General features: G+C 45.8%; 6 protein-coding genes across 22 annotated transcripts; all 6 read left to right on the top strand.

Moving 5' to 3' along the window:
• The first annotated feature begins 2,619 nt into the window (after positions 1–2,619).
• FAM102A (family with sequence similarity 102 member A) lies at positions 2,620–42,846 on the top strand. 2 transcript variants are annotated; one of them, XM_039321549.1, is made up of 13 exons: positions 2,620–2,696; positions 6,501–6,635; positions 7,038–7,192; positions 26,393–26,513; positions 27,649–27,678; positions 32,553–32,669; positions 33,061–33,107; positions 34,602–34,768; positions 35,229–35,333; positions 36,709–36,898; positions 37,045–37,166; positions 38,163–38,232; positions 38,446–42,846. In XM_039321549.1, exons 3-13 carry the CDS (start codon positions 7,047–7,049, stop codon positions 38,489–38,491), a joined length of 1,161 nt encoding a protein of 386 aa, XP_039177483.1. In that variant the 5' UTR covers positions 2,620–2,696; positions 6,501–6,635; positions 7,038–7,046; the 3' UTR covers positions 38,492–42,846. The 2 variants fall into 2 exon arrangements, with proteins under 2 accessions (XP_039177483.1, XP_039177482.1); XM_039321548.1 differs by having other exon boundaries at positions 6,501–6,788.
• A 1,538-nt stretch (positions 42,847–44,384) lies between these two features.
• Positions 44,385–49,168, top strand: DPM2 (dolichyl-phosphate mannosyltransferase subunit 2, regulatory). Its single transcript, XM_039321587.1, has 4 exons — positions 44,385–44,469; positions 45,497–45,586; positions 46,692–46,794; positions 47,927–49,168. Exons 1-4 carry the CDS (start codon positions 44,467–44,469, stop codon positions 47,983–47,985), a joined length of 255 nt encoding a protein of 84 aa, XP_039177521.1. The 5' UTR covers positions 44,385–44,466; the 3' UTR covers positions 47,986–49,168.
• Positions 49,169–52,148: 2,980 nt separating this feature from the next.
• Positions 52,149–59,422, top strand: PIP5KL1 (phosphatidylinositol-4-phosphate 5-kinase like 1). Its single transcript, XM_039321583.1, has 10 exons — positions 52,149–52,195; positions 52,337–52,531; positions 53,061–53,111; positions 53,873–54,027; positions 55,013–55,137; positions 55,259–55,293; positions 55,680–55,735; positions 56,157–56,269; positions 57,444–57,606; positions 58,366–59,422. Exons 1-10 carry the CDS (start codon positions 52,172–52,174, stop codon positions 58,895–58,897), a joined length of 1,449 nt encoding a protein of 482 aa, XP_039177517.1. The 5' UTR covers positions 52,149–52,171; the 3' UTR covers positions 58,898–59,422.
• Positions 59,423–61,511: 2,089 nt separating this feature from the next.
• ST6GALNAC4 (ST6 N-acetylgalactosaminide alpha-2,6-sialyltransferase 4) lies at positions 61,512–69,530 on the top strand. Of its 6 annotated transcripts, none has more exons than XM_039321529.1 (6): positions 61,512–61,640; positions 63,542–63,606; positions 64,335–64,520; positions 65,679–66,091; positions 67,157–67,264; positions 68,860–69,530. In XM_039321529.1, the coding sequence occupies exons 2-6, from the start codon at positions 63,595–63,597 to the stop codon at positions 69,047–69,049; spliced, it is 909 nt and encodes a 302-aa protein (XP_039177463.1). In that variant the 5' UTR covers positions 61,512–61,640; positions 63,542–63,594; the 3' UTR covers positions 69,050–69,530. The 6 variants fall into 6 exon arrangements, with proteins under 6 accessions (XP_039177463.1, XP_039177464.1, XP_039177467.1 ...); XM_039321530.1 differs by having other exon boundaries at positions 61,554–61,974; XM_039321533.1 differs by having other exon boundaries at positions 61,570–61,640; positions 64,412–64,520.
• Positions 69,531–72,691: 3,161 nt separating this feature from the next.
• ST6GALNAC6 (ST6 N-acetylgalactosaminide alpha-2,6-sialyltransferase 6) lies at positions 72,692–84,497 on the top strand. Of its 6 annotated transcripts, none has more exons than XM_039321482.1 (7): positions 72,692–72,816; positions 77,303–77,473; positions 78,846–78,910; positions 80,181–80,360; positions 81,438–81,835; positions 82,625–82,732; positions 82,815–84,497. In XM_039321482.1, exons 3-7 carry the CDS (start codon positions 78,896–78,898, stop codon positions 83,002–83,004), a joined length of 891 nt encoding a protein of 296 aa, XP_039177416.1. In that variant the 5' UTR covers positions 72,692–72,816; positions 77,303–77,473; positions 78,846–78,895; the 3' UTR covers positions 83,005–84,497. The 6 variants fall into 6 exon arrangements, with proteins under 6 accessions (XP_039177416.1, XP_039177415.1, XP_039177417.1 ...); XM_039321481.1 differs by lacking the exon at positions 72,692–72,816 and adding an exon at positions 74,250–74,498; XM_039321483.1 differs by lacking the exons at positions 72,692–72,816; positions 77,303–77,473 and adding an exon at positions 78,257–78,595.
• An 849-nt stretch (positions 84,498–85,346) lies between these two features.
• Positions 85,347–110,913, top strand: AK1 (adenylate kinase 1). 6 transcript variants are annotated; one of them, XM_039321473.1, is made up of 14 exons: positions 85,347–85,479; positions 89,046–89,226; positions 90,236–90,397; positions 91,446–91,618; positions 91,838–91,951; positions 92,667–92,858; positions 93,813–93,903; positions 94,822–94,889; positions 101,672–101,714; positions 104,237–104,272; positions 104,828–104,991; positions 105,474–105,590; positions 106,765–106,956; positions 109,244–110,913. In XM_039321473.1, the coding sequence occupies exons 1-14, from the start codon at positions 85,417–85,419 to the stop codon at positions 109,310–109,312; spliced, it is 1,665 nt and encodes a 554-aa protein (XP_039177407.1). In that variant the 5' UTR covers positions 85,347–85,416; the 3' UTR covers positions 109,313–110,913. The 6 variants fall into 6 exon arrangements, with proteins under 6 accessions (XP_039177407.1, XP_039177408.1, XP_039177409.1 ...); XM_039321474.1 differs by lacking the exon at positions 85,347–85,479 and adding an exon at positions 88,015–88,053; XM_039321475.1 differs by lacking the exons at positions 85,347–85,479; positions 89,046–89,226; positions 90,236–90,397; ... (3 more) ...; positions 93,813–93,903; positions 94,822–94,889 and adding an exon at positions 95,690–95,807.
• The last annotated feature ends 201 nt before the right edge of the window (positions 110,914–111,114 follow it).

The following is a 111,114-nucleotide window of genomic DNA, read 5'->3' as shown; positions in this document are numbered from 1 at the left end:
TGCTTCAGGGACTCCATCCAGCCACCTCCTTCTCTGTCGTCCCATTCTTCTCTTGCCCTCCATCTTTCCCAGCATCAGGCTCTTCTCCGGCGAGTCCTTCCTTCTCATTAGGTGGCCAAAGTACTTGAATTTCAACTTCAGGATGTGGCCTTCTAAAGAGCAGTCGGGGTTGATCTCCTCTAGGACTGACCGGTTGGATCGCCTTGCAGTCCAGGGGACTCACAAGAGTCTTCTCCAGCACCAGAGTTCAAAGGCCTCCATTCTTTGGCGCTCAGCCTTTCTTATGGTCCAACTTTCACAGCCATACATTGCAACCCATACTTTCAACCAAAACAAAGCACCGGAGTTTTAACCATCACACTTGAAAAAGACAAGGGGGTACAATCCAGCTGTGGAGCAATCACGGTGGGCAATTGACTTTCTCTGAGCTGAAACAGTCAACGTTTTCCCGTTGTACAAAACGGGCAGTTGATCAAACATGGTGAGCTGGAGAAACCATGATGGGCATGAACCCTAGCAAAGGACTGATAAAACAGAGGGAGCCAAGCCATGACCAAGCTCTTTGCAGAATCCTATCAAAACACAGTTGGATTGACAGATTGGAGTAAGAGGGGCACCCTTTGTCTGGCTTTGCCTCCCGTAGGAACCGGCCCATTGTCCTTGACTCAGTTCACACACTTCATACATACATAAATTCTTCAACCAAGACAGTTACCCAAGCTAAAGGTTGCAATTAGGATTATACAGTCATGCTTTGCCGCAGTGTCACTTGCTTGTTGATCAGGGTCTCAGCCAAACTGTGGTGTCTTTGTTGGTGATTCACCCACGTGGGTTGTTCCTGGCAAACACGGGTCATAAACGAAGGTTTATGCTTCATTGTGTTGAGTGAACCCTACTAAGGATTTGATAAGCTATGAATCAGTAAGACCATTGTTTGTGACTTAGGAGAACATGCGGGCCTCCCAATCGTGGCTAAGCAAACCACGCCTTAATGCGGGGGGTCTTCAAACTTGGCTCGTGGACTTCAACTCCCAGAATTCCTCAGCCAGAATTGAAGTTGAAGTCCACAAGTCATAAAAGGGCCAAGTTTGAAGACCCCTGCCTTACACGTATCAGAGCTCAGTAATAGTCCTTTTTCCACATTGATCTTCGACTCTAAATTAAAAACTACCCTTTATTGCTCAACTAGGTTGATACAGCAATTAATGCTTATTTTAAAAATAGGTTAATTTATCACGCACCCTGATGCACTTGGGATCTCGTCTTCTGGGAACTTCAGACATGCCCCTTCGATGTGCATTCAGAGGGTTCAGCAGATCTTTGATCCTTTTTTGCAAATCTGTTGATTAACAACATCAGTCCGGTAGTCGGATTAATTGTAAAACAAAGCCTCCAAAGAAACAAAACAGCTTTCTGATCGAAGCTGTTGATTAAACATGCACTAGAACAGCAGGATTTATTGTCCCACTAAACTTCGATACATCTCTAATCCATTGGTGTAATCACATGGCAAGTCCAAAGGGGAAGTTGGGAAGGCTGAATCACAAGAGGTTTTCCATCCCGGCGTTATAATTAGCTAGGAAAATGTGTTTTATTTTTCCATGGAGGAGAACACTCCACCAAAGGGGTTTTATTAGACCCTTTGTGGGTCTAATGTTAATATTAGACTAATATTCCTAAACATTGGGAAGATGTTCTCACGGTGCCCCAAGCCAATAGGGTTTGGTTTGGGGCTCATTTTGTCACGTGATCCCAGACATCCGAGGTTGCAAACCATGGTTTAGGGCTCCGTGGGGTAGTTGCGATTTTATTGGAGCAGCAACGACGATAACCACCTCCATCCCACCCCCCACCCCCCATGGAGCAGGATGATGGAAACGCATCCTGCCACCGTATTTCCCATTTCAGAGGAAAGGTGGATGGGGAGAGGAAACATCTGGGTGGGCTTCTGAAGAACATCTGGTTAGCCACTCTGGAAAACAGGATACCGGACACTTTATTTTATTTGGAATATTTATTTTTTAAAAAAAAAAACCTTGCTCCAAATGTTATCCTCCGTTGATTCCTGACGGCCTGCCCCGCTGTGATTCGCCCTCATTCTTCCTCCGAAACACGCTGTCTGGCAGGGAGGCTTCCTCATCAAGCCCATCATCCCCTACCCAAAGCAAGGCTTCCTTTCTCGGCTACCCTATTTGTTGGACTACAATTCCCATCGCCTCCAGCACCTCACATCCCACTCAGCCTGCTGCCTTGCAATCCCTGCCCCCCCCTCGCGCCCTACGGATATGCCAGCTCCGATTCCAGGATGGGCGGGGACGATGGGCTTGGGAGTCTCCCAATCTTCCCGAGGGCGCCCGGTTGCAGAAGCAACTTTAAATTCAATGCAGGAGGCGGGGCTCTTTCCCCCCCTTCTTGCATGACTGACGTCACGCTCCCTCCAATGGCCGCTCTCCCTTCCGCCGTCGTGGTCACGCGGAGCCAATGGAGGTGCGGATGCCTTCCCGCCCCCTTTTTTTTTTTTCCTTCCCCTCCATTCGAGGCTTGCCCAATCGGCTTCGAGCATCTGCGGCTTTGGCACCGCCGCGGCCTTCCTCCCCGCCCCTTTTCTTTCCCCATTACGCCAGCGGCGTAGCGGGCGCAGTTGGCGTAGAGCGCTGGCCAGCCAGCTCGCGGAGGGCTCTGGATCGGCGGCGGAGGTAGGAGCGACCCTCCCCATCAGCGGCTGCCTTGGGAGAGGGAGGGGAGGGGATGGGGGGGGCGATGCACCTCTCCCCTTGGGGGGGGTGCAATTTGGGGAAGGGGTGCAATCCAGGCAGCGGAGCCCTCTCCGCTGCCTGGATTGCACCCCCTCCCCAAATAGATCTGGGGGGGCATTGGAAGCTGCAAGAGGGGGCACTCCAAGGAGGGGCTCGGGGGGGGGGGTTGGGAAGGCTGTGGGGGCCGTTTGCAAGCGTGCAAAGTGCCCCCGCCCCTGCCTCGGTGCAAAAGGCGCCCCTCTTAGGGAAGAGGGTCCTGGGGCGAAGTTTCGGGTCGGGGCGCGCGCGTTGCACCCCCTCCCTCCCAGCCGGTGATGCATGCACCCGCACCCCCGGGGGGGGACTCTTTCCGACCCCCCCCCCCCAGCCCCGATCGCGAGCGTTTCCCCCTCGTTTCCCCCAGCGCAAGCAAGCCTTTGCCGGAAAAGGCTCGTGCAAGACAACGTCGGTGAGGCTGGCTCACACGTGTGTGTGTGTGTGTGTGTGTGTGTGCACGCACCCAGGAGCCCGCTGCTAAGGGAGCCTTGCCCATTCTGGCTTGCTGTGATGAGTCATCGGGCCATGTTCAACCAACCCTAGTTAAAACCAGCCACGATTTAGCCTCCAACCTGGATCCCACTGTTGTATCTTTCTGCCTCCTAGCTAGGTACACCTGCATAGAGGTGGCTCTACTAAGCCAGAAGTTATCCTAGCCAATTTTGGCTTGCTCTGATGAGTGAGCCCGGGACGTCGGGCCATATTCAACAAGCCATAGTTAAAACCAGCCACGATTTAGCCTCCAACCTGGATCCCACAGCTATATCTTTCTGCCTCCTAGCTAGGTACACCTGCATAGAGGTGGCTCTACTAAGCCAGAAGTTATCCTAGCCAATTTTGGCTTGCTTTGATGAGTGAGCCCGGGACGTCGGGCCATATTCAACAAGCCATAGTTAAAACAAGCCATGGTTTGGCCTCCAACTTGGGTCCTACAACTGCGTCTTTCTCCTCTGTCTCATAGCTCAGTTTACCTGCATACAGGTGTCTCTAAATTTTTAAAAAAAACAAACTCTTTCCATCTCTTTGCACGCTTCTACAGAATCCAAGTGCTTGGCTTCGGATTGTGTATTGAGAATTTGTTGTTGTGTAAATATCAGTTTTTTTAAGGTGTTACTGGTTCTGGTGTTTGTTGTTACAAGGGGATTGTGCAATCTCTTGAATGTTTGGGAAACGGTCCCACACTTGTTTCTTAGCACATTTAAGATTACAGGGTAAACTTGCAATGCCCCACACCTTAATCCAGGAATTAGCACCAGGATTTATTCCCCAGAGAACAAGCTACGGATTGCAACACAACCGAAATTGCTTCTCTTGATACCTGTCTTTGTTGTTGTGTTTCGGCCTGTCGTAAAAGTGGAGCAGAGACGACTGCACATGGACCTGGTTATAAACGAGGAGTTGTTTCTGAACGTTCAGGTTTTTATCCACTTGCTTAGGATCTGCAAACAAAGAGACATGGAGGATGAGCTGTCTTGAGACTTATATGACTTATTTGTTTTCCCTTTTTAAAAAAAACTTAATCCAACCAATTTAACAAAGCAAGAATGAATAACTAGGATACTTTTCAGGGTTAAGTCATTAAGTCATGCCTGATCAGTTTTCACTGATTCTCCCTCCAGATTGTCTGAATGGAGGGACTCCCATTATTTGCTCAAATCCCACCCCAGAAGCTAGAGTAGGACCCAAAAGAACTTCATTCCTACAGTTTTTACTTAGGTGAACAAACCATGGTGGTTTCTGTACACATCAACCTGTTTGCGTACTGTACGGTTTGCAAATTTTGCTAGAATCTCTAAGTGTTCCATAACCTTGTCAAGTTTAAGATGCATGGACCTCAAGTCCCAGATAATTCTTGAGCAAGTTTGAGGTTGCTGAAGTTGAGAAAGACTGCCTTAAGGCTTGTAGCCCTTAAATTCACATTAGGTTCAATATTTAGCATTGCGGTGTACCACAAAACACCATTGTCCGTCCCCTTGAGAATTGACCCAGGACGTACAGAACCCATCCAATTAAGCCTCAGTCCTCTAAGATGGGGCAGCTGGCCCTTGAAACCTGGAAGAACCCCTCATTTGTTTTGTTTTGGAGTGGAGGCTGCGACGGGGATGTTGACATGGAGGAGGACTTGGTGCGTTGGGTGGTTGAAGAAAAGCTAAGAACGGTTTGGTTGGGTGACTGTTGAGGAACCTCAACTTCCAAGAATGATGAAGAAGAACAGCAGAAGGTAGTCATTGTTTTCCATGGGTAACTGATATAGTGTGAGGTCTGCCCCACCTGGTGAGACAGGTTGTCTCAGATCTGAGCAGCAGAGTTAGAGAGCCAAGCATTCTTCGGAAGGTCACCTTGAACTTCTAACAAAAGTGTGGGTAGGCAGAAAAACAGCATTTTCGAGTTGTAGAATAGGGTAAAGTTCTCCAGATCAATAATGTCTCATCAAAATGTGCTTTTGCAAGGAACTGACCATACACAATCTGTTGCTCACCTCCTGCTCTACAGAGTGAACTGGGTGATTCAGACCCAGAAGCTCACCATCCCAACATAAGGCCTCGCAAAGCTGGGAATCAGGTTTAAACTCCTGGAGCAAATGATCTCTTTGCATTTTTCTTTGTAGGGAAAAAAGTGAGTTTTGAAGGTACAGTAGCTGGTTAAAAAAGTACAGAGGAAAAATACAGCTATAAAGAATATAGCTAAAAAAGTAGAAGGCATATTATATTTCTTTACAGACACAGAGGTATGTTTTGTGTGTGTGTCTTTATAATGCAAGCCGATACACGTTTTTGTTTGTATATCTCAAGTTTTAGGTTGATACTGTAGATGGATGAACAGATAGATTAATAGACAGATGGTTAGATAGGCGAAGGAGAGAGATGAGAGATAGAAAGATGGATAGATTGATGAGCAGATGGACTAATAGATGGATAGATATAAGATTAGAATAGATAGACAGACAGACAGACAGACACATAGATAGATAGATAGATAGATAGATAGATAGATAGATAGATAGATAGATAGATATACATAGATAGATAGATAAATACATACATACATACTGATAGATACATAGAAGATGGATAAACATAGATAGATATAAATAGATAAATATAGAGGATAGATTGATGGATGGATGGATGGATGGATAGATAGACATAGATAGATAGATAGATAGATAGATTGATTGATAGATTGATAGATACATAGATACTGATAGATACATAGAAGATGGATAAATATAGGTAAATAGATGATAGATAGGTAAATAGATGATAGATTGATGATGGATGGATGGATAGATAGATAGATAGATAGATAGATAGATGTTGCTACTGAAAAATTTGGCACTTTTCTTTGTAAAAGAAATAAGAGTTCTCTGTGTGTGTGTGTGTGTGTGAGTGAGTGAGTGAGTGAGTGTGTGTATTTGCATATGTACAATGAATTCCATGCGTTGGTGGAGCTGTTTACAAAACCATGCCTCTAGAATAGATCACCCTACGTGGCAGTGGCACCCGGAAGAAACGGAGCAGGTTGCCTTTTTAAAGGCACCCGTGAAAAATTTAAAAAGACTGGGCTTTGTTTTTTTTTTCTTTTCTTTTTTTTCTCAGAGGAGAAGGGAAGAAAGTTGGATGGCCGCATAAGGAGGTGGGCAGTTTGGGAGGTGGGGGGAGCGGAGGGAGGAACCGAGACTCACCACCTCCCCATTCCTTTCCTTAGGCTGAAATAAATAAAGAGGAGGAGACTTCAGCCAAAGAGGCTGGCACTTTGCTGAGAAGGAAACAAGCCATGCCTCCCAGTGAGGTCTCTGGAGGAACTGGTTTTGGTCACCTCTGAACAGCCAGCTTCCCGCAGGTCCGGGATTTTTCCAAGATTTCCCCCCTCTCCTTTCTACGTTTCCCCCCCCCCCCCCTTGGAGATGAACCAAAGACTTGACTTGCTTTTTTGCCTAGCTGGAATCGGCTCAGTTTCTTCCCGGCTCTTGGCGATCCCTGATCCGATAACCAGGTCAGACCACCAAAGAAAGAGGCGAAATCATCATTTAAAACTAGGCTGCCTTTTCATCTGAGTTAAACTCTCCGTTGGGTTGGCAAGGCTGGGGAGAGAGAGAGAGAGATTCCATCACCACCTTTTGCAAAAAACATATTTAGAGCTGCCGGTTGCTTTTCCTTTCCTTTTTTTTTTTTTTTTTAGTTTTTGGCATTCTTTTTTTTTTAAAAAAAGAGAAGACAACTCTCCGTTTCTCCTGGTTGCAAGGTGCCCCACATGGCTTTCTTGATGAAGAAGAAGAAATTCAAGTTTCAGATCAGCTTCACCTTGGAAGAGCTGACGGCCGTGCCTTTTGTGAATGGCATGCTGTTCTGCAAAATTCGACTGTTGGACGGCGGCGACTTTGTCACCTTGTCTTCCAGGTAAGCAAGAAATGGGATTTTGGGAGGGGGGAGGGAGGGTATTATTTTACCTGTCCTCCACCCTTGGTTGCTGGTCTAGAGCAGGGACCAAGAATGGCGGTTGAAGCAAACCCAAGGGTCTTCTTTTAGCTTGATAGAGCAACCTCGGTCTATACATCTACGTCCACGGAGGGACCGTCAAGAGTTGTGAGATGGAAACCCAGCAGCCAATCAAATCGCCCCTGTTCAGTTGTAGGGCATTGTGTGTGCGTAAGCCAACATGTCTGGTCAGCTGTCCCCTTCCTGTCCCTTTCTTCAAGAGAAGTGACTGCAAATGCCACATTCTCCCGCGATGTGTGTGTGCAATCCTTGGATTGCGCAATCGTTAAACGCGTCTTCCCAAGAATCTTCTCAATGACTGGACAGACTGGACAGCCATTGGTCTGGAATGGTGTAGGGTCTGCTGCTTGAGCAGGGGGTTGGAGTAGAAAACCTCCGACCTCCAAGGTCCCTTTCTATGTTCCCGTGTTGTGTGTTGATCCAGTGAGCTTCTGTGTTGATATATAGCAGAGTGTTCAAGACTTGGAAATTATTCTGGGTTTTATCTCCCCTCCTCCTGGCCATTTGCCCCCTTCCAGGTTTTGCACTGACCCGGAAACTAAATCTTAAATGCTGTGTGACTCTTCTCTTCTCTTCTCTTCTTCTCTCCTCCTCTCCTTCTCTCTCTTCTTCTCTTCTCCTCTCCTCCTCTCTCTTCTCCTCTCCTCCTCTCCTCCTCTCCCCTCCCCTCTTCCTGGCCATTTGCCCCCTTCCAGGTTTTGCACTAACCCGGAAACTAAATCTTAAATGTTGTGTGACTCCTCTTCTCTTCTCTTCTCTCCTCTCCCTTCTCTTCTCCTTCCATCTCTCCTTCTCTCCCTCCCTCTCTTTCTTCTTCTCTCTGTCTCTCTCTCTCTCACGCCTTTAAATGTAATAATAAGCCCCAATGCATCAGCAATTGATTGCATTGATATAATCTCAGAGGCTGTTTTGCTCTGGGGTATTGTTCTTAGCCTTAATTTGCAGTCTCTCTCTCTCTCTCTCCTAATCAAATGGTGCTTTCCTTGTCAACTGGGTGCGTGTTGATTATTGCCTAGCACTGGGCACACACACAAATTCCAAAACAATCTCAGACTTGCCTTCTCCCCTGTCTTTGGCAGAGAAGTTCTTATTTATTTTTTTAAATACCAAAAAGCAAGGTGGCCCTTGGGCAGGAACTGAAACCTTCCCTTGTCCTTTGCTCTTTTATATTTCCACGGGTTTTTACTGAATTGCAAAGGTCAAATGTTCAACTTGGGCTGATATTTCTCAGCCAAAGCAAATGATTGTCTCTGCTGCTCAGAATCCTGTAATATTATTATTATCATTATTTAACGTTTCATCTTCAATTCGATTCACAATCTGGGACTGGTACAAACTTAACAGTTCAAGTCCTAACCAAGGACCCTAAGAGCTGTTAAGGTAACGTCTGAATTATATCGGCAGTTCCGAGTGGGGTGTTTTGTTGTTGTGATTTTTTTGGCAAAGTCAGAAGATTCAAATCGAATAAGTTCAAAATTTCCATGTATCTAGGGATTTATTTCTTCCTCCACAATTGCTTAGCTTGCATTTGCAGATCGCTGTATTTTGTTATATTATTGTTGTTGTTGTTATTTGCATTTGGTGTCTTTTCAGTGTTTGACTATCTTGGTGCTCCTCAACTCTTCCTTCCTTCCTTCCTTTTTGACTTGTTTTGGTTTTAACAATAGCATCTGAGCCCAGGAAAGAAACCCTGTGTGCCTCAGTTAACCATTTGCTTGCAACTTACCACAGTCCATTTAAAGTTACAATGCACTGGGGGGAAAAAAACGATAGACACTTTTTCTCACCCTTACGGGCCGTTGCGGCATGCCCATGGTCACGTGATCAAAATTCAGATGCTCGGCCACCGGCTTCATATTTACGACGGTTGTGGCGTCCCCGGGGTCACACGTGATCCCCTTTTGCGATGTTTTGACTAGCAAAGTCAAGAGGGGGTTGATTTAGGATATGGTCTTGTCTAGGATGTCAGAGGGGACAAAAATCCAGACACCTATTAGGGGGTAGCAGAAAGTTAAATGTTATATATTCCATATCTCCCGGCCATTTGAGTTTTGCATTGCAGGTTTGCTTGCCCTAGAAGTCCCATTTTGGAGCCTGCCTGTGCTCTGTGTGGTTGCGAACATCTGTAGCTGCTGCCTCTGCTTGTCCCCCCTCCCCCTGTCTGATGCTCAGCCATGCTTAACAGCAGTTTATTATTGCAGCTTGCAGATGTGTTCCAGCAAGGAAACGGCCTCTAATTCAAGCCAAATGCATGCATGCAATTCTCTCTCTGTCTCTGTCTGTCCCTCTCTTTCTCTCTCTCTCTTTCTCACACACTCTCTCTCTGTCTCTCTCTCTCTCCTTTCTGTAAACAGGCAAGTTGGGAACTTGACATTGGGGGGCGAAGCTGCTCACCCACCCCTGGGTGGCTTGCTCCAAGCGAAAACACATGGGAAGTTGTTCAGCTCAACTCTAAAACAGGGGTACCCACTTTTTAGACCGGTGGACAGCTCCCAGAATTCCGCAGCCGGCACGGCTTGAGGTATTCATTCAATCGGGGTTTTTGTTCTGGGTCTAAAATCCTGAGATCTCCCAACCATGTTGGCTGGAGGAATTCTGGGAGCTGAAGTCCACAAGTCTGAAAAGTGGACGAGGTTGAACACTTGTAAAGTCAGCGGGGTTCATCCCTTCCGCTGTTGCAGGAGCTCATGGTGGTTTCAGACCTCTTGTAGATAGTCCACCTTGTCCCACTCTCCTCCTGTGGTCCTCTTGCCCCTGGAGTGGACGTCCAGAGGACATCCAGAGGAGCCAAGGATTGAATGGAGGCGATGCAGTTGTGCACATCTCCTTTTGATGAATCCTCCTGGGTGCAGGTCTTTTGTTGTTGTTGTTGTTGTTTTAAGCTTCTTGTCCAATGTTGGGAAGATTTTAAAACTAGGCAAGAATTTGCAACATCCTGGAAAGGCGTTTGGCTGAACCCGTGACTTTCAGCCGCTTACGAATTCACAAAAATGTGCTGCTTCGCATCCTGCTGGATGTGTCGGTCTCTGGAATTTTTTTCCCGTACGTTGTCAAATCCTTTCCTTCCACTGCAGTTAGGAGTTATTTCCGGCAGTCGGAATTATTTCCTGGTTCTAGGTGGCGAAATCGAGGAGACACTGAGAGTTGCTTTGGGTTCACCAGACCTGGTTAGCTCCACGGGCGGCTTATTTCTCCATACAGGTCGTTCTCAACTTACAACGGTTCATTTAGTGACCGTTCAGAGATACAATAGTACTGGAAAAAAAGTGACTTACGACTTTTTTTTTTTTTTACACTGGCAACTTTTGCAGCATCCCCGTGATCGCAGAGGTCAAAATTCAGATGCTTGGCAACTGGCGCATATTTGTGACATTTGCAGTGACCTCGGATCATGCGATCCCCTTTTGCGATCTTCCAACAAGCAGAATAGAGTAGAGTAGAGTAGAATAAGGAATAGAGTAGAATAGAATAGAATAGAATAGGATATGGATATGAATTTGAATTTGAATTCAAATAGAATAGAATAGAATTAGAATAGAGTAGATGATAGAGAATAGAATAGAGAATAGAATAGATGATAGAGAATAGAATAGAATATGGAATAGAATAGAATATGGAATGGAATAGAATAGGAATAGGATATGGATATGAATTTGAATTCAAATAGAATAGAATAGAATTAGAATAGAGTAGATGATAAAGAATAGAATAGAGAATAGAATAGATGATAGAGAATAGAATGGGTGATAGAGAATAGAATAGAATAGATGATATAGAATGGAATGGAATAGAATAGAATAATAGAATAGAATAAGGAATAGAATAGGATATGGATATGAATTTGAATTCAAATAGAATAGAATTAGAATAGAGTAGATGATAGAGAATAGAATAGAGAAAGAATAGATGATAGAGAATAGAATAGAATAGAATAGATTAGAACAGAACAGAACAGAACAGAATAGAAGTTAGAAGGGACCTTGGAGGTCCTACTCCAGCCCACTGCTGAAGCAGGACAACCTATACCATCTCAGACAAGTGACTGTCTAGTCTCTTCTTAAAAATCTCCAGTGATGGAGCACCCACAACTTCTGGAGGCAAGCTGTTCCACTGGTTGATTGTCCTCACTGTTTGGAAGTTTCTCCTTCATTCCAGGTTGCTTCTCTCCTTGATCAATTTCCAACCATTGTTTCTCGTCCTACCCTCTGGTGCTCTGGTGAATAATGTGACCACCCTCTTCTTTGGGGCAGCCCCTCAGATCCTGGAATACGGCCATCGTGTCTCCCCTATTTCTTCTTTTCTTTAGACTGGCCAAACCCATTTGCTGAGTTTCAGAGCAGTTGGGTACCAAGGTGCCACTGTGGTACCAAATTACAGGACAATGTTAAAGGCATCCGAGGAATCGCCTTCAATCCACTTATTAATTCTATTCCATCAATAAAAGGTTGCGTGCTAAATTTGTTGGCGCTTGTTTGTGTAGTTTCGTAAGCTGCCTAATCTGTAAATCATATTCAAACAGACGGCACTTCTGGGTGATGGGTTAATTGAAACTAAGGCTCTGCCGCTTAAGAAGTACAGCCAGTCCTCAATTTACAACAGTTCGCTTAGGGAACGTTCAAAGTTACAACGGCAATAATAAAAAAAAAGCAACTCGCGATCGTTTTTCAGACTTACGACCGTCGCAGCCTCTCCGTGGTCATGTGATCAAAATTCAGACACTCGGCCATGGACTCATATATTTATAACGGTTGCCGAGTCCTGGGATCATGTGATCCTCCCCTTTGGGGGCCTTCCGACAAGCAAAGCTTAACAATGGTGTTCCTAAACAATTGCAGGGATTCAGTTAACAAGAAAATAAACGGGGCCAAAGTCACTGAACAAATGTCTCATTTTGCAACATAAATTTAGGCCTCAGTTGTGGATATAAGGCGAGGACAGCCTGTATTCGGGGCATATTCTGGGGGTAACAGATCCATTTGTATTGCTTTGTTTGCAAATTGAGGATCCAGTTTGGGACGGCTGCTTTTGAGATGCCTCTGAAAAATTACATTCTAGTTTGGGGGTTTTTTTGGGAGGGGGGGGGGTTGTGACATTCTTTAAGCTGGGGAAAAGAGGTAATAATGGATCAAACAGTCTAAGGATCATGATTATAAAGGTCTGGGCAGCTGTTTCTTGAAAAGTCCCTCTGGTAGGACACGTCCAGAAATCAAAAGTGGAAAGAAATGTCACAAGGGAAGTGAATAAGTTTACGATAATCCCCTATGAATATGTATTTTCTCTTTGATGTAGAGAAACATGAAGCTGTGTTAAGGCCTCGAGTTGCAAAATATATAACTGGATGCCCCGTTTCGGTCCTTCTACGTAGACACTTCTCTTTTGAGGAGCGAGCAAGATGTTTCTTCTCTGGCAGAAAACTGCCTGGGCGAGGTTGCAAAGATCACAGTCTGTTCCTCTTGGTGTTCACTGGCTTTCTTGGAAACTATGGTTTGGGTGCAATAGAGCAGAATGAAGAAGTTGATGAGTAAGAACTGTTACGGGTTTTGAGCCCGCATCCTGAAGGCAACCAGCTTTCCCCCCCCCCATTACCAACGGTCTACTCGTGGCGTGAATGAGAAGTAAAGAAGGCAGAGTTAGATTTTCCGTAGGGTGGGTTGGGCTATAAAATTCTCCTGACCAGATATGGGTTTGTCATGTTTCTCCTGACCCCAGATTCTCTTTGTCATCCCTGGGAATGGGTCCAACTAGAGAAACCCAAGAGGTTAGGCCAAGCGCCCTGTTTACCACGACGTGTCCCATAACCTAAAAATGTTGTTAGACTCCCAGTCCTCTGAAACCTAGATTCTCTTCACAGTAAAACACGATCTTTTGGGGAAACCCCAGGTTCTAAAGTAAATCGGAGTTTGCAAACCACAATAGCTTGGTTCACCCAGCGTAAGCCGTGGTGGCACAATGGTTAGAATGCAGTATTGCAGGCTAATTCTGTTGATTGCCAGCAGTCGAAGCAGGACACCAGCTATAGATTTTATTTTATTTCCTCCAGGAATTCAGGAGATCTAAAAAAAACCCTCACCAGCTTCTGAGCAGGTTTGGCTCAACTGAAAGCTGGAGGTAGAGAAGACTCTCGTAGCAATATTCTGCTTGAAGCTATGTGTGAATGGCTCCCGCTGGCTCTCCGTTGCCTTTCCATCTTGCTGCATCTTGAGCTACGTTTCTATGGCTAGCGGGAGCCCATGCCAGCTCTTCTTCTGTTGCCTAGCTGCTCCACCCAGGTATAGGAAGAGATGCTCCTGAGAAAGGAAAGATAAACACTTCTGTTCCAGCAAAAGTCTGCATCCTGTTTTGTAAAGACAGATCTTGTGTAAATTTTTTTCCCCCTCCGTCTGTGTACAGTGGATTTGTTTTCTAGGAGAAAATCTGAATCTAGTGCTAACTGGGATTGGGTATGTCTAGTCTAATGAAGAGAAGGACCAAGGGTGACATGATAGCAGTCTTCCAATCTCTCAGGGGCTGCCCCAAAGAAGAGGGAGTCAAGCTATTCTAAAAGACACCTGAGGGCAGGACAAGAAGCAATGGATGGAAACTCATCAAGGAGAGTAGCAACTAAGGAGAAATTTCCTGACAATTAGAACATTTAATCAGTGGGATGACTTGCCTCCAGAAGTTGTGGGTGTTCCAACACTGGAGGCTTGAAGCTTCCTTGATTTCAGGAGAGCTCCACTGGGCAAAGCGGAAGTAAAGGAACTGATTTAACCATCTGCCCGTTCGAAAGACAGATAATGGATAGTCCTCAACTCACGATCATTCATTTAGCAAGTATTCAGAGTTACGACGATGCTGAAAAAGCAACTTAACCCTGTGATTTGCTTATCAGTTGTGGCAAAAAAAGGGTTGTAAGATTGGACACAGTTATATATATGATCCTTCACTTCATGACGGCAGAAATTCCTGTCCCAATTATAGTCGTAAATCAAGGACTACCTCTACATGGTTTTGGCTCTTAAAATGTGGAGTGCAGTCCAGCATGGCAGGTTGTTTCTGAGCCATGGTTTAAGTTGACAGGAAACCTTCTCAGTGGTGGCCTGTTCAGTCTTAATTGTCTTGATTTCTCAAAGCCCACTCCAGTGTCACAGTGTCCTCTGCCCACAGTCTCACAAAAGCGGTGGCATGGATCCCAGTGACTTCATCCTGAGCTAATCTCGAGGCGGTACCATTCAGCAGCCAGCGGAAAAATTTCAGCCATGAATTTTGAGTTTTGAGAGAACCGTCCCATCCTTTGCGAAACAGTCGTGCTTATGTTTGTTAGAATGAATAGTCTACAGTCCTTACAAATGAAGGAATGGAGCTGTTGTGAAGTTGGGGGTGTGGGGGGGGGGAGAGAAATCTGTTGTGGCCATCCTCTTTTTTTTTTTTGCCCTTGGTTCTCCTAAGTTCGTACATCCCACCCATCAGGCTGTATTCCACACTGATGGATCCTCGCGTTGGGTTGAGGTTCACCAGAGTTCATTCAACTCTTCAGAAACAACGAAATGGAGAACAGAAACTCAGATAAGCTGGAGCTGTGTTGGGGTGTTTTTAAGATCCTATCCAGATTTGGGACTTTCTTACCTTCTTCTAAAAGGTATCTTGGACTGTCGTTCCCATAATTTCAGCCAGCTTCCTCCAAAGTATTAGCTGGTGGATTATGGGACATGAGGTGAGTCCTGTCCAAAGAAGGTCAATTGTGAGGAACAGAAGACAAAAGTCTTAACGCCCCTGATCTTCTTTGGATATGTCCAGCTTCCATAATCCAGTACTTGTGGCTATGCTGGTTGGGAATTATTGGAACTACACTCCAAGACATCTTTAGAAGATGTAGATTAATGTCAATCAAATAAAAAATATACCTGAGTGTTCTCTCAGTTTCACCTTGCAAGCCAACCTTGAACTATGCATGGACATGTTCCCTTTTACAGGAACTGAAGAAACTGTCTTAAATCAAGGGTCAGGTTTCAGTTATATAGCCATTTGTCGATTGTTTCCAGAGGAAACGCAATTGTATTTTCGCTAATGGCCATTGTTAAGGATAGGTCTCCAACAAAGTCAATAACGAATGCAATGGGATATAAACCAATTCAATCATTATGAGATTAAGCCCTCTGTAAGGTTTGGGGGATCTCCGTCGGGGAGAAGTAAATGCTTGCTTAATTCTCCCCCTGGAAGAATGTGTCTGTCACTCAGGATTTCTCCTTAAGGAATTTGTGTGTGCAAAGCTTAACTCAGTGGACAAAGTACTCACAGCCTCCTATGTGTCATTTCATAATCTATAACAAGTCAATAAAGTCGGCTTAAGATTAGTGGACTTAAGGTTACTTAAGTAAAAGTGACTGGAAGAAAAGTTATTTAACAGCACAACAGGATAACAGACTTGGAAGGGACCTTGGAGGTCTTCTAGTCCAACCCCCTACTCAGGCAGGAAACCCTATACCATTTCAGACAAATGGCTGTCCAGTCTCTTCTTAAAAACTTCCAATTTTGGAATATTCACAACTTCTGGAGACAAATTGTTCCACTGATTAATTGTTCTGACTGTCAAGAAGTTTCTCCTTAGTTCTAGGTTGCTTCTCTCCTTGGTTAGTTTCCATCCGTTTTCTTCTTGTCTTGCCTTCAAGCGCTTTGAAGAAAAGCTTGACTCCCTCTTCTTTGGGGCAGCCCCTCAAATATGTGAAGACTGCTATCATGGCCCCCCTCATCCTTCTCTTCATTAAACTAGACATCTCCAATTCCCACAACTGTTCTTCATATGTTTTAGCCTTCAGTCCGCTAATGATCTTTGTTGCTCTTCTCTTTGCACAAGTCTTTAGTCTAAGACTTGGGGAGGGGGGGGGGAATCAAAGTTGCAGCTGAAATCCATTTTTTTTCCACGGGTGCAAGTAAAATAATCCCAAGTTTAAAAAGGAGAGGGAAAAGAAACCAAATGTCCCTGGAACATAAAACACCAGTTTCCCCTTGTTTATTTAAAGAAATGAAAAATGGCAAAAAGTGTCATTTTGAGGATAAGCATACTGGAAACAAAGAGAGGCTTGTGTTTGTTATTCTCTGCTTAGTTTGCCTTTAAAGTATCCCAGCCTGATTTGGATAAAAATGTATCTTAATTCAAGAGTACATCTCTCTCTTTCTCTCTCTCTCTCCTCAGTTTTGAATTTGGAGGGCTAGGCTAGCAACCTTCTGCAGAACATGGTCGAGAAAAGAAAGTCAAAAGCTGAGTTAAATTTAATTTGGCTTTCATTTCAATTAAAATATGTGGCTTTCTCATGCATGTACACTCGTAATTAAATGCAGTTAATATCGTTCTTCTATAATTGTGTATTTTATGTTTTCCTTTTGGCACATTCAAACATTGCCAGTTGCTAACTATTGTCGGATGTGTTCCTGGGACCTTGACTGTATCTCTGTCTCTCTGTCCCGCTCCGTATATAAAGTTTGGCATTCTGAATTATTCCAGCACTGGGCAATCTCGCCCCTCTTAAATATCAGGAACAGAACCCCCAAAATAATTATTTCTAACCCCCCGCCAAATCAATCAGATTGGAAAGACCAGAATTCCAAACTAATACCCCGTATTTAAATCTCCCAGAAGTCCCAACCAGCACTGCCTTGACATCTTCTGCTGTTGAAGGATTCTTGGCCAGGCTGTTGAGGTGCATCAACAAGAACTGGATTCTTTGCAAGATGGTTGTTTACTTTCAGGGTGCCCATGTGGTGGCTTTGGCATCCTGGTTTAGAACACCAGATGTCCCAGCGTCAGGAAGGACATGTCTAAGCATGTTGGAGTGTCACCCTAGTCTTTATTTGGGTCTCTTTAAGTGTGATGTCACTCAGACTTGGCTGGCACTTCCTTCCTTAAGACGATGATGCAAAGAAAGCAGAAGAGTTCATTGTGACTAGGAACAGCACTGCTTTTTCAGCTGACGTGTCCCGGTTCCAGATCATCTGCATGTCCACCAAGTGAATTTGAAAAAAAGGAGAAATCAACCCTCCTTTCAGAATAGCAGAGCTGGAAGGGACTGTGGAGGTCTTCTAGTCCAGCCCCTGCTGAAGCTGGAGACCTTGCTTAAGGACTGAAGGTTACTGGAAAAAAGGTTATTTAACAGAATAACACAGTTGGAAGGGACTTTGGCTGTCCAATCTCGTCTTAAAAACTTCCAGCGTTGGAGCACCTATAACAAGGATGTCAAACTCAATTTCATTGAGGGCCGCATCAGCATTGTGGTTACCCTCGGGGGACCGGGTGGGTGCGGCCTACTGAGTGGGCGTGGATGGAGTGGGTGTGGCCTACTGGGTGGGCATGGCCAGCTCTACATCATTCACGTCAACGATGCCTGTGGGGGCCTGGGCAGGAGTGGGACAGATCTGAGGGTCTCTGGCAGAAAGAGGTGGGACCAGGGCAGAGGCCATCAAGCCGGATATGTGAAGTAGGCGAGGGCCATTTGCTGGCCTCTTCCAGGCGATGGTGCATTTCTTCACTCCTCACAAAGGGTGACACCTCCCCAACATGCACCCGGGGGCGGGGCCGACACAGCAGGGACTGGTTCCTCGCTGTTTCCGGACGGCCTTATGGAGCTAGGACTGAATGCATTTCAGCATAGATGGCCACCACAAATTGTACATTGGCTCCTGGCTGGCCTGGGTCAGGGCCAAGGCAGCAGGGGCCGTTTCCTCACTGTTTCCAGGATGGCTTTGCGGGCCGCATGAAACCACTTCGCGGGCCACATCTGGCCCCCGGGCCTTGTGTTTGACATGTCTGACCTACAACTATTCCAATGGTTAATTGTTCTCACTGTCGGGAAATTCCTCCTTAGTTCCAGGTTGCTTCTCTCCTGGATTAGTTTCCATCCCTCTCTTCTTGTCCTGACTTCAGCTACTTCGGACAGTAGGTTGGGTTTCTTTCAGTTTCCCCCAAACAGGTTCTTTGCATTGTTTTCCAGAAGCCTCTTCGCTCCTCGGGGTGATTTGTCACTTGGAGAGCAACTGGATTAAAACATGGAGACCCAACCAAGATGTTTACTCCAACAATTTTGAGAGAAAGATGTGGGTGGCTAGCCTAGAACAAGCCATCCTTGGCAGTAGCATGCTTTGAAAGGTGGACAGTCTAAAAAAAGAGATGGTTTGGGGGGGGGGAGAACAGCCCTCTTTCTGGGATCTACAGCATTTGGGGAGGATATCTAGTAGTCATACAAGTGAGTCACTCTTCAGTTGACACAAATGGAAGAACAGAAGTTCTGAAGGTTGTGGAGGTTTTTTTTTTTTTTTTTTTTTTTGAAGCCAAGGTTCGATGGAGAAAGAACCAATTAGTATATTTATGACCCTAATTAAGCCTGGAATTATGGCCCTCAATCCTGCTGGTTGTTAAGTTAGTCATGCCATTACCCTGCCTGATTTTACAGCCCTTTGTGTGTGTGTGTGTTTTGCAACAGTTGTTAAACGAACACTGTTGTTGAAGTGAACCCGTGCATTTGCTTTTGCTGAAAAACCAGCAAAAAATACACAACGCAAATGGTGTCAAATTATTACTATTATTATTACATTTATTTGCCTCCTATGGAGAAGAGCCTAATGCTGGGAAAGATGGAGGGCAAGAGAAGAAGGGGACGACAGAGAATGAGGTGGCTGGATGGAGTCACGGAAGCAGCAGGCATGAGCTTCAAGGGACTCCAGAAGATGGTAGAGGACAGGGGGTCACGATGGGTCAGACACGACGACTTCGCAACTAACAACAACATGGGGGTTACTTCACGGCCAATAAAAAAACGAAGCAGTAAAAAGGAAGTTTAAACAAGGTGAAAGGCGAAATAAAAGAACAGTAAAATAAACAAGGGGGGAAAGAAAACTCAAGAAAATACATCGATACGACTGGTTAAAAAACGTCGTGAGGGTGATGCATCCAATGGCGGTCATGCGTCTGTTGGAGACTGCCAAGTGCTTTACGTAGCTCTTGTATATTTGCAGGTGATTAAAACAGCCGGTTGTTAAGGGAGGACTATCTGTAGAGTATTAGCTCTTTCGCTGCTTGTGGGTTTTTAGTAAGACTTAGGAGATCAGGATATCGCAATTGTTTGAAAGCATCCAAAGGGACAGTCCAGAAAACTAGGATGAGGTCTTGAGGTCTCGATTCTTTTGTGTGCTTGTTGTGTGACGATCCTAGCTGAAGATGCCTCCTTCTTATCTGCCAGGCTGTTTAATCAATTCTTCCGAACTAAATCTTGTGGCTCTCGGCTTCTTAAGTGTTTCTGACCTCATTTCAAAAGGGAAAGATTTGAAATCGGTCCACCAAGTCCCCTATTACAGCGCAATTAAAAGCAGAGTGGCTTTTAATGTGGTGAGGAACCGTACCCTTCCCACAGTCTTGTGCTACCCCAAATCAAAACAGCTTCAACCTTAAAGACCAGTTAGGGAAATGTCTGTTGCCTAAGTCTTTGATGCCTGGGAAGGGGCTGCTGAAAAACATGGGACAACTTCAAAACTTCCGCATAGTCAACTCCTTCGAAAATTGCTAGTTAGCTCGCCAAGTCAGGAAAGCCTTGCTGAGAATTCACAGTCTCCTAGAGATAATGCTAGGTTTGGAGTTTCAAGCATGAGAATCTTGAGTTTTTATCCTAAAAACAAAAACAAAACCTTGTTGTAGTCTCAAAAAGAACATCCTGGTGGTCCACCTTCTGTTCCCACTGAATTTTGTTCTGGGATACTCAACGTTCCGGAGAAGAAGGCTGAATTTTGTTCCCACTGAATTTTGTTCCGGGCTACTCAACGTTCCAGAGAAGACGACTGGATTTTGTTCTGGGATACTCAACATTCCAGAGAAGAAGACTGAATTTTGTTCTGAGATACTCAACGTTCCAGAGAAGAAGACTGAATTTTGTTCTGGGATTCTCAACTTTCCAGAGAAGACGACTGGATTTTGTTCTGGGATACTCAATGTTCCAAAGAAGAAGACTGAATTTTGTTCTGAGATACTAATGTTCCAGAGAAGAAGACTGAATTTTGTCCTGGGATACTCAACCTTCCAAAGAAGAAGACTGAATTTTGTTCCCACTGAATTTTGTTCTGGGAAACTCAACGTTCCGGAGAAGAAGACGGTGGTCAGCTGCTTTGGAGTCTCCATTTCTTATGCCTTCTTTGTGTACATCCATTTTCATGGTGGCCACTTGAACCAAAGCTTTCTTTTCTCCGCCTGGTGCTCAAGAACCACAGTTTTAGCATCAGTGTCGTTCCAATGGGACCACATGGGAATGAGGCCTTCAGAAACGTGTTCCTCAACTCGGTTTCTACCTTCTCCGCTCTGCCAGCTGTGGTTGGATTTTATGAGGGACCACCCTAATCATCCATGTTCTCCTCCCAAAAGACCGAAGGGAAAGGGAACACGGACAACTGAGGTGCCCACCCATAAAACCCAACATATTGTGTTTCCACGAAAGTAAGACCCAGCCGGAACATAAGCCCTCAGCGTGATTTTTCAGGACGATCATAATATAAGCCCTACCCCAAAAATAAGCCCCGATTAAGATCATCAGCCAGACGGACGCATTTAATACTGTATTTCCCCAAAAATAAGGCTTAACCGGGAAATAAGCCCTAATACATCTTGAGATCGTGGGCGCTCCATCACTGGAGATTTTCAAGAGGAAACTGGACATTTACCTGTCTGAGACGGTATATGTTCTCCTGCTTAAGCAGGGGGCTGGACTAGAAGACCTCCAAGGTCCCTTCCAGCTCTATTCTATTTTGGGGGAGAGTGGAGAAGGTAGAGCCGAGGAACATGCTTTTGAAGGTCCCGTGTGGCTCAATTTTGTCAGGTAATCAGGGACCGAATGTGTGTTTCTAGCTTCTCCTACAAGCTAGAAATAGTTCAAATTCCCTTGCGGGATCAGGAGGCTACAAACCTTGATTTATTGGTGGACCCCCAGAGAGCGTAACCATGAGTCACTGGATTCCAAAGGTTTGTAGTTGTCCTACAGTTCCTCTACCCTGGATTGCAGCCTCAGCTTGCTTCATGACCCTTGAGATAGTTCTGTCTCTGGCAGGCAGCCATGGCTCCCACCCAGAAACAACCCATATCCTCTTCTGTACACGTGGCCATCAGAGCTGAGGTTGAACTGCCCTGTCGCGTTCTCTGCGCAGACGTTATTCAGACTCATGATGTAACATTGCTGCAGTCTCACCTCAGCCCTTACAATCTTCTCTGCCTTTCCCCCTCCTTTGGCTGGGTTCTTCAGTGGCATTAAGTTCTCTTCCAGTAACAACGGGAAAGCTGGAGCCATAAACTTTATATATGGCGGGGACTTGGACTTCATGAGCAGACCATCTTCCTGCCAAGACAATCTTTAAATCCTTGAGAGGACCACTTCCCCTTGTGTTTTATCTGTGTGACCTGCCAAAGAGTCACCCATGCCTTAAAATTCAGGGCTGCTTCATAGCAGAAGGAGATTTCACCACGTTTCAGACATAAACCATAGCCGTTCCCTTACCTACGCCGTGTACGTGGCGGGTCTCTCTAGCTAACCATGTTGTTTTTCTCAGCCCGGAGATCCGTATTGTGTTTACCTTGCAAATAAAATTGGGCTTATAAACTGGTGTGGCACGTGGCAGGGTTGGCGTTCAAATTTAGCCCTGGGTCTGAATGCTGGCTTTGGGACAAACTGGAAGTAGAGGTAGAACTGGGTTGTCAAAAGCATGTTGGAAACTGGGGGGAGAGGGGGGCAGACGGCACTCAAACCCTGTGTGGTTTGGGGAAAGGATGAGTGTAGTTTTGTGGGTAGAAGAAGGAAGACGGTCATCTTCCATGACCTTCAGAGAAAACAAACTGAGATACATCACTCCGTTTGGCTCAACTGGTAATGAAGTTTACATCATCCCCTTGTTAGCGATGACTTGTCTTGGTGAATTTACTGCCCTGCTTTGTGAAAGAAACAAGCCTCGGAGAACAAAACAGCTGGACATTCATCAACTTTGGCTCAGTTGTGTCTCGCATGATGTGCGCCAAGTCACGAAGGGGTGACTTTTCGCCCTGACTGGTTGCGTTGTCAGGACAGCTGATGGGAAGACAAGCTACTTTTGATCTAACTATGAGGTTGCGGGATTCCTTGACTCATAAGGGTCTGTGCCCACTACTTTAAGATCTCTTGAATTTGGGATCTGGAAGGGGGGGGGGTGGAACAAGCTACGTCACTTCATCCCAGGAACATGGATTTAGCAGCTGTAAAACAAGAGAACCCTGTTGAAATACGTAGGATACTACAGCCCGTTCAAACCATTGTTTTTTCCTTTAATTTGCGCCCTGAGAATGCTTGCAGACAGGATTTCATCTGTTCCCGTCAACTGATGCTTTTATCTCACCCACGGTGGTTTAAAACTTCTGATCTCTAGCATCTGATACCAGATTTCCTTAGCAGATTGATTGCTCGTATATAAAGAGCAAAATCCTGCACAATGTTGCAAATTTGGGGTGTTCACCACCAGCTTTTAAAAGCATTTTCCTACACGGACCCACCACGCCTTTGCAGATCTTACAGCCAGAGGTGTGTGTGTGGGGGGGGGGAATCGGAATTAAAAATGCTTTTTGGCATGGCAAGGACTGGCCATTAAAAATGGATGTTCTGAAATGTTTTTCTCTCTCTCTCTGACACAGTTCTTCTGGAATTAACAGTTGGCTAAGAGAGTGACCTCTCTCTCTCTCTCTCTGAAACTAAAACAACAAAATGAAAAGCAGCTGGTTGGTCTTCTTTTAAGCCATTTTTTGTTGTGTAGTTTAGAGGGGAAACGACATTCCAGAACGGTGATGCCGCAGTTGTTGAGTTGGCAGCCAAGGTGAGCATCCCTCCACAGACATCAGCCAGTAAACGGCTGGGGTCTGAACAAGGGGCAGGATCCAACATCAGAAAAAAAAAAAGGGGACAAGCATTGTATCTTGTGTTTTTCGGAGCTCTTCCTTAAAGAAGTACATCTTTAACAGGATTAAATGTCAGTAACATGATCTGGAGAAAGTATGTTTGTGAGTTAGAGAGACACCAACAATGGAGATTGTTGGTGTCTCCAGTCCATGGTTGTGGCTGTCCAGTCTCTTCTTAAAAACTTCCAGCGTTGGAGCATTCACCGCTTCTGGAGGCAGGTTGTTCCACAGGTTAATTGTTCTCACTGTCAGGAAGTTTCTCCGTAGTTCTAGGTTGCTTCTCTCCTTGGTTAGTTTCCATCCGTTGCTTCTTGTCCTGCTTCCAGGTGCTTTGGAGAATAGCTTGACTGCCTCTTTTTTGGGGCAGCCCCTGAGATACTGGAAGACGGCTATCGTGTCCCCCCTTGTCCTTCTCTTCATTAAACTAGACACACCCAATTCCAGTAACTGTTCCTTATATGTTTTAGCCTCCAGACCTCTAATCATCTTTGTTGGCCTTTCGCTTCTCATCCAAGAAGCTTCTTCAGCTCGGACTGGATGGTGGAGAAGGGAAGGATTTATACGCCTTGCAGACACAGGGCAGAAAACATCCTGCAGAAAACACAGCTCCACAACGCAGCCCTTTCAGCAGTGCCAAGGAGGCCCCACACCCATTTGCACCACTCAGGTGACCCTGAGGACACAGACAAACCTCCAGGTGGCCTCAAGGACTCTCTAAAAGACTGCAAATGATCAGCTCTCTGCAAGGAGTATAAATCCTTCCATCCTCCACCCTCCAGTCAGAGCTGAAGGAAGCTTCTTGGATGAGAAGCGAAAGGTCTTCAAAGAAAAACAAGAAAGCTCAGTTGCCTCCTGAAAAAGCACCTTTGGGAGACACCAACAAGTTGTGCCAAGAGGTGTGAAGGAGGCATGGGCTCTCTGTCCCCTCCTGTCTAATTGTCTTATCTTTCCAGGATCATGTAGAAGAAACATTAGGTTGTTTATGAAGGTCTGCAAGCTTCATCCACTTCTAAACCTCTTGGATTCCTCTTCTGGAATTGCTTCTCAGTGATGTGTCTCTTAGTCAGCATACACGTCTTACCATCCTGACCAACTGGTTGGGAAAGTAGGAGTAGATCAACTGCAAAGCACCTTCTCATTGGTCCTCCTTGGCGTTTCAGCTCTTGGGGTTTCAAGGAAGGAGTCCATCTGTCCCAGCTTTTGAGGAGGTGACACCGATTTTGGAACAGGATGTGAGGTCTTTGTAGCTTTTGGAACAGGATGTGAGGTCTTTGTAGCCTTCAGGGACAAGGTGTATGGTTCCAGAACCAGAGTCTTCTCCGTTTGAGATGTTTGAGGTTGAGTTTCAGCTTTGCTGTAGGATAGTACCCCCCAAAAACCCCGAAGGTTACCTGGGGCGTCTGAAACCTTATCTCTCATCTCCAACCTTTCCATGTGGGAGAAACGGATCCCAGATGTGCATCTGGCCAGGGTGTGATGGAGCAAGTGAGAAACCAGGCCCAACTGCTGAGTTTCTTGTTGTGTTGATCACCTCTGCTTGTGGGTTATCTTTTCCGCTCCTCCCTCCCTCTGTTTCCTTCCTTTGCATCCGGATTCTTCTGAAACGGGTCAAACTTTCCGCCGACGGCTGTGGTTGAAGCACAGCCTTGTAGCTTCAGGGCTGTCCTTTTCTCTTTGATTTCCGATGGTGCGACGCTTCCAGCGGGGCATCACAAAGTTAAATCAAGTAGGACCACGTTAAGCGAGAGCCGTTGTTGATCTCTTAGGGCGTTGCAAAGGCCTAAACCTCATGGGCTGGTTGATGGGTTGAATCCTGGCGTACTAGCACTAGGGTTCACGTTCACATATTGTTTAGTTTTGCATCGTCACAAACCCCGTGGTGATTTAGAGCAGTGGGGGAAAGTGACTGTTGTCTTCAATGCAACTTGAATTGGCTTGCTCTCGCTCTCTCTTCCTTCCTTCCTCTTTTTCTTTCTTCCTCTCCCTTCCTCCTTCCCTCCCTTCTTTCCTTCCTTCCTTCCTTTCCCTCCCTCCTTCCCTCGAGGTTTTTAAGAAGAGGCTGGACAGCCATTTCTCTGAAATGTTCTAGGGTCACCTGCCTGAGCAGGGGGTTAGACTAGGAGACCTCCAAGGTCCCTTCCAACTCTGTTATTCTGCTATTCATTCTTCCTTCCTTCCTTCCTTCTCATCTTTTCCTTCCCTCCCTCCCTTCTTCCATCCATTCACCCATCCATCCCTTTCCTTCCCTCCCTCTCTCCCTTCTTCCATCCATCCTTTTCCTTCCTTTCCTTCCTTCCTTTTCTCTTTCTTCCTTCCTTCCTTCCTTCCTTCCTTCCTTCCTTCCTTCCTTCCTTTCTTTCTTTCTTTCTTTCTTTCTTTCTTTCTCTTCTGGTCCAACCCATGTAAAGCTTCTGCAAGTCTCCTCGTCTTCAAGCTGACCATTTTTCTTTTTTTCCTGAGCCAGCTGCATCTTTTCCTTGATGTGGGCAGTTGCGGGTTTTTGTGTTGTTGTTTTTTTCCACTTCGCTTTTTCAGCAAAACACTCAAGGAAACAATGGTGCGAAATGAGTTCTCCCAGAACACGGATCGGGAGTTGAGTTTTCAGGAGGGTGGTGGTGGTGGAAAATGGCCTTTATTTTGAAGTACGTGCTCTGACTTGAGAGCAGTAGAATGACAAGAATTACTATGCAGGTAGTCCTCGACTTAACAATTCATTTAGGAACCATTCCAAATTACGACAGCGCTGGAAAAAAAAGCGACAAGTCCATTTTTCATGCTGAACAGCCGTTGCAGCGTCCCTGTGGTCAAAATTCAGACGCCCAGCAACTGACTCGTACTTACGACGGTTGCAGCATCCCAGGGCTCACGTGATTCCCCTTTGGCGACTGGCAGAGTCGGCGAGGGAAGCCAGATTCACTTAACTAACGGTCTTGCAAACTTAACCAACGATCCACTTAACAACCGGAAAAGTCGTAAAACGGGGCGAAGCTCATGTAATAACCGCCTCGCACAAGCGACAGAAAAATCTTGGTCTCAAGTCGAGGACTGCCTGTCCAGAACTGGTTTTCCTTCCTTCTGAGGGATCCTTGCAGTCCTTCCCAAGCGTCAAACCTTTTGAAGAATCTGGAGCCAGGTTGCATATGTTGGGTTTTTTTTTCTCCCCCCCCCAACCCCTCCAGGGAAGAGGTTCAAGAGAACTGCGTGCGTTGGAAGAAGAAATTCACCTTCATCTGCAAGATGAGCGCTAATCCCACCACGGGGCTCCTGGACCCCTGCATTTGCCGAGTGTCAGTCCGGAAAGTGAGTCCTTTGGTTGGGGCTGGGGGGTGGTGATGGAAAACCCTCATTGGCAAAACCTCTGGGCCCCCCACAACAGCTGATGTAAAAACTGCCCTCTTAGGTCAGAGAGGTTCCTAAGTCCTAATCCTGAATCAAGGAATTATTTTGGGGGGGTGGGGGGGGGAGTGTCTCCTTCTGGCCCATCTGGATTAGGCGTCTCTCTCTCTCCACATCCTTTAGAGAGAGACTTTTTCCAACCAGCCAGATGGAAGCTCTTGTGGCCAGGGACCTCCTGTAATTGGGCGCTTGGCCACCAGCCCACATTTGTGGCTGTGATGTTTTCGTGTAGGAAGGAGGGAGGGAAGGAAGGAAGAAAACAAAAAAAAGGAAGGAAGGAAGGAAGGAAGGAAACGAAAAGGAAGGAAATGAGAAGGAAGGCAGGAAGGAAATGAGAAGTAAAGAAGGAAATGAAAACGAAGGAAGGAAATGAGAAGACAGGAAGAAAATGAAAAGGAAGGAAGGAAATGAAAAGGAAAGGAGAGAAGGAAGGAAAGGAAGAAAACAAAAAGGAAGGGAGGAAATGAGAAGGAAGGAAGGAAGAAAATGAAAAGGAAGGAAACGAAAAGGAAGGAAGGAAGGAAGATTAGGGAGAGAAGGAAGGAAGGAAATGAAAAGGAAGGAAGGAAGGAAGAAAATGAAAAGGAAGGAAGATTAGGGAGAGAAGGAAGGAAGGAAGGAAATGAAAAGGAAGGAAGGAAGGAAATGAGAAGAAAGGCAGGAAGGAAATGAAAAGGAAGGAAGATTAGGGAGAGAAGGAAGGAAGGAAGGAAGGAAGGAAGGAAGGAAGGAAGGAAGGAAGGAAGGAAGGAAGGAAAAGACTCATCAGAATAACTGCCAATTCTGGACCACGTACTTGCTCTCCCCTTTGGCTAGTGGGGGTGTGGGGGGGGGTCAGCCAGATCTTGTTCTTTTCCTGGAAAGATTGATCCTCCTGTCCAAACTTTCAAGAAATCCCTAACCATTTCCATCCAAGCGTAAAACAAAACAAAACCAAACCAAACCAGCATCAAATAGCATCCACCTAGGATTGGGAGACTAATTGGGAAAAATCCTTCCTTGTCTAAATTGTCTTTTCTCTTCTCTTTCCTTGTGGCAGGAACTGAAGGGTGGGAAAGCCTATTCCAAGGTAAGAGGAGGCCAAGCCATCCAGAGCAAAGTTGCGGTAGATGATGAGCATGTCATAACCACGTTCTCTCCGCCCTCTCTGAAACTTGGGAGAGGTCTGGGTTCCTCTTCCTAAATCCAAGAGGGTTTAGAAGAAGCTGGCTGTAAGACTGCAGAGCTTTCCCAAAAACTCTCCCGGGCTCCTTTTGACCACCCTTATCAAAAACCAGAGGCTGGGAGGGATGACACCTGTGCATTGTACCGTAACTCTTAAAGTAATCTTGGTGTCTGGTGTTTAAAACAACTCTAGAGATGGAAAAAAATAGCTAAGGGGAAAATAGCCACGGTTTCTGAGCTGGTTCCTTCCTGCCCAGGGCTGATCCCACCACCCCCAAAAGGTTGTTCAGAAATGTCTTTTTTAACCACAATTCAGACATCCCGCGAAATCGTTGGGGGGGGAAAGATGCTCATGGATATCACGCCCGGTCCTGGCTTGATTAAATCCATCCCTTCTGGACCACAGCAATAATAGAGGACTCTTAACAAGTCTAAAATAGGGGTGGGGCCCGAAACAGAGCCCAAACTGGGTCTTCGCGGGTCAGTTAAACCTGGCCTGGCTCTTTTGCCCGAGGCGAGTTCCCCTAAAAATAAGACAAAACGTAAAAGCTGAGATTGCTGGAGGCCTGGGGTTTCAATCCCAGCAAACGTGCCTAGAGGGCGGGCTCAGCCTGGCCAAGAAGCCCGGTGGTTTGTCATGTAAGGACGGCCTGACCTCGGTAAACGGTGAAGCGTTTAGATTGTTTTAACGTTGCACACCAGTAATTCTGCCAGTTGTAAAATACTGAATATCTATAGATAGAAAGATATATATATATGGAGAGAGAGAGAGAGGCAGAGGGGAGGGAGGGAGGAGAGAGGGGGAAGGGAGAAGGAGGGGGAGGGAAGGGAAGAGAAGGAGAGGGAGGAAAAGGGGGAGAGAGGGAGAGGGGAGGGAAGGAGAGGGAGGGGAGGCCAAGGGAAGGGAGAGAGAGGGGAGGGAAGGAGAGGGAGACCAAGGGAGAGGGAGGGAAAGGGGAGAGAGAGAAAGAGGGGAGGGAAGGAGAGGGAGAGAGAGGGAAAGGGGAGAGAGAGAAAGAGGGGAGGGAAGGAGAGGGAGAGAGAGGGAAAGGGAGAGAGAGAAAGAGGGGAGGGGAGGGAGAGAGAGGGGAAGAGAGAGAGAAAGAGGGAGGGAAGGAGAGGGAGAGAGGGAAAGGGGAGAGAGAGAAAGAGGGAGGGAAGGAGAGGGAGAGAGAGGGAAAGGGGAGAGAGAGAAAGGGGAGGGAAGGAGAGAGAGAAAGGGGAGAGAGGAGGGAAGGAGAGGGAGAGAGGGAAAGGGGAGAGAGAGAGAGAGAGGGGAGGGGAAGGAGAGAGAGAGAGGGAAAGGGGAGAGAAAGAGGAAGGAGGGAAGGAGGGAGGAGAGAGAGGGAAAGAGGGAGAGAGAGAAAGAGGGGAGGGAAGGAGAGGGAGAGAGAGGGAAAGGGGAGAGAGAGAAAGAGGGGAGGGAAGGAGAGGGAGAGAGAGGGAAAGGGGAGAGAGAGAGGGGAGGGAAGGAGAGGGGAGAGAGGGAAAGGGGAGAGAGAGAAAGAGGGGAGGGAAGGAGAGGGAGAGAGAGGGAAAGGGGAGAGAGAGAAAGAGGGGAGGGAAGGAGCGGGAGAGAGAGGGAAAGGGGAGAGAGGGGAGGGAAGGAGAGGGAAGGCCAAAGGGTGGGAGGAGGGAGGGAGGGAAAGAGGAGAGGGGGACAGAGGGAAAGAGAGAGAGCGAGCTCAAACATCAGACACATTTCCCTGTCTGCTGTTAACTAGCTGTTGTCCATCCAGTTGGAACATATCGGTACAGGCAATCCTCGACTTACGACCGCAATTGAGCACATTCACGTCGCTAAGCGAGACGTTTGTTAACGCGCGTTTTGCCCCCTTTGATGACCTTTCTGGCCGCAGTTGTTAAACGAATCGCTGCAATCGTTAAGCCAGTGAACCCTGTTGTTAGGCGGCTTCCAACGTTGGCTTTGCTTGTCAGACGCTCGCCAAAGGGGATCACGGGATCCACTGCGACCGTCATAAATAGGACTCAGTTGGCAAGCCTGCGAATTTGGGTCACGTGACCCTGGGGACGCTGCAACCGTCATGTGAAAAACGGCCCTGCAGTCGCTTTTTTGCGACTGAACCGTCACTAAACGAACCGGACCGTCCGAATTTGTACCTGCCAGCGCTGAGGATTCAAGAGTCCCAGATCTGTTGTGTAGTTGTCCACACCCGTTAATGGCAACCTTTTCCGGAAGACGTGACAAGGGAGATTTTGCAAATCTCTGCCCTGTACGGGGTTGTTGGTGTTGTTGTTGGTCACTTTTGTGTTTGTGTCGTCTAAACCTCCCTCATTTTTTGAGCCAAGCAAAGCCGAAACGAGGTGGTTGACCCATAGATGGAGGCTGAAGAGGAAGAGCAGATTGGGCTTGCCTTTTTTTTCTTCTTGCTTGCTTGCTTTTTTTTTTTTAGCTGCAAAACATCTCCACATATAATTTGGCACGTCGGCTCTGAGAAACAGGAAGTGGGTTCCGTGCAAGACTTTTTGCGTGCAATTCTGGCCTGCGGTTGCCAAATTGCTAATGCGCTTCGGAGGGCGGTCTGAAGTTTCGGGTTAGCTGTCTGGGGGTTTTCGGAGCTGTGGGAAGAGTGGGGGAGAAACTGCAGGAGATTTTACCACCATCAGCCCCCGCCCCCACACTCCCCTCCGGCCTATTTTTGTGGGTTTCCTGCAAGACAACGTCTCAGCTCTACTTCATCTGCCGAAAAAAATCATCTTAATAATAATGATGATGATAATAATAATAATATAGAATAATATAGAATAATAGAAGTAGAACGACTATGGCAAAGGTAAGCAAGGGGAATTAGAATAGAATAGAATAGAATAGAATAGAATAGAATAGAATATGGAATGGAACAAGAATAGAATGGAAAATAGAATAGAATATGGAATGGAACAAGAATAGAATAGAATAGAATAGAATAGAATGCAGAAGAATAGAATAGAATAGAATATGGAATGGAACAAGAATAGAATAGAATAGAATAGAATAGAATAGAATAGAATAGAATATAGAATGGAATAAGAATAGAATAGAATAGAATAGAGAATGGAATGGAATTAGAATAGAATAGAATAGAATAGAATAGAATAGAATAGAGAATGAAGTAATTAGAACAGAATAGAATAGAATAGAATAGAATAGAATAGAAATTTTTCCCCATTCTACCACCCTTTTTGCCCCAGTTAAGTCAATCAGTGCCATTGTTAAATTAGTAACACAATTGTTAAGTGCATCTGGTTTTCCCAGTTGCAAAAGGGGGTCACATGACACACACACCCAAGACATTGCAACTGTCATAAATATGAACCCCTTGCCAAGTGTCCGAATTTTGATCCCAGGGATGCCTAAGTGTGAAAAACGTTCATAAGTCATTTTTTCCCAAGCTGTTGTAACTGTGAACGGTCACTAAATGAACAGTAAAGGACTACTCTGTGTGTGTGTGTTTTTTTTAAACATGCCTGAAGATGCTTCCCTTTCAACCTTGCCCCCCCCCTCTGTGTGTGTCTCCTTTCACTTTTGCTCTTTCTCCCTCTCTCCGTCTCTCTCTCTCTTTCTCTCTCTCTCTTTCTCCCTCCCTGTATTCCGGGATGAGCTTAGGACAAACAGTGCCTTATTATATTTGTGTACACATACATGGGAGTGAACATTTTCCACATCACTGACCTGGCCTGTTCGGCTGTCCTTGGTTATGCAACCTCTCCAGGCAACTTAACACTTTGCTTGCCAGGTGTCCCAAAGGTGCTTTTTTTCAGGAGGCAACTGGACCTTCTGGGGTTTTTTTTGAAGATGTTTCACTTCTCATCCAAGGAGCTTCTTCAGCTCTGACTGGATGGTGAAGAATGGAAGAATTTATACTCCTTGCAGACTGCTGGTCGTTTGCCTTCTTTTAGAGAGCGGTTAGGCCACTTGGAGGTTTTACTTGTGTCCTCAGGATCACCTGAGCGGTGCAAATGGGTGTGGAGCCTTCTTGGCTGCAGGATGTCTTCTGCCCTGGGTCCCTTCCTTGTTGGAGACGGGCGCAGGCTGTTGGGGATGAGTCTGGGTTGTCTGCATCTCAAACTGAAGCACAAACGGTTCCTGTAGTCTGCCATGTTTTCTGGGAATCTGTTCATACTCCCGCCCCGTTCGAAGGGTGTTCATCCCAAGGTGCATGGCTAAATGTCTCTGGAGAATCTCAAGTCATCCAGGTCATGGTGTCAAAAGTGCTTTTTTTCCCAGGACTTTCTTGTTTTTCTTTGAAGACGTTTCGCTTCTCATCCCAGAAGCTTCTTCAGCTCTGGAGGATGGAAGGATTTATACTCCTTGCAGACAGCTGGTCATTTGCCCTCTTTTAGAGAGTCGTTGAGGCCACTTGGAGGTTTTACCTGTGTCCTCAGGATCACCTGAGCAGTGCAAATGGGTCTGGAGCTGTCTGCAAGGGATACAAATCCTTCCATTCCCCACCATCCAGTCTGAAAAAGCTTCTTGGGAGTAGACGTGTCTTCAAAAGCAAAAGGTAGAAAGTCCAAGTTGCCTGTTGGGGGAAAAAAAAAAAAAGCACTTTCGGGACGACAACAACTGAGAATTCCATAGACATTTCCTTGCCAAATCAATAATCCTGATTCTTTCTCAGGATGATCCTGGTTTTTATGGAAAACAGAAACAAAAAGTCAAGATTAGGAGGGTGGAGATGGTTCTTCCCGGAAGGGACAAGAGATTGTAAACTTTGATTCACCTGGAACGTGCAGCTTTTCATCATCCTGGTCTCCAATCTGTTGTTTTTTTTGCAGCTCGGCTTCACCGACCTGAACTTGGCTGAATTCGCAGGCTCTGGCCTCACCGCCCGCTGTTGCCTGTTGGAAGGATACGACACCAAGAACACCAGGCAGGACAATTCCATCTTGAAGGTAACTCTGGAGGACCGTAGGATGGGGCTGACCAGCCGCGAGAGACGTGCTGGAGATGTCTTCACTCAAAAGTAGTAGCCCCACCGGGCAAATAAATTTAACAAACGAATACAGGGTCCTTCTTAAAAGCCTCCAGTGTTGGAGCACCCACAACCTCTGGAGGCAAGCCGTCCCGTTGATTAATTGTTCTCACAATTCAAAGATATTCCTCCTTAGTTCCAGGTTGCTTCTCTCCTTGATTCGTTTCCATCCGTTGCTTCTTGCCCTGCCTTCGGGTCCTCCTTGAGAAGCCCCTGTGTTTGAATTTATGTCTTTGGCTGGCTATATTTTTCCTTGCAGGTTGTTTTTCATGACTTTTCCTTCTCCCTCTCTCGTCTTCGTTCTTTGGCAGGTCACGATTGGCATGAGCCTCTTATCCGGAGACCCTTGTTTCAAAACGTGAGTCTTTGGGGAAGGGGGTTTCAAAGGCCGAGCTATCTCTGTAGCTCTTGATGTCCCATCCCAGGGGTAGGCAACCTCAGCTCTTTTATGACTCATGGACTTCAACTCCCAGAATTGAAGAACTGGGAGAACTGGGAGTTGAAGAACTCCCAGAACTGGGAGTTGAAGAACTCCCAGAACTGGGAGTTGAAGAACTGGGAGAACTGGGAGTTGAAGAACTCCCAGAACTGGGAGAACTGGGAGTTGAAGAACTCCCAGAACTGGGAGTTGAAGAACTGGGAGAACTGGGAGTTGAAGAACTGGGAGAACTGGGAGTTGAAGAACTCGCAGAACTGGGAGTTGAAGTCCATGAGTCATAAAAGAGCCAAGGTTGCCTACCCCTGTCCTATCCTAAAAAAAACCTCCAAAATCCTCCCGCTGGTGGCAACCACTAGCCTTGGATGGGGGAGATTGGAAAGGAGACCCGTAAAGAGGATCTAATCTGGCTTGGTCACCAGGAACAAAAGTTTTGTCTTCCGAGCTTTCGGAAGTGACTGACCCTGTCTGGATCCTGCGACATTATCCTCGGACAGGTTTATTCGCCTGAATTTGTGAAAAATAGATATATATATATTTTTAATCGTCGAAAAAAGGAACAGGTGTGTGATTGTTGACTGTGCAAAGAGGTGGCTGCTGATTAGCTGCCAGCAGAGCTCAAACATACCTGGCAGGGGTGTGGCATGCTGTGGGCAAAGGGTGTTGGCAGTTCCATACCAGTAACCAAGGCAGCAGGAGAGGAAACAACCTGTTGCGTAGGCGGTTTTTGCAAGGCTGACCTTGTCACCGGCACGGTTGAGGTCCTCCAACGTCAAACTGGAGTGTGAAGCTGTCAACAAAACACTTTGCTGGGAGCCCTGACTGGCTAGGGAACTTTTTCACAAGCCCCCCTCCCCTTTTTTTCCCAAAGGGGGGGGATAAAAGAGGAAATTTCAGCCTATTTCCAGATTGCCAAATCCGTTCGGTTTCCAGTGCCAGCTGGTACTTTTATTTCCCATCTCATTCCAAGATTTCTGCTCTTGCGTTGGGTGGTTTGATTATATCCCCACTGTTTGGTTTTGTTTTTATTCTGCCTTCCTCGAGAACTTTGCTTAAATTGGGGGGGCTTCCTTAAATGTCCCTCTTGTTCCATCTTCTGTTATCTACCCAACTTTGACCTGGCTGGTTCTTTAATTATTTTATTTATTTGTATCCCCCTCTTTATTACTCACCGTCACCTGGTGATTGGCCCAAAGTCACCCAGCTGGCTTTCATGGCTAAGGCGGGACTAGAACTCACCATCTCCTGGTGATTGGCCCAAAGTCACTCAGCTGGCTTTCATGCCTAAATCAAAACTACAACTCACAGTCTCCCATTCTTTAGCCTGGTTCCTTAGCCACTAGGTCAACACAGCTGTGCAAGATGGCCACCCCAGCCTTGTTCTTTCCAATAAAAATACGTTCTGCCTTTTTGCAGCCCACCCTCCACCGCCAAATCCGTGGTCATCCCAGCACAAGACTCGAGCCTGCAGCTCAACTGCAAAGGGGAGGGAAACAGCCGGACTGTGACCCCCAGCACCAACACAGCATCTTCGATCGGTTCTGTCCGTCAGAACAAGCCCAGGGCCACCATCCTGGGGTCAGGTATAAGCAAAGCATTTTTCCTGCCCTGCTGCCCAATTTGGGGGAGAAACGTTCAGCAATGAAAGGGATTAAGGCACTTCCATTGCTCCCCCCAAAAAGCAAAAAAAATGAGATCGAAATATTTAATAGCAATAGCACTTAGCACTTAGACTTATATGCCGCTTTACAGCCCTTTCTAAGAGGCTTACAAAGTCGGCCTGTTGCCCCCCCCCCCAACAATCTGGGTCCTCATTTTACCAGCCTCAGAAAGATGGAAGGCTGAGTCAATCATGAGCCGGTCAGGATTGAACTGCTGGCAGTCGGCAGTCAGCAGAATTCGCCTGCAATACTGCATTCTAACCACTGCGCCACCCTGACTAATAGCACTGGTTTAGAGCATTCGGTTCCCTGATTTCACTTGATGGCGAAAGATGGACAGCTCGGCAGTTCATCTTTCTGATTTTTTTTTTTCCTTTTCCAGGGGTTTTGGAAGAACCGGACCAGAACTTATCAAGTCCAGAAGAAGTGTTTCATTCTGGACACTCGCGAAATTCAAGCTATGCCAGCCAGCAATCCAAAATCTCTGGTCAGTGTCCATTCCACCAAGACCTGGGTTTTCATGAGCCAATCTAAGCGATGCTCCCATTTCTAAGGGTCTTGTGGCCTTTTTTCCAGGCAGAACCAAACCTAAAACAAAACAATAAAACGAGACCAACGTAATAATCATTTTTTTAAAAAAGTTATTTTTTTTAAACCTACCTAAACCAGCAAGAGGGTGTATATTTTCTTTTTATCGGGGTAGCAATATTTAATAAATACACGTAAGTCCTTGACTTAAGAGCATTCATTTATAGCATCCATATAGGATAATGAATCCTTCCAAATTTTTTCTGTGTGTGTGTGTGTATCTTTCTATCATGCATATTTGAAAAACTAATTTTTATTCCTAGTTTTGTTTTGGATTGTATATTTTTTTTGTTTTTACTTGGGGGTCGTTGAGGATCGGGTTTGGCATACAAATTAAATATTTTTAAAAAAACAATAATTTCTTTAATCTAGCTAAGCCAGGAAGAATTGTCAGTTTCTTTTTAAAACTTGGGTGTTTGATAGCTAAATGCCTACTATTGCTGTAAATTTGGGATATTCACAGCCCATCAAGGCATTGTGATGGAGTTGCTGTTAAATGGGGGGGGGGCGGCTAAATTCATGTAGGATTCGTTTATTCTACATGATAATAGGTTTGTCTTGTTAGTCCTGAAGACTAAAGACTTCCTCTACAGGGAAGATAGCTTGTTTTCAAATCTCAGGTAACATCAGAAGATGTATATGGAGATTCTCAGTCATCCAGGTCATGGTTGTCCCAAGGATGCTTTTTCAAAAGGCAACTGGACATTCTTATTTTTCTCTGAAGACATTTCACTTCTCATCCGAGAAGCTTCTTCAGCTCTGACTGGATGGTGGGGAATGGAAGGATTTATACTCCTTTTAGACAGTTGGTCATTTGCCTTCTTTTTGAGTCTTTAAGGCCACTTGGAGGTTTACCTGTGTCCTCAAGGTCACCTGAATGGTGCAAGTGTAGAGCCTTTTTTGGCTGCAGGATGTTTTCTGTGACACAATAGGACACAAATAAACCTCCAAGTGGCCTCAACGACTCTCTCAAAGAAGGCAAATGACCAGCTGTCTGCGAGGAGTATAAATCCTTCCATTCCCCACCATCCGGTCAGAGCTGAAAGAGCTTCTTGGACGAGAAGCGAAATGTCTTCAAAGAAAAACAAGGAAGTCCAGTTGCCTCTTGAAAAAGCACCTTTGGGATATCAGAAGAGGTAGAAGAAGTATGTCTCCCATCTCCTGGTCGGATGCTTTAGACGTTCTTCTGGTGGGCCATGTCAGGAACAAAAATGCTGGATTTGGATGGTTCCTGGCTTGACCAGCCAAGATTGTCCTGATGTTCTCATTTGTAGGATATAGCACCGAGCACTCCAGATCATCCAGCCTATCGGACCTGACCCACCGCCGGAACACGTCCACCAGCAGCAGCGCCTCGGGAGGTCTCAGCATGACGGTCGAATGCCCGGAGGGCGAACGGGAACACAGGTTGGAGAAGCCCCCGAGACCCCCCAGACCCAACCTTTTGTCGGATAGATCTTCTCGGTAGGTACCCTTAAGCTGGACTCACGGAGGAGAACATCTCTTCCATCCTTTCGTTGCAAGCGTTGGGGATTCGTCGCCTATTTCCCCCCCCCCCCCGTTTGTTTGCTTGTTTTTAATCCTTCCTTTGTTCACCTCTTTCCCTGCAGGAGGAAAAAGGATTCTGTAGAAAGCCATCCCACCTGGGTGGACGACACTCGGATCGACGCAGGTGACATTGTGGAGAAGATCATGCAGAGTCAGGATTTCACCAACGTCAGCAACACTGAAGGTGAGAACGCCGCGCCTCCCAAGGAAACGTTTGCCCCCTTTTCCTTCACTCCTTGTGCAGCCTTCCAACTTCACCACCTGGAAGCCTGCCTTGAACTTCATCTCCCAGAATTCCTAAGCCTTGGTCGGGGGATTCTGGGATGCAGAGTCCAAACCCCTGCTTATGTGTCAGGTACAAGCAACCGAATCCACTCGTAAATAGCTGAAGAAAGCAACTTTATTGTTTTCTGCCTGAGTTACAAGAATCAGAGCTGGAAGGGACCTTGGAGGTCCAACCCTCTGCTCAAGCAGGAAACCCTATTCCATTTCAGACAAATGATTGTCCAATCTCTTCTTAAAATCCTTGAGTGATGAAGCACCCACAACTTCTGAAGGCCAGCTGTTCCACTGGTTAATTGTTCTCACTGTTATGAAGTTTATCCTTAATTCCAGGTTGCTTCTCTCCTTGATAAGTTTCCATTTATTGTTTCTTTTCTTGCCTTCTGGTGCTTTGGAGAATAAGTTGACCCCCCCCCTTCTTTGTGGCAGCCCCTCAAATATTGGAAGGCTGCTATCATGTCCCCCCTGGTCCTTCTTTTCTCTAGACTGGCCATCCCCAAATCCTGCAACTGTTCTTCATATGTTTTAGTCTCCAGGCCTTGGATCATCTTAGTTGCTCTTCTTTGCACTTCCCCCCCCCCAAGTCTCAACATCTTTTTTTGTAACATGGTAACCAAAACTGGATGCAGCATTCCAGGTGTGGCTTTACTAAGGTTTTATAAAGCGGTACTAACACTGCACGTGAATTTTCCAAGAGTGCTTGCCTTCCCTTGAGTATGACCAGATAAGGCTTCATGGATCTTGGACAAGGTCAAGCTTATGCCTCTTGTGACTGCATAAGGATTCCAAGCTAGGCACCTGCTTGACCCCTCCTTCCAGCCTCGCTGGCATTTTCCCCGACATCTTTTCATACAAGACTAAAACATTTGACCTCCTGGATATCGTTTTTGTCTTCCAGATAGTAACCTGAGGCTGTTTGTGAGCCGAGATGGCACAACTACACTAAGTGGGATTCAGTTAGTAAACAGGTAGGGTCCTGGAACAGATGTTTTTTCAATACTTTTTTGAGTTTAAGCCTCATTTCTAGGAGGAATGCAGATCTTTCAAAGCATAACTTGGTAATTAATTTAGAGTCCCAATTTCTTAGTTTAAGTTGAAACCTCTTCCTTTTGTTCTTTTCAACCACACATTCTGTAGATGCTTCTATCACAGTGTTTCTCTCCTCCCTTTTTCTCCTGCAGAGTCTCGTCCGGAGTCTACGAGCCCGTGGTCATTGAAACCCATTAAATGTGAACTAGATGGGTACCCCAGATGGGAACCTGTCCCGGCAGGTTGTCCTTCCCTCCCCATCCCACCGTTTTTTCCTCTCTTTATTTCTTTTTAATCTTCTCTGCACATAACATTCCGGGCAGGACTTTTCAATTTTTTATTTTTTTGAATCCAAGCACCCCTCACCTGCCCAGAGGTACTCCACAAACAGGCACTTTACGTTGGGTCTGGAAAGATACCGTCGACCATATGCAAAAGGGCGGGATCAACCGTCCTGCCCCTTGCAACAGCTCCCTTGGAGGGACAGGAACTCAGGACGGCTCTTGTGCTGAGCACCACGGCTTGGTTTGATGGCTTGATCATCCCTGTCCCTACCACCAAGTTACACCACTGTGAACACTTCCCTGTGGCTCTCCTGTCCCAAGAGAAGCTCCAATTGGAAAGGTTGCTAGTCATGACCGTCGCGAAGATTCAACCGTTGGTTCATCCACGTCTCCTCTCTCGCATTTATCCCTCCAAGGGCTGATGCCCAAGGAATGAAGGCCCAGCTACATCACTGCTCTGATCCGGAAGTCCTCCCTAAATTCTGTCTTTCATAGGAAACTCTTCTATGTTTTGGGCCTTGGAAACCCTCTTTCAAGCATCCATGAGCCATGGGAAGCTTTGAAGATGCTGAGTGCAGTTCATGTTCTAGTTTGAGGTCCTCCTCCTCCTGCAGGACAAGGAAGGGGGGTGATCTTGGCCAGCTACCATGCAAGGCGACGCTTGAAGTGTCCAGGAAAAAGCTTTGGTTTTCCTCAATGGGAACCACTGTTGACTTTTTCATTTTTTTTTAAAAAAAGGTTCTTTTGGGTAACACAGTCACTGCAGCCAGTGAGGGGTGAGGAGAGCCCCAAGCCTGTTGGGTTTCTGTTTTCGCTTGGTGATAACAGTAGAAAAATATTCCGTATCAGTCCCAACCTCATTGCCTTCTCGATGCAAAACACGTTGGCTTAGGATTCTCCTCGGTTGGGTTTTGATTTGAAACAGAGGCATTGAGCCTTGAGAAGATTTCCTCCTGTCCAAGCATGGTGGAGAAGGTTCCATCACAAGACACCAAAATGTTCTCCAGTCACTTGCTTTCTCATAGAGCGTGTGGAGTCCAAACTCCATAAGCAATGAAATGAGGAGGGTAGCATCATCAGAACTCGCTGCTCAACTGGATGTCCTCAACTGGGTTCTACCACATTCAGAAAGCATGGGGGGAGATTCCTGGATTTGTCTTTCCATCGGATTGATGCTTTATGGCCCTCTCCACCCAAATGTTGAGATTTGTGTAGGAAACGAGCGAGTTTCAGGGCTTGGTACAGAAGCGGTGAAGCTGTGAACTGGTCTTCCCCAAGTTACATCTAGAAGACCCGAAGCTTTGTTCCTGTGCAGTTTCATCCTACACATTGGGTGTCCCCCACCCTTCACTTATTGCTTTTGGAGGTGGGGGAAAGACTCAGGTTTTTCCCATTTCAAGAAAGTAGCTTGGCCTTGGTGTAGGCATCAATTGAGTACACACACACACACACACACACACACACACACACACACTTACTTCACTTGGTTTAGTAATGGCTTGGGGGCGGTCATCTTCCCCACATGCCCTTTAGACTACTAATTGTTCTAAAACAAGAGTGTGCAAATGGAATTCAGAACAGGATCAGGAATTGGGGAGAGGGGCACATGGACCTCACAGGGCAGGCCTATAGTCCCTTGAGTGGTAGCAAGGTAGTAGTCACTGGGCGAGGATCTGCCAAATGTTGGGTTCTCCACCCAACCACTGACCAGAACGTTCCTTTCCTATCTCAGCTGAGCTAGCCAAGGATTGTATGAGTTGAGGACTCCAACCCAGCTCAAGGCCACTGTGTTGAGCAGATCGGAGTGCCTCAAACTCTCCCTGATTGTCCCAGACCGATCCTGATCTTCAGAAAAAGGAGAAACTTGGGAAAGGTCTAGAATCTCCAGGATAGATCTGGAAAACTCCATCTGGAAGTCGGTGGCCTTGTAAAATCCTTATACCACCATGACAGAAGAGGTCCTCCAGAGCTTTTCTAACAGGGCCACCACGATTCACGTGCGTGTTTGATAAGAAGGACCTGGTAAATTGGAAGAAGCCGAAGCTTCTTGAGATACCTCTGTTGGTCTCCAGTGGCCTGTCCCACCACGACTGGGTGAAGTGGTAGATCTTGTTATGATTTTTCCCTGGTGGGCAAATTCTGCTGTTTTAAGACATTGGTCTCAGCCAGCCCAGCACTATCTGGGACAATTAACCTAGAGATGCCATTTGGAAAATGGTTTTCATTTGACCTTCTTACACCACGGTTAACCTTCTTTCTCCCCTTTTGATTTTGAAATATATTGATTTTTTGTTGTTGATCAATCCAGCAGGCTGGTGTATGTTGTGAATTTTGGGGGGAGGGGGGTTTAAATCATTGTTTCATTGCTTATAGTATCTGTCGGGTTCTGCTTACTGGGTTTTGTTTTATAATTATGTCTAACTTGAGCAGGGAGGGATGGCAAGCAACTAGAGCTTTGACGTCTCCAGTTTCTTGCTGGCTGCCTTCCTTCCTTCCGCTTTTTGGATGTTCAGCACTCGCCCATCCAACTGGGATCAAAGAACCAAGATTCAGTGAAACATCGGAATGGCACCAAGGCCCAAGCTGTGAACCCAGCTAGGAAGAGAGCACAGCTGGATTCTGTTCTCCTTCCATGCACGGTGCCAAATCCATAGACTTATTTTGGGCTTGCTTGTTGGTTCTGCAGCAGAAAACCTCTGGATCTTTTGAGCAAAAGTTCTCAGAGAATAGCGACGAGACCGTGAGAGTAATGTTCATTTTCGATGAAAAGTTTTACAAAGTAGTGGCACACAAAAATGTCTATTTTGGTGCAAACTAGCCATCTTCTTAGCGCCCCCCAAGCGCCCGCTCTATTCTCTTCAGAAAATTTATTCCCTATTTTTTTTAATTAACACTTTTTTTTTAATGGTTTGGGCCTCCACAGTGACCCACTCCCAAATGGCTTGCTTGCTTTTTTTTTTTTAATTACGCTTCCTTCTGCAGATAAATCTTCCCCTTTGGAAAAAATAAAAGTTTTAAAAGGAAAAAAAAACTTGATGAAGGCAGCTGAGCTGCACTCAAGGTTGTGAAACCTCTGGAAGGTGATTCCTCCCATCTTGCTAGGTACGGATCAGGATGTCCTCTCCTGGAGAGGGGAATCCAACGGAGAGCAGATCTCTCCTTCACGTGATCTCAGGAGCTGTGAGAAGAAAACGCCGTTTTCCTGTAATGAACCCTTCAAGTTGGCTATCCCTGTTTCTTAAGCTCTGTGGACGGAGCTGGTCTCTTAGAGGCACAATAATTTCTTTTGACAAGCCAAACTTTGTGGCTGTCCGGTTCTTTCCCCCTCGAAAAAAATATAGCCAACTTCCAAGCTGCATAACTTTCCCTCTTGCCTCCCCAGCTTCTAAGGATGAAAATCCTTTCGCTCTGTCTCCAAAATAAGGTGAACCTGGAATGTAAAAAAAGAATAAACTCGAAATTCTTCACCGTGACGTTTTCTTTAAAAAATTCCCGTTGCTTTTTTAAGCCCATATTTTTCAGGGGGTTGAAAGAAAAAGAGAGAGGAGATCGCGTTTTATTTTCTTGGAAAGCGAATTTTAAGAGAGTTCGAAAGGCACACCGCGATTTATATTCAGATATTTCTATAGCAGGAAAGATATTTTTGGAAGAGAAAAAACTAAAAACCAAAACAGGACTATGCAAAATTTAAAGGTAAAGAATTGCCAGGAGAGATAGTTTTGATGTGTTCTGACCTTTGAAATCCGAAAGTAGATTAAAACTGAAATCCATTTATAGAAAATATTTTTTTTTCCTTCCACCAACCCCTGCTGATCCATTTTCAAATATATTTTCGAAAAGTGTTGGGCCTGGAAAAGAATCAGTCATAGATCTGCATATTCCCGTTTTAACTTGTTCTTCTAGTATTTATCCTTTTTCTGTTGGATGCTGTGCTGTCTTTGATTCAACCAGTCTTGTTTTGTATTCTTTGTTATCTGGTTCCTGATGTAGAGAAACCACAGTTATAAAAAGAAGAAAAATCACTATAAAATCAAATGCCGTAATGGTTTTTTTTGGGGGGGGGGGAATAAAGGTTGGGTTTTCTTTGGTACATCACAACGAGCGTCTGTGCTGTTCTTTTTGTTTCTTGTTGTTGAAATCTTGACACGTACACACCTCTCAAATGGATGCAATCAACAAGTTTGTATTCTTGAAGTTGATGTAGCTGCTCGAACTACAAAACGAGCAGCATATAAATTTCAGAAATAAATCTAGAAGTGGTTTGCTGTTGCTGTCTTCCAATATGTTTTGTTTACCTAACCTGGCCTTTCCTGGTGGTATCCCATCCAGTAATGGATCACATCCACTTCTGTATATTTTGATATATTTTGCATCGTTATTTTGGCTAATCCACCTTAATAATACCCTGTTTCTTGGCCAAAATGGTTGGGAAGTCCATTGACTCAAACATCAACAATTACCCTTACAAAGGTGTAGCAGGAGAGGAAAAGGGATGGGTAGAGAGGAGGAAACTTCAGTTTCAAATCATCTGCAGGTTATTAAGTTATTTGAATTTATCTGTGGAATACTAAGTTAGGGAAGGCTGCCGTAGCCTCTTCTGAGAATTGCGAGCATGTCACCCAACAAAGAATCGGAATTAAGGATAAACAAAGGAAAACTGCAGTTAACCCATTGTGAATTGCCAGGTCAAAATGGGAAACCTGTTCTCATTTAAATATTTCCATAAAATTAAAATATAGACCCTACAAAATGAAAAAACCCAATTTGGGACATGCCACATATCCACCACACATTGAACTATAAAACAGAAATGTTTTTTTTTTTAACCTGTGTTTTTCTACAAGTGTTTCTCAACTGTGGCAAACCGAAGATGGGTGGATGAAATTCAAGAATTCTGGGATTGCCAAAGTTGAGTAACTAAGACATTTGGGGCACAGGGCAAAAAGAATTAGACTTTTATGACTATTGTACAAGGCCGTTTGTTCATCACAGAAAAAGGGAAAGTATTGGTTACATGTCTTCCCAAGTGTGCTATTTTTATTTATTTATTTATTTTGTTTTCCAGAGAAGGATGCAGTGAGTTGCACACGTATAAACGCCCCGGATAGAGTAAAACTGGTCATGAAATTGTCTACTGCTTTTTTAAAAAATAAATAAATTAGGATTTAGGGTGGGAAAGCATGGGTGCAAATGGGGACAGCCGCTGAACCTCTGCAGGCTGGATTTCCAAAAACGCCATACCCAAAAGACGAGACGACGGTGCAAGGCCAGAACATCTGAATGCGCTCCCCAAATTTCCACGCAACCTCCGCTGGGAGAAGCTACAACCAAAAGCATGAAACACAAAAAGGGGGGAAAGCAAACTTAGAATCCATATTAAAACAGCAATTGATCCATTTTGAAGGCTCTCACCACCTTTCCTGTAAGACCACCGTGCAAAACGTCTATTTTTCCTATTAACAACAACCCTATAAGGTAGACTACACACACAGACACACAAACCCTCTAAAATATCTAGACAGTTGGGAAAAAAACTGCATTTCTTTTCCCCAGGCAGGGCTTCCACTGATCAGCTTCCCCCACCCCTCAATTAAAACATAAATTAAAACAAGCCTGGAATCAACCCTGATGGATAGCTGTAAACTCCCATTATTGAATAAGTCTAGGATTGCCCGGGTAGTTTCAGGAAGTCAACGTTTCAGGAAGTCCGGTGTGGCTACATGGGTTTGCCCTTCTAGCACTTCCCTCTGAGCGGAACTCTACTGCCCCTGGGGGACGTTCGCACGCCCTCTCCAGCTTCTGATTGGCCAGCGTGGACGGAAGTAGGTCATCCTTGGCCAGATCACAGAGCAAAGTTGCAGAAGGGCGAGGTGGGATTGGCAAGTTGCAATGGTGAGGCTTGGGTTTTTTTTTGTTTTTTTGCAAAAGGGAGGGGGGATTTTCTTTGATTGTTCTTTTGTTGCTACCTTTTGCAAAGCAATTGCAAAAAGGCGCAGCGTTTTGTGATAAGTGTGCGGTTTGTTTATTGTTAATTTTATTTTTATTTTTTTTAAATTGAGTTGCCTGTTTCGCTTGGGCTGCTACACTGTCTCCGGTTGTGTTTGTCTTCAAAGCGCAACAAAGGTTGCAAAAACCTTGCACAGGTTAATTTTGTATTATTATTATTATTTTGTGCATTTCGTTTATTTGCTTTGCAAGAAGTAAATAAATCTGAAGAAAGCTTGTATAACACTCTTTGCTTCCCGTGTCCTGCTTATTGAATGGAGCCCCGAGATCTGGGTATATTCTCAAGCTCCCTTTTCTGTTTTTGGAATAAAATAAACATTTCTTTGTTTTATAGATGGCACCTTCCACCAGCAAGATTAGCAAAAATGTTTTAAAATATGTCAGATGGATGTTGGAAATGTAAACATAACATAGGCACCTATTATCATATTTGGTGGACATGTGGGAAGGCAAAGGCTTATTGGAAAAATATACATATGTGGTTAGAAAAAATATTGGGCAAACAAGTGGATTTTAAACCTTAACTTTTTTTAACTAGGCATTATGCCTGAAAAGACTAAGAAGCAGAAATTATATTTAATTTTACACCACCACAGCAGCGAGAATAATTTTTGCACAATACTGGAAGAATGAAGGATCGCCATCAGAGGAAGAAATAATCAGGAAAATATTGGAATGTGCAGAGATGGACAGACTAACTATGAGGCTGAAAGACAAAGAAGATACAGACTACTCTCAGATTTGGAACTTATTTTATTCTTGGTTAGAGAAAAGAATGAAGGATTAGGAATTGAACACATATTAGCTTAGCAAACTCCAGATTAATTAACATACGTTGATGAAAAAAAAAATTAATAAAAAAAATGTGAAATAAACATTTCTTCTGCTTCGTTTTGTTTTGTTTTGCTTCCAGGCCACAGTGAGTGACCAATTCGTTGGGTATGGCTTGGTGACCTTCAGCTTGGTCCTCTTCGCCTACTACACCGTCTGGATAATAGTCTTGGTACGTCCTGAGTTTTCTCCAGCATTTGATTGATTATGTGCCATCAAGTTGTGGGCGTTTTTTTTCCCCCTCCTAACAACAAATTGATTAATTGATTGATCTCCGCGATGATCTATCTCTGACCTCTGTTTTCAAGTCTCCCAACAACGCCTCTATCACCACTGGATCCATCCATCCACCTTGTGGCAGTCATCATCTTCTAGTTCTTTCCACTTTTCCCTGCCTTAGAGCCCTTTCCAAGCAACTTCAAGTGTGTGTGTGTGTGTGTGTGTGTGTGTGTGTGTGTGTGGAGGGAGGGAGAGAGAGAGAGAGAGAGAGAGAGAAAAGGATGGATAGATGGATAGATCGACGGACATATAGATTAGATAGGTAGATAGGTAGGTAAATAGAGATAGATGATAGACAAGAACAGACAGACACAGACAGACAGACAGATAGATGATAGACAATAATAGACAGAGACAGACAGATAGATGATAGACAATAATAGACAGAGACAGACAGACAGATAGATGATAGATAGATCTGTCGTCTTAAACAGCAATGAACAATCCGATTCCCCTTCACACGTTGAGGGATGAGAAGACCCAACAATTTAACTTGTTCATTTATTAAATTTCTCCCCTCTCCATCTGACTTAAGTGACTCTGGATCATTTACCGCCACATAATAAAACCATATAAATCTATGAACACAAGCCTAGCTTTAAAATGTAGCTTATGAGGAGGTCCTGGTTGCTCTCTGAGCTCCGTTGTTTTCTTGCAGGCATTTCACAACCCAACTAGGTGACATTGTCAGTGTTAGAAGGGAGTGGGCTTTGCAGGGAGGTGGAGGAAGAAGACTGTGGGGTCCTTGGTGCTCTCTGAGATCGGCTGTTTTCTTGCAGACGTTTCACGACCCAACTAGGTGACATCATCAGTGCTAGAAAATCAACCCAACATTGGTCTTTTTCCTGCAGCCACAACTGTGCCAATCTATTACCTTTAACACCACTTTGCCTTATTAGCATATAAATTTAATAAATAATAATAAGTTACTACATTTCAGGGGCCTGTGGAAAAGTTGTCCTTTGCTCCCGGCTGATACATTTTCTGTTCCTCCTCAGCCCTTCACTGAGAGTGACCACCTCATTCACAAGTACTTCCTACCCCGAGAATATGCAGTGATCATCCCTGTGGCGGCCGGACTGGTATTGCTGCTTTTTATTGGTGAGTTTCATCTTAGTTTGGCCAACCGGAGGCTTGAAAGAAGATAAGACATCTTTGAAAATGCTCCATAGATTGGTTAGGAGTAAGTCTTCCTTGCTTCCTTCTTTCTCCTTCGCCTGATCTGCCCTGCAAGAGCATCAACTTTTAATATTTTATGTTATTTATTTAAAAAGCTTATCTAGTCACCGCCTTGCAGCACACAACCTTGGGTGGCCAAAACAGCAGGTCAAAACCTAAGGCAGGGGTTCTCAACCTTGGCAACTTTAAGACTTGTGGACTTCAACGCCCAGCTGGCTGAGGAATTCTGGGAGTTGAAGTCCACAAGTCTTAAAGTTGACAAGGTTGAGAACCCCTGACCTAAGGATGGACCTTTTCTTTAGACTAGCCCAACCCAAGTCCCGTAGCCGTTCTTCATATGTTTTAGTCTCCAGGCCTTGGATCCTCTTAGTTGCTCTTCTCTGAACTTTTTCCAAACTCTCAACATCTTTTTTGTGATAGGGTGACCAAAATTGGCTGCAGTATTCCAGGTGTGGCCTTACTAGGGCTTTTTAAAGCGGTACTAATACCCCGCATGATTTTGATTCTATCTTTTTTTTTATCTGTTTGAGTTTTAATTCAGCATCCCTCTCTTTCCAATGACCATGGGTCAACCTAGGGTGCATTTTTAAACAGGTAATGCTCGACTTTACGAACGCAGTTGCGCCCCAAATTTCCTGTTGCTAAGTGAGACGTTGGTCAAGTGAATTTTGCCCTGTTTTGTGACCTTGCTGTCGCCGCCGTTACAGGAATCGCTGCAATTGATAAGTCAGTAACCCGGTTGTTACGGGAATCCGGCTTCCCCCATTGGTTTTGTCAGACGGTCGCAAAAGGGGATCATGTGATACTGCGACCGTCATAAATACGAGTCAGTGGCCAAGCGTCCGAATTTTGATCGCGTGACCTCAGAGATGCTGGAACGGTCGTAGGTGTGAAAAACGGTTATAAGTCACTTTTTTCCCATGCTGTTGTAACTTCGGTCACTAAATGAACTTGTCGCCAGTTGAGGACCATACCTGGATTTTATTTTTCTGTGCCCCCTTGCTTTGGCCAGGGAGTGGAAGATTTTTTGACTTTCTTTCTGTGTCTCCTCTAGGAACTTTTATCACCATCGTGATGTGGAAGAATCCGAAATCGGAAAAAAAATCCGCTTGAAGAGGGAAGAAGGGGAGGAAGATGAGAGATCGCCTCAGGGATCCTGTTTTAGCAAAGCCTGGAAAGAAATTTTGGGAGCCAGGGTTGATTCCCATCATCTCCACTCCGTACAGATCTGGACAGAGTTTCCAAACTGTGAACCGAAGAGATTTAATCCGGAGAGATCTCACAATGTATGCGACCGGATCGGAAATCCCAGAGCAAGGGTTTCACCCGATCTCTTTTCTTAGGGTCCAAATTTCGCCCTGGAAAGTTGACTAGGACTGAAGTTTAGCGGCCCATTTGTAGTTGTGTTTTTGTGGGGTTTTTTTTCCTGCTTTTCTCCTGCATAATATCATGTGGCTTTGTGGCGCTTTGACTTTTCCAGATTGCATTTTTCTACAGCCGCTCAAATGTGTAACACGTCGCTTGAGGGATGGTAGATCCATCCATAATCGCCCTTCGGTTTTCCAGCATAGGAAGAAACCTCTTGTTATCTCAGATTTGTTATTCTTCTTTTTTTATTTATTTATGTCTCCAGCCAAGTGACCATCGAGATCACGTTAATGTGTGCCCAGATTTTTATTTTATTTTTTTCAAAGTACAATGCAAGTGCAGATTGGAAACTTCTAATGACCCAGTTAAACGGTCATTAAAAATACGATCCACCTCCTTTTTCCTAGAATGATTTAAAAAAAAAAAAACACTTCAAAAAAACTTGTTCAGAAGTTTCTTTTTCACTCACAGGCATCCTCTGCTGGTGTCTTGGATAAATCTCCGCTCAGAAAAATTTTAATTGTTTTCTGGCTGAAGCTGATCAAGACATTACAGCACTGCTCTCTAATTAGTTCACTGCCTGGAAAGGCGTGGATTATATTTGTAATTACCGTTTAACTGGGTCATTCCAAGTTTCCAAGCTTCATTTTCATTGCATTTTTTTTTTTAAAAAAAAAATCAAAGTAAGGTAGATTAACATTTGTGCATTTGCATTAATAATTCAGATTCCGAAATAGAGACATGCACTCAGGGGCCACAAAATGGGTCCCCCCCGTTCAAATGTTCTGTCCCCCCCAAATACATTTCTTGATCTCGTTTGCTGCAATATAGATACATTCCTCAAAACCTGTGTTTTTGTTTTTGTTTTTTCCTTTTTGGGCATCGTTACGCAAAGAGGTCTAACAAATAAAATGTTTTCCTGCACTGATTTGTTTTTGCTGCCTGTTCTGCTTCCGTGTGACTCTCGGCAGAATGAAAGGGTTATGGAGTTTTGTGTGTTGTGAGTTTTTTCCAGCCCTCCTCCTATAGTCCATTTTCATTTTGCAAAATAAGCTTCTGGTCCTTATGAAGGAGAACACCAAGCAAGCAGAATTCTGCCCTCTGGCTGATTTAAGGATGAAAGTGGTTCCTAAATGCTTATAGGAGCCATGGGGGTGCAGTGGTTAGAATGCAGGATTGCAGATTATTTCTGCCAGTTGCCAGCAGTTTGATCCTCACCGGCTCAGAGTTGACTCAGCTTTCCGTCCTTCCAAGGTCGATAAAATGAGGACCCAGATTGTTGGGGGGGGGCAAATGCTGACTCTGTGAATTGCTTAGAGAGGGCTTATATGCAGCATGAAGCAGCATATAAGTTCAAGTGCTATTGCTTAAAAAAGCAGAATCTTCAAAGTAAAGCAAGGAGGAAATAATGTGAAGCAAAAGCCTGGAAGGGTTATAAAAAAATGAGATTACCGTTTTGCTAGCAAGGCATGGCCAAGTGTGATTGGACACACACAAGGAATTTGTCTCTGGTGCAGAAGTTCTCAGCGTACATACAAGCAACAAATGATAAATCACGATCATAATTTATGCTCAATTATTCATTGATATGTTAAATTTACGATACACTCTTTATTGGCCAAGTGTGATGGAACACACACAAGGAATTTGTCTCTGGTGCAGAAACTCTCCGCGTACACACAAGCAACAAGAGATAAATCGTGATCATCATCATAAAATACAATCATCGTAAATCATAAGTTACAACCTCCGTGACGGTCGTAGGACACTAAACGAGCAATCGACATAAATCACAACACTAAATAAAGGCAATCAACGTCAATCATTGAGATACAAACGACAACGTTATAGTCACAAGAAGCTAAGGAAATAGGTAATAGGAAAAATCAAAAGATGAGATGGCTAATAGGTAATACAGCCCTACTATCCTGGTTTGATATCCCAGGGCATAGATAGTGTGAGAATTAGTTGTTTACCAGAATGATAGCATGGGGGGGGGAACTGTCTTTGTGTCTGATGGTTTTGGTGTGCAATGCTCTATAGCAGGACCCACCCCACTTTGCATCTTAAGAAGACAGAACTCTTGGAATATTTCTTCCAACAGGCATCCTTTATTAAGAGAAAATGGTTGCAGGCGTTCTAGACAGGACCTGGGGCCCAAACCCTACGGTTCAAGGTTTTAAGGGGTCCCCAGCAGTCCCACCCCACCCCACCATCTTTCCAGCAACAATCCCAGGCGTTACATTTCCACCCCCTTTTTCCTCACTGCCGGTGGAAGGGAGACTTCAGAGAGGAGTAGATGAAAGCTGATGGCCCCATTGTTATGCTTTAGTCCTTTTGGTGTTATCCACATTCAATCCCTTTGAAGTTGTACCGAAGGAAGTGAGGGCCATAAAACCCCTTTGTTCACCCCCCTTCCCTTTCATCATATGACAGAATCCAGAGAGGGCGGAAATGGGGTTTTCCATAGTCGATAACTAGAGATGAAATATAATTGGATTCTGACACCCTGGTCTGTGGACCAGTACCGGGATACGGCATGCCAGCAACCAGTCCGCACAAAAAAGCAAAGCCCCATCCGTGGAATGCAGGTAGCACACAAAACCACGCACCCTCCGATCTGTGGGAAAAACCTCTCTCCACGGAACCGGTCCCTGGTGCCCAAAAGGTTGGAGACCTCTGCTTACAGTGTCACCTTGAGGGGAGAAGTTGAAATAGATTATGTCCAGGATGTGAGGGGTCTGTAGATATTTTCACAGCCCTCTTTTTGATCCTCAGGTCCTCAGTGGAAGGCAGGCTGGTGGCAATTGTCTTTTCTGCACGCCTAACTGTCCTTTGAAGTCTGTGCCTGTCTGTATTTTATTTGATGTTACACATTCTCACGGCTGCTAGATTGGCGGATGCTCAAAACTGGAGGAATAAAGGAATCCCGACAGAAGAAGAGATTTTATATAACATTTTATCGTGTGCGGAAATGGATAGGCTCACAATGGAAACGAAGGATATGACAGAATCAGATTACTTTGAAATCTGGGACAAATTTTATTACTGGTGTGAATCAAGGAGAACTGCTCAGGTTTTAAGTTAGTGCTAAGATAGAAATATATATATACCGTACTTTCCGGCGTATAAGACGACTTTCGTAAGCATTAAAATCGGCGCCGAAGTCGGGGGTCATCTTATACGCTGAGTTGTCTTATACGCCGGAAATAACGGTAGTTTCCGGTGTATAAGATGACTTTCTAGGCATGTGACTCGGCGCCGAAGACGGGAGTCGTCTTATACGCCGGGTCGCCTTATACGCCGGAATATACGGTAACTATATGTATAACTGTATTGTATAGAAGAATATGTTTATATAGAGATCAAGAATTATATGTATTAAGAGGAACAAATTGTTAGGAATATTTACTCTGGAATGTCATGTTATGTCCATCTTTGTTTTAACTGTATTATGAATAAAAAACTTTAAAAAAAAATTTTTTTTCCTGTCTTGTTCAGTTGCTGTGCCAAACCAGACAGTTATAAGAAGTGCAGATGACAGACTCCACAATTCCTCTCTAGAACTGTGTCAGCAGCTACATGGGCCATCTGAGCTCCTCAGGAAGAACCCTTCTTCGTTGTGCTTTTTTGAGGACCTTTTTTGACGTTAGGCGTCCATTTTAAGCCTTACGATACCACTTAGAAATTTGACAGTCTCTGCTGTTGATACTTTGTTGTCTAGTATTGTAAGAAGAGGAGGGCTTCTCCCAAAGTCTACAAAGGTTGTGTTGGAGGCGTAAACCTCTCCTGCTCTTTGTGGATGGAATCTTGGCAGGATCGTTGACTGACGGTTAAACATCCGCTGAGCTGTCCCACTGGGTTCCACGGTTTCTAAGGAGACAAGAACCATCAAGTAATCTGGTTGATCTCATCTTGGCTCTTTGGCATCATGGCTTCGACGCTACAGTTGAAGGTATCTCTAGGAATCTTTATTTTTCTCCAGTCCTCTTCCCAGGCACCATTGCCTCTCTACAAGGGGAACATGGATCTCTCTCTCTCTCTCTGGAACCCTTGCTTCTCTGCTTGGCTAACCTGCCCACCTTTGGTCTTGTAGTCCCATGTCCCGTACCAAAGGCCTCATAGGAGGTGGTCGGCCATCCAACGGATGCTCTCGCGACTCCGCCAGCAATGGAAGATGCTGGGCTTCTTTGAAATCAACGAGCAGCACGAATTTTTTGAGTTCACCTGTATGCTCAAACAAGGGCTGAAGGCCTCCATCCAGATAACCATCGATGAACCGGTGAGCATGGTAAGTTCCAGGCAGACTAGGGGAAAGTATTCTTTCCAATCCTTCCAGATTAGAGACTTAAGAACGGTGGCAGGAATTGGATATGTCTAGTCTGATAGGGGCTGCCCCAAAGAAGGAGGGGTCTACCTGTTTCCCAAAGCACCTGAAGGCAGGACAAGAAGCAACGGAGGGAAACTGATCAAGGAGAGAAGCAACCCTGGAATTAAGGAGAAACTTCCAACAGTGAGGACAATCAACCAGTAGTACAGCTTGCCTTCAGAAGTTGTGAGTGTGCTTCATCACTGGGGGTTTTATAAGAAGAGACTGAACAGCCACTTGTCTGGAATGGTGTAGGGTCTCCTGCTTGAGCAGGGGGTTGGACTAAAAGATCTCCAAGGTCCCTTCCTGCAGTATTCTGAATAAATATATATAATACTTTTCTGGGAGCCATAGTAGAAGATCTCTGAAGATGTTAGGTTTCCATGATTGTTGAGAAGACCAGATAGGAAGGGCAGCTCTACCAACTCCCATCATTTTCTCTCTTCTGTAGGATTCGCGAAAGCCATCCGATTTTACCAGGGTGCTTAAGCAGTTCCATGCGGTAAGAAGAGCCATATTTTTATTCTTGTAGCCCATGAATCTTAGAAGGAAGCGTGCCCCAACCAAAGCGGCGGGCAAGCTACCTTTGACCCCAAGCATCTACCATCTAGACCTGGCATCAGAACTGCCACCTCCTTGCCAGTCTGCCATGAACCCTGGGAGGGGGCTGGAAAGGAAAGTAAGGGCCATAGACCAGGGGTAGGCAACCTTGGCTCTTTGATGACTTATGGACTTCAGCTCCCAGAATTCCTGAGTCAGCATGATTCTGGGTATTGACGTCCACAAGTCATAAAAAGAGCCAAGGTTGGCTCCCCCTGGCTTGGGGGAAAGTGAAACTGAAAGGTGAGAACAGTTCTTGGGTGAGAACCCAGGAGATCTTCAAGGTTGTTTCCCTGGGAGAAGAACGCCAACATGTAGAGCGATTGTTTCCAAAAACATCTCTTTTAAAATGGATTGGACAATGAGAGACCGGCGATGGGGTGGGGACCAAGGAAGGAAAGTTAACTTGGGAGAATTTGGTGCGCGAACCCTTCGTTCTGGCTTTCCAAAACTGTAACTTCTAGTAAACTACACTTTTGAGTTAAGGATCATTTTTACTTCGAAGACCAAGTCGAGGCAGGTCCGACGCTCGGCCAGATTCAAGCTGGGAGTCAGTTCTTCAACCCAAGGAGACCAAATGAAGACCAAGTTCTCCTCGGATGACCTTCTCCTACCCTTCTCGGTCTGCCTCTTGAGGTGACTCCCAGCTCCGTTCTTCTGCAGGGTTACGAGATGCGGACCTACGCAGCTCCTGTCTTCGCCCGTTTCCGGCAGTGTCTTGGCATGACAGACACGGATTTCCAAATGTCCTTGACGTGTGAAAGTTCCTACCTGCAGTTCATCAGTAACTCTAAAAGCAGAGCTGACTTCTTCCTCACGTAAGGCATCGGAAGGGGGAATCCCAAGCAGAGAAATTCTTTTAAAACATCTTGTATCATCCATGCATCGATCCATCCATCCAGTTTATCTGTCTACCATCTATCTATATGATCTACCTATTTATTATCTATCTATCATCTATCTGTCAATTTACCTACCTCTGCCCATCCACCCATCCATCTACTCAAACTACCATCCATCCAATCCATCTGGCTTGTCTGTCAACCATCTATCTATCTATCTATCTATCTATCTATCTATCTATCTATCTATCTATCTATCTATCTATCTATCTAGCTATCTAGCTATCTAGCTATCTAGCTATCTAGCTATCTAGCTATCATAGTAGCTATCATCTACTATCTGTCTATCTCCATCCATCTATCTATCTATCTATCTATCTATCTATCTATCTATCTATCTATCTATCTATCTATCTATTCAACACGCAGTTAACACACACAGCATTAACTAACAGTGAGAGTTGTGTTGTTGTGTCTATCTATCTATCTATCTATCTATCTATCTATCTATCTACCTATCTATCTATCTATCTATCTATTTATGATCTACCTATTTATCGTAGTAGTTATCATCTACTATCTGTCTATCTCCATCCATCCATCCATCCATCCATCCATCCTGTCTGTCTATCTATCTATCTATCTATCTATCTATCTATCTATCTATCTATCTATCTAGTCAACACGCAGTCAACATACACAGCATTAACTAACAGTGAGAGTTGTGTTGTTGTTGTGTCTGTCTGTCTGCCTGCCTGCCTGCCTGTCTGTCTGTCTGTCTATCTATCTAGTCAACACACACAGCATTAACCAACAGTGAAAGGTGTGTGGTTGTGTGGTTCTTTTCAAAGAACACATGAAAAACACCTCAAGAAAAGCTGTGGTCCATCTGGAAAAGAGGGGTGAACTGCCTACCCCCAGCCATCTACCTTGCCATAGCCGTTTCTTCTCCCCTTGGCAGGTTCGACAAGCGTTATTTCCTGAAGACGCAACGGAAACGCGAGATCCGCTTCCTCCTGACCAACCTGCCCAAATACTTGGCCCACATGGAGAGATATCCACACTCCATCCTGGTGAAATTCCTGGGTAAGGCTGGGCCATCCGCTGGCCCACTCAGCAGAGAGCGGAAAAGAAACAAAAAGAGGTTTCAGAGGAAGCACTGAATCCTCCCCTTCAAGTTCTTCCTCTCTTGCTCTCTGCCCCACAGGTGTTTATAGCATCATTGCCCCCCAAGAGAAGAAGGTAGGCACTCTTCAAACTGAAATGTGTAGCATTTTATCGAACTCCTCTTAATATGAATCAGTTGTGACCTGCCCACTCCCCAAATCTCAACACTATTGTCTCCTTGTTTCTTCCATTTTAAGAGAGAGAGGAGAGAAGAGAGAGAAGAGAAAGAGACAGAAAAGAGAGAGAGGAGAAAGGAGAGAGAAAGAGAGAGAGAGAGAAAGAGAGAGAGAGAGAGAGAGAGAGAGAGAGAGAGAGAGATTTTCACTGGAGGGCTGGCCTTCCTCTTGGGTCTCCCATCTCCCAATCATTTTTGACGGTTCTTGAGGGCCAACATTGGCTTTTGACCCTTCAACTCTTCCATCAACCTGCTCCTCTGTTCACCCTTTCTATTTCTCCCACAGAGATACTTCATCATCATGCAAAGTATCTTCTATCCCCATGAGAAGATTACTGAACAGTGAGTCATCCAGACTGGCTCTAGAGATGGAAGATGCCTGGAGCTTGGCTGAAGATGAGATCCATGGGTGTATCCTTGGACACTCGTCCAGCCTTATCTCCGAAGACTCCAGCGTTAAATTCAGCGCTGTAAACATATTCCTTTAGGACTGGATTCCTAGTAGAGATCTTCTAAGCTTTGCTTGTAGATCTCTTTGGGATAAGAACTTCTTTACCATCATCCAATGTTCCTCATTCTCAACATCTTACAGATGGGTGGACTTCAACTCCCAGATTTCCCCTGAATTCATAGCCATTGCTGAGGATTCCGGGACCCTAACCCATCTAAATGTTGGCCAGATGTTGAGGAATGCCCTAACCCTATCCTTACTACAAACTGAATCCACATGGATTGATGCTCTTGATTTAATTTGTTCCTCCAGCTATGACATCAAAGGGTGCGAAGTCGGACGCTGGACAGAACCCAACATAGATAGCAGTGAAGTCATTGTGGTTTTTAAGGACTGCGACTTTGGAGACAAGGTGATCTCCCTTAGTAAGTTTATGCACGCCACGATACATGTAATCTGAGATCTTGGATCAGTTCTGATGTCATAATAAAACTCTGCAACTGAACCCATGCAAGATATTTAACACTGGCTAAGAACGTCTGAGACCGTAAATGTCTATGGAGGTTCTCCATCATCCAGGCCATGGTTGTCTCAAAGGTGCTTTTCCAGGAGGCCACTGGATCTTCTTGTTTTTCTTTTAAGACATTTCACTTCTCATCCCAGAAGCTCTGACTGGATGGTGACAAATGGAAGAATTCATACTCCTTGCAGATAGCTGGTCATCTGCCTTCTTTTAATGAGAACTTGAGGCCACTTATCCTGCAAGCCAAGAAGGCTCTACATCCATTTGCACCACTCAGGTGACCCTGAGGACACAGGTACGCCTCCAAGTGGCCTCAACGACTCTCTCAAAGGAGGCAAATGACCAGCTGTCTGCAAGGAGTATAAATCCTTCCCTTCCCCACCATCCAGGTAGAGCTGAAGAAGCTTCTGGGATGAGAAGAGAAACGTCCAGTTGCCTCCTGAAAAAGCATCTTTGGGACAACCTGAGGCTGTAATTCTGAATATTGAATATCGTGCCAAGACAAATCCTAAATGTGAATTTATTTATTTATTTTTACTGGATGATGTTGTTACTCATTAAGTAGTGTCTGATTCTTGGCAAGTCTACGAGCCAGGTCTTTCTCGATCTTCTGATCTTGCCCTACTTCTTTGAGTTGTTCTGTGATCTGGCTGGTGCCAACTTTGGGGGCATCCAGCCGCGTCTCTTGACTTAATTCAAGATAAAGTATTACACAGAGTAGCCCAAGGACTTTCCAGCTGTTTTATAGTATCCTTATTATTCAGTGGCATGTAGCATGCTCAAAACTGGAACCCTTTCCCATTTGAAACAGCTGTTTTTCTGAGCATGGGCAGCCGGGCATTCCAATTCGTCCTTGTTAGAGAACAGACAAATTTTAGGATAGTCCTGGTAAGATCGGAGCAATCTGATTGGAACATTTCAGGCTGAAAATATTTTTGTATACAGTACCCCTGTTTTAAAAAGGTCTGAGGGTGCCAACATTTGGGGAGGTGGGAGAGCTGGATTCTGGAACCTTGCTTTCTGGGTCCTCTTACTCCAGAGGCCATCAAGCCTCTCCCCTTTTCTCCTCCACCCAGGCCAAGACCAGACCTGGTTGGTGCAGCAAGTGAAGTTGGACACCCAGTTCCTCAAAGCTTTGCACGTGATTGACTACAGTTTGCTGGTGGGCCTTCAACCTCTCCATGAAGATGATCGGCTCCTGAGCAAGACGCTGGGAAATATATTAGCCAAGACGAGATTGTGAGAGTTTTGCCAAGGGGGTAGGTGGGTGGGTGGACCTCCATATGTAACACTCTGAATCTTGGCTTATAATTTGAAACCAAAACCAAGGTAGTCCCATGAGCCTCAACATCATCAGAGGTTTGCAAGGTCAGATGGCATGAACATAACTGCTACCATTGGTTGGTTGCTTGGTTGATGGTTGGTCAGTCGGTTGGATGGATGGATGGATGGATAGATGGTTGCTTGCTTGGTTGCTTTCTGGATCGCTTGATGATTGGTTTGATGGTTACTTGCTTGGTTGGATGGATGGATAGATGGTTGCTTGGTTGGTTGATGGTTGGTTGGTTGATTGGTTGGTTGATGGTTGGTTGGTTGGATGGATAGATGGTTGCATGTTTGGTTGATGGTTGGTTGGTTGATGGTTGGTTGGTTGGATGGATGGATGGATAGATGGTTGCTTGCTTGGTTGATGATTGGTTGCTTGCTTGGTTGCTTGGTTGTTTGATGGTTGGATGGTTGCTTTCTTGCTTGATGATTGGTTGGATGGTTGCTTGCTTGGTTGGTTGATGGTTGGTTGTTTGGTTGGATGGATGGATAGATGGTTGGTTGCTTGCTTGGTTAATGGTTGGATGGTTGCTTGCTTGGTTGCTTTCCATTTTTCCAGTGCAGTTGTAACTTTGAACGGTCACTAAACCGATGGAGGTAAGTGGAAGGCTGCTTGTACACAAACACACCCGGAACACACACATACCTGTCTTTCCTTTTTCCTGCCACCAGGTCAGTGAGCTATGATTGTCCTCGCCGCAGCGCTGTCTCGGGGATGACTGACGGCAGATCTCCTTCCAATACATCTTCCAGCTCCTCCAGCTGTGACCAGATCCACCGGTTGTATCCAGATTACTTGTCTCCCTACTTGAAACCCGACCAGCCTCCAGAGCAGTTGATCCGAAGTGAGGGTTTCATGCGCAACGTGGTGACGCCGTTCCTGATGCAGAACAGCTACGACGAAGTGAGCTACATTGTGGACAGCGCCCTCTATGCCCCCAGCCTCTTTGACTTGTCTGATGACTCCTTCGCCACGCAGCATCGCCGGATCCTGCCCATCTGCAAAAACCCTCTACACACAATCGACGGACCGGATTACCGCTACTACATAGGGATCGTTGACCTTTTCACCGTCTACAGTTTCCGCAAAAAGGTGGAAAATTTGTGGAAGAGCCTCCGCTACAGAGGCCACCAGTTCTCCACAGTGGAACCTTCTTACTACGCTCGGAGATTGTGTCAGTGGGTGGAAGATCACGTTATATGAACTGGAAAGGAGGAGCTGAGCCAGTTGCAGTTGAAAGTCAGGTGGTATCCCTGTCTTTTCTCGTACGTTCCCCCGGTCCCTGCAGATCACTGTTCAAGTTCCAACACAAGTCACTTCTTGTGATGGTGACCTCTTGACTATCAGGAGGTGGAGTTGAGTGAAATTCCCTAGAAATAGGCCCCTCCAGCAGCAAGGACCGGTGGGCAGCTTTCCATGGAGCGTGGAAGTTCTTGAGGACATTGAGGCTATGGCTTTGCAAAAACTAGGTGGACACCTCCACCCCGTGGACATTGCAATCGGCGGCACTGAATCCCTCAAACTCAAGGGACTATAGCACGGGGCGGGGGGAGGGGACCATCCATCTCCTCCCAAACAAACAGTGTCCTCCAACTCTGTAGAAAAAAAGAATGATTGATGCGTCCATCTTGGTGCGGTGTAGGTCAACCCAATCCAGACAAAGGTGTTGGGGCTAATCAAGAGCTCCTTCCTCAAATGATTACGGTCCCAATCCATGAGGGGCAAAGAAGGGAGGAGAATTGGATTGAGAAGAATAAAGAGCTTCCCGAGAAAGGGTTGGACTGGTTCTTGAAAACACCACCTTGGAAGTTTTTCAAAAGGTGGATTCAGCCCTTCCGGGTCCCCTTCCCTAGTGACCTTCTTGCCCAGGGGTATCCATCTGTCTCCAGAGGGGCCTGTTGGGTGGTCTTGATGCTGAAGGATGGGGCCTCTTTACCAAGCTGACTTTGGGGGGGGGACGCTTTGGCCCTTCCCCCATTTTAGTCTTCTCCGGGGGTCATTCTTTTCTTTGGCTCCCCCCAAAAGGAGCAGTGGTCTCACTCCTCCACTCCTCTGCTCAGTTTGAGCAGGGCCTGTCAGGAAACAGAATTTTGCCAGCGTCCTTCCTTGGATTCTGAAAGGTAAACCTAGTTCATGGAGGCCTGAACATGGAGAGAAATTGGCTTGGAGACCCAAGCTAAGAAGAAGTGAGTCTAGTAGCATATATAGGAAAGCTTCTCTTCCAGGTCTTCTGTATGGCAGAAGTGGAAAATAGAATAGATAGAATGTCGCTCTATCTTTCTGCTTAGATGGTGTACAAAAAAGGAAGCAGGGAAGTGACGGAGGAGCTGTTTCTTCACCTGTTTTCTCAGGTTATAAGAGAAGGACTCTTAAATCAAGAAGTCTTGGGTGTTAGGGCTGATGACGGAAGTGGGGATAGGTGCCCTGCAACTGGACAGATATTTTGCATTAAGGTGAAGGTGTCAGGGTGCAAAAACCAGCCACGAAAGGACATTTGAAGAAACATCTCCAAAATAAAATGGGTCTGAATGTCCTGTTTTCAACAGGTTGGCCTCTGGAATGACAGCCGTGGATTTGTTGAGGCTCATCTATAGTCCAAGGCACCTGAAAATCTAGGGATTGTAGTTTAGGGTGCCAAGCCGCAGAGGGCCAAAAGAGGACAGCAAAGCAACATGAGAAAGGGATTTCTTTGCTGCCCTCCTCTGGTTTTCTTGGGTTTTACCACCCTTGGAAAGATAGGTTAGCCATCATTGGGGGAATGGAATGGAATTAGGATAGGATAGGATAGGATAGGATAGGATAGGATAGGGAATGGAATGAATAAAGTAGAGTAGAGTAGAGTAGAGTAGAGTAGAGTAGAATAAAGTAGAATAGAGTAGAATAGAATAGAATTAGAGAATAGAGTAGATTAGAATAGAATAGAAATAGAGAATAGAAAAGACTAGAGTAGAATAGAATAGAATAGAATAGAATTAGAGAATAGAATAGAGTAGAATAGAATAGAAGTAGAGAATAGAGAAGAGTAGAGTAGAATAGAATAGAATAGAAGTAGAGAATAGAGTAGAGTAGAGTAGAGTAGAACAGAACAGAACAGAATAAGAATTCTTTATTGGGCACGTATGATTGGACACACAAGGAATTTGTCTCCAGTGCATAAACTTTCAGTGTACATACAAGCAACAGGTAATAAATCATGATCATAATCAACATAAAAATACACTCATCATAAATCATAATACAACGCTCAGTGATGGTCGTAGGGTAATAAATAGGCAAACAACATAAGTCATACTAGGCTACTAAATAAAACAACAGAAACCCTAAAATACAAGCAGACAAATTAAGAGGAATTCTACAGCGGGGGGTGGTGGTGGTGGTGGTGGTGGTGGAAGAACGTATGTAATCTGGAACTTGCACACCTCCTGAACTGCCAGCCCATCAACCCCATCCCCAGCTTAGCGTCTTGTGCGAACTGGGCCCCTGGCTTCAGCACCAGGAAGAGAGCTGCCACCGTTCCGCTTTGCTTTCCATCGAGGCGCGGCATGCGGTCAACCCACTGCCCCCCCCAAACGGATCCTGGCCCCCCCTTCACACACACCCCAGCCCTGACAGCCTAACCGACCCTCCCACGACGCTTCCACGGACTAAAAGAGCAGCGTAGAGAAGAAACCTCGCCGTCTTGCGCAAACCATTGCCCGGCGCGTTTTTGCGCGCCGCGGTTTTCCGCCCGACCTCTCCAGCGGAGGAGAAAGCGGGGGAGGGGGGGGATCATGGAGGGCTGTGGGTGGGACGTAGGGGGGGGGTCGGAGGCGGAGCCCGCGCTGCTTTGCAGCGCTCTTAAAGGGGTGGCGGTTCTGCCAGGCGGAGATTAACGGGGCCGCCAGAGCCCGGCGCGTTTGGAGAGGCGCTGGCGCGCGCGATGCTGCCGATTCCCTTAGCCAAGCTGGTAGGTGACCTGCTGGCGAGCGAGGCTCGTCTGCCTGGAGCCGGGAGAAATCCCCCGGGGAATCGTCCAGGAAGGAGGAGAGACGCCCTCCGACTCTCCCCTTGCGCGCCTCGCCTTTTCCCAGGGCGCGCCCTTGGCACTCGCGGGGTCCCCCCCCCACCGGGGCGCGCACGGCTGGCAAGAGGCTGCCCGCCGCGTCCTTTCCCTCCCCGGGGTTCCTTTGCGCGTCCCCCTGGCGCCCGCCTTCCCTTGGCACGGGCTCCGCTTGCCCTCGCCTGCCCTGCCCAGCCTTCGCCCCCGGCGGCTTGCTAGGAATAAATCGGCGCAGATTGAGGTGTGTGTGTGTGTGTGTGTTTATGTGTCTGTCTTTTCCCCATTGCCATCCTGCGGAGGGGAACCCCTTTCCCCCTCCGCCCTCTCCCTCGGAGAAGACTCCGGGGCATGTGCAGAGCGTCCTTCTGCGCTCTTCTGCCAGTCTGACCCTGACCTGGATTCCGGATGGTTAACGCGGTTCAATTCCTTGTTAGGTTGATTTGTTGTTGTTTTTTGTTGGGGGGGGGAGAGAAAATTATTCCTATCGACTTGAACAGAGGGACTCTAAGCCATGGCCCCTGAACAGAGGGACTCTAACCCATGGCCCCTCTCTTACAGAATGTTGTGAACCAATATTTTAAAATAGTTGTGGCCTGCCAGCTATTGAAGAGCTATAACTCCTAGCAACCACTTCTGGGAAGTGAGTGTCAGATCCACCACCTTCGGCTTGGCGCCTCGCTGGCGTTCTGCCCTCAGATGGGGAAGGAAGGTGGTGGTGGGGGAATAATAACACTGTATACTCTGGGTGGGAAATCGGGAGGGGGGAGAGAGAGATTAACAGTTGAGGAACAACAGAGTGTTTTGGAATCCGGTCCCTGCCCACATTTTCAAGGCCTTGTACACTGAGAGTGGAACTTCACCAGCCTAAACACCTCAGCGCTTCTCAAATATCTCAGACTGGCTGCATATGGGCGGACTGTGGGGAAAGGGCTAGGGCAATCAAGGGGTTAGTATTATTGGGGAACTTCAGATTCCGCCTGACTCTACTGTAACCAGCCTCTCTTAGTAAAAGTGGACTTTTCCACTTCAACCAAAGGGAGTCTTTCACTTTTACTGTCCTAGGAGCTCTGCCCTGGGGCAGCTCTGACGGGGAAGGGGGTTCCTGAAAATCAGGGTTTAACCACAGCGAAAACGTGGCCGGTTTCCCAGCCCTGAATGGATCATACCTGGGAGAGTTCCCTGTCTTCATTTGATGATTGGCCAACCGACTTTATTAATCCACACTTCTGTTAATATTAACCTAGCGCAGTTGTCAGAAGGAGGGGGAGGAAATGATGAAATAGTTTTGTGTTTCTCTGGATGCCACTTAATTACAACACCAATATCTCAGGGGCTGCCCCAAAGAAGAGGGAGTCAAGCTGTTCTCCAAAGCACCAGAAGACAGGACAAGAAGCAACGGATAGAAACTATCCAAGGAGAGAAGCAACCTAGAACTAAGGAGAAAATTCCTGACAGCGAGAACAATTAACCAGTGGAACAACCTGCCTCCAGAAGTGGCAAATGCTCCAACACTGGAAGCCTTTAAGAAGAGACTGGGCAGCCATTTGTCCGAAATGGTGTAGGGTTTCCTGCCTGAATAGGGGATTGGACTAGATGACCTCCAAGGTCCCTTCCAACTTTATTATTATTATTATTATTATTATTATTGTTGTTGTTGTTGTTATTGTTATTGTTATTGTTATTATTATTAAAAAACAAAACAGGAAAGTCCGCTTGTCTTTTGAACAAGCAACACCTGGATGGTTGAGAATCTCTGTGTGCGTGCAGAAGCCGTCTCTGGAATTGCTCACCTGTCTGTCTCTTTACAGGGCACCTGTCCCAGAACTCCAAGCCAGATACATGGCTGAAAACTCCTTAAAGAATGCAGGTGCTTGTAAGTATCCAAAGGCTCTCAAATCTCCAGAGATCTGCAGATCTCTACAGTTGATTTCCTGCTCTGGTCTACCTAGTTGGGAGGGGGCATTGACAAACTTAGACCATCTCTCTAAGATCACATGAAGTGTTAATACCACTTTACAATGCTTTGGTAAGACCACACTTGGAATACTGCATCCAGTTTTGGTCACCACGATATAAAAAAGATGTTGAGACTCTGGCAAGAGTGCAGAGAAGAGCAACAAAGATAATCAAGGGAGTGGGGGCTAAAACATATAAAGAACAGTTGCAGGAATTGGGTATGTCAGGTTTAATGAAGAGAAGGGCTAGGGGAGACATGATAACAGTCTTCCAATATTTGAGGGGCTGCCCCAAAGAAGAGGGGGTCAAGCTATTCTCCAAAGCACCAGAAGGCAGGACAAGAAGCAACGGATGGAAACTCATCAAGGAGAGAAGCAACCTGGAACTAAGGAGAAATTTCCTGACGGTTAGAACAATTAATCAGTGGAACAACTTGCCTCCAGAAGTTGCGAATGCTCCAACACTAGAGATTTTAAAGAAGAGATTAGACAGTGATTTGTCTGAAATGGTACAAGGTTTCCTGCTTGAGCAGGGGGTTGGACTAGAAGACCTCCAAGGTCCCTGTTTTGTTATCTCTGTTCGGCTGAATCCTGCCTGCGTCTGGGTATCCAGCTGGTTATCGCCAAGCCTTCTTCTCTTTTGCAGTCTCGCCTGTTCTTCACTCTAGTTGTGTTGTGTGCCTGCTGCATCCTTTATTTACTGATGTGCCCACATCTTTGTAGCTCCCTGTGTTGGCTCAGCTGCCAGCCTCGAGAAGAAAAAGAGGGCAGGTTGCAACGGAGTTTTAAAACTGCCCGGTTTGAGGGCTACATCAGCGTTCCGGATGGAAAGGTGAGTCCGATCTCAAGATTGGGAAAAATGGATGCGACGTGGGGCAGGAAAACCTTGGTACCCGAAAACCCCCTAAATAAATACATTCTAAATGGCCCCTTGATGCTAGATTTCTCCTTGCGAGATAGGAGATATATAGGGGAGTGCTTCAAAATGTGAGAATGCTACATATATACGTAACAAAAACTTTTTGACAGTCTGGAGCGCTTATCTAGGAATTAATGCGACCGAAGAGTTCAGCTACACAAATGGGTGGCATGAAAAGGTTGTGTGGTGGAGTGCTTTTGTGTGGCATATCAGCCAATCACAGTAGAGCTTTTCTAGCAAGACTCAGCCAGAAGAAATGTAATATTCATTGATTATGGTGGGGTTTTGCAATCTCGGCAACTTTAAGAATTCCCAGAATTCCCCAGCCACATTTCCTTCCTTTTTTCCTTTCCTTCCTTCCTTCCACTTCCTTCCTTTCCTTCCTTCCATCCATCCATCCCATTTTTATATATTTTGTTGTTTTTCATTATATTCTTTCTTTTCTTTTTGGTATTAAAAGCAATTCTTTGTTCCCTCTCCAACTCCTTCCTTCCTTCCTTCCTTCCTTCCTTCCTTCCTTCCTTCCTTCCTTCCTTCCTTCCTATGAAATTTGAAGTTCATTGCTTAGAGTGGTGTTCCTCCACCTCGACAACTTTTAATACGCATGGACTTCAACTCAGATTTCCCCAGCCAGCATGAATTCTGGGAGTTGAAATCCACACATCTTGAAGTCGGGTTATAACATTATATAACCGTTCGGAATTGACTACGTCGCAAAGCCAGTTCAGAGAAAAGGTGGGAAAGAAAATGGAATTGGTAGAGGGAGGTGAAATCTCTTGGCTGAAGAATCCCACTCCCCAATTTTAACCTAGAGCAGGGGTCCCCAAACCTTTTGGGTACCAGGGACTGATTCTGTGGAGAAAGGTTTTTCCACGGACCGGAGAGTACATGGTTTTGTCTGCTGCCTGCATCCCACAGATGGGGCTTTGCTTGTTTGTGGGGACCGGTTGCTGGCATGCCGTGGCCTGCTACCGGTCCACAGACCGGGGGTTGGGGACCCCTGGTGTAGAGAGCAACGCTATGGCCTGTTCTCCACACATCTTCTAATTTTTTTCTGTCCCTTCTGGTTAGCCCCTGGCTCAGGTGCCCTGCCGCCAGTGTGCCGTGGTGTCCAGTTCTGGACAGATGCTGGGCTCCCATTCAGGGAAAGAGATTGACGCCAAGGAATGCGTCCTGCGTATGAACCAGGCGCCCACCCAGGGCTACGAGGAAGATGTGGGCAGGCGTAGCACCCTCCGGGTGGTCTCCCACACCAGCATCCCTTTGCTGCTACGCAACCAGAGCTACTTCTTCAAGCAGTCCTATGACACCACCTACATCATCTGGGGTCCTCCCCGGCTGATGAGGCGGGAGAAGATCGGCTTGGTCTATCGGATGCTGGCGAAGGTCAAGGAGATGTACCCGGCCTTGCGTCTCTACACGCTCACCGAGCAGATGATGGCCCACTGCGATGAGCTCTTCCAACTGGAGACAGGGAAAAATAGGTGAGCAGAAGGACCTCCCGGCTTCCGTGCTTGGTGACCTCATGGAAAGCTTGGAAGAAGTGGAGCGGCTGGTGGAATTCAAGATAGCACGTGAGGACTGAAGCGCTCATAATGTTGAGTCGCAGCGACAGCAAACATTCTTGTTTTAGAACTTTTAGAACGCTGTTGTTTTCTTCAGCTAGTCCTTGACTCGCAACTGTTTGTTGACTGGCTGTTACAACGGCAGAGAAAAAAAGTGACTTATCACCATTTTTCACAGCTAGGGCCTTTGCAGCATCCCCACGATCATGGGATCGAAATTCAGAGGCTTGGGAACTGCTTCATATTTATGACAGTCACAGTGTCCTGGGGTCATGTGATCCCTGTTTGCAGAATAGAGCTGGAAGGGACCTTGGAGGTCTTCTAGTCCAGCCCCCTGCTCAAGCAGGAGACCCTATATCTTTTCAGACGAATGGCTGTCCAGTCTCTTCTTAAAAACCTCCAGTGATGAATGACCTTCTGGTGGCAAGCGGTTCCACTGGTTAATTGTTCCCACTGTTAGGAAGTTTCTCCTTAGTTCCAGGTTGCTTCTCTCCTTGATTAGTTTCCACCCATTGTGTCTTATCCTGCCTTCAGGTGCTTTGGAAAATAGCTTGATTCCCTCTTCCTTGTGGCAGCCCCTCAGATTTTGGAACACTGCTAGTGTCTCCCCTATTTCTTCTTTTCTTTAGACCAGCCAAACCCACGTCCCGCAGCCGTTCTTTGTATGTTTTGGTCTCCAGGCCTTGGATCATCTTAGTTGCTCTTCTCTGAGTTTTTTTTCCAAAGCCTCAACATCTTTTTTGTAGTACGGAGACCAAAATTGGTTGCAGTATTCCAGGTGTGGCCTTACTAGGGATTTTATAAAGAGGTACTAATACTTTGCGTGATCTTGATTTTGTGCCTCTGTTTATACAACCCAGGATGCGATTAAACAACCGGGGCTTACTGTAGCTCCTTGGGCAAACCCATCATCCAGCATCTGGCAGAGCTTCGCCTTGGTTCCTCCTGCATCGTATCTTAGCATCTTCTCTTTGCAACCTGCAGGATGAAGTCTGGTTCCTTCCTCAGCACCGGCTGGTTCACCATGGTTTTGGCGATGGAGTTGTGCGAGCAGATTTTTGTCTTCGGCATGGTCAGTGAGAACCATTGCAAGTAAGTAATTTGGAGGTGGCCTTCCTGGGCTGGAAAGCAGATGAGGCCATCCTTCTCTTGATCCCTTCCATCTTGGGAGGCTACGCTTTGAGGTCTTGGTGGCCAGGGTGGAGAAGCGGAGAACATCTCCCAGATGATCTTGATCCCTTCCATCTTGGGAGACAATGCTTTGAGGTCTTAGTGGCCAGGGTGGAGAGGTGGAGAACATCTCCAAGATGATTTTGATCCCTTTCATCTTGGGAGACAATGCTTTGAGGTCTTGGTGGCCAGGGTGGAGAGGTGGAGAACATCTCCAAGATGATTTTGATCCCTTTCATCTTGGGAGGCTACGCTTTGAGGTCTTGGTGGCCAGGGTGGAGATGTTCTCCACCTTTCCACCCTGGCCACCAAGACCTCAAAGCATAGCCTCCCAAGATGGAAGGGATCAAAGTCATCTTGAAGATGTTCTCCCAAAAACTGATGCCACAGATGGATCCCAAAACGCCCATTTCCCAGAAGACAAAAAAGATACGGGGAGGCCACATCAAAAGGATCAACTTTTCCCCAGGTAAATATCGACAGAGATTCTCACTCATCCAGATCATGGTTGTCCCAAAGGTGCTTTTTCAAAAGGCAACTGGACGTCCTTGGTTTTTCCCGGAAAACGTTTCGCTTCTTACCCGAGAAGCTTCTCATCCAAGGAGCTTCTTGAACTGAAGAAGCTTCTTGGAGGAGAAGCGAAATGTCTTCAAGGAAAAACAAAGGAAGTCCAGTTGTCTTTTGGAAAAGCACCTTTGGGGTCTTCCCCAGGTAACGATAACAAAAGAAATCAACCAATGGAACAGGAGTTGCCTTCAGAAGTTGTGGGAGCTTCGTCACTGGAAGCGTTCAAGAAGACTCAGGACTGCCATCTATCAGAAATGGTGTAGGGTCTCCTACTTGGGTGGGGTGGGGGGTTGGACTAGATGACCTATAAGATCCCTTCCAACTCTGTTTATTCTCTTCTCTTCTCTTCTCTATTCCATATTTTATTCTATTCCTTATTCCATATTCCATTCCATTCATTTTCTATTCTATTCTATTCTATTCTATTCTATTCTATTCTATTCTATTCTCCATATTCCATACTTTATTCTATTCCATATTCCATATTCCATATTTCTTTTCTATATTCTACTCTACCCTACCCTACCCTACCCTACTCTACTCTATTTCATTCTCTATTCCATCCCATTCTATTTTCTATTCTATTTTCTATTCTATTTTCTATTCTATTCCATTCTATTCTATTCCATTCTATTCCATTCCATTCTCTATTCCATTCCATTCTCTATTCTATATCATTCTCTATTCTATTCCATCCCATTCTATTTTCTATTCCATTCTACTCTACTCTACCCTACCCTACCCTACCCTACCCTACCCTACCCTACCCTACCCTACCCTACCCTACCCTACTCTACTCTACTCTATTCTCTGTGGCCTGAATCAGTCTTTTTTGTTTTATAATGGCCAGATATTTCAAGCTGACTTTGAGGGAATATCATTGCTGCGTGTCAGTTCTTAATAGGCCGGGCTATATATAGTGGTTTAAACTTGACTCCTTCGATTGGCAGAGACAAGAACCAGCCTCTGGTGCCTTACCACTATTTTGAGAAGGGGCGGCTGGACGAATGCCAGATGTACCAGGTCCACGAACAAGCTGCCCGTGGCGGGCACCGTTTCATCACCGAGAAGGCCATTTTTTCTCGCTGGGCCAAGAAAAGGAACATTATCTTTACTCATCCGTCGTGGTCCAATGGGTAGAAGGGGCTATTTGTGGCTGGCTGGCTGAAGCTTTGCCACGTGGGGAGGCCGGAGTAATTACGGCGTTGCAAAAAACTTGCACGGAAGGACAAAGTCTGCGTGATCAAAATATCTCTCCACCTTCTTCTGTTGGCTACCAGTTTTTAACTTCCGCTCAGAGACTGCACAGTCTTCCTGGTTTTTTTTTATTATTTCCTCTGTGCCTGCTGATGTGTTACGATCCTTGCACAGCAAACAGAAATGCTCTCATCAAAAGCTGAGGTTTGATGCTCTTAAACCAGTTTCCTCTTTCAGGCAGATTCTGGAGGGTTGAATCGAGAAGAAGGAGATTTTGATGTTTTTGTGTTGCAAAAGCCCTCCCTGAAAATTAAAGGCACAACCATCACGAAAGCAGAGAGAGAGAGAGAGAGAGAGAGAAAAGAAAGAAAGAAAAGAAAGAAAGGAAAAAGGGAGAAAGAGAGAGGAGAGAGAAAGAGAGACAGAGGGGAGAGAAAGAGAGACAGGAGAGAGAGAGAGAGAAAGAGGGGGAGAGAAAGAGAGACAGAACAGAGAGGAGACAGAGAGAGTGTGTGAGGGGGGGGAGAGAAAGAGGAGAGAGAGAGAGAGAGAAAAAGAGAGAGGGGGAGAGAAAGAGAGGAGACAGACAGACACACACACACACACACTATTTTAAACTCTGCTGCTCTCTTTTAACTTGGTGAAGTTTGCAATACTTGGGCAGAACCACAGAAGGAAATCCGGTATGTCAAAAATCCAAAATCGACTCGGATGGTTGCATCACTTTAACTCAACCAGTCTACAGTAGCTTGTTTACAGCTTAGCTAGGCCTAACGTGGCTTCTTTCCATCATTACATCCACCTTCCAGTGGCCTCTTTACCGGCTCTCCTGAGCCCAGAGATTGAGTCCTCAAATTACGACCACATTCGGCAGCAGGACGTCCATTGCTAAGCAAGGCAGTTGTTAAGTGATTCTCCCCAGGGTTGGCTGGTAAGCCAATCACACGGTCCATAAGCGAAGCTGGCTTCCCCCGTTGATTTTGCTCATCAGAAGCCGAATGGGAAGGCGGTCACGTGTCCCGGGATGCTGTAACCCTTGGAAATGCCCGCTGGTTGCCCAGCAACCAGATTCCCGGGATGATGGGGATGCTGTGATGGGGCTTCTTTAAAGGACAGGGAGATGGGTCCATGTTGCCCTTCTTCCGCTCCCAATCTTTGTTTGGTCCTCTGTGGCAGAGAGTCTGCAGCAGCAGCAAAAACTGGGGAGGGAACAACAGGAGAATTTGGAGTGTGTGTGTGGGGGGGGGGGGTTAGGGCAGATTCAGGAGGGATTCAACTGTGGCTTAGAAATAAATTTTCAATAAATTTGGTTTATTCTTCTGCCTCTTGCTTGTTTCCTTCCCCTTCTCCTTCCTTCTTTCCTTACCCCTTCCCTGCCCTTCCTTCCTTTCCTTCCTTCCTTCCCCCTTTCCCTTCCCTTCCCTTCCCTTCCCTTCATTTCTTTCTTTCTTTCTTTCTTTTTTTCTCTTTTTCTTTCTCTTTTTTTCTTTCTCTTTCTTTTTCTTTCTCTTTCTTTCTTTCTTTCTTTCTTTCTTTCTTTCTTTCTTTCTTTCTTCAGCTCTGCAAACTGGATTTCTCAATGTATATGTGGGAATCCTTCCTCTGTGTGTGCTTACATACCTCCGTAGGCCTTGTCTACTTACGGCTTCCTCAGTTTCCCTCCTTCCATCCTTGGCTGTCATCAGTCACCAATATCAATAAATTTGGTTTATTCTTCTGCCTCTTTCCCTTCCCTTCCTCCCTTCCCTCTTCCTCTTTCTTTCTTTCTTTCTTTCTTTCTTTCTTCTTTCCTTCCTTCCTTTTTCTTTCTCTTTCTCTTTCTTTTTCTTTCTCTTTCTTCTTTCTTTCTTTCTTTCTTCAGTTCTGCAAACTCCACTTCTCAATGCATATGTGGGAATCCTCCCTCTGTGTGTGTTTATACACCTCCGTAGGCCTTGTCTACTTACGGCTTCCTCAGTTTCCCTCCTTCCATCCTTGGCTGTCATCAGTCACCAATATCTTCAGATCCGTGCCAAACTAGTAAACTCTCAACCCAAAGGTTTGCTGGGGCTTTTGTGCAAATCTGTTTGTATTCCAGTTTCTGGAGGCTGAGATAAACCATGGATTGCTTGTATATCATTGTTCGGTTGAACCGTCGTTGGTTTGTATGCAGCAATTTCACATTCTGAGTGCTGTTCAGACACGGAACTTGTCTTTTCTTGCTGCAGTTATCTGGATTTGACCCAAAGGCACATTGTATTAGCCAGTTCTTCCTCCTCCTCCTTTTTGCAAAATATGAATAGTTGCCAATCAGAAAGATATTCCTTTAAAAGTGGCATCAAGCCCTTCTGAGTCATTAGCTTTCTGGAAATGAAAACTGAATTAAAAGCAGCACTTAGACTTGGCTCGCATCACCTGAATAAATCAGACAAAGGGATTAGAAGAAAAATGTGATGGGAAAGGGGACTACAATGCCCATCATCCTTAATTAACTACAGCCTTACATTTGGGAAACGGCAATTTTTTAAACAATACTGTTTGTGAAAACTGCATTTATACAAGTGTGGGCTATAAATGCCTTTGCTTTTTTTTTTTTTTTAATTAAAAAAAAAATCTTAATATTATCCCTTGGTAAGCCTCTTTTAACCGGCGCAGAGATCTACCGGAAGCGATCTCGGGCTACTATGGCAACTGAATTTGGAGAGCAGAGGGGGATGGGATACCAAATCCTTTTTTGAAATAGGAAAAAGAGCTTTTTCTTACACATTTCCCAAACTCTTCCACCAGCCATTCCTGCTTCTAGAGCAGTGGTTCTCAACCTTTTTAATGCCGCGACCCCCAACCGGTCGTAGGTTGAGGACTACTCAACCGGTCGTAAGTCGAGGACGACTCAACTGGTGCAGCACCGTTTGCAGAATGGGACTTTTGGCGGGCTCAGCAGGGCAGAGACAGCCTGGACAATTCCTATTGGCTTTTGAAAGCCAATAGAATTAGACTCTATTCAAGAGAGTCTATTCTATTGGCTTTCAAAAGCCAATAGAATAAAAGGGAGTAGCACAGCTAAGGAAAAGGGGGAAAAAATGACGGACTGCATTGTTTGGCGACCCACGTGAAATGGTCGTTCGACCCCAAGTGGGGTCCAGACCCACAGGTTGAGAACCGCTGTTCTAGAGGCAAGACATTCTGCTTCTGGAGGCAAGCTGTCCCACAGATTAATTGTTCTAACTCCTTAGTTCAAGGACAGAACCAACCTAGAACGAAGGATAAATTTCCTGACAATTAACCAGTGGAACAGCTTGCCACCAGAAGTTGTGGGTGCTCCAACACTGGAGGTTTTTAAGCAGCGTTTAGACCTCCACTTGTCTGGAATGGTGTAGGGTCTCCTGCCTGAGCAGGGGGTTGGACTAAAAGACCTCCAAGGCCCCTTCCAGTTCTATTGGACTGTTATCCTGCCTCGCAAGAAAATTTAAGAAGACCCAGAAAATGCAACGTTTCACCTTTAGGAACATCTAGTAGCTTTAATAATCTAGTAGCTTTAATAACTCAGTAGTACTGGACTTACGATGAGTCATTTAATTACCATCTGAAGGTACGATGGACCTCCCCAGGATTACGTATAACCTGTTTTCTGCCTAAGGCTTTCCGTCTTTCAGCCAGAAAAGCAAACCTGCCACGTATGCAATAGGCTGTTGGTTTCGGCTTGAATTAGCTCCCTGAGGACTAGAATATTGGTGAGTTTATGGGTCGGTTATTGCATGTTGAAAGACCCCCCCTTTTTTTTTCAATCCTTGGGTGGGTGGTTATCTCTGCAGGGAGATTTGACAATTCGGGGGAAATGAACCAAGAATTTGCAGGCGTAGAGTCCTGTTCACACGACATAATAGCCAGACGAGTTCAAGATATCAATTTCACCCAGAGTCGTTGGATATGAGATGGGTGGCAAATAAATTTTATCAATAAATTAAGATCTGCAGGCTGCGGGGCCCATAATGCTAAGTTTGCTTAGTGTCAGCAAAAAGGGGGTAGCATTGTGGGTTTCCCCCCTAGAATTTAGCATGTTGGGCAACCCCATCCAGTTTGCTGAATTGCACGTCTGAATGGGCTGCCAGACCCAGGAAAAAGGGCGGATTCAGAATTCCTGGGTGAAAAAAATCCACATGGCTTAGGGTGACTTCAGCAAACAGGTCTTGACCTGTCTGCTTCGCATGATTTGGTATAAATCCACACCCAGGACGATCACTTGAGTCAGCAGTGTGCAGCAGCAACCCCAAAAGCTAACACAATCCTGGGTTGTATAAACAGAAGCACAGAATCAAGATCACGAGAAGTACTATTACCGCTTTATAAAGCCCTAGTAAGACCACACCTAGAATACTGCAGCCAATTTTGGTCACCATACCACAAAAAAGATGTTGAGAGTCTGGAAAAAAATCAGAGAAGAGCAACTAAGAGGATCCAAAGCCTGGAGACTAAAACATACGAAGAACGGCTGTGGGACTTGGGTCTGGCTAGTCAATGGGAAAAAAGAAATAGGGGAGACATTCCATTATCTGAGGAGCTGCCACAAGGAAGAGGGGGTCACATTAATAAAGCACCAGAGGGAAGGATGAGAAGCAATGGTTGGAAACTGATCAAGGAGAGAAGCAAGCTGGAATTAAGGAGAAACTTCCTGACAGTGAGGACAATCAACCAGTGGAACAGCTTGCCACCAGAAATTGTGGGCGCTCACTCACTGGAGATTTTTAAGAAGAGACTAGACAATCACCTGTCTTGAGATGGTATAGATTCTCCTGCTTGAGCAGGGGGCTAGACTAGAAGACCTCCAAGGTCCCTTCCAACTATTCTGTTCTGTTATCTCTTCTCTTCTCTTCTCTTCTCTTCTCTTCTCTTCTCTTCTCTTCTCTTCTCTTCTCTTCTCTTCTCTTCTCTTCTAAAATCCTTTTCTCCAAGCCGAAAAAGAAACTGAAAACCTGGGAACAGCCTGGCCATCTTCTTGCCATGTCCCCGTCAGCTGCCATCCTTTGGGAGGAAAAGTCTTCGGCATTCTGTTTTTGGAAGCTGCTGAAATTGGATCAGGGCACAGCAGGCGGAGGAGGAGGAGGAGGAGGAGGAGGAGGAGGAGGAGGAGAAGGAGGAGGAGAAAAGAGGGAAGCAGAGAGAAAAAGACACACGCTAGGACCCAGCAAACGTCTGCCTTCCAGATTTTCTTGCTGGATGCTCTGTAACCTTCTCAAAGAGGCGCTGCCCTTAAAACGGGGTCCAGCTTTTTTGGGGGGGGGGACAGAGGAGAGACCCAACCCCCACCTCTGCTTCCCGGAATTTGGAGCTAGCTTGGAGACCCTCCCGAACCCCAAAATGCCAGCTTGGCCTTTGTCCTTTTAACTCCTTGGGAAACCCGGTGGCTGGACCAGCGGTAAGTTAACCCCTCCCGGGCCTTGCCCCAGCAGACTGGATTTGGGGGGGGGGGTAGGAAGGGGGAAACCCCTACTGGAGGAAGCTGGGGGGCCCCCAACAGATCCTGGCATCCATCTGGCCGATCTGATTTGTGGTTATTTCCCCCCCCCCCTTGGAAAAAAAAAAAGATCAGGCTAGTTGATCCCCGTTTCGGGAGTGGCGGGCAGGGATGTTGGAAGAAGAGGCGATGTTTGCAGCTGAAAAAGCCTTTAGAAAGGCCCCTCCTTGCAAAAAAAACACCCCTTTGCAATGTTTATAATTCAGAAGAAAAAGGGGGGAACGGATATGTCAAGGCAAGGCAAGGAGGCTGGGTGGATTGGATGCCTTGGAGCATCTTGGCAGGAGGAAGGGAGGCGGTGCCCAGTTATTGGGGTACAGCCCTAGCTGTCTCCCCTTTGCCCAGATCCGGAGATAAAACTCTTTTCTTTCGGGCGTTTTTTGACGGCCTGGGTGAAAAACAAGAGCTGCTTAAGGGCCGGTGGCCCCCCCTCCCTTCCGAGAAGCAGCAGCTTGGCTTAAGATGGATGCTGGATGGCAGCGAGAAAGTGGGGGATGTGGGAAGGCTTGGCCAGGATAATTTGTTCTTCTTGAGCTCAATCCAGTATTTTCCGCTTCAAGGGGTCGATTGACCCACCAGACAATGTGGGTCTTGTTCAGTGAAAGTTCAGCTGACCCGGGAGAAAAGATTGTGGTATTTCTATTTCTTTTTTTTTTCCTTCCTTTTCTTTCTGTCTCTTTCTTTCTCTCTTACTCTTTCTTTCTCTTTCATTCTTTCCACTTCTTTCTTACTTTCCTTCCTTCCTTGCCTTTTACCTTCCCCCTTCCTTTCTTCTTTCCTTCCTTTTCTCTCTGTCTCTTTCTTTCGTTCTTACTCTTTCTCTTTCATTCTTTCAATTTTTCTTTCTTTCTTCCTTCCCATTTACCTTCCACCTTCCTTCCTTTTCTCTGTTTCTCTCATTCTTTCTCTCTTACTCTCTCTTTCATTCTTTCAATTTCTTTCTTCCTTTTCTTTCTTCCTTCCTTCCCTTTTACCTTCTCTCTTCCTTCCTTCTTTCCTTCCTTTTCTCTCTGTCTCTCTCTTTCTCTCCTTCCTTCCTTCTTCTCTTTTTTCTTTTTCTTTCTTTCTTTCTCTTTCTTTCTTTCTTTTCCTTGCCTTGCCTTCTTGCAAACTGGACTTCCCAAATTGTATGTGGGAATCCTCCCTCTGTGTGTGTTTACACACATCCCTAGGCCTCGTCTACTCACAACTTCCCCACGTTCTCTCCTTCCATCCTTGGCTGTCATCAGTCACCAATATCTTTGGATCAGTGTCAAACCAATAAACCCTCACCCCTTTGTGCAAATCTGTTTGTATTCCAGTTGTTTCGGACAGTTTCTGGGGGCAGAGATAAACCATGGATTGCTAACGTATCATTGTTCGGTTGAACCGTGGCTGGTTTGTATGCAGCAAATTCACATTCTGCGTGTTGTTTAAACTCGGGACTTGCCTTTTCTTGCTGCAGTTTTCTGGATTTGAGCCCAAAGGCACATTATATTAGCCAGTTCTTTCTCCTCTTCCTTTTTGAAAAATATGAATAGTTGCCAATCAGAAAGATATTCCTTTAAAAGTGGCATCAAGCCCTTCTGAGTCATTAGCTTTCTGGAAATGAAAACTGAATTAAAAGCAGCACTTAGACTTGGCTCGCATCACCTGAATAAATCAGACAAAGGGGTTAGAAGAAAAATGTGATGGGAAAGGGGACTACAATGCCCATTATCCTTAATTAACTACAGCCTTACCTTTGGGAAACTGCCAGGGGCTCCCCAAACTTTTTTGGGGGGGGCAGACAGTGGTGGTTTTATTTTATTTCCAAGCAGAAATTACGAAGCTGGCTCACTTCTGGTTAAAAAAAAAAAGAAATGAAATCAAAATTGTGGGTTGATGGGATGGGAACAGACCCCTTTTGTTGGATGTTGAGAAGAGGCAAAACACGACATTCTCTTTGGCGTTTGAAATGTGGAATTGACAAGCATCGTGTAGTTTGGCCAACCTCCATCCCACCCCCAAAATAATTCCGCTATTCTGGAAACCTCTAAACAGCAGCCAGCTTTCTCTCTCTGCACCAGGACAACTTTTTAAAGAATACTGTTTGTGAAAACTGCATTTTTACGAGTGTGGGCTACAAATGCCTTTGCTCCTGCGTGAGCAAGGGGTTGGACTAGAAGACCTCCAAGGTCCCTTCCAACTTATTCTATTAATCAATGGAACAACTTGCCTCCAAAATGCCAGCTTGGTCTTTCTCCTTTAAACTCCTCCACTCCTTTGAAAACTGTTATTTACATTTCTATTATTTCTATTTCTATTATTTCCTTTCTTCTTTCCTTCCTTCTCCTTCTCACTTTTTCTTTCTTTCTCTCTCTTTTTCTCTCTCTTTTTCTTTCTTCCTTCCTTCCTTCCTTCCTTCCTTCCTTCCTTCCTTCCTTCCTTCCTTCCTTCCTTCCTTCTTTCTTGTCCCAAAGAGTATAGGGTCTCTTATTTCAGCAGGGGATTGGATTTGAAGACCACCAACTTTGTTATATGATTTCTGTTACTGTTACTTATTTCCTTCCTTCCTTCCTTCCTTCCTTCCTTCCTTCCTTCCTTCCTTCCTTCCTTCCTTCCTTCCTTCCTTCCTTCCTTCCTTCCTTCTTTCCTTTTTCATTTTCATTTTCTTTTTCTGTCTTTCCTTTTGCTTGAGCATAAGCCTAGCACTCATCCTGACCTGCCTCGTGGTTATTCCACAGCTCTGCTTGCCCATTCTCTCTCTGGACTCCAGCAGTGATGTGAGACTCAGAGAAAAACAATCCAGACGCATGGAAGACCATTCCGGAAGACAGAAATGGCGCCGTCGACACGAAGGAAAAGGCCCTCCTCGCTGTGCCCCCATTTTCGTTCAAAGAAGACATCCTCCCACGGTAAATGAAGGTGGAGGGGTTGCCCCCACCTTCCTCCAGATTATTTTTCCTTTTAAATAGAATAGAATAGAGCTGGAAGGGACCTTGGAGGTCTTCTAGTCCAGCCCCCTGATCAAGCAGGAGAACTATACCATTTCAGACAGGTGAAAGTCTAGCCTCTTCTTAAAAACCTCCAGGGATGAAGCACCCACGATTTCTGGTAGCAAGCTGTTCCACTGGTTAATTGTCCTCACTGTCAGGAAGTTTCTCCTTAATTCCAGGTTGCTTTTCTCCTTGATCAGTTTCCAACCATTATTTCTTCTCCTTCCCTCTGGTACGTTGGAGGATAATTTGACCCCCTCTTCTTTGTGGCCGCCCCTCAAATAATGGAATATTGCTATCATGTCTCCTCTATTTCTTCTTTTCTTTAGACCAGACAAACCCAAGTCCCACAGCCGTTCTTCGTATGTTTTAGCCTCCAAGCCTTTGATCATCTTAGTTGCTCTTCTCTGATTTTTTTTCCAGACTCTCAACATCTTTTTTGTAGTATGGTGACCAAACTGGGCTGCAGTATTCCAGGTGTGGTCTCGCTAGGGTTTTTTCTCCCGCATCAAATTGGAAGTGTCTTGGCGACGTTTCGACGAAGTCTCATTCGTCATCTTCAGGCTGGTGTTTCAGCTTCGTGCGTCTAGGAGCAAATGTCCTTTTGACATTTGCTCCTAGAAGCACGAAGCCGAAAACACCAGTTTGGCCTTTGAGGATAAATGGTTCAGTATGCTCCTTTCTCCCTTTTGTGACTTAAATCCAAAGAGAAAGATTATTTCTTTTATTGATTTCTAACCACATACTCTTATTTCTTGTTCAACAGAGATTGCCTAAAGGAGACAGAGATTACCTAGAGAAACTGAGATAACAAAGTTAATCTATTGCATGTACTTTATTCTGCCCCTTGGACTTTCTCCTTTTTGCTAGCGTTGTGTTTTTCCCATATTTCCCTCCCTCCCTCCTTCCTTTCATGGAAAATTAGTGTATTTCTCCATTCGCTGCCAGGGAGCAGCGCTCAAACAAAGCAACCTCTGCTTCCATTTGGATCTCAGAAAGCCAGAAGCAAAATGCCTGTTTCTGGGTGGAGATGCCAATATTTTAAGTACTTTGGGTTAAAGTATTTGGGATTCTCCTGAGTTTTAAATCATAACTTGGTGTCGAAGCTTTGAATCCGTGCTTTGCATGGTTAGTTCCGACTGACTGAAGCGCTGTTCGTTCTTTTTCTGCCATTTTCAAGCGGAGACACTCAAGGCCCAAGAAATAATATTTTCCGGAAAGGATGATTAAGGTTATGTAATTGAAGTTTGGCGCTCCTGAAGTGACTTTGTGTCTTTCACTTTTAATCCAGGTGGTCGGGCTGGAGTGACTGAGTTTCCACCCTAAACTGCGGCTACCACAATGAAAAACCACAAGGTAGGCACTTTTGGCAGGAACGCCTTCAGACCCTACCGCCCCGTTCCTGGATGTCTGGGTTTAAATGGGACAGTGGTGCAAATTGGGGCCGGATCCTTTTTTTTTTTTTTTACGTCGCCCGTAGTTTGCAAAATGCAACATCTGATGTTGACGACCAACAATTTGGGCTGGAATTGTTTTACTGCCATTTTTTTTTTGCCAGGGGGGGGGGCAAAAATCACTGCTTAACCTCTTAATTCGTTGTTAATTGAATAATTTGGTCGTCAAGTGAATCCATCTTCTTCCATTGACTTTGCCGGTCGGAAGGAGAAGAAAAGGATCACTCCTTTTTTTCCGCCCCTCCTGAATCTGGCCCAGGAGATTCCTAATAGCTCATCCTCCCCACCCCACCCATGGCTGGAGCTGATGGGACTTGTAGTCCAGCTTCTTTGGAGAGAGAGAGGGGGGGGACAGGAAGGGGAGGGACAGAGAAAAGTAGGGAGGGAGAAGGAGTAAAGAGCAAAATGCAAAAAAAAGAGAGAGAGAGGACAGCCATGAATTTGAAGTGCATTGGCAGGGCGAAATTGGGGCAAAGGACTCTATCCCCCATCATCTTTTCTTGGAAGGTGAGATTTCTAGCAGGAGACCCCCCCCCCCTCTTCAGGATATAAAGAGGGGGGGGAATTTCCATCTGCCCGGGATAAAACAGGTCCATTTTCTTGCAAAATCTAACTCCCCTGCTGCGTGCAATCTCTTTGCAAAGTTTTCAGGCCTGGTCCAGGCAGTGAAGAAGGGCTAATTCTGGCTTTTTATGGGCCTTGTAGTCCAGGAAATGGACAGACTGGGGGGGGGGTTAGAAAGCCCCTCTCTGTAGGGTTGTTTCCCCCCCCCCCCCAGCCATGCTGAAAGGCCTGTTCAATGTCGAGCGAATTTCGGCCTCCTGTTTTTTTAACCCTCCTTGAAAGAAACAACATGGCGAAGATGTAACTTTCCTCCTGTTTGTTTTTTATATATATATATATATATATATATATATATATATATATATATATATATATAAAACCCATTCAAATGTGGCTCTGTAACAACAGGGAGAAAGTTTATTTATAAGCCAAAACGGCCGCGTTTGCAAAATTCAGGCTAAAAAGAAGAAAGCTGGAGGGCCAAGGTGAGACAGGAGAGGCTGCCTAAAGCGAAATGCGTCCATCTTTGCACACGTCCAAATGAAAATGGCTGACCTCCTGATCACCTGGTGGTCCCCTTTTCCCGCTTCTGTCTCCGCCCCCTGCAGAGCCCCCACGCCGTCGTCCTGGTGATTCTCTTCGCCTTGTTCATGCTGCTGATCATTTACAATTCCAACAGCCGCGGGGAAGGCCTCCGTTACGCCCCTCCCCAGAACAAGACCCCGCTGCCCTCCAGCCTCAAGACGTGGGGGGTGAAAGGCGAATACCTGCCTGTCTCTGGAGGGAAGGTAGGGGGAGAGGCTGGGCTGGGGTGGGCTGGGGTCTCCCCTTGGGGCCAGGAGGTCCCCCCAAGTCAGAGGGATTTTCTGCCCAAGCTGTCTCAACGACCTCGACAAATTTACCCGGGTTCTGGATTTCAACAAGCCAAGGGTTGTGGTGTTCTATTAACGGGGTAATTTTGAGGAAGGGGCTTCCCGAATCTGAATTTTGAAGGGGTCAAAGGGGCCAAATTACTTCTCCTTCTCCTCCATCTTCTCCTTCTCCATCTTCTTCTCTTTATCTCCTCCTTCCTTTTGACCACTCTTTCTCCTTCTTCTTCTCCCATCTTCTCCTCCTCCTCCTCCTTCTCCTTCTCTTTATCTCTTCCTCCTTCTGCCTTTTGACCTCCTTCTCCTCCATCTTCTTCTCTTTATCTCCTCCTCCCTTTTGACAATTCTTTCTCCTTCTTCTTCCATCTTCTCCTCCTCCTTCTCTTTATCTCTTCCTCCTTCTGCCTTTTGACAACTCCTTCTCCTCCATCGTCTCCTTCTCCATCTTCTTCTCTATCTCCTCCTTCCTTTTGACAATTCTTTCTCCTTCTTCTTCTTCCATCTCCTCCTCCTCCTCCTCTTTATCTCTTCCTCCTTCTGCCTTTGGACAACTCCTTCTCCTCCATCGTCTCCTTCTCCATCTTCTTCTCTTTATCTCCTCCTTCCTTTTGACAAGTCTTTCTCCTTCTTCTTCCATCTTTTCCTCCTTATCTCCTCCTTCTTCTCCTTCTTTTCATGACTCCTTCTTTCTTCTTCTCATTCTCATTGTCTATCTCCTCTTCCTCCTCTTTCTACCATTCCTTCTCCTCATTTTCTCTTCTACCTTTCCACCCCTCCTCCTCTTTCTCCTTCTCTGTCTTCTCTTTCTCCTTTACCTCCTCCTTTTTTCTCCTTCCCCGATTCTCCCTCCCACTCCTTCTTCCTCTCCTCCTCCGTTTTCCTCTCCTTCTCCTCTCTCTTCTTTTGCTCTCTCTTCTTTTTCTACTCCTTCTCCCTGGACTGTCGAAGCCAAACCACCTTCTCTCTTTGCTCCAACCGGGTTACTTTCTGCCCCAGCCCTTAGACCGTCACTGCAATCAGTGCGTCCTCATCACCAGTTCCAGTCACCTCCTGGGCAGCAAGCTGGGCAGAGACATTGACCAGACCGAATGCACCATTCGCATGAACGACGCGCCCACCACGGGCTTCTGGGAGGACGTGGGGAACAAGACCACCTTCCGCGTCATCGCTCACTCCAGCGCCTTCCGAGTCCTGAAGAGGCCGCAGGAGTTCATCAACAAGACCCCCGAGAACGTCTTAATTTTCTGGGGTCCCCCCCTCAAGATGCAGAAGAGCATCATCAAGCTCATCGAGCGCGTCAGCCTCAGTTTCCCCAACATGACCGCCTTCGTGGCTTCTCCGAAGCGCATGCAGCAGTTTGACGACCTGTTCCAAAAAGAGACGGGCAAGGACAGGTGAGTCTGTAAGATGGAAGGTTTTTCACATCCCCGAGCCGAGATCCAGCGGAACTCCTAGCCTCAAGACAGTCGTGGAGAGAGAAGCTTTTTAGGGGTTCAGAAAACCTATCAGCCCCAAGCAGACCGAACTTAATTCAAGAAGTTAAGAATGAGGTTTTTTTTTTCTTTTGCAATGTTTCTGCCTCGGTCAAAAGAGTTCTCAGAAAAATTAGCAAGCTAAAACTTAGTGAGACTCCTACAAAATCAATTAGCCGAATTAGAACCGTGTTTAATTCCTGTATTCGAGAGAGATAGATAGATAGATAGATAGATAGATAGATAGATAGATAATAGATAGATAGGTAGATAGATAGACAGACAGATGATAGATAGATAGATAGATAGATAGATAGATAGATAGATAGATAGATAGATAGATAGATAAATATGGATGGATGGACAGATAGCGATACATAGATGATAGACATAGATAGATGATAGATTAGAGAGAGGGGGAAAGAGAGAGTGAGAGAGAGAGGGAGAAGTTGAGTGGCAGAGTGACAGAATGAGTTTCTTTTTCTGGATTCGCCAACTGGACACTTGACAGATGGTCTCTAAGCCAGCGCTGGGGAATTCTGGGAGGTGTAGTCCACCCATCCTCAAACTGCCACACTGGTCTAGCCACACTGCGCCTTGGCGAAAGGCAAACAGAAGCCTCTTCCTTTTGTCCTTCCGCCCTTTCAACGCCCAAAAGGAAGTGTCCAAAATATTTTCTTCCCTTCTCCGGTTTCCTCTGCCCTTCCCCAGGCAGACGTCACGCTCGTGGCTGAGCACCGGCTGGTTCACCATGGTTATCGCCGTCGAATTGTGCGACAAACTCCACGTTTATGGGATGGTGCCCCCCAGCTACTGCACGTAAGTTGCCCTGCGCCTGGCTTCCAAGGCTGGGGAGGAGGGGATCCCCTTTCTCGACCTCACCTGGCCTTTCTCCCCCCAGCATGAAGACCCCTCCCCACCGGTTGCCCTACCACTACTACGAACCGAAGGGGCCGGACGAATGCACGACGTACATCCGCAACGAACGCAGCCACAAAGGGAACCACCACCGCTTTATCACCGAGAAACGGGTCTTCGCCAGATGGGCTAGTCTGTACAACATCACTTTCTCACACCCCGAGTGGGAGTAGGACCACAAGGAGACCACACAAGTGCCAAAGCCGGGATCTTGCAGGCGCCCCACCCTAGCTGGGCCTGGCTAGCAGAGCCTGGAGGTTTTTAAGTTTCCCATCATGCCACAGAGGAGCGCCCTGGGGCATGGTGGGAAATGAGAAGTCTGATGGTCCCACAGTTGGATGGACGCCCATCTCAACCCCCTTGTAAGGTTCTTCTAGCACTGGTGGAGCTCGGTGTAAGCTCTCCAAGAGCTCTCTCTGGTTCCTGGAGCGCTGTGTTATTTCCCATCATGCCACAGAGGAGCGCCTCGGGGCATTGTGGGAAATTAGGAGTCCGACGAGCTCACAGCTGGATGGCAGCCCATCCAAGTTGCTTCTAGTTGGACGCTTAGCGGTTGGTAAGTTCTCCGAGAGGGATTTGTTTTCTCTCTCCCTGGTTCCTTTTCGCTGCCTTGTTCAACTTCAGAGACTTGATCCTGGAAGGCGGGGGGGAGCCCTCCTGAACTGCAGACTCCGACTCCCATTATCCTTAGCCAAGTCGCTCAGGATCAGGGACGAGGAGACTTGGTGAGGCCCCGCCATCTGCTTAGCTGCCCTTGACCCCTCGCCGCTTGACCTGTTCGGTCCTTCCAAAGGTGTTATTTATTTATTTATTTATTTTAGAGGGGGGCCACTGGGCAAAACCTCCCCTCCCGTGGCTGGGAAGGATGGGAGTTGTAATCTTGGAGCATCCGGGAGAGCAAAGCATCGGGGCGCTATTTTTTTTTCCCCCCTTTCCTTATGACCAAAAAAAAAAAAAAAATTAATTTAAATTGAAGAGCAGGGAAGGCAGCAAACAGCCTTCCCCCGGTCATCCAATCTATCTGGGGTTCAGGAAAAGAACCCCCCCCCCAAAAAAAAAGTTTCTGAAGGACTTCCCTACATACTGCTGGGCAAGCAAAGAACTCCCTTAGCTGTGTAGCCACCTGTGCCCAATTCTGCTGATCTTACTTTTCTGCCCCACGGTGGGTGGCCAGTCCCCCAGCACCCAGGCAATTTGGGCAGCTTATTCAGCCTGGCAACACAGTCCTGGCGTCTGATCTGCCAGCTCCCCAAAATGACTCCGACAATCTCAATTTGCAGAATTCAATAAAAGAATTGCTCTTTGCACTTCTGTTTCTCTGCTGCAAAACTTGGCCCTCCATTCATCTTTCTCAATTCATTGATTTCTACCTGTTGGGTTGCGATGCCCACTGTCCCCAGCTGGAACAGCCAGGTTAAAAGATGACACACACACACACACACACACACACACACGTCCTTTCTGGAGCCCCTTCTTCAAAAGTTTGGTACCAAAGCGATGGCGGTGAGGATGTTTTCGTTTGGATTTTGCACTGTTGCCTTTTCATGCATTCTGAGACGGTTGAACGTTTACTGGCCTGCGACATTCTTTACTGTTAAAAGTTGCTTTGACGTGTTTGACGAATCTTAAAGAAGACACTTTTAATAAACGTTGACTTGACTAAAAAGGTCTTTCCTTTTTTTTTTTTCTTCTTAAAGGTGGATTTTTATATACTTCAGAAGTTTGATGGCCGTAGTACGAACTAATGCAGACTAAACTTAGAAGGGGACAAAAAGAATGAAAACAGCAGGGGGAAAGGGAAAAAAGAAAGAAGAAAACAAAAAGAAGGGGAGGGAGGCAGGCAGGCAGGGAGGAAGGAAGGAAGGAAGGAAGGAAGGAAGGAAGGAAGGAAGGAAGGAAGGAAAGGGAACAAAGAATTACACTTAACATTCAAACAGAAACGAGAATATAATGAAGAAAAAGAAAGAAGAGAAAGAAGGGAGAGAGAAAGATGAAAGGAAGGCAGGAAGAAAGGCTGAAGCTCATACACATGAGAGAGAGAGACAGAGAGAAGAGGAAGAGGAATGGAAGAAAGGAAAGAAAAAAAGAAAAAGAAGAGAGGGGAGAGAGAAAGAAGAGAGAAGAGGAGAGAGAGAAAGATGAAAGTAAGAAAGAAAGGAAGGAAAAAGAAAGAAGAAAAGAGGAAGAAGAAAGGAAGAAAAAGATAGAAAGAAAAGAGAGGGAGAAAGAAAAAAAGATGAAAGGAAGAAAGAAGAAAGAAAAAGTAAATAGACACAGAGAAAAGAAAAAGAAAGGGAGAGAGAGAGAGAGAGAAAGAGTCAAAGAAGAGAGAGAGAATTAGAGGCAGTTTTAAAGAACCTTAAAAACAGCTCCTGCCAGCTTTGGGCAGCCCCTCTGCACAGGCTCAGAGATACTCTTTCCACCCAGCCACACATGGGCAGTTCTCGTCTCGACCTCCCGCCCCCGAACCCCGCCCCGAGCCGAGAACGGCACCCAGAACTGGGCTGGAGGAGGAGAGGAAAGGAAGGGAAGGGAAAAAGGAAGGGAAGGGAAGGGAAGAGCAGGGCGAGCGTCCCAGCAGGGCGATGAGCGACTCAGCCGAGGCGGGCGACTACATCTCCAGCCGGGAGATCCCGCGGCTCTTCGAGGTAGGTCCTGGGGCGGCTCTTCCGCGGGGCCAGCCCCCTCCTCCCGGGCGCCGGGGGCGCCTCTGAGCATGCACAAAGCGCCCCGGGCGCAGCCTGCCATCTCTTCAGAGCGCAAAGGTGCCGCTTTGGGAACGTCCAAACTTTGCGCAGGGCGCCAAGAGGATCGCGCGGGGGGAGCTAGCCTCGCCAGGATCCCCAGAAAAGGAGGGAGTGGGTTTCTGAGCATAAGCAGAGCGCGCTCCGGGCTGGCATTTCGGGCGAACGGAGTCTTCTTCGGGAACGGGCAAGGCTTCACGGGCGTCTGGGTGCAAATTCCTAATCAGTGAACCGGAGAGGGCAGCGCTGCTACGACGGGAGGGGAGATTGGGCACAATCACACACTCACACAAGCACACACACACACTTGAGAGGCTCTGGGAGGTTGTCCAGATGGCTCCGGAGACGTTTGGCTACCAATCCAGGCTGACCCTGGGTGGTTTTCCACCATGGAAAGGGAGCATAAAGCTGCGCGTCTTGGCTGGAGAAGGGAGACTGGAATGGGGGACAGTCACGCCTCTGGCGCGACCCCAAACCTGGGGGGGGGCAAAGACTGGAGTTCCCCCATTGCATTAAGGCCTCTGGGGGGGGTCCTCTTTGGGATGGGGCTTCCCCCCCATTATTTGCAAACCAGGCTGGATGCTGATGCTATGGATGAAATGAATGCCCAAAAATGAGTCAAACTGTCAGCCGGCATGGAAAAATTGGCAAAGCAGACCTGCTAAACTAGGGAGATGTGAATGCCTGTTCTTCATGAATAATAATAATAATAATAATAATAATAATAATAATAATAATAATAATAATAATAATAATAAAGTTGGAAGGGACCTTGGAGGTCATCTAGTCCAACCCCCTGCTCAGGCAGGAAACCCTATACCATTTCGGACAAATGGCTGTCCAGTCTCTTCTTAAAGACTTCCAATATTGGCGCATTCACTGCTTCTGGGGGCAGATTGTTCCACTGGTGAATTGTTCTCACTGTCAGGAAGTTTCTCCTTAGTTCTTTGCTCTACTTTGCTCTACTCCTCCCCCCTTTTTTTCTCTAGAGAACCTCCAGCTGCCATGAGGGGCTATATTAGTTTTCCTTGAACCCTCCTTTTTTAAAAAAATCTTTCTGAGTAGCACCCAAGAGGAAGGCAGGTAGCTAGCTGTGATTTTTAGCGGCCGGTAGAATGCATAGCTGGCTCTCCATCCCCTAATAATTCCAAAATTTGAAATAGACCGCCTGCGGTCGCTCTGGCGACATCCTATGGAAAGATAGACTGCCTCTTCCTAAGGATGCTCCATTTTTAAGGGAGAGAGGGCTTTCCTTGCATCAAGAAAATAATAAGGCAGATTGAATCAGGACAAAAAAGTGGATGTTTTTGCTCAGTGCCCTGATTTTGTTTCTTTATTGCTTTATTGTCCCATATTTCAAGACAGGGTGGTTTATAAACAATTCAAAGAACAAGAAAAACAAAAATGAGGGGAAAAATTGCATTGCATAGAACTGTAGTAAAATAGGCCCACTGCAATTTACAATCCAGGCTTGAAAGCAACAGCCTTCTGGTGGGTTAAAAATACATTCCATCTATGGCTAATATTTACAGATATACTATTCCTACATAGGGGTGCTCTCTATTCAGCTATCCCAACTTTTTAGTTTATGTTGTCCCTCCTTTATTATTTTTCCAAATAATTCATATTTGGCACTTTTTACATCCCAGCCTACCTCACAGGATTATTGTAGAGTTAAAGTGAGGGGAAACTCCCAGATAGACTTGCATTAAACTTCAGGGAGGAAAAAAAAAAAAAATAGAATTAAATTAACAGCGAGGACCATGAACCACTAGAACAGCTTGCCTTCAGAAATTGTGGGCGCTCCATCACTGGAGGTTTTTAAGAAGAGACTGGACAGTCACTTATCTGAAATGTATAAGTTCTCCTACTTGAGCAGGGGGCTGGACTAGAAGACCTCCAAGGTCCCTTCCAGCTCTATTCTATTCTATTCTATTCTATTCTATTCTATTCTATTCTATTCTATTCTATTCTATTCCATTCTCTATCCTTATTCTATTGTCTATCCTTATTCTCTTCTCTTCTCTATCCTTATTCTATTCTATTCTATTCTTATTCTATTCTATTCTATTCTCTATCCTTATTCTATTCCATTCTCTATCCGTATTCTATCCATATTCTATTCTATTCTATTCTATTCTATTCTATTCTATTCTATTCTATTCTATTCTATTCTCTATCCTTATTCTATTCCATTCTCTATCTTTATTCTATTCTATTCTATTCTATTCTATTCTATATTCTACATTCTATGCTGTGCTGTGCTATGCAATCAATAAGGGCAACCACCTAAGGGTATATTAAGGCCAGAGACCCTTCCCATTGGATTTTCCCATAATTCATCAGTGATGCTAACCCCGAGGCATTCGGGAATGTTAGAAAAGAGCCGGCTTGCTAAATTCAGTTATGATTGCCTTGTACGGATCAGCAGATCTCTTTCTCCTCCAACCATTCTGCCAAGAAATCTAAACAATGAGGGTGTGTTTGTACATAGCAGCATCACAACACAGCAAATGTCTCCATGGCTAATTCTGAAAGCTGGTTTTACAAGGCATCCCTTCCGAGAACTTTTTAAAAAGGGTGGGAGAGTTTTTCAATGGCAGCGACTTTAAGACCTGTGGACTTCAACTCCCAGAATTCCATAGTTGGGGAGCTGGGGGAATTCTGGGAGTTGAAGTCCAGTGGTCTTACAGTTGTTGACGTTGAAGAACACTGCGCTAAAATTTGCATTTCAAATCTCAGTTCACACATCCTTCCTTGCAGACGCTAAGATATTCCTCAGTTAGCAGCCCTGAATTCATTGGAGACACTTCAAAATAAAACAGGAGCACCCGTTGAAGTGTCTTTAGAGGAAGGAGTGCTTCTGAGCACGCACAGAAGGCTTGTTGGATCTGGAGAGGGATGAATGGAAAATGTGCTTTCCCTGCACGTGGGGTATAAGACTTGCAAGCTCAAGCCCAAAGTAAATTCTTCTGGGAAGCTTCCACCAGCAGGAAGCTTCCCTCCTCTGACAAACGAAATCATCGGGAAATTTATGCTGCCTGATTGGATTGGCAAGTTCAACTGTCACTCTTGGGGAAAGTCCAGGAGTCCTAGCCAGGAACACTTCTCCTTCTAAGTTACAGATAATCCTCTGCTTAACAACAGTTTTATTTAGCGACCGAGGTTACAACAGCACCGAGAAAAGTGACGACTGTTATTCACACTTACGGCCATTGCAGCATTCGCACGGTCAAATGATCAAAATTCAGATGCTTTGTATTTATGACTTTGCAGCATCTTACTGTTTCTCCTCCTCCTCTTTCTTCTTCTCCTCCTCTTCCTCCCCTCCTCCTTCTCCCCTTCTTCTTCTTCTTCTTCTTCTTCTTCTTCTTCTTCTTCTTCTTCTTCTTCTTCTTCTTCTTCTTCTTCTTCTTCTTCTTCTTCTTCTTCTTCTCCTTCTCCTCCTCCTCCTCCTCTCCCTCCTCCAGAGCATGTTGACAGGACTGATGTATTACCAGCCAGAAGACCCCATCAGCTACCTTGAAGGATGCTTGACGAAGGTCCGGGCGATGGGTGGTCCAGAGAAGCTGCAGTGGGACACGTTCCTCAGTCAAGAAGATGTTCAACCTACTGCTGGGGGCTTAAACAAGAAGGCCCTCTTCCATTCAGGTGGATGACCGTTCTACAGGTGGTGGGTTTCAAGGTCTTTGTGTTAAGAGACCAGGCATCCTCTATATCTCCAGCTCCTGGATAGGTTCCTGGGAGCAGAACTATGTCTCCACCAGGCGTCCTTCCCTCTGAGAGGCATGGGGTCTCCAGCTGGATGGGGAAAGAGGTCCTTTGGGTTCCTGGGAGAAGAACTATGCCTCCACCAGGCGTCCTTCTCTGAGTTTCATGGGGTCTCCGGCTCCTGGATGGGGAAAAGGGTCCTTTGGGATCCTGGGAGCAGAACTATGTCTCCACCAGGCGTCCTTCTCTTTGAGTTGCATGGGGTCTCAGCTGGATGGGGAAAAGGGTCCTTTGGAGTCCTGGGAGAGAACTGTCTCCACCAGGCGTCCTTCTCTTTGAGGTGCATGGGGTCTCCGGCTCCTGGATGGGGAACAGGATCCTTTGGGATCCTGGGAAGAAAAGCTTCATGTTTATCAGAGAGTTTTGCTTGCACATCCCTTAATGCACTTAGTCCTGGATTTAGTCACCGTTCCTTTAGTGACCCCTCAAAACTGGAAAAAGGGACTTGCGACCAGTCCTTGCACAGCATCCCGACCCTACAGGCAGTCCTCAATTTACAACAACTCGCTTAGGGACTGAAGTCACAGCGGCACTGCAAAAAGCGACGCATGACCGTTATTCACACGTATGACCGTTGCCGCGTCCCCGTGGTCACGTGACTGACATTCGGAGGCTGGGCAAGAGATTCATATTTATGATGGTGGCCTGACAAGCAAAGTCAACAGGGAAGTTGGATTCGTTTAACAACCGGGTGACTAATTGAACAACTATAACTAAGGTTGTAAAAGGGGGGAGGCAAAATTCACTTAACCGCTTGCTTAGCAACGGAACGTCTGATCCCCATTGTGTCGTAAGTTGAGCACCGCCTTGTTCCGTTGCCTTGCCTTGTCCTCTCCGATGAATTTCCACTCCCCCACCTAGGCTGTGACTTCTTTCTTCTCGCTTGCAGCTTCCCCCTCAGCCCCCTTCGGCTCCTACCAGGACGTATCCTGTGTGCAGAGCCAGTTCTCCATCGAGAGCGATTCCGACATGACCGAATCCACTGGGCTAATCCAGGAATACGACGTGTTTGACCCTGAACGGCCCCGTCCTAAGATCGTTTTTGTGATAGGTGAGAGGTTCGGTCAGAAGAAAGATCTGGGCGGGAAGCAGATCCCTGGAGGGTCAGACTAGAAGACCTTTGAGGTCTCTTCCAGTCTTAGGATCCTGTGAGGTATCAGAGGCCCAACTCTCTAGGATACGTCTGTGTTTCTTGCAGGAGCATCAGAGCCTCATTTGGGAGTTGAGGGACACATCAGAGGGGGGAAAAGAGAAGGTCATAGAATCATAGAGGCAGAAGGGACCTTGGAGATGGGGAGGGAGGAGAAGAAGGACTGTGGGGTGCTAGGCACTTGATGGTCTTCTTGCAAATGTTTCACTACCCTACTAGGTAACATCATCACTGCTAAAAGAGAGTGAGGTTTGTGGAGATGAGGAGGAGGAGGAGGAAATGGAGAAGGAGGCAAAGGAGAAAGAAGGAGAAGAAGGAGAAGGAGAAGATGGAGGGAAGGAGGAGGAGAAGAGGGAGGAGGAAGAGATGGAGGAGGAGGAGGAGGAGGAGATGGAGAAGGAGAAGAAAGAGAAGATGAAGGGGAGGAAAAGGACAAGAGGGAGGAGGAGAAGATGGAGATGGAGGAGACGGAGAAGAAAGGGAAGGAGAAGATGGAGGGGAGGGGAGGAAGAGGATCAGAGGGAGGAGGAGAAGATGGAGATGGAGGAGAAGAAAGAGAAGATGGAGGGGAAGGGGAGGAGAAGAAGGAGAAGATAAATCATAGAATCACAAGTTGGAAGGGACCTTAGAGATCTTTTAGTCCATCGTGATCAATTAGAACAACATCTGAAGAAGGAAAGTTTACTTATCCTCTCTCTATATATACAGCTCTAGAAAGAATCTCCTTTCTCAACGTAAAAAATTGTCAATGTACAAAAAATTCCCCATCTTTTTTTTTGCAGCTAAGATTGAAAATTTGCAGGATTATTAGGAGAGATGTTTCGAATCCCGTCTTGTCTTCGGGATGCCTTATCTAGATCGGCCTCTTTGATTAAATCTGGTCCCGACGCTCGGGTGCCCCTTCGATCCTGCTTCCTGCCAAACTGATCCCCACTTTTCTCCCTCGCAGGGGGTCCCGGGAGCGGGAAAGGGACGCAAAGCCGGAGGATGGCCGCTCACTTTGGCTTCGTCGCCGTCTCCGTCGGAGAAATTCTGCGCGCTCAGACACTCCGTCGTGTCGCCAGCGACAAGAAGTGGGAGCTCATTGGCAAGATTATTGCCGACGGAGAGTTAGCCCCGTCGGTGAGTGAGACGTGTCTTGAAGCTGCCGTTAGCCCCCTGACTCACACACACACATAGCCCTCACCTTATGGCCACAACCGAGCTCAACATTCCCCTTGCTAAGCAGGACACTTATTAAATGAAGTTTGCCCCATGATACGACCGTTGACCATCGTAGACCGTTGGGTCTACAAGACACCACACTGCCATCCCTCTTGAGATATCTCTTGTGCTTTTCAGGAGACGACCTTTGAAGAGCTGAAGCAGCAGTTCATCAAGCACCCAAAGGCCAAAGGTTTTGTGGTGGATGGGTTCCCGCGAGACATTGGCCAGGCCTTCCTGTGCGAGGAGCAGGTGAGATGACGCTGCCAACATTCGTCCCTGAGAGATGGTAGGTTGGTGTCCTTCTTGGAGACCTCAGTTCTTCTCTCCACCTGGCCTTCCACAACCTTTTCCCTACATCTTTCACCTGATGGTAGAGAGGCCAACAGGTGAGGCTGGCTTTTTCAGAGAAAAAGTAAATGTAGAGGGGAAAAGTCCAGAGAAGAGCAAGTAAGATGATCCAAGGCCTGGAGACTAAAACATAGGAAGAACGGCTGCGGGATTTGGGTTTGGCTAGTTTAGAGAAAAGAAGGAGTAGGGGGGACCTGATAGCAGTATTCCAGCATTTGAGGGGCTGCCACAAAGAAGAAGAGGGGGTCAACTTATTCTCCAAAGCACCTGAAGGCAAGACAAGAAACAATGGTTGGAAACTGATCAAAGAGAGAAGCAACCTGGAACTAAGGAGAAACTTCCTAACTGTGAGGACAATTAACCAGTGGAACAGTTGTGGGTCCTCCATCACTGGAGGCTTTTAAGAGGAGACTAGACAGTCACTTATTTGAAATGGTATAGGTTCACCTGCTTCAGCAGGGGGCCGGACTACTAGAAGACCTCCAAGGTCCCTTCCAGCTCTATTCTATTCTGAAAAAAGAATGAAGGCCTTTGGACCAAAAGCAAGCAAGGTGGGATGAGACCAATCCAAGGTTGGCTTCTCACAATCCTATCCTCCATCCTTTGCCTTTCTTAGGTTGGTTCTCCAGATGTTGTGATCTTCCTGGCATGCTCGAGTCAACAGCTCCGACAGCGACTAAAAGGAAGGGCTCAGGAACAAGGACGCTTGGATGATAACCCTCATGCCATTGAGCGCAGGCTGGAGACCTTCAAGCAGAATGCTCAGCTCATTGGGAAGTACTACCAGGAGAAAGGAACCTTGGTCCGGGTGAGGATCGCAAGGGCGGGAATCCCAGAAGATGTCTAGGTTTGCTTTTCAGTGCCTTGCTCAATGACCCATCTCCTGAGAACCTCGGTTGCTTAGGGCATGGGCCAGAAGCTCTGCATGAAGCTGGTTTCCTGGGTGACCTAAGCAGAAGAAGTCATGCTTGCTAGGTTACTAGGGAAGAACGTTCCTTCAGCTGATCAAACAAGACTCCTAGCTTGACGTTAGAGTCATCCATCACCCCGAAGAGGGTGGTCCATATTTTGCCAGGTTTCTTTGTCCCACACCATCGCAAAGGTGCTGGGTTGACTTCCAAAGAGAGGTGTATGACAATGTCTTTGGAGATTCTCAGCCGTCCAGGTCCACGGTTGTCCCAAAGGTGCTTTTTCAAAAGGCAACTGGACTTCTTTGGTTTTTCCTTGAAGAAGTTTTGACTTGTCAGAGCTGAAGAAGCTTCTGGGATGAGAAGCGAAACGTCTTCAGGGGAAAACCAAGAAAGTCCAGTTGCCTTTTGAAAAAGCACCTTTGGGACAATTGTGGACCTGGACGACTGAGAAATCTCCACAGACTTTGTCACACACGTCTCTTTGACGGTCAGCCATACCACTCAAAGCCCTTTTGGTATCTCAAGGACCGTGGTTGCTGCCTCATAGAACCAATTTGGCTCCAGTTCAAAGTGACATCTGCTTTTTAAGCCCGCTTTTTTCATATTACTGAGGAACTTGATGACGTTGGAATTTCATAACAATATTTCTTTGCGGTTATCACCCTTTGGAGAAGCAATACAGAGATATGTCTACAAGTGTCCACTTGTTATCTCTTCCATCCCTTCTCTGAAGGGACGTTAGACACTTGAAACTGAAGTCCAAAAGTAAAGACTTTTTGCACACATAGTAGGGAGAAGAACGGAGCAGAGGATTGGACCAAGACTGAGACTATCTTTCTTCTCCTTTACAGTTCGATGCGGATGGAGAAGAAGATGAAATATTTGCTGCCATCAGTTCCTGCATTCAGCAACGGCTGCAGCCAGAGAGAAAAAGAATTCTGGGTGAGAAAGAATCTGCTTGTATTAAGGGACCAAAGAAACGCTCCCACGCCATCTTACTCCAGCTCAGAAAAATGTAGGAGGAGGAGGGAAGACTACAGAGAACATCTTGATCGCCTTCAGAGATGTTTCCTGGAGTGACCCAAAGCTATAGAAGCTGCTGGAATTAAAAGCAGGGACCAGAGTCCTCTGTTGAGGGCATAGTCCATCTTCTAGACAGGGTTCGCCACACTTGGCAACTTTTAAGACTTGTGGACTTCAATTCCCAGAATTCCTCAGCCAGCAGGAAAGTTGAAGTCCACAAGTCTCAAAATTGCCAAGTTTGGAGATTCCTGCTCTAGGGAACCTAGAGAAGGATGAGTCTCGTTTGAACCTCAAAATGGGTTCATAGCTTGTGTTCAACCAGAAGTTTGGAGATTCCTGTTCTAGGGAACCTAGAGAAGGATGAGTCTCGTTTGAACCTCAAAATGGTTTCATAGCTCGTGTTCAACCAGAAATACAAGCAACGGTTGTGTCAACCCTTTGAGGTTGGGAACTAGGGAGATCTTCGCCATCTCCCCCACCTTCTGTGGGCTAAGACCTCCTTTTTATGATCTTTGGCTGGGCTGAGGCCGTTCCTTCTGTCCCCCAAGATTATTCTCAAGGCCTATTTGGAGTTCACAGCTTAGCAAGGGTCTCCACCAACTTCTGCTCAACTTCTTCCCATTTCCTGACGCACATCTGGAATCCTTTCGGGGCTAGAATAAGAGGATTGCAGGCTGTTGGCACACACATTTTAAACCTCCCTTTAACTTTTGACTGTTCTTGCAATCCTGGTTTTTTTTCCCCACCAGAAGTGTGTTGTTTTTTTTCTCATAAATCTTCCAGATATATAATTATCTTGTTTTCTTTGGCTTTGGGGGGGTGTGTGTGTTTGTCTAGATTTGCCACTGCAGAGTTTCTTCAGCCCGTGCCAGGACTCTCCAAAGGAAGAGCAGAGAAAGGAACAGGTGAGGTCACACCCTCTTGATACAGTCCAGACCTGGTTCTTGGCCTGGCTTCCTGAATTGTTGTTTTCCTGAACCTGGGTCTTCATCAGAGCAGGAGCTGAAACTGACCGGGTGGGAGTTCCTGGTGGGAGAAGGTTGGGGACAGCAGCCAGGGGTCAATGACCGACATTGATGGATGGCAGGCAATTAACCTGCCTGTTAAGCAAACAGGAATGGAAAGAAAACACAGGACAGGCCAAGAAGCAGAAGAATTGAGCGGCTGGTGGACAGGGTCAGAGCTACTGGTGGGTTCAGCCAGGGCTCAAAGTGGAAAGGACATCTCCTTGGTCAGCCTGTCCATTTTTTTCTTCTCTCTCTCTCTTCCTCCTGCTCTGTCTCTCTCCTTCCTTCTCCCTCCCTCCTCTCTTTCTCTCTTTCTCCCTCCTTCTGTCTCTCTCTTTTCTTCTCTCTCCCCCTCCTCTCTTTCTCTCTCTCCCTCCTTCACTCCCTCTCCCTCCTTCTCTCTCTCCCCTCCTCTCTGTCTCTTTTCCTCTCCCTCCTTCTCTCCCTCTCCCTCCTTCTGTCTCTCTCTCCTTCTCTCTCCCTCCCTCCTTCTCCCTTTCTGTCTCTCCCCCTTCTGTCTCTCTCCTTCTCTCTCTCTTTCTCCTTCTTTTTCCACTGTGTTCTTCTCCTTCTCTTTCCCCCTTTTTTTCATCTCCAACAAATCAGCCTTCCCAGACATCTGCCCTCATTGCTATTCAGCTCCCGTCTGTGGGCACCCGTGGTGGCTGCCCACAATGCTCCCTCCTTCTCCCATCATGCCTCCAACCGTCTCTATATAGGGAGGTAAAAATAACCATGCAGGCTGGCCGGTGGTGGAAGCACACAGCCGTCTCTCTGTGGCCGCCTTTGTCTGCCTTCCCCCTCCAGCACTGAGAGGTAAGCCTGAGCTGTTTTCCAGGATTAATTTTATTTTGATGAAGGCAGGACATCCTTTGGGGAAGGAAAAACGGATGCCTTGGTTTTCTTCTTGATCTCATTCAGCATGGATCCTTAGGAAGATAAACACATTTCTCCGATAGTTAGAGAACCAAGAAAAAGCTCTGGGTAGGGGTGTGCAACAGTTGTTTATTATTATTATTATGGATCATCGCACAGTCAGCCAGATGTTCAGACTGGATTTGGCATTTTGTCTACCTATCGAGTCCTTACCCAGGACCTGGGATAGGCAGATGTGGATTATTTGATGGTATTACAGATATCGTCGCAGGATGGAAGCAGTTCCTAGTAAGGCCGCCTTTTGCAATTGACTAATAGCGAATTTGTCAATGCCGATGATGGTGTCCAAGTGGTGCTCCAGTTGTTTTGGGATTGCACCCAAGGCGCCTATGACTATTGGTACCACCCTTGCTTGTTTTTGCCACAGTCTTTCTATTTCTATTTGTATGTATTTTGTTATCTTCTCCAGTTCTTTCTCGTCTATTCTGCTGTCTCCAGGCACTGCCATGTCCACTAGCCAGACTTTTTTGTCTTTCTTATCGACAATTGTAATATTATTATTTTTAAAGGGATTTGCAACAAAGTAAGCTCGGGCACAAATGTTGTGGCTAGACGTAGCAAAACCAACAGGCTGTGCTTTTGACCCAGAGGCGATTGTGTGTATGTGTGTCTCTGCACCAGCTTTTGGGTTGCAATAACCTTGACTAACCTCTTCAATTTTGGTTTCTGTTTCTCCAAAGCTTTGGGGGGGGGGCTTTTAAATATGTTTTTCAAGGGGGGGTTCTCTGTCTTTCTCCTGCCCACCCCCACCCCCAAATCCAACACTGCCCTGGTTAAACAGCAGGAGTTTACTTTTTTTTGCTTTGATCCAGAAGGAACGGAGAGAAAGGCTGATAACTTCCGGCCCCAATTTTAACATCGCACCAAAACACTTCCTAATAAACGACCTCGGGTGTAAATTGAAGAAAAAAAAATCCCCAGCCAGATTTGGAGGTGATAAAAAGGATCATTTGGGGTGCAAAGTGTGGAGAACTACAGGATCTGGAGGAAATCTGGATGCTGGCTTAAGCAAGATGGAGAGCAGATCCTGTTTTTTTTTTTTCCCCCTCACCTTTCTTTCATTCTTTCTTGGAAGTAAAATTCTCTTTTTCCAAGATCTAAAGACTTTTGAACCATCCTGGTGGGCTGCCCCATTTAAAAGGCAAGGAAAAAAAGGGTTAGCTGCTTTTTTTACCCAGCCAGATTCTCACCTGCAGAAAGCTAGCATCTCAGGACAGCCTCCCCGTACGCTGATTTAATCCGGCCTTCCTCAAGGATCTAAACAGCAATTTTAGCATGTGCATAGCAGTCTCGCCTCCCCTTTCCTCCCCTCACTCCACAACCCTCCTGTAAGGTAGGCTGGGATGACAAGAGAATGAAATAGCTGTCTGGGAAGCGTTTGTGGCTAAATGTGAACCTGGGATGCATCCAAGTATGTAAGGATGCTAAAATTCAGAATATCCCCATTGGTTATCCTGGGGGGGGGGGTCTTAACTGCACTGCCTGGAGAGACCACACAACACACAAACACACAGAGACATAGCCCTTGTTCTTTGCAGTTAGAAAACCCACCGAGGTTCTAGATTTCTCCACGGAGGACGTTCTGGGACTTTGTGTTGCTTTTAACAGCCCACACAGCTGTCATTCAGTGCTGCATCACCTCATTGTGATGATGGGGTTAGCCCATCATAATCACCACATCGCCCTGAGGTTAAGGATGAAGGTGTAACTCCAGATACCAGGCATCATTCTCCACCTCGTGTTTCCTGACCTCTGCTGCAGGATGTCTAACATACTTTTCAACTGACAGGGAAGATAACTTGGTATTTTTTTTTTTTTTGTCCGTGCCCGGTTTATAAGCTTCTCTTTATTTGGGGGCGTTTAGAGAGGCCTTTGAACCATCCTTGGAGGGAGGGAGGGGGTGGCCCATTGAAAAGGCAGGGAAAGAAGGAAGAAATTTAACTGGCTGCTTCCTTGCCTTGCCAGTTCCTTGCTTGCAGAAAGCTAGCATTTCAAGACAGCCTCTCCCTGTCTGGGATATTAAGACAGCAATTTTAGGCAGGTTTTTCCTGTCCTGGTGCTTTCAAGGGGGTGTGTTTTTGGTGAATGTGTGGCCTTTTTAGAATAGAATAGAATAGAAATAGAATAGAATAGAATAGAATAGAATAGAATAGAATAGAATAGAATAGAAATAAAATACAGAATAGAATAGAATAGAATAGAATAGAATAGAATAGAATAGAATAGAATAGAATAGGAATATGGAATAGAATAGAATAGAATAGAAATAAAATAGAGAAGAGAAAAGAGAAGAGAAGAGAAGTTGGACAGGTGCTTGGAGGTCTTCTAGTCCAGCCCCCTGCTCAAGCAGGAGAACCTATGCCATCTTAGACCTATACCATCTCTTTTGATTTGGCGTTTTGCAGAAAGGGAGAATTCAAACTCCTGACATGCTTCAACACCCCCTTCCCCCTCCAAGATCCACTTTAAACCTGAGGAAGAAATGTGAAAACTTTGCTCTAGCAACTAACTCATCTTCTCCAGCCAGATTTACGGCTGCTGAGTTGCATTTTGTAAAACCTCAAAGGAGTTAACCTTATTAGGTGTAAAAAAAAAAAGAGAGAGAGAGAGAGATGTGTAACTAGACCTGGTTGCTTCTCCCTTCAAACCGTGCCAGCATCTATTCTGGGAGACCCTCCTCTCTCGGTGTCTTCCTGAAATTACATTGGCAGGGTTTTTTTTGGGGGGGTGGGATGTGGGGGTGGGGTGGACTAGCCCAATATCAAGATAAGCTGCTGTTCAGCCATGAAATTCGACGCCACCCAAAGATGCGGCCGACATGCAATCGTGATCCGATTCACGCTTTGGAGAAGCCCGCAAGGCGGACTTCAGCTGTTGACCTTTTGCGGTGGAGAAACTGAGGCCCATAGGATCAGGTAGCAAGCCAGGATTGCAAGCCGGGATGCCAGGATTTCACTGACAGCTCAGACGGGAGCAGCGATTTGATTTGACTCAAAGAACTGTTTGGGTCAGCAGCGCAGCTCATTCTTCATTTGTAAGAGTTGGAGAAGAAATGGAATAAGAGATCCATTTCTCGGTGAGTTGTTTTTCCCTGAAAAACTCAGTCTGCTTTTCACAGAACTGAAATGAAATCCCCCCAATAGTTGTAAAGCTAACGATTTGGGGAAAACCTACCCGTGTTTTGCCTTGAAATTAGCCTTCCATCTGGATGGATGGATTGATCCGCTATGGAGTCCTTGTTGATTCTTAGATAGTTCTTCCAAGCTTGGTCTTTCAGCAGTTCTTGGGGGTGGGGTCTATTCATCCACTTCGCAGTGGTCATCTTCACAATTACAACTTCCCAAAGGAAGAAAGATAAAATAAGTCAGATCCCCATATTATATAGTGCAGAACAATGTGAGGGTTATGTTGTACCATTTCAAGAAGTATCCAGTCTGTTCTTAAAAACCTCCAGTGATGGAGCGCCCATGATTTCTGAATGCAACATCTTTTTCCACTGGTTAATTGTCCTCACTGTTAGGAAGTTTCTCCTTAATTCCAGGTTGCTTCTGTCTTTGATCAGTTTCCATCTATCGTTTCTTGTTCTTCCCTCAGGCGCTTTGGAGAATAATTTGACCCCTTCTTCCTTGTGGCAGCCCCTCAAATACTGGAACACTGCTATCATGTCTCCCCTATTTCTTCTTTTCTCTAGACTGCCCATTCCCAAATCCTGCAGCCGTTCTTCGTATGTTTTAGTCTCCAGGCCTTGGATCATCTTAGTTGCTCTTCTCTGCACTTTTCCCAAAGACTCAACATCTTTTTTGTAATGTGGTGACGTTACATTACATTGGATATTGCATGGTCCAATCTTCCCTAGACAATTATTACCTGGTCCAGTCACCACAATGCCTGGGAATAATGAGCGTTTTACTCCACTTTCCCCACCCAAGGCTGACCTAGACACCAGGCTGAAGAAGCAGCCGAATGCTTGAGCCCAGAAAGCAAATCCAACGATATTTTGATGGAGGGCAGGCAGCAAAAGAAACATCTGGAGAACTGAAGCATAATAATAATAATAATAATAATAATGATGATGATGATATAATAATGAGGAGGAGGAGAAGAAGAAGAAGAAGAAGAAGATGATGATGATGATGGAAGGGACCTTGGAGGTCATCTAGTCCAACATCCTGCTCAGGCAGGAAACCCTATACCATTTCAGACAAATGACTGTCCAGTCCGAAATGGTATAAGGTTATCTGCCTGAGCAGGCGGTTGGACTTGATGACCTCCAAGGTCCCTTCCAACTTTATTATTATTATTATCAAAGCCATTTGCAATGTAGTCCTGACTGGCACCCAAAAAGGTGAGAAAATAAAAATCACATCTGATGGACGAGTGTGAGAAGGATTAGCCGGCAAACAAGACTGCCGTTGCCCAGGGTACGCCCGATTGTGGTTTGAAATATTGCTCCACAATCTTCGAGGAGGCTCCTTCTGTGTACCCCAATGATGAAGAAGAAGAAGAGGAGGAGGAGGAGGAGGAGGAGGAGGAGGAGGAGAAGAAGAAGAAGGAGAAGGAGAAGGAGAAGAAGGAGGAGGAGGAGGAGGAGGAGGAGGAGGAGAAGGAGAAGAAGAAGAAGAAGAAGAAGAAGAAGAAGAAGAAGAAGAAGAAGAAGAAGAAGAAGAAGAAGAAGAAGAAGAAGAAGAAGAGGAGGAGGAGGAGGAGGAGGAGGAGGAGGAGGAGGAGGAGGAGGAGGAGGAGGAAGATGTTGATGATGGAAGGGACCTTGGAGGTCTTCTAGTCCAGCCTCCTGCTCAAGCAGGAAACCCTATCCCATCTCAGACAAGTGACTGTCCAGTCTCTTCTTAAAAACCTCCAGTGTTGGAGCATTCACAACTTCTGGAGGCAAGCAGTTCCACTGGTTAATTGTTCTAACTGTCAGGAAATTTCGCCTCTGGTCTTCTCATCTCCTGCTTTACCCACCCAAAAACCTCCCTGTCTGAGACCCAGCAGGCATACCTGAGGAATTGCATCGCTTCAGTTTACCCCCCCCCCCCAGGAAAGCTGGTCCTTCTTTCCTTTGCCCTGTGATGCTGAGGTTCTCTTCCTAAGGCCTGCCGGCACATCCGAGGCAGGAAGCGGTTGCCGTGGAAACCCCTTTCCCAGGTGATGCATCCCTTCACGTAGCTCTGAGTCAGAGGCTGCCTCCAGGGTTACACCTTGACAGCCATCCTTGGGGCTCTGGTTTCCTCCGTTGGGCAGTTGCCTGGCTGAATCTACCGGGGTGGTTTGGAAAAAGGACTCGGTCAAATCTGCCTTCAGAGCTCGCACCTCCTCAGATCTCCCGGCTGAAAAAAAGGAAGAGGGGAAAAAAAAAAAAAAAAGAATTAGTCGCCAAAGTGTCAAAGCCCAGATTGGTTTGGGTGTTCCAGAATAGATTGAGGTAAAGCTGTTTTCTTTTTTTTTATTATTGTTTTGTTTTTACGTCCTCCAGCATCCTGTTAGAGAGGATTGAAGGTTTTATTTGAGTTGGCCATTAGGAACATTTAACCAAAAAAACAAAAAAGGAGATGGGAAGGATTTAAAGACAAGGCGACAAGACGTTGGGAGAAGTCGTCAGGACATGTTTTTTGGCCTGGGTTCTTCTCCTGTCTGGTTTTGGAAAGAGATTGGAGCCGTCAAGGCATTTGCTGAGCTGTTGGGATGACGCCGTTCAAGAGTTGTGATCTTTTAGTCTAATCAGACCTTCTGTTTTCTTCCAGACAGAGGGAGTTGTCACCCCAGAACCCTTCAGAATGGCAGCAGGTCAGTAACTTTTCTTTCTTTCTTTTTCTCTTTCTTTCTTTCTTTCTTTCTTTCTTTCTTTCTTTCTTTCTTTCTTTCTTTCTTTCTTTGTCTCTCTTTCTTTCCTTCCTTCCTTTCTCTCTTTCTTTCCTTCCTTCCTTCCATTCCCTCCCCTCCTCCCTTCCTCTTTTCTCTCTCTGTCTCTCACTTCTTCCTTCCTTCCCTTTCCCTCCCTCCCTTTCTTTCTTTCCTTCTTTCCTTCCTTTCTCACTTTCTTTCTTTCCTTCTATTCCATCCCTCCCTCCCTTCCTTCCTCTCTTTTCTCTCTATCTCTCACCTTCCTTCCTTCCCTTTCCCTCCTTCCTTCCTTCCTTCTTTCATTCCTCAAGCCAACTTGAATAGTTAACGTCAGACAAATCTCTGTTGATCCTCACCTCACCAATACCTCTTTAGGATGTTCCAACATTCCCCCCGCCCAATTTTTTTCCCCCAAAAGTGAAAATTTAGTGTCCATTTTATCCTCTCATCCATTCCTCAAGAGAACAGTATCAAACCAACTGAAAAAGCACCTTTGGGATAACCATGACCTGGATGATTGAGAATCTCCATAAAATCTCCATATCAAACATTACAAGTACATTTGTTTGGCATTAGCATCATTCCAGGGCACTGGTGTCCCATGTGGGTGAGTTTTAGCCAATGGTGCAACTTTTCAAGTTGACTAGAGAGTTTTGTAACACACCAGATAATTGTTTTATACCAAGCTGTGCTTGGTATAAAATAACTGCTTTATACCAAGCTGTGCTCTCTGTCCGCAGAACTCAGTTTGACCTGGAGGGTGACATTTCTCCGTCACTTAATACCCAAGATATAATTGGGACTGATACGTTGGCATTCAAAAGTTGAGTTATAGCTCCTATAGCAGTGATGGCGAACCTTTTAGAGACCGAGTGCCCAAACTGCAACCCAAAACCCACTTATGCATCATCGAGTGCCGGGTGGGTGTGGCCCATTGGCTGGGTGTGGCCAATTGGGTGGGCGTGGCTGTGGTGGTAATGGCAGACTGGGTGGGACTAAAAAGTTCAATCCATCAATTTCAACTTTGCAAGATCTTTTTTTTCCCCGCGAGAAATTGAAATTGACTGAACCTTTTTTTTTTTGCACCCGGCGGCGGAGGCCTAAAGCGAAAAGGTTTTATAAAACCCAGCTGAAGGCCTAGGACTGGGGCGACGGCGCGCGTGCCCACAGAGAGGGCTCTGAGTGCCGCCTCTGGCACCCATCCCATAGGTTCGCCACCGCTGTCCTATAGGCTGTGTTTCCTCTGGAACTCCTTTCATTGGGTGCCAAAAGCAAGGGGGAAAAAATATACAAAAACTTTCAATTCAGACATTCCGACTAGATTCTGGAGACTTCATAATTTCCTTCCTGCTCACTTCCCCAGTCCTGCTAGGATGTAATTCTAGAAAGCTGTAATCAAAGGAGAGTTCTCACTACAGGTTGTCCATGAAACCCGAAACAGGTGGTTTTATTTTTAGCTCTCCTGCTTGGTGGTCTTTAACATTTTCAGTCAGGTTTAGAAAGGTTTCCATGCTCCTAAAAAGCATTCTTCCAAAGGAACTGTAGCAAAATGAACGCACCCCTCTGTTTTGTGTTCCAATATCTGCAGCCCACAGAAATTGGGAAATGAAACTTGGGGGGTGCTGTTTCCTACAGTGCCTGAGACAGGTGTTGTGAAATAACCTTGCTATTGAGTCTTGTATCAATTTATATAAGTGGGGGTTCACGTCTTTTGCAGCGATACAGACACACAGACAGATGATATAGACAGACAGGCAGATAGAAGACAGACGATAGATGGATGATAAGAGATGGATTGATGATAGTTTAGATAGGTAGGTAGATAGGTAGAGATAGATAGATAGATAGATAGATAGATAGATAGATAGATAGATAGATAGATAGATAGATAGATAGACAGACAGAAAAACAGACAGACAGACAGATAATAGATAGATAGATAGATAGATAGATAGATAGATAACATGATAGAGATAGACTGATGATAGGTAGATAGATAGATAGATAGATAGATAGATAGATAGATAGATAGATAGATAGATAACGATAGATGATATAGACTGATGATAGGTAGATAGATAGATAGAGAGAGAGAGAGAGAGACAGACAGACAGACAGACAGGTAGACGGACAGATTAGATAGATGATAGATATAGATAGACAAACAAATAAGCTGACAGACAAATTGAGTAGATAAAGTTGAATGGGTAGATAGGTAGATAAATAGAGTTGGATGGATAGATAGATGGACAGGAGTAGATCAGCTGAATGGATGGATGGATAGATAGATAGATAGATAGACAGACAGACAGATATAGATAGGCAGATAGAGAAGTTTAGCTAGATAAGTTAAATGGATAGGTAGATGAGTTTACAAACCAAGATGGGGGTCTTGTGCGAGCAACCAAGAACTGACTTCTCCGCCAAACCATAACAGGTTTTACTTCCCTTTTTTTTTCTTGCAGAAAAATTGAAAAATCACAAAATCATCTTTGTGGTGGGTAAGTCTTAAGGCATCACAAAATATTTCTTTGGGTTCCCCCCCCCAAAAAAAAGACTTTTAAGGGCTTTTCAACTGGGTTCTGAGGTGGGATGGGTTGCTCTTGACAATCAACTCAACAGTTCCCCAACTCAACATAGAATAAAACCTATTTTGGGTGCAGAGCAAGAGAAGGATCCCTCCCTCCAGATTTGGCTCTGCATGCCGGGGTCTTTTAAGAATATATTGCTTTTATTTTTCCGGGTCAGAAAAAAATAACTTCCAGTTGATTCCATCTTCTGTGTTCATATTTATATGTTCCTTGCATTTAGAGGATTATGTTTTTTTAAAATGTCTCAACTGTTATTGGCTGAAGGCAGCAAGCACAATGTTCGTTTCTTACACCGTTCAGCGTGGCTTGGTGGGGGCGTTGTCCCCCCAAAATAGGGTGCTGCTGCAATAAAGTCAGACCTAAACTAAAGGAAGGTCTCAGCTCTTCCTGGGAAGAAAGCTACCATCTAGACAAAATTATTTTTCTTTCCTCATTCCATGTCCAATTGCTCTGTGTCCCCTGCAGGAGGACCGGGATCTGGAAAGGGAACACAATGCGAGAAAATTGTCCAAAAATACGGCTACACTCACTTGTCCACCGGTGACCTGCTGCGGGAGGAAGTCAGTTCTGGGTCAGACAGGGGGAAGAAGCTTTCAGCCATCATGGAGAAAGGAGAGTTGGTCCCTCTGGTGAGTTAGAAGATCTTCTGATGCTCCTCAGCCTTGGAACTCTTCAACGCTGTTGGGTTCCTTCATCTCCTGTTCTTAAATCCCAACGCAATTTGGCTGGAAGGGACCCTGAAGGTCTTCTAGTGCAACTTCCTGCTCAAGCAGGAGATCCTATTCCCTTTCAGTTAGGTGGCTGTCCAGTCTTATCTTAAAGATGTCCAGTGATGGAGCATCCACAACTTCTGGTGGCAAGCTGTTCCGCTGGTTGATTGTCCTCACTGTCAGGAAACTTCTCCTCAACTCCAGCTTGTTTAGTTAGTTAGTTAGTTAGTTAGTTAGTTAGTTAGTTAGTTAGTTAGTTAGTTATTTAGTTAAAAATATCCCATTAGTGGGGGAACCCAACAAAATCCAAGATCCTTTCACCATTCTGTGAATCCAGAGTTCTGGATTTTTTCCCCCCCAAACTTTGCAAAATACTCTTTACTGCATCGCTTCGTCCGCAGGACACGGTCCTTGACATGTTGAGAGACGCCATGTTGGCCAAAGCAGACAAGTCCAAGGGCTACTTGATTGACGGTTACCCCCGGGAGGTGAATCAAGGCGTGGAATTTGAGAAGAAGGTAAAGAACCAGGGGCTGAATTATTACCTGGGTTTGCAAAGCATGTTTGAGCATAATGCGCAAATTGGTGAGTTTGCATGATCCTAAGTCCTTCGTTTGATGTCTGGCATCTCCAGAGGAAAAAGATTTCAGAGTTAAGTAATGTTTCTCCATTGTTTTAGGGGGTTTTTTCCCCCAGGTAGCTTTTGATTTTGCACATGACAGACGTTGTTACTGAATTATTATGAATATGATTGGAGGATCTCCTTCAGTGCTGTCCCTGTTAAGAGCACCATAAGCCGCAAGAGGGCAGTGCAATCTTTTCTCACCGTCTTCTGCTTGGCCAAGAATATGGATCCGTTGTTTTTTTTGTTTTGTTTTGTTTTAGCAACTGATTTAGGCCCGGCTGTTGTTTTGCTAACTCTTGTAAGTTTTGCTGAATTGTTTGGTTGGTTGGTTGGTTTTGCCATCCCATCATTATCAATCCTTTAACGGAAAGCGCCTGGTGAAATTTGCAACACGTGAAGATGGACTTGTGTGGATGACCGAATCATTGCAAACTTGGTCTTCTCCTTCTCCTTTTCACCTATCTCCTTTTCATCTATCTCCTGCTGCTCCTCCTCCATCTTTTCATCTTCTCCTTAACCTTGTCCTCCTTTTTCCTTCTCCTCCTTCACTTTCTCATCTATCCTCCCCTTCTCCTTCTCATCTTCCTCCTCCTCCTCCTCCTCTATCTCTTTTCATCTATCTTCTTCTCCTCCTCTTTCTCATTCTATTTCTCCTCCTCCATCTTCTTTTTATCTATCTTCTTCACCTTCTCTTCCTCCTCCTTTCTCATCTGTATTCTTCTCCTCCTTCCCCTTTTCATCTACCTACTTTTCATCTATCTCCTCCTCCTCTATCTCTTTTCATCTATCTTCTTCTCCTTCTCCTCTTTCTCATTCTATTTCTCCTCCTCCGCCTCTTCCTCCTCCTCCATCTTCTTGTCATCTATCTTCTTCACCTTCTCTTCCTCCTTTCTCATCTGTATTCTCCTCCACCTTCCGCTTTTCACCTATCTACTTTTCATCTATCGCCTCCTCCTCCTCCTTCTTTTCATCTGTCTTCTCCTTAACCTTGTCCTCCTCTTTCTCCTCCTCTTCTTCCTCTTCCTCTCCTCCTCAACTTGATTCCTCTTTTGACCTTTCCTGAGCAGATTGCTGCCCCCACCCTGCTCCTGTACGTGGACGCTGGGAAGGACACCATGGTGAAACGGCTGCTGAAACGAGGAGAAACCAGCGGGCGCGTGGATGACAACGAGGAGACCATCAAGAAGCGTTTGGATACCTATTATAAGGCCACTGAGCCGGTCATCGCCTATTACGAGAAGAAGGGAATTGTCCGCAAGGTGAGTCAGGATGATGGATTGAAATCTCTCATACAAATTTACCCTACGTTTGAAATTGGTAATGCTGTTTTGGGGAGATTTATTTTGGACCAGAGAGAGTCATTTCAGCCACATGAAATTGGCTGAGCCATTTGCCCCTTCCTTCCACCCTTCCACCTTTCTTCCTTCCTTCATCCCTCCCTCCCTTCTACCTTCTCCTTCCACCCTTCCACCTTCCTTCCTTCCTTCCTTCCTTCCTTCCTTCCTTCCTTCCTTCCTTCCTTCCTTCCTTCCTTCCTGGTTTGGATGAGGGGATAGATGGGGAACTCATCAAATTTGCAGATGACACCAAGCTGGCAGGAATAGCCAACACTCCAGAAGACAGGCTTAGGATACAGGAGGATCTGGACAGACTGGAACGCTGGGCGCTATCTAATAAAATGAAATTCAGTGGTGAAAAAAGTCAGGTTCTACATTTAGGCAAGAAAAATGCACAGGTGTAGTACAGGTGGTACCTTGCTGAATAGTAGTAACTGTGAGAGGGATCTCAGAGTCCTAGTGGACAATCCCTTAAATAGGAGCCAGCCGTGTGATGCAGCTGCCAAAAAAGCCAACACAGTGCTAGGCTGCATTAACAGAGGGATAGAATCAAGATCATGTGAAGTGTTAATACCACTTTACAAACCTTTGGTGAGGCCACACTTTGAATACTGCGTCTAGTTTTGGTCACCACGATGTAAAAAAGATGTTGAGACTCTAGAAAGAGTACAGAGAAGAGCAACAAAGATGATTAGGGGACTGGAGGCTAAAACATATAAGGAACGCTTGCAGGAATTGGGTCTGTCTAGTTTAATGAAGAGAAGGACGAGAGGGGACAGGATAGCAAGGTTCCAAAATCTCAGGGGTTGCCCCAAAGAAGAGGGAGTCAAGCTATTCTCCAAAGCACCTGAAGGCAGGACAAGAAGCAACGGATGGAAACTAATCAAGGAGAGAAGCAACCTGGAAATAAGAAGAAACTCCCTGACAGTTAGAAAATTAACCAGTGGAACAACCTGCCTCCAGAAGCTGTGAATGCTCCAATACTGGAAGTTTTTAAGATGAGACTGGACAGCCATTTGTCTGAAATGGTGTAGGGTTTCCTGCCTGAGTAGAGGGTTGGACTCGATGACCTCCAAGGTCCCTTCCAACTTTTTTATTATTATTATGGATCATCGCACAGTCAGCCAGATGTTCAGACTGGATTTGGCATTTTGTCTACCTATCGAGTCCTTACCCAGGACCTGGGATAGGCAGATGTGGATGTTTGATGGTATTACAGATATCGTCGCAGGATGGAAGCAGTTCCTAGTAAGGCCGCCTTTTGCAATTGACTAATAGCGAATTTGTCAATGCCAATGGTGTTCAAGTGGTGCTCCAGTTGTTTTGGGATTGCACCCAAGGAGCCTATGACTATTGGTACTACCCTTGCTTGTTTTTGCCACAGTCTTTCTATTTCTATTTGTAGGTCTTTGTATTATTATTATTATTATTATTATTTTGAACTGATCCAGCTTTCGCAGGCAAAGAAAGGACACCCAGTTCTGAGTTGCGAGGATGGGTCATTCATTATTCTCAGGAACTTCTCTCCAGGTCTTATCCTGCTCAGCATAGCAAGGCGCTGACTAACTAGCTGCCAGGGGAGGGAAGAGGTCAACGTAAACATTGGGAGGATTTCAGAGAGAAGCAGAAGGGAAATGGAGCTTGGGTGGGGAGGAAGCAATTTCCAAGATTTGAAGGGTTGACCTTTTGTAGGACCAACATTGGAAGATGAATCCTCTGCAGCCAAACAGACTTGGGGGTGGGGGGTCTTATCCTCAGACCTAGATGGGGTGCTTTGGGGTTTACCCACCATCCTAAACCATGAGATGTTCAAACATTGCTTATGGGATGAAGAAGTGTTGAGTGTGTGCTCAACAGCCAAGCCCAGAGCATGGTTTGAAGGCACCAAGCTTGGCTTCCCCTTGGAATCCACATGATGGCTTAGCAAGGTGTACGAACCCGGGCACCAAGTTGGCCAGGGAGAAGATAGAATCCAAACTAGATCAAACGGGTATTCTCGTGGTCCTCCCATTCTCCAAACTGTCTCTCTTTGAAAGCCACCTAAGCTGGTGGACATCTCTTCAACATTCAACCTGGCTAGGATTCCTTCAAGAAGGGCGATCCCTTGGCCTCTGTGGTGGGGTGGACAGCGTTGCTTTGATATTGTCTCAGAAGAAGGCATCTCCAGGATTTCTCCTTGCTGAGCCCTCTGGCTTTCTCTCGTCTTCAGGTCAACGCGGAAGGCACGGTAGATGAGGTCTTCAAGCAGGTCTGCACCCATCTGGATGTCCTCAAGTAAACTCCCGGAGGAGCTCTCCCATCTTTTCATCCTCCCCCACCCTTCTTCCAAGACCTAGACCTGTGTAGATGCGCCCCTTCCTCTCCCCTCTGCTCTGCCTCCCTTTTCATCTCCAAAGACCGCCGGGGGAGGAAGTGGCTTCATCCTGTTTTCGTGGACAGAGGCCCGTGGAGGAAATTGCAAGGACAATGCGCTTGGCTTCCTTAAACCTCCTCTCGCAAAGTAAAACTGGCTTTCGTGAGATGAGATGTTTTTATTCTTTGCTTTAACAAAAAAAAAAAAAAAAAAAAGTTTTTCACCCTCGATCGTGGGGGAATAAACGTGTCTTCTCCATCTTCTTTCCAGGAATGGAGAAGCCCTCTGCAGATTCCAAGGTGGGTTGAGGACAATCTGTAACCCTTCCAGATCCCGTCCTCCTCCATCCGTGTCTCCCAAACACTCCCAGATCTGGGAGGGGGGAGGCTGGCTAGAGAGCGATGGGTCTTGTAGTCTGAAGTCCCTAGAGTGCTTTCCATCTGGACAGGAACAAATTGGGAGGAGTTTTTGAGGCTCTGAAACCACCTTTCGATCTGCAGAAGTTAAAATTCAGAAGTTAAGATCCTTTAGATCTGTTAGCCTGGCAGGAAGTAAGATCCTTTTAGAGGCTGCATTTCTACACGCAGGCAGGATTTACCTGGCCAAGTTTACAAATGACAAATTCGTTAGTCCTTCCTGCGTTTCTTGCTAAGGCCTCAAAAGAGCTGCAAAAAAAAAATCCCCCCGGCTTTTTCTCCACGAAAGAAAGAGAAAAGGGCACATATACGGTACCTCTTCATATGCCAATTTCCTCTACTCTTTCGGGGAGACGCTCCCCAAACCTAGACAGACTAGATCTCTGGAGGCGATCTCCTTGGAAGGAAAAAAAAGACAAAAGATTTCTTCCAAGTTCTAAGCTCCCCTGTGCGGTTATAAACCAATTCAACCACTCCGGGAAGAAAAATTCCAGCTTGCAACTTTAAAATTAAGAAATCCAGCCAGCGTGCAAAATTTTCTCCCTGGAGAGAGCGCGGGGAAAGGGGATGCAAAGCCTCAGAAGATCAGGCTATTTTTTTTTCCCCTAGTCTTACACACACACACAGGCAAACATGCACAAACACACACCAAGTCCCAGCTTTGTGTATCCTTGCGCTCAGAATTTCCTTAGCAACTAAATATTTGCTAATCACAGGTTGCCTTTTGCTTTGAACTCCTTTTGTCTTTTAGGGTCTGCTTTAGGGAGAGCGAGAAAAAAAGAAACAAGGGGAGTGAAGGAACCAAAGAGGAGGTTTTGGGGGGGGGGGCAGGATGTTGCTTCCTTATCTGTAATAACATGTTGTCTCATTTTTCACCCTTCAAAATTGCATCTCTCCAGATTTTTGTTAGGGTCTCCTCAACGTTACGAAGGCCCACTAAACATTTCTCTGCTGGTTGTCCTGTTTCTTTTCTTTTTTAATTTGGTCCAAATATTTATAAGAGGTGGGAAGGGGAGGCAACAAACCCCTCCCTCTCAAAGTCTTAAAAGACCTGGCCTACGGTCTGAATGTATTGATCAGATTGTTATTAAAGAGCGTTTTAAAAAAAAAGTCTCACGTTGATAGCGTACGTTATTTCAAAATTGGAAGGTTTTTTTTTTTTAAAAAAAAAAAAGAATAGGTGGGGTAGCTTCAACACATATTTAGGGACTGTTTGAAGCTAGGCCTTTTGTTGTTTGTAAAACTTATATATATATATATATATATATATATATATATATATATATATATATATACACACACACACACACA

Source organism: Crotalus tigris, unplaced genomic scaffold (genome assembly GCF_016545835.1).
Source record: "Crotalus tigris isolate CLP2741 ecotype Arizona unplaced genomic scaffold, ASM1654583v1 scf7180000023746.1698619, whole genome shotgun sequence".
NCBI lineage: Eukaryota > Metazoa > Chordata > Lepidosauria > Squamata > Viperidae > Crotalus > Crotalus tigris.
This window is presented reverse-complemented; position numbering and strand designations above follow the sequence as displayed.

What these genes read in the sequence shown, in the direction of transcription:
- FAM102A (XM_039321549.1), top strand. Translation starts at nt 7,047, where the DNA reads ATGGCTTTCTTGATGAAGAAGAAGAAATTCAAGTTTCAGATCAGCTTC. An exon ending in GTGGGAAAGCCTATTCCAAG is followed by an intron (nt 27,679 to 32,552) that starts GTAAGAGGAGGC and finishes TTTTTTTTGCAG; the next exon opens with CTCGGCTTCACCGACCTGAA. An exon ending in CAACGTCAGCAACACTGAAG is followed by an intron (nt 37,167 to 38,162) that starts GTGAGAACGCCG and finishes TTTGTCTTCCAG; the next exon opens with ATAGTAACCTGAGGCTGTTT.
- DPM2 (XM_039321587.1), top strand. An exon ending in CCGTCTGGATAATAGTCTTG is followed by an intron (nt 45,587 to 46,691) that starts GTACGTCCTGAG and finishes GTTCCTCCTCAG; the next exon opens with CCCTTCACTGAGAGTGACCA. An exon ending in GGTATTGCTGCTTTTTATTG is followed by an intron (nt 46,795 to 47,926) that starts GTGAGTTTCATC and finishes TGTCTCCTCTAG; the next exon opens with GAACTTTTATCACCATCGTG.
- PIP5KL1 (XM_039321583.1), top strand. Translation starts at nt 52,172, where the DNA reads ATGGCTTCGACGCTACAGTTGAAG. An exon ending in TGCTTAAGCAGTTCCATGCG is followed by an intron (nt 53,112 to 53,872) that starts GTAAGAAGAGCC and finishes GTTCTTCTGCAG; the next exon opens with GGTTACGAGATGCGGACCTA. An exon ending in AGAGCTGACTTCTTCCTCAC is followed by an intron (nt 54,028 to 55,012) that starts GTAAGGCATCGG and finishes TCCCCTTGGCAG; the next exon opens with GTTCGACAAGCGTTATTTCC.
- ST6GALNAC4 (XM_039321529.1), top strand. An exon ending in TCAGCGTTCCGGATGGAAAG is followed by an intron (nt 64,521 to 65,678) that starts GTGAGTCCGATC and finishes CCTTCTGGTTAG; the next exon opens with CCCCTGGCTCAGGTGCCCTG. An exon ending in GTCAGTGAGAACCATTGCAA is followed by an intron (nt 67,265 to 68,859) that starts GTAAGTAATTTG and finishes TTCGATTGGCAG; the next exon opens with AGACAAGAACCAGCCTCTGG.
- ST6GALNAC6 (XM_039321480.1), top strand. Translation starts at nt 79,414, where the DNA reads ATGCAAAAAAAAGAGAGAGAGAGGACAGCCATGAATTTGAAGTGCATT. An exon ending in CCATCATCTTTTCTTGGAAG is followed by an intron (nt 79,516 to 80,180) that starts GTGAGATTTCTA and finishes CGCCCCCTGCAG; the next exon opens with AGCCCCCACGCCGTCGTCCT. An exon ending in AAAGAGACGGGCAAGGACAG is followed by an intron (nt 81,836 to 82,624) that starts GTGAGTCTGTAA and finishes GCCCTTCCCCAG; the next exon opens with GCAGACGTCACGCTCGTGGC.
- AK1 (XM_039321473.1), top strand. Translation starts at nt 85,417, where the DNA reads ATGAGCGACTCAGCCGAGGCGGGCGACTACATCTCCAGCCGGGAGATC. An exon ending in AGAGAGAAAAAGAATTCTGG is followed by an intron (nt 93,904 to 94,821) that starts GTGAGAAAGAAT and finishes GTGTTTGTCTAG; the next exon opens with ATTTGCCACTGCAGAGTTTC. An exon ending in AAGAGCAGAGAAAGGAACAG is followed by an intron (nt 94,890 to 101,671) that starts GTGAGGTCACAC and finishes GTTTTCTTCCAG; the next exon opens with ACAGAGGGAGTTGTCACCCC.